At 38.0% G+C, this 144,179-nt stretch overlaps 2 protein-coding genes across 2 annotated transcripts; one reads left to right on the top strand and one right to left on the bottom strand.

The window, feature by feature from the left end:
- Positions 1-3,318: 3,318 nt before the first annotated feature.
- On the top strand, positions 3,319-109,261 carry ANKH (ANKH inorganic pyrophosphate transport regulator). Its single transcript, XM_034411896.3, has 12 exons — positions 3,319-4,340; positions 80,618-80,834; positions 83,209-83,327; positions 84,371-84,454; positions 87,245-87,415; positions 88,491-88,625; positions 91,938-92,030; positions 93,834-93,929; positions 102,227-102,356; positions 104,029-104,152; positions 106,261-106,360; positions 109,121-109,261. Exons 1-12 carry the CDS (start codon positions 4,245-4,247, stop codon positions 109,235-109,237), a joined length of 1,482 nt encoding a protein of 493 aa, XP_034267787.1. The 5' UTR covers positions 3,319-4,244; the 3' UTR covers positions 109,238-109,261.
- Positions 109,262-118,110: 8,849 nt separating this feature from the next.
- OTULIN (OTU deubiquitinase with linear linkage specificity) lies at positions 118,111-135,464 on the bottom strand. The gene is made up of 9 exons (XM_034411897.3): positions 135,305-135,464; positions 133,970-134,188; positions 132,116-132,424; positions 128,335-128,411; positions 127,353-127,456; positions 124,611-124,754; positions 124,255-124,380; positions 122,425-122,694; positions 118,111-118,359 (listed from the first exon to the last, which is right to left on the bottom strand). The coding sequence occupies exons 1-9, from the start codon at positions 135,415-135,417 to the stop codon at positions 118,165-118,167; spliced, it is 1,557 nt and encodes a 518-aa protein (XP_034267788.2). The 5' UTR covers positions 135,418-135,464; the 3' UTR covers positions 118,111-118,164.
- Positions 135,465-144,179: the final 8,715 nt, after the last annotated feature.

Below are 144,179 nucleotides of genomic sequence, written 5' to 3' on the forward strand. Positions count from 1 at the left end.
TCATGTTTGCTGAATTAGTAAGAATTTATATGTGAGCACTTACAGAGAACTGGCAGTCAAGTGTTATTCATAAACCAAGTTGTGCCCATTTTTTCTTACAAATGTTCCCATTCCAGTTAGACATTTGTGCTTACACATACTCACACTCCTACATACAGCTGGTCTTAATCCAATTTGAAAACATTCCCAGGGGAAGAAAAATAAATTGAAAAAAGCTGGGAGGAGGTCAAAGGGAAAACGAGGCAACTACCTTAGGTACCTTACTTTGGATAGTGCGAAAAGGCCCAAACTAATTGTAGTTGATTCATTATTATTATATTTCTACAGTCCAGAATAAGTCTCTGGGATTTTCAGTTTGAAGAGCCAAAATCATTTGACTGGAATATTCTAGATTTTGGTTGTATGGGCATATATAATAAACTATTATAGATTGCTCTGCCACTTTTGTAGCAAAGTTGCTTGGGATAGCCCAACCAAAGAAGTAGGGGCCCTATTTTCTTGCAGGTAAGGGTTTTCAAAAGAATCTTAGGCTTAGGGACAATACATTATTCTTGAAAAATTTTGCCTAAAAACTACAAAGAATGAATGTATTGATTATATTTTTGCAAACATGTTAGAAAGCCAAAATAGTTGGCTTGCTGCAGGTTTAGATCAGAGGTGGGTTTCAGCAGGTTTTGACCAAGTTCTGGAGAACCGGTAGTGGAAATTTTGAGTAGTTCGGAGAACCGGTAGTAAAAATTCTGACTGGCCCCGCCCCCATCTATTCTCTGCCTCCCAAGTCCCAGCTGATCGGGAGGAAATGGGGATTTTGCAGTAACTTTCCCCTGGATTGGGGAGGGAATGGAGATTTTACAGCATCCTTCCCCTGCCACGCCCACCAAGCTACACCCACAGAACCGATAGTAAAAATTTTTGAAACCCATTATTGGTTTAGATAGTGACAAACATCTGGATGTTCCTAACATGAGAACAAAGTTAATAAATAAATGTTTACAAATGTAATTCTAGCAATTCTGTACCACTTCTTTTATACTTATATAAATACTTATACTCTGTATTGGTCTCTAAGTACAGGAAACTACTGCCATGTTTCTTTGGCAATGATCCAGAAATGGTTGATCATTAGGGGTGTGCAATCCTTCGGAATAGGAGCATTGGGAAATATGAGACAACTTCAAATCCAGCACCTACCAACAACCCATTAAAGCAGCCATGTCTTTCCCCTGGATTACACATGTAGAAAGGCTGCTCTGTCTGTGGGTCTACAAAAACTTGCTGCAGCCAACTTCCCATGGGACAACTCACCATGGCTAACTCACCAAGGGACATGAGTTACACTAATATTGAACAAATAGTCAAATAGAATCATTAAAGGATACCAAAAGAGGGACAAAATAAAATGTGAATAACTAAAGTTAAAAATTTAAAATAATATTACATTATTTTTAAAAAATTAAATTGAATTGTTGAATTGTCCTGCAGCAAGTTGTTCTGTGGCAAGTTGGCCATGGTGTTGACTGTGGTTGAGTTGGCTGAGGCGAGTTGTCCCATTCCGTCTTTCTTTGTGTCCCATTCTAGCCTTCAGTTGTTGTATTTCCTGATATTCTCTCATATAAACCAAGTACTAATTTGGTATTTAAACTCCTGCATGAATTTGATTACACTGGGTACAAGTTTTTACACTCTGTCAACTGCTTGATTTATCAAATCAGCCTATACATTTACTCTTTATCCTGGAGCTTTCTTATTTGGTATGCTAAGTCCAAGTAAATTTCATTCTATTATCCTAGTATGTATGGGTCATATCCCTCAACTACAACCTGGTATACCCTTATTTGGGAAAAGATCCCATTGAATTCAATGCAACTTAGTTCTGAGCAGATATGTGCAGTATTGCACTGTTAACTGTGGTTACACAAGGTATGGGCATTGTAAACTACTATCTTCTAGATTTGGTTTAGATCTTCCTTACTATGTTCTTGCTTGGAATGATAGATTTTGCATCTATGTTCATATGTAGTCCTGCCACTTTCTCAAAAGTCTTATAATGAAATCCAGGTCGGGGAGAAAGATGTTGCAGGTAAAATGATACCAAACAAATGCTCTTTGTTTGCAATGTCTGGTTCATAGAAAAATGTTCACTTCATTGGGAGGGACTTTCTCATCTGCCCACGTCTTCCAGTATCTGGCAACATGAATCAGTTTACTGTAAAACTTTCATTCCCACTTCATATTGTTCTTCAAATTTGAAGAAAAAGCACCATAATTTGTCAATTGCAAAAGCATTTCAAATTCCCTGAAGTTGCACATTTTCTTACTGCAGAACTATTCCAATGCTTTTAGATTTTTTGGTTTTGTAACACAAAACATTTATAACATGTCTCTTAACGACATCATTTGAAGAACCTATTACACAGCAATCTTTCTGCTGTGAGATCTGGCAACAGTTTATACTGCTTTTCACTTTTTAAACCAGCTTTCCGCTCCCTCCCATCATTTCCCTGTGACTCCACTGGCTGGGGATAAGGGGTACAGCAATTTGACAAGCTGCCAAATTGGGAAAGGCACAGATATACAGTATTGGCTCTGAGGAAGGTAGACCTGCTCTAGGAAGAAAAATCAGATCCAATTCCAAGCCAGGAATAAATGGAGGCTGCTTAAGAAAGTAAATTTATTAATGAGCAGAACTAACAACAGCAGTTCTGGGACAGCTGACAAATTGGTTTGATGAGTACATGGATTTTTATAGGGTTCTGAGATGCTCCTAGGAGGTTGTGCACTGTTGGGAGCCTTGTCTCTTTTTCTATTCTGGTGGTGGTGGGTTAAATCCTATTATGTCCTAAAATTATGTCCTGTTCTTCTTAATCCCATCAGCTGGAGCTGAAGGTGTTTTGATTATGAATAGATTGGCCCAGACTTTCTTAATGGGCACAAAATATCCATCTCTAAATTAGACTTCGGGCTTCTGCTGGAGGCTATTAAGAAAGACGGGTTGCTTTCTGCCTTTAAGAACATTTTTTCTCTATTTCTCCGGGGGGGGGGTATTCTATCCTGCCTCTTTTAATATTAAGAATAAAGAATATTTTAATCTGGGGGGGGCTTTCTACACTGTTAAGGTCAGGTGGGGGTCCCCAAACCCAGAAAAGAATCGCCTTCTAGCTTCCCTCAAAGCGCGGCCTCCCGCAAACGCCGCGTGCTGGGCTGGATCCAGCGCAGCGCGTCCCTTTCACGCCCTTGAGTTTTCGGCCTAAGCACCTCGCTGCTGCTGCGGCGGCCAGCGGCCAGCCTACAACTCGACTGGTGCTGTGCCCAGGCCGCGGCGTTAGGAGGAGCAGCAGCAGCAGCAGCAGCGATAGAGCATTTCTCTTTCCCCTTCCACCGGCTCCTGCTTTCTCGGGCGAAGACGCGAAGGAAGGGAAGGGAGGGGGAAAAAAAAATAGCTCACAGAGACGAGCCTGGGCAAAACAGGCCACGTGCTTAACGCGCGAAGGGAAAGCGGCTGGCAAAGGAGGCGATTTTTTTTTTTTTTAAAGAAAGAAGAGCGAGGCGGCGCGGCCTTTTCCTAGCCGGCTTTCTCCCTCCGCTAGCGGCCAAGCCGGCCTCGCTCTCCCAACCTCTTTCTGCCCTCACAGCCCCGGAAAGAAGAGGCGGAGGAGGGAAGAGCAGCGTAGATCCTGTGTGATCTCCACGCCGGGGATGTGTGGTTGTTTCCCGCCGCTGCCACCCCCCTCCGGCTCCCATCATTTTCCGGCGGCCGGCTCGCCCACTTCGGGCTGAGGCGGGGCGCTCCGAGCTCGCTCAAGTGGGTGGGGTGGAGATGGTGTGTTTTTTTTCTTTCCCCTCCTTGGGGTTCTGATAATGGAAAAAACGCCCGGAGATATTTCTGGCGGTGGAGGTAATGGTGCCGCCGGCGTCCCTCCTCCTTTTTTTTCCACCAGCGGCAGATTATTGTGTGGGAGGAGGGCAGGAGCGGCGGTGGCGACAGGGATGGACTTGGTGTTTGGGATTTCTTGCTAAAGGGAGCAACGCAACCGCTCCGCGCACCAGACCAGAAAAGGAGGCGGACGCGAGTGGAGCCGCTGCTGATCTCTGATGCCTCGCCGCCTTGCTGGGGAAAGCCGGCAGCCTCGTTTTTAAAGAAGCATCCGCTTCTTCCTCCCTTCTTCGTCTCTCTCTCCTGCTTTCCCACCTGGTAGCTTCCCCGCTCCGGCAGATGTGTTTGGGGTCGCTGCGCAGCTGGGACTATGGTGAAATTTCCGGCGCTCACCAACTATTGGCCCCTCATTCGCTTCTTGGTCCCTTTGGGCATCACCAACATCGCCATCGACTTCGGGGAACAGGTAAAAAAAAAAAAAGCGGTGTTCAGTCCAGCAATTTCTCCTGCTTTTTGTTTTTGTTTTTTAAATTGGGGAACTTTATTGTATCTGCGATTAACATCTTTAGGAGGGGAAACTACCGCGAGTTGCAAGGTTGCCAATGAAGCGGTGCTTCGTGCCAGTCTATTTTTAGTGCTGCCTAACGCCGAGTGATGACAAAACGCAACAACCGAAGCTCCTTTTTTCCTGAAGAACCAGATTCGCGGCCGAGTGGCAAAAAAAAAAAAAAAACAAAAAAAAAAAAAAAACCGCCGGCTAGATAGTTTTGAGTGTCAGGAGGCCAAGCCGGTTTGCCCTTCCTAGGAGCGGAGGACGAGCCGGTGGGGTTGGAGGACCCCTAAAATTGATTATTGCAAAACGCCCCCCCCCACAAAAAAAAGAAACCTGCGGAAGAGAAAAAAAGAAGAAATAGCAGACCGCGCAGTGGGTGGTGGTTAGTGATGGAATTATCACGACTAGGTAAAACCCCGGTTGCATACAGTTCGTTATATTATCTTTAGGGGAGGCTCCCGGGGTTCAACTACTGTTGTGTATTTCGAAGCAATATTATGTAATGCCAGGCGAATCCGAAAAGCTGCTTGCAGCATGCAGGGAGATGAAGTTGCCTGCAGTTCGATTAAATGATTGCAGCTGTATTCATTTATTGGAACGCCTGAGCTTAATTGACCTCTCTGGCTGGGGTGGGGGGGCAGGGAATATTAGGCCCAACCCTTCATTAATTTATGGGAGTTGCTCAAGGTTTTGTTACCCCCCCCCCCAACAGTTCATCTTTTGTTTCCTTGGAAGTAAACCCTGCTGTAATAGTTGAAGACAGCTTACCCCTCCCCCCCAAAATAAATATAGAGAGATTCACAGCCTAGGTTATTGATTTCTTCGCACATACTCCTTCCTCAGTTCTTTGAGAGAATTAGTTATCATTAAAGATTCTGGAATTTCTTACATGTTCACCCATGGATCATATTTGTCTCCCCGCCACTCATAGAGTAGAAAGCTGAGTAGTGCTACAACCTTGCCATTGCTGATAACATGTGATAGGAAAGTAAACCGGCTCCAATTCCTGCTGCTTCAATTAATTTGTCCTTGAGTGACTGAAGATGCCATTAAATGGCATTTGGAAGGGATGTGTTTGGAGATGGAGATAAAAACTGTACAGAGATCTATCTTAGGAGCAAGGCCTGCCTTGCTAAGAGCTTGTGGGAAGTGTGCTGTTGCTTTAAGATTGGCCACACCTGTTAGTTTCTATTGGCAAACTAAGACTTAGTAGATTTAATCGATCAGCTTGTTTGAGGACTAGCATGTACTGGCATGCTGCAGTCAAGGTTTGTGACTCTGGACGTGCTTGCCTGCTTCTGAACTCCTGCATTGGGGGCCAACCTTTAACTATTGTCAGTGTAATAAAAGGAGGAGAGCAAATTCTTTCAGTATTTGCCTCCAACTAGGGCATCTCCTTTCAAAGATGAACTGTGCTTAACACATCTGTGATTTTAAATGTATATTTTACTACCTAGCCACTGATAAAATATAAATGTAACAAATGGATTCCACATTGTCAGTTCAATTAATCAGAATGTTGGATTACTTACAGCAAGGACAGAGAACCTGCATCTCAACAACAGGGCTTAGTGTTGCTCATCACTTGCTGTGCTGGTTGAAGTTCTCTTAGTAGTAGTTCAGCAATATTTAAAGAGCCAAATGTTCTCTGGTACAGTGCTGTTAGTTATACCCTGTAATTACCTGAGTTTACTTGCTGCTTCATTCATGAAACTGCTCTTATTTTTGTATATCGGTATATCTTGGTTTAAGATAAATGTCAAGTTCTTGATATTAAAAATATTTAAAGTTTGATAGTCTGCTGGATAATTACATTGTTTTTACTTATATGTATTGTAGCTAAATTGGAAAGGGAAACATAACTAAAGTATGCATTCTCTGGAGGCTTCAGGAAATTCTGAATATTTATTGGCAAACACTAAATGAGACCTGTTTTGGCAGCTCTTCTTATGTGTAGCTCCCAAATGGATCTTCTTGTACTAATTTGGAAGATGAATGGCTACTAATGCTTTCTGTTATGCTTTCCCCTATATCCTCTATCCCATACAGAATATAATACACTACAGTATACAGAAGAATATATCCTTAGTTAAATCTTTCAGAGTAGTAGCTACTCCACTTCTGTATTTGTTCATAGTGTAATTAATTCTATACATAGCTACTCAGAAATTTGCCTATTAGTTCACTGGTACTTGTGGATGGGAGTATGTTCAATTTGGATTAGAAACAGAAATTCACCGAGGAACTCTTGAGGAAGATCCATCCATTTGCTGGTCTAGTTCTGGTTATGCCATAGTTGTTTAAGAGTTCAATGTCTGATTTGTAATAATTGATAATAAATATCTTTGGAATTGTAAACTCTGTAACATCCAAAATAAAAAAATCTTAATTTTAAATTGAAATGGAAGGGGGTTGGAATGATCTCAATAAACATCTTTATATGTGGTTTCTTCTACTTTGGAGTTTCAATCACATACAAATAAGCAAACTTCTTTTTTAAAAAAATAACTTTCTTTTTTTCCTGGAACTTAATTATTAAAAATTACTTCCATTTGCCTGATTTTAATGTTTGGGAAGTATAGGATTCCCAAATCTATTTTGAAGTTCCCAGCTAATAAAATTTTAATGTAAATTTAAATTGTCAAGTGTTTTTCTGTCTAACCTGATTAAAAGTCTAGTTCTTCAAATGTCCATATGAAATCATGTGCTGGGAAGTATTTAAAAAAAGGGTAGTCCTTGATTAATAATGATTCATTTAGTGATATTTGAAGTTATGCTGTTGAACAAGGAGATTATGGCCGGTTCTTAAAGTTGCGGCCATTGCAGCATCCCCATGGTTATGTGATTGTGATTTGGACACTTGCCAATCAACTCATAATTATGACAATTGCAGTGTCCCATGGTCACGTGATCACCATTTGCAGCCAACTTTTGACAAGCAAAGTCAATATGGTGATAGTAATCTATTTTTTTTCCTGGTGGACCTCTTTTTCCTATGGGACCTGATAGAGAAGAATTTTGTGAGACAGTTCCTAAACTCAGGTCAACTCTTACATCAACACGTTTAAGTGCCTTCCAGGAACATGAAGAGAGATGCAAAATATCTGTTGACTTAGTCTTAGAAAGATGGGAAGAAGCGGCCTAAAACTGAAATCCTAGATTGTAGACCTAAATATAACTATGACTGCTGGCCACTGCAGTAGACATATTCTGTTGTACAGTATATAGCTTTTTTTCCCCAATACTGCAATAAAGTAACTATCCTTGCTGAGTCATGTTGTGAGTCTTCCACCAATAACAAAGTCCCAAGTAATAATTTCAGAGTCTGGAGCCCTTTAGATATAGCCAAGCTAGGTACAAAGCCTGCCAGATTCCTATTTAAGGATTTTTACAATAGGCTGCTCCCAAGCAATTGAACTCACTGACATGCTGTACTTTGTCCAAATGATGACTTCTTAACCTTCTTATCAAAGACTTCTGCCTGCTATCTAGGCTTTGGAGGAACAAAATAGAAAGCATTGCAATTTGGATTTTCCTGCCTAGGGTCTAGTATTATAGAAGTTAACAAAGTTTGTGCCCATCGTAAAGCTGTGCAACTATGCAGTATTTGATGTGGAGGAAGTTTTGACAAATTCCTTTATTTACAATAATAAAATCAAATATCTTAGATATAAAAATAATATCAAGTCAAATAGGAGAAGAACAGGGAAGGCAGAACTCAATTACAGATAAAAATACCTGAACTACCGTAGTTATTTATTACCTCTTGGAGCTTTGGGTTTGGGCTTTTGGGTTTATTGCAAGGTTTGTTGCAGAGACTATACTAGGAGAGAGACTAGACCAGTTTGTTGAAAAGCGGTCAAAACCAGAAGACATTTGGAAATGTCTATGACGTGGCCATTTGGAAATGGGAATCCAGAGGCATCCACACTAATTCGTCAAAACGATGAAATTTGGGTTGTATGTCACAATGTAAAGTCCAACCCTTTCATACTTGTGTACAGTATTGTGATGCAAGTAGGGCAGGGTTTGCATCAGAACACACATTTAATCACTTGCCTCTCCCCTGCCCCTGGACATCCATGTGGGAGCCACCATGAATAGGATGAGATATTCACAATAGACTCAATTAACTGCCAGAGCTTGCTAGATATAGCCATGCATAATATAATGCTGAGTATATTATACAAACATGTATATACAACTCCCAGAGGTTTTTACTTAGTGTATTGTTTAAACTCTGTCATTGTAGCTTGCAAACCATATATGTCACAGCATTTAAATAATTTGCAAAGTTAGAATAATTTTATGATATACTGTAGCAACATGTGAATCCATTTAATCAACAAACTATGGCCTTGTGAATTCATACAAGTGTGATGTATTCAGTAAGCCATGGCTTAGCTCACAGTGGGAAATCAGTCACTGACTAATAATGAATTAGCTGATGTCTTTTGTACTACAGATATTCCTCAAATTATGGCCACAATTGGGACTGGGGTTTCCATCACTAAGCAATGAGGTCATAAAATGTGACGTTATGTGACTCTGTTGCTTAGTGGGGGCAATCATGGCAGTCTCAGTTACCATTGTAACTCCAGATGTATGAGTCGTTAAGCGGAAAGCAGAGAGGATACCAGGTAAGGGACATGGGGGAGCCACAGGGAAGAGGCCTGGAATAGGCTGTGTGCAAGTTGGGGGAAGGTGTTATGCACAACAGCATGAGCTCAGGGAGGCCGAAGAAAAAAGGTGTAGAGTGTGTGTGTGTGTGTGTGTGTGTGTGTGTGTGTGCGTGCATGTGCTTGTGTGAGAGTTCAGGGAGGCTGAAGAAAGAGTACAATTTTATCTGTTGGTTGTACACTGCCCAACAATGGTGAGATGGGCTGCTATATTTTCAGGCAATTTTCACACATTTCAGACAAATGGCATAAGGTCTCCTGCCTGGGCAGGGAGTTGGACTGGAAGACCTCCAAAGTTCCTTCCAACTCTGATGTTCTGTGTTCTATAAATGTAATTAATAAATTTTAAAAAGCACTGCTACTCTGGGCTTTCTGGTGTATCATGGCTCTGGAGCAGGGGTGAAATCTAGCAGGTTCTGACACATTCTGGAGAACCAGTAGCAGAAATTTTGAGCAGTTCGGAGAACCGGCAAATACCACCGCTGGCTGCCCCAGAGTGGGGTGGGAATGGAGATTTTCCAATATCCTTCCCCCAGGAGTGGGGAGGAAATGGGGATTTTGTAGTATCCTTCCCTTGCCATGCCCACCAAGCCACACCCACCAAGCTACGCCCGTAGAATCGATAGTAAAAAAATTTGGATTTCATCACTGCTCTGGAGCTGCAAGAAGCCTGTGAGTTGCATCCCAGGATGAGGCTCATATCCAGCCTGGACCAGCAGCATGGCGCTAAGAGGCTTCTTGGTGCATTGTTGCAAGAAGCCCCTGAGCTGAAGTGCAAAGCCTAGCATGAATATGGTAATAAAATTGGTATATTCTCATTGCAGGAGTTTCAGGATTTTGTCTCCCCTAAAATAGAGGTATGAAACCTTTCTGTGTTAATGTGCAACTAGGTCGCTGGATTACATTTGATTTGCCATGCTTGAACTTGCTGAATAGTAATGATACATTTTATTATTGAGCCTTCTGATAGTAAAGGGGTGCAATTGAAACACATGGCATTAGGCCTTGGATAGAAAATAGATTGCTTTGTTACATTGATTGATCCAAACTACTGTGGACATTAGGAAATGAGTCATTTCTCTAGTTTGGCTACATTCATTCTTTTTTTTAGGAGAAATATTGCGGTCTCCTGGTAGACATTTTGTTCAATCATAAACCTTTAGTGTAGCCCTTTTTTTTTCTGTCAGTTTTGAAAGCTCTTTCTTCTAAGCCTGTCACAACTTCCTTTTGGATACCTGCTTCTTCTACCTAACCTGGGTCCATTTGTGACATAAGTAAATAAAAGCTTAATCTTAACTATGCAAGTGAATGCTGGAACATTGGGTGTTTATGTGCGTTATTGCAGACTGCTTTTGTACTTAAGGATTATACAAATTCTTTAAACCATCAAAGATAAATAAAACCACCATGCTTGTGACAGGTTTCTTCTAAATGCCATAGATTGGACAAATGCCAGAACAGAACTGTTGCTTTTTTCATATGTATTCCAGAACTACTTCAATGATATATCCTCTACCTGAATTAGCAGGAGTTTTTATATCTGGGCTTTTTGACATACAGGAAGCTCTATTATTATTAATTTATGTTAATATCAGTTGGCATTGGTATTTCTTTGGAAGTTTCAAGTTATTTGGTCTTGTGATAGATGGCCATTTACACCAATAGTAGTAGAAGTCTAAGAAGAGAGCATTGGATGCATAACTGATTTCTTTAGTAATGTAAACTATACTGTATGTCAAAGTCAAGGCCCATTTATATCAGGGTTTTTCAGGAAAGAACTGAAGATTAGGAGAACTCATTTTTAGCAAAATGTTTAACAGATGCAACGCTGAAAGTTTTAATTCCCTTTTGATTGTTAGTGTATCAATCTAATCCATTCAATTCAATTAGCATTTATGAAAATTTCCAGCATTCCAGAAATAATAATATCTAATGTTATTTTTTTCCATTCACAAAATTTGATCAAGTTAGAGACTTTTCTACTCATCTATTGACATTTGTTCTGGAGCTTGAGGAATTAGTTGGGGGCTGGAAGCAGAGGAAGAAACGGCTAAAACAATGAGAACAGCAGCAAGCGCCATTTACCTGAGACTTCCACAAATGGAAAGACTTTCCAATTATGTAAGAACACAGTCAGATAACACTGTGTTGCAGGTATACTGAAGAACTGAGATTACTTAAACTTTGGGTTACCCAACATTTTAATCCAACGCTGTGCTTGTTCAACACCATGGGAACAGAGAAGGGAAGAACTTGCAGGGGAAATTTAAGTAGTACCTGCACATTTTTTTGCAAATTTATATTCCTTTCAGTAGGGCCCACGTGTGATTTTGGAGCTTGGTTAAAGTTGAGAACAATTACAGTAAAAGATTTAGTGAGTTGTTAGCACATTTCCCCATTATTTCTTCTTGGAGTTGCCATAATCTCATCAGCATATTCATTTGGGATTTTTCTTTTTTTAAAAAATTCCGTTGTGCCTTTAAGATATCTACATGAGAAATGCTCTAAAGATACTATAAATAAAAGGCAGTGTTCTGGCAACAGTTGCTTATATGTTATCTTACTGTAGACACAAGAGAACGATGTTGATTTGGTTTATGAACAATGCTTTGCTGAATTATACTACTTAATGGTTTACTTTTTAATGAAATAATTAGATTTCTGCAAGAATATTTCAGCAGGATATTAACACCTTGATCTCTATATAGCCATGTGGGTTCACAGAGTAGCTTGCAAGACTAATAATTATTTTGCAGTTGAACTGCATCAGAAATTGTACTAGAATACTGATGATTTTTGCTGATATAGTCATACTCCAGGCAATTGCAAGGGAAAGGAGATGCCTTCTCAGAAGTCCCTTCTTCTCTAGTGAACATAGTCTATATTAAACTATTGTCACTTCTTTGGGCATATCACTGGTAGAGGTTTTTTTACCATGATAGGGTACAGTTGATAGGGACAAATTGACCTCTCCCCTGATGCCATTGCTGCTTTCTCTTTCTTCTCTTGCTACTGGAGAAAAGGAATTTATATTAAATGGGGGCTGCAGTTTGCAAAATGATAATGTGTCATGCCTGTGTATCTGGGAGCTGTTACTGCTGACTGGTGAACATCCACAAAGATTTCTTTGTCTCAACCATTTCTTCTCCTTACACAGCACATTTATCTCTTTGGAATCTGCAGCTTTTCTACCACAGCTAAAGACCCTCTCAATTTAAAACCATGGATGGCAAAAGGTGAAGTCCAGTATGGTGATCATTAACCCATTAATAAACCTCTTCTAAATCAATGCCTGAAGTCTCTCCTGAATATAATCTAAATGATGCGGCCATATATGTAGTTCATGGCAGAGAGTTGCATAAAATAACATGTTTTATAAATAATGATTTCTTTTGCCTTAGCCATATTTCATTTGTATTTTTGCTGTCTGATTTCCAAAAGGCTTGCATGTGTCACAGGTTAGAATATTTCTCTCTCATGGTTTTTACTTGTCAGCATTATTTCCAGAGGGGATTGCTACTTTAGTCTGTTGCAGTGAAAACTGCCAACAGTATAGCACTCTGCAAACAAACCTGTTGGCTCTGTTTTAGTTAAGATCATGGAGCATTTTAAAGATATTTTTTGTTTACATATTCCAAATGTTTGTAATACATCATTCCTTTTAAGCCACTGCCCTGGTCCTTCCTGTTACTGCTCTGAAAAGAAAGACTGTGGATTAGACAAGAGATGTGTTTAATGTTCATCCACCATCACTCTGATGCTGCTTTCCACAGCTCTTTTTCCACTAGTAGTAATTTGGGAGCCAGGGTCATTTTACCCATCATTTCTTCACAGCTGATCATTCTTTGTTAGTTTGCGGCTGAAGAGAGCAGACAAGACCAGCTGAAATATATCAAAAACATGTTGTTTCAGGCATGAGGGTCTAACATGACACAAAACCAAGCAGGTTGCCTTAGGCAGCAGATTCTAAGTAGCATGGAAAGACAACAAATCATTTGTTATTTAATTTGTTTGTATTGGATTTTTATTACTAGACCTGGGGAGAGGTTTTTTGAGATTGATGTCTTGGCTTTGGGGGCATTGTCTTCCTTGACTGGGAGAAGGTTGGCATTGCTGCTTTGCTTCCATCAGCACAAAATCTTGGTCAGTCTTAAAGAGCATACAGTACTGGTGTGCCTCTTTCTGATATCTAGGTTTCCTCCTTTGTCTCACATGATTGATTGCATTCTCCATAATTGTCAGTGGTGTATTGATTGGGAAAGGCACTGGACAGACTGCACAGCTTTTGCTTTTGTAGTTATGGCTGGCTGTACTCTTTCCCTGCATCTGAAGTTCTCCAAATGTGGAGCTTCCTATTAAGATGGCCTTTATTTTTCTTGTCATCTTTAACCTAAGCAGTTTTCTGCTACAGCTTTGGATCTGTTGCCCTTTGACTTTTTTTTTCAGTTACTGAACCAAGGGCCTAGAGGTCAACTCTATATGCTGCTTCAAACTCCCTGAAAGTATGTCAGCTGGAGCAAAGGTAAAAGTAGAATGTGAGCAAATGCTGGGTTATATTGAAGGATCAAACACTTCTAGTGGCTTAAATTAGGTAGAGAAATCTCACCTGAAAGGTAGGGCTGGTGCAGCTTTAATGATGAAAAAAAGACAAAATGTAGATACACCAGAATTGAATGGGGAAGATACATGGGAGTGGGAGAACAAGGAATATGTTAAATTTTAATATAACTTTGCCCCAAAGTTTATTATAACTTTGGGGCTTTGTAGAAATGGTGGTGGACTTTAGGAGAAACCCTCCCATACTACCACCACTTACAATACTAGACAACACAGTATCAACAGTAAAGACCTTCAAATTTCTAGGTTCTACCATATTTCACGATCTAAAATGGATACCCAACATCAAAAACGTCATCAAAAAAGCACAACAAAGAATGTTCTTTCTGCACCAACTCAGAAAGCTCAAACTGCCCAAAGAGCTGCTGATACAGTTCTACAGAGGAATTATTGAGTCTGTCATCTGCACCTCTATAACTGTCTGGTTTGGTTCTGCAATCCAACAAGACAGACCCAGACTTCAGAGGATAATTAGAACTGCAGAAAAAACAATTACTACCGACCTGCCTTCCATTGAGCACCTGTATGCTGCACGAGTTAAAAAAAGGGCTGTGAAAATATTTACAGACCCCTCGCATCCTGGACATAAATTGTTTCAACTCCTACCCTCAAAATGACATTATAAAGCACTGAACACCAGAACAACTAGACACGAGAACAGTTTTTCCCGAATGCCATCACTCTGCTAAACAAATAAGTCAAACTAGTTACTAAGTCTTCATTACTATTAATCTTCTCATCGTTCCTATCGCCCATCTCCTCCCACTTATGACTGTATGACTGTAACCTTGTTGCTGGTATCCTTAAGATTTATATTGACTGTTTCCCTATGATCATCATTAAGTGTTGTACCTTATGATTCTTGATGGATGTATCTTTTCTTTTATGTACTCCGAGAACATATGCACCAAGACAAATTCCTTGTGTATCCAATCACACTTGGCCAATAAAGAATTGAATTGAATGAATTGAATTGAATTGAATTGAATTGAATTGAATTCTATTCTATTCTATTCTATTCTATTCTATTCTATTCTATTCTATTCTATTCTATTCCTAATCATCACGCTGTCTGAACAACTACATTTATTATGTGTAATTCTCATGAATGACCTATTATATCAGTCCTGCACAGTTAGGGACTTAACCATCTTAAACACAGTCATTACATATACAGCAGAGACTAGATAAGCACTGTGGTTTTATTGCTTATAAGGATTTCCAGGAACAGAACGGTTGTCAGATATTTCACAAGTACAGAGTGGTGGATAGCATTTGAAGTTCAGAAGGTACAAGATGTACTGGCTTGCTTTTATTCTAAGGGAATTGTTAGGTGTAACGATTCTGGCTGTCTTCCTTCTCTATTTTACATAGCCTCCCAAGATTTGCCTTCCAGCATTAGAAACCGAAGTATACAACAATCAAATCCATTTTTAAACCCTACTAATTTTTACCTTTTGTAAATATTTTTAAAGCAGCTTTTTCCAACTTGGTACATTCCAAATATACTGGAATGCAATACTCAAATAATTCTCTTCCCAGGAAGTCCAAATCTAACAAATCTATAGAGTACCATGTTGATTAACTTTTTTCCATTCAGCTTTGTATTTATAATGATTAATTAACTAATGGGCTTCTTATTATTTGTGATATTTTGTAGATAATCACTTTAAATATATATAGAAGAAGATCTCTTTAGATCTTGCTAAACAACAGTCAGCCTTTAGATTTTCACTTTCTGGTTTGGGGGAAGGCTAGTACTCTTAAAATGTTTTCTAGAATATATTTTACATGGAATTCCATACAATAGAAGAGAATATTTGTAGTTTGGGATTGTACTGTGGAGTCCTTGGTATTCTCTGAGCTTGGTTGTTTTCTTCCAGCTGTTTCATTACCAAACTCAGTAACATTACCAAGCTAGCCTTTGGCAACAGTGGAGCTCATCTACCATCTGATCCAAATGTCTTGGGGGATCAGCAAGGTCTTTTAATGACTTGCAAAAGGTTAACAGGGTTGGTACCATTCAAGTCTCTCAGGAGATGCTGTTCCATAGGGTAGGCACTACCACTGAAGAAGGCATGACTCCAGGGTTTCTTGGCATGCTGCAGAACCCATCAATTAAAAAGTGTGAGCTGATAGAGACTAGAAAATGGCTCATTTCTGCAGTACCCATGCTCTGTGGAATATCCTCCCCTTAGAGCAGGCCTGTCAAATTGGTGCCCTGTGGGCTGGATACAAACCACACAGGCCACACCTACCCTGGCTCTGCAAAGGCAGAAAACATCACGATACGTCACACAATGTGAGCGGGTTTGACACCTCTGCTTTAGAGATTAGAATGGCCCCATCCCTGTTAGCCTTTGGTAAGGCTCTAAAAACTTGGCTATGATCCTGATTCTGGGACTCTGAATGTATTAAGGGTCCTGTTTCTTGGCTTTATTGTTATTGGCTAAATATCTCGACTGGCTATGTATATTTCTAAAATTTAAAATTTAAAAAATTATATTTATTTTGGATTTTTAAAGATTATTTTTTTTTCATTTTTTAAAAATGTTGCTTTAATTGTAGTACATATTATTTTTCATTGCATCGCAGAGAGATTGATTGAGATGGGTAGCTATAAAACATGAATGGATGGATGGATGGATGAATAAATAAACACAAACAAACAAATATACATACATACATACATACATACATACATACATACATACATACATACATACAAAAATGACATTGTTTACTAGAAGGACCCAGAGCATGCCCTCTCTATTAGGTCTGGTTGCACAAGTAGTTTGGCTCTATGCCATGAAGGCCTTTATAGGTGACGACCATACCTTGATTTGTACCCGGAAGCCAAACTGACAGTCAGTGCAGCTTGCGGAGCAGTGATGTTTTATGCATGTTATGAGGAATGCCAAATGTAAAATGACTCTCTACAGAGTCAAATATGTGTTGCATTTGTAAATACGTTATTTCATATATTATCTCAACTTTGAGGCAAGATTTATTATTTTCAGATAATCATATTCTTTTAAATATATAGCTATTGTAAGGAATTTGCACCTGGGCAAATAATTCTCTCTGTCCTACTTATAGCTAAAAGACTTATTCTTCCGTAATAGAAAAGTAATTATATGGCTCCAGTTTATAGAGTTGACATTATTACCACTTATGAACTTACATTCATAGATTCATTATAATGAAATATGACTACCATTCATTGAAATGCTCCTGTAGAACTTATATACTGTTTCTGTAAATATATGTCCTATATTTTAAGTGCGCTTTGATAATTTTGTGCATTGTTTATTTTTCTTTCTCTTTTTGGTGTTCAATGAAAGTAATTTAATAATGATGTTAATAATAATTTATTATGTTTTTAAATTATTCCAGAAGTGAAGGTTATTTTAATGGTTCTACATACTTACTATTACATGAATATAAAACAAAATAACAGTCATATATCACCTCCAAACATTTGCATGCCATTTGCTTTTTAGCTGCTTGAAATATGCAATCAATGGAAATTTTTCTTGCACAATACTCTATGTTGCTACGCATAAGGCCTCTTTACTCCAGTTCTGGTAAATGTGTCATTAAATGAGAAAATTATAACTACATTGATATTCTTTATAACCTTTACGTTTGAAAGCTTTCCTCATATTTTTGGCCTTTTCTTTCTGTCTACTAAAGCATAACGACTTTTCTACATCTGCTGTCCTGTTTTCTTTAAAGACTTTGAGAGATACTGTGAATGGTCCACTGGTTAGGCTCAATTCCAGCATTGTAACCTAGTCTTAAAAATGATAATCAAGGAAAGGTTGTACAGGCCGAAAAGATTATCATATTTTCCCCCAAATAGCAAAAAGGATCTAGTTTTGAAGATTTTTCTGAAATGAGATCACTACATGTCTCTTGCAAATTATATTGTATGTGTCAGGGTTCCAAAAAAACACCCCCATCGAAATAAAACTCCAAGGCAATAGATTCCTCAAAGTTCCACTTTATTAGAAATTTCATGTTGGCACATTTGGGAAAATCCGAATCTGAAAGCTTCCAGGTTTTCCCCACCCAGTTGAAAGTTCAGAACCCTGCTCCACACCCACAAGTTCATCACATGGTCCAATCCATCCTTCAGGCTCAATTGGAAACAATCCCCAGTCACTCCCATCCAGGTGCAGGCAAATGTCCTTGACTCCCCGAGCACACCGCTCCAACAAAACCCTCCTCCCAATTTCCTAGGCTAATATATATGGCAGTTAAGAAGCTAAAAGAAAAAAAAAATGGCTTCCAAAACCGACAGTATGTGTTGGGCAATTATAACTCATTGAAAGGGACCAGTATATATACAAGATTCCCAGAATGTAACTGCTATATTGCAGTGTGTTTTTTTCCTGTGCGCTGCTCCCACTATCCATGCATGGGTTAATCCTTCAGTATTTGGCAACAACTGAGTGAAAAACAAAAGGCTCTTCCCCTTTCCGGCCCCCAAGCCACGCCTCTGTTCCCATGATCCCCCAGTCTTCACTCAGTTGCTGGCAACTACTGAAGTGATTTTTGGAGCTCCACAGGTTTCCAGGTATTGTGCTTCTGTGGGGATCTGCTCCTTCCTTCTACCTAAAATTTCTTAGAGTCTAGGCTCTCCCCTTCTCTTAAGCGTCTAGGCGTTTGTTTGTTTTCATTTTGAATAGTTGTTTTTCGCGCCCCCTTTTTCCTTGTGCCTGGCGCTCCGGCGCGAGGCACTTTCTAACAGCTGGTGGGGGGGGGAGAGGAGCCTTGCAGCCCGAATCCACTCGGCAGGCTCCTTATCTGATCGGATCCCTCTCCCCACGTGCGGCGCGCCCGCTGCGATTCGCGCCTCTCCAGCTGGCCGGCGGCATCGGATTCCCTCGCCCCACGCTCTCGATCTAAGAAGGCAAGGGGGCTGAGCTCAGAACGCGAGGGAGAGGACTGCGGGCGGCGTTGCGCTCATCAGCTGGGCGGCGGGTTTGAAAACCCCGGCCGCCCACGCAGCGCCGATCGTGCCGCCGCCGATAACCACCCGCTGGCACTAGCGCGAGGCAGAGGAAAGCGCCAGACGCCTCAGCAGCCTTCCCCTGCACAGGGGAGTCGCACGGCAGCTGGTCGGACCTTCGGGCCGCCAGTGTAAGACCCTGCCAGAGTCGGGCACAGCGGAGCCACGTGCCAGCGCCATATTGGTGGACCTGCGGGCCGCCATTTTGGACAGACTCTTCAGCCGGCACCTTCAGAGACCAGCGGGCCGGCTGCAGACCCCCCCCCCCCACGCCTAACAAGGGGGCTGAGCATCTTCCTCCTCTACCACCTGAGGAGAAGATTTTGCACACGCTGGACTCCTTTGGAGAGACCTGCCCTCTGGTGGCGGAGTGCAGCATCAGGGGGTCTGCCCAGCGCTCTCAAGCCTCAACCATGCCACACTCCCCTCCTTCTTCGGATATGGAATTGGAGCTCAGCCCCCCTCACAAAAGCAGCAAAGGGGGCAAGAAGAAATCCAAAAAGAGGCACACGAGCGCCACCAGCAGAGCTGCTTCGGAGGGGGCCTTGCCCTTCCAGGACAGAGATGCGTTAAGGAGGCACAACGCTCTCGAGAGACAGTGGGAGAAGGCCCACAGGGCTGTGGCAGGAACACCATCCAGGGAGCCTGCGTCCTTGGACCCAGTGCGTGCTTCCCCTAGAGGCTTGGAGTTGGGGATATCATCTGTATCCGACATTGCAGTGACCCCAAGAACTCCAGATGTGCCCAGGTCTGGCCGCAGCACACCTCGCCCAGAGGCAGGCACAGGGCTTGCAGCGGAGGCCTCATCGCCCCTCCTTCCTGCACAACATCATCGGGCCAGGGAAGCAGCTAGTCCGTCGCCAAGCGCTGCCCCGCACCCCCAGGGGGGGCCCGGGACGGGTCCCCCAATGGACTTCCAGGCCATGTTTTCGGCCGCACTCTCCTCCTTCTTCAGCGCAACCCTGCAGCAGTCGTCTCAGGCTCCAGCCCAAGCCGCCCCGAGCCAGTCGCGGCGCCACCAACCCCAGCCCCAGCCTCTCCCTAGACGAGGTCAGGACTCCTCTTCGGAGGAGTCAGACCAAGCAGAGGAGGGGCCTGAGGAGATGGAGCTATCAGAGGATGAGGGCCTAGCGCCCGACACACCGGCATTTACAGGCCTCTTCCGTCCAGCCTTGTTTAAGTCCCTGCTCCACAAGGCCCGACTCACAACCAATCTCGGAGTGCCAGGGGATGTCACAACCGCCGCCCCACCAGCAGCGGGGCCGCACGACGCGCTTTTCAACTTATCAAAGCCGCAGAGGGATTTCATCCCGTGCCCTCAGCTGTTTGCGGAGGTCATCCAGAACCCCTGGGGTCAACCAGCTTCCATGGCCACACCCAGCAATCTGGACAAGAAGCTCTACTGCGCAGCCCCAGAGCTAGAGGACCTCCTAACACTCCCTACAGTTGACCAACCTGTGGCAGCATTGTCCTCCGGCTCCTTGATCTCCACGGACCCTCTTGACTCTCTCAAGGCAGAGGAGAAGAGGATGGAGGGGGCCTTCAGAAAGGCACATCAGGCGGCGGGCTGGGCAATCAGAGCCGCGACGGCAACGTCCTTCTTCAACCGCGCATCGCTTATTTGGCTCCGGCACCTGCAGGACAGACTACCCCCTGAAGACACCAGGCTCCAGCAGGATATAAACAAGATAATAGCCGCCACTGAATACTCTGCAGACAGTTCGTTGAATGCAGCCAAATTTGCCTCGAGGACTCTAGCCTCAACCCTCTCGGCTAGAAGACTCTTCTGGCTCCGGCCCTGGAAGGCCGATTTCAAAGCAAAATGGAAATTGGCGGCCGCACCTTACAAAGCCCCAGAGCTCTTTGGCGCCGCGCTGGAACCTTTGTTGGTGGAGGGGAAGGACAAGAGAAAGATCCTCCCATCGACTTACCGCCGCCAGGAGCGCCGGTACACTCCTTACCCGCTACAACAGCCCTTTCGTGCCAGCGCGGGACCCAGGGGGTCCTCCTCTCATCGTCCCCACTATCAGGGAGGAGATAGGTTCCAGGACCGGCAGCAGTTCCGAGACCGAGGGCGAAACCAGCAGCAGAGGCGCAACTTCCGTGGTGCCGGGTCGAAGCCAGCCAAACGAGGGAAATGACTCCAGGCGTGCAGGCCCCATAGGAGGAAGGCTCATTCACTTCCACCAGCAATGGGCCAAATCAACCTCGGACTCCTGGGTAAGGCGTACGACTGGTTCGGGACTTTCTATCGAATTCTCCAGTCAGCCGCCCCATCGGTTTGTCCGCTGTCCAATGCCCCGCTCCGCAGAACAGCGGAACTTAATGTCGCAGGAGATAGAACACCTCCTGGAAGTCAACGCCATCGAAGCAGTGCCACACGCCCAGAGGGGCTCCGGGTTCTATTCAACCCTCTTCCTAGTACCCAAGAACTCCGGGGGCTGGAGGGGCATACTAAACTTAAAGCGGCTAAACCTGTCGGTTCAATACCACAGGTTCAAAATGCACTCCCTCAAGTCCATCCTAGCGGGGGTGAGACAGGGCGACTGGCTCCAATCAGTCGACCTCAGGGAGGCCTATCTTCACGTGCCCATTCACCCGGAGCACAGGCAGTTCCTGAGATTCGAATTCGCGGGAACTCATTACCAGTACCGTGCGATGCCATTCGGACTGTCATCAGCCCCCCGCACCTTCACCAAACTGGTGGCGGTGGTAGCGGCCAGGCTTCGAACCATCCCGATCCGGTTGCTCTGCTACCTGGACGACATTCTGATCCTGTCCTCCACTCAAGATCAGGCCACCGAAGACATGAGGAGAGTCCTGCGGGTCTTCCAGGATCACGGCTTCACTATAAACTTCGAAAAGAGTCATCTGCAGCCCACCACCAGACTACTTCATCTGGGGGCACTGATAGACTCGGCCAGCGGCCAGGTTCACCTATCACCGGACAGAGTCCAGAGCATCCGCACTCTGATACAACAGATCCTGTCGAAAAGGAGAGTTGCCCTGATCCATCTTTCTTGCCTACTCGGGAAGATGGTATCCTGCTTCGGCATCGTTCCGTGGGCACGCAGACATTCGAGACCTCTGCAGTGGTTTTTGCTCCCGTTTCAGCGGGCAGGCAGGGCCAACTCCAAACAGGCAGTACTTCTCACTCTTCAGGTCCGCCAGTCCCTCAAGTGGTGGACATCGCCTTCACTTCTCAAGGGGTCCAGCTTCCTAGAGCCGGACCGACTGATCATCACCACCGACGCAAGCCTTCGAGGGTGGGGAGCCCACCTCCACAACCTGGTGGCACAGGGGCAGTGGTCCCGGCGGGAGAGTCGGTGCAGCATCAACCTTCTGGAGCTTCGGGCAATCAGACTGGCCCTTCGGGAGTTCCAATCGACGGTGCGAGGACATCACGTTCTGATCCTGACCGACAATATCTCGGCCAAAGCGCACGTCAACAGAGAGGGGGGCACAAGGTCCCGCACCCTGATGCGAGAGGCCGCCGATCTCTTCAGCTGGGCAGAGAGCCACCTCCTTTCGATCAGGGCGGATCACATCTCGGGGGCATCCAATGTCAGAGCAGACTGGCTCAGCAGAGAGACTATAGACCAAGCGGAATGGCAACTCCATCCACAACTGTTCAGGGAGCTCGCCTCACGCTTCGGAAGCCCGGTGGTGGATCTCTTTGCAACCCCGGCCAACGCTCAGCTTCCCCGCTTCGTGTCACGCTACCCGACACCTCTGGCGGAGGACCACGACGCGTTGCGCTGCAGGTGGCCCGAGGGTCTCCTGTACGCGTTTCCACCAGTACCTCTAATTCCCCGCCTCATCCGAAAACTGATATCAGAGAGGGCCGATTTGCTCCTGGTAGCCCCGAACTGGCCCCGGCGGCCGTGGTACGCCGACCTAGTGGCGCTCTCCGTGGACCAACCGTGGGTGATCCCACCACGGCGGCTCGTCCTTTGCCAGGGGGAGGTCACGCACCCAGAGCCCCAGTGGCTGCAATTAGCCGTCTGGCATTTGAACGTGTCATCCTGAAAAAAGACAGCCTACCAGATGAGGTCGTGGCCACCATCCAAGCGGCGAGACGTCCGTCTACCACCCGCATCTACGAGGCATCTTGGCAGGCGTTCTGTCGCTGGAGTACCCGACAACACACCGACCCTACATCAGCGGAGGTTCGTGACATCCTGCAATTTCTCCAAGCCGGCCTTGACAAAGGCCTGACCCCCGCAACCTTACGAAGACAGACAGCTGCGCTATCAACGGTCATCGCTTGCCCCCCGTACCAGTCGCTCGCGCACCACCCGCGCATTAAGGGGTTTCTACATGGGGCCACAAACCTGCGACCCCCCGCTGTGCATCGGTACCCATCATGGGACTTGACTCTAGTTCTGCGGGCACTGACCGGACCCCCCTTCGAACCCCTAGACTCAGCATCTCTCAAGTACCTCTCATTTAAGGTGACCTTCTTGCTGGCGATCACCTCGGCGAGAAGAGTCTCAGAGATAGCGGCGCTCTCAGTCCGCAAGGACTTATGCATATTTCGTGAATCCACGGTGACGCTACGCCTGGACCCGGCTTTCATCCCGAAGGTCAACTCGTGGTTTCATCGGGCCCAGGAACTCATCCTACCGGATTTCTGTCCTTCACCCCGAGATGCCAGGGAGGAGAGGTGGCACACGCTGGACGTCCGACGCGCTATCCGCATCTACATCCGTCGGACCAAGCCCTTCCGCCGTACCGAGGGCCTCCTGGTTTCCTTTAGTCCAAGGTCCATGGGTCAGAAGGTATCACCAGCCACAGTCAGCAGATGGATTAAGGCCTGCATCGCTATGGCCTACGATTCAAACTCCAGGCCGGCACCGGACAGAATCCTCCCCCACTCTACCCGCAGTGCGGCCACGTCGGCGGCCTGGGCTACTCAAGCCTCGGTAGTGGACATCTGCAGGGCAGCGACCTGGTCGTCCCTCACGCCGTTCATTCGCCACTACAAGATCGATGTGTTCAACTCCGCTGAGGCGTCATTTGGCCGCAGAGTACTTCAGAAAGTGGTGTCGGAGGACAACGGTGGAGACAGTCAGCCTCCCGCCCAGGGGATTTGAGCTTGGGTATATCCCATGCATGGATAGTGGGAGCAGCGCACAGGAAAATGGACGTTGTCTTACCTGAACGTCCTTTTTCTGGGCGCTGCGTACACTATCCATAACCCTCCCTCTTGGGCTGACTGCTCTCTCTGTGACTGTCTGGGCCTTTTTTTCCTTCGGCCCCTGTTTCAAGTTGATGTTAATAAAGTTGAGTTGATAAAGTTATTCTTGTGGACTCCTTGTTAGCTGCGCCTTTCGTTCAGACTGGGGGATCATGGGAACAGAGGCGTGGCTTGGGGGCCGGAAAGGGGAAGAGCCTTTTGTTTTTCACTCAGTTGTTGCCAAATACTGAAGGATTAACCCATGCATGGATAGTGTACGCAGCGCCCAGAAAAAGGACGTTCAGGTAAGACAACGTCCATTCTCTGGAGTTAAGGGTGGAAATTTAAAAAAGGGGGCAATAATCAAGAAAGGGGAAAAAAAGAATGATTGCACAGCCTCTCCCTTTTTTTCATTATTTTGTTGATTACTTTTTAAATTGCCCAAACCCAAATTTTCTGTGCCAATATACATACACATCTTTAAAAAGTAAAGTGCAAAATAACAATAATGATGCGATAAACTCACCAGTACAACATGTGATTAAATAAAAAGCCAAACTAATAGCACAGTTCAAAATTCTTTTAATAAACTAAATAGAAACCCAAAACAACTCCTAGGCTGCTCAGTAGATAAAAATACATTTCCACAGCTTCCATAGAGAAAGCAGGATAAAAGGTGCTCTTTCCCATATGGTTGGCCAGAGGCATCTGCAGAAAAACTCAAGTCATTCAGAACCATGACTTCTAGGAAGCTAAACATAAGGAGCACATGCTTTATCTGGTAACCTACTTCTAGAATTTAAGGGAAAATTTTGAATGTCATCAAGAATAGACAATGAGTGCAGTTACTAAGGTTTAGCATTATAGGATTGTACTTGGCCTAGCCCAGTTAACAGCCCAGCTGTCTTATTTTGGATTAATAATATTTTTGAATTGTTTTCAGAGACATTCTGTATAATACAGTGCTCTGAGCCAAATGAGAGTTTAGTAGAGTGTGAATGGCTGTCACAAGGCTATCTTTGTTCACATGAATTCACTGCTCATGTTCACTGTTCACTGCTATATCAATGCAAGTTGATAAAAGGGTTCTGAGCAACCAAAGCTACCTATAATCATGAATCTCAAAAAAGAGCCTTGAACTTAATGTTTCACAACTGCCTTACTTGTATTAGCTGAAAACAAAACATGAAATAGACACAGGCCTTGAAGAGGCCTCAGGCAAGATATTTTGAGATAACCCAATACCTTCTCTTTTCCTCTTTCTTGGTCTCAAGATAATTAAAAAATACAGTTGCTGAAATGCTTTAGTGAAGATCTTTGACAGCTCAAAGAGCCAAAACTAGTTTAAGTGTGGGCTTGCCTCGGAAGTTTATACTACAATTGGAGGAATAGTTGGAAACCCTGGTAAAGATTGAGAAATGAAGTGGGATAACCCATTGCCTTTAAATTAAAGCAGAGGCAGCTATTTTAATTTCCAGCCTTTTTTGTGCCGGGTAGTCTCAGCAAACACAGTAATAGTAGAAGTAATATACCCTATGTCCTCCTATAGCTTAATTTTGATAAGGCCAGCTAACCTAAATGGCTAGAACTTGAAGCAATTACCAATATAGCAATAGCCCTTATATACAGCTTCATAATGCTTTACAGCTCTCTCTAAGCAATTTACAGATTCAGCAGTTTATTTTTCCCAACAATCTGGGTCCTTATTTTACTGACCTTGGAAGGATGGAAGGTTGAGTCAACCTTGAATTGGTCAGAATTTAACTGCTGGCAGTGGCAGAGTCAGCCTGGAATACTGCACTGTGCCACATGGCTCTTATTTTTAATTTAAGGAAATGATGAGCACGGGTGAGTGGACCTAAAAAGCAGCAATGCCAATATATTTACCCACCAATGTTTTAAGACATAATGTAGATATGCATTATGTTTTGTATCGCAACCATGTTCTGCTATTAGAGAAAGTTGTTAAATGAGGTATGGGGGGGGGGAATCTGACTTTGGGAATTCTTTCCAATGTCTTACAAAGCAGATCCCCTCAGTCATAAAACTGTCTGAACTGGGTAGACTGGTTTTTGGATTATGGATTTGAGAAATCCTGGGGTAATCTTCTGTTATATTTCTATCTAGTAACATCTAAGATTGACCGGTGAAGTGCACAGTTACATGGGTTTGTTTGTAGAGATAGTTGAAAATCGATAGTTTGTGGTAAAAATTGTAGAATATAAACAGCAATTTTTTAAAGAAAATTTGTTTTTGTATTTGAAGGTCTGGCTATCAATGTTATTTCTCAGTGCTGACACTAACTTTCACTTTGTGCCAACATTTTTATTTTTCTGGGAAAAACATGTTTATTTTCATTCTTTTTACCATGCTTTTCAAAAAGTCTTATCATGCCTTCTCTTATAATATTTTTATCTATTGGAAATCTTTACAAAGGCCCACATAGTACGTTTTTAAAAATAACACATAAATGGCAGCATGAAAGAGATCCCTTACTGTTTTCTTGTGCAGTCCTATTGGAGAACATCAGATGCAGGAAGGCTGTTTTTGCTAGAAAGCTGTCCCCGCCCTGCCCTCTATGTGTTGTATTCTCATATTTGAGGCATATGGATCAAGCTGGCCAGCTCCACCAAGTTTCTTTTTTTTTTTTAAATGTAAATCCTAAAACATAGCATGATTGCCTAACATTAGTACTTCACAAAACCAACCACCTTCATTGTTAGCAGGAAATTGCTTCTGCCTCTCTTATTCACTTAGCTACATTTGTATAATGAATATCTTTCCAAAGGATCGGATTTTTCATTTCAATTTTCAATGAAAGACAGCAAGATAACAAACATTTGAAACAGCAGTAATAATTTTCTGGTTGCTTACATTAGCTGTTTCCCCATAAACATCATTTGAAGGGATGATCTCAGATAATGCAGTACATACCCATTGGAGCTAATTATCATGCCTTAAGTTATTGATATGATTCTACTCTGTTTAGAGAAGAATTAGCTTTATTTACAGCCTCTTTCACCTAAAGCTCTTATGCAGACATTAAATATTTCACAAGTTCCTATGTGATTTATACAAGTTTCTGCATTATGAACTGATGCTTTAAATAGAGGTTAATCAAATTAATGTAATTGCTTGTTAGCTTTGGTGAGGACACAGTACTTTTTTTAAAAAAAAAAGTTACTCGCAATATAATTACAATATATGTTGGCTCCAGTTTAAGAAGCCAAAGTAGAACTATGGTAAAAATTAATTTAGTCCAAGCTTCCCAAATGTAATTAGGACTTCCAGATCCTCACTAGTGGCTTGTTCACTGCAGATGCTGGTTTTTTATTTATAAATATAGATAAAAGACTCAGACCCAGATTTATGCTATCTTGCAGAGGTATGAAGGCCATAGCTAAGGAAAATGCAGGCTTACATATTTATCTAGGCCTTGGTGAATTGCTTTTTAATACCAAAAGCTGAAGCTTGTTTCATGTTAATTACAGAATCTTCAGTGGGCTGAAAATAAAGTTTTACTGTACTTTGCACTTTGCAGTTTAAAAAGGGAAAAAAATATAGCAAAGAAAAATGTATAAAGAAATTACTACCTCCTTTGTTAAAAGTGCAAATAATTTTAACAACTTGTCACTTTCTCTTAAAGTACAGTAAATGATCCTTTTGTCCCATATCTGTACATCTAATTAAGGTTTTTCCATATTGTTCATAGACTGTCATTTTTAAAACCACTTTAGATCTCTCTCATTCTTACCCAGTAAAATTTATTATTTTCTCTTGACATTTGAACACAGTCTATTTATAATAACAGAGACTTTTAACATTAAAAGATTTCTTCATTCTACTTAATAAATCAACTTTATGTCCTCTTCTTTAATTATAATCTCCCTTCTGGTTCCCTCTAGCGTCCAGTATTCAGATTCTCATTTTATAATGTTTTCTTTTAAGTATTCAAAACAACAGCATTTCCCCATGGGTAGGGATTTTTATAATTAATTTCAAAATCTTATTTCAAACATTATTAATTTAGAAAATCAATATTCTAACTTCCCATTTTCTGTATATTTATGAAAATAATTTTTATGTCTTAAATTTATCTTTAAAACTCCTTTCACTAAGAATTCAAGGAACCTCACTCGATGCATATTGTAAAACCTGTCAGTCCAAAGCAGTGGTGAAATCTAAAATTTGTTACTACCGGTTCTGTGCCCATGGCTTGGGGGGGGTAATGTGACTGGGTGGGCATTATTATTTTTAAAACCATTTTTTCTACAACCTCTTCGGTGAAGAAGTTGTAAAAAAAATGCTTTCAAAAGGCTCTGGCGATCCCAGCTGAGTTGCCTGATCGGCAGAGGCTTTTTTTCTTTTAAAAGCCTCTGCCGATCAGGCAACTCAGCTTGGATCGTCAGAGGCATTTAAAAGAAAAAAAGGGTTTTTTTTTCTTTTAAAAGCCTTTGACGATCCCAGCTGAGCCACGCAATCATCAGAGGCTTTTTTTTTTTTTACTTTTAAAAGCATTTTTTGGCTGAAGAGGTTGTAGAAAAAATGCTTTTAAAAGTAAAAAAAAAAAAAAGCTTCTGATGATTGTGCGGTTCAGCTGTGCATGGCGGTGGGGGGGGGGGGCAGGGATTTTTGCTACCGGTTCTCCGAACCACCTGCCTCCATTGCTACCAGATCGGGCAATCCAGTCCGAACCGGGAGCATTTCACCCCTGGTCCAAAGGTTCCTAATAGTTGATAACTTCTTAAAAAGCAGTTGCCAAAAGTGATTAAGAAATGAGACTCAGTAGGATTTTATGGCCATAAGGCTACATTGCAAGTGTGAGCTTAATGGAAATCCTTCAACTCTCAGCAGCTTAACCCACAAGCCAACTATAGAAATCTTAGCTTCTGTAATTTACTCCTGAGGAACAGCTGTCCAGGGAACAAATGGGCAATCGTATGATCTCTCCTTTTTCTGGAAAGACTTGGCCACCCAGAAACCACTGTCTGGAATCTCAACACAATGTCATATTTGCTCCTTAGGGGATGACTGACTTACCATGAATCCTCATCAGAAGTCCCAAAAGTGAGTGAAAATATTATGATGGATTTATTAGATTAACAGAGATTAGTGTGGCATTGACCAATATGTGTAATAGTTCATTGATTTTAAACTTTTCCATTCATTGCACCAAAAGTTGGTAGACCAACACTTTTTGAGAGTTATTCCAAGTGCATCTGATTCTACACAATGCCTAGAACATCTTTGTACTGCCCAGATATTTCCATTGAATTCTTTCTCTATACAGTTTTCATCATTCCATGTATTTAACAAGAGCAAGAACATAGTATCATATAAGGTAGTCCAATTACTTTTCCCAATAGCCTGCCTTTGCCTTGGGGAGATGAGAAGGAAAGCTAGTATGTCCATGGCTGAATGGAAAAATCTTTTTCCAAAACCACGGGGAAGGAAGGAAGGAGAAAAAAAAATACTGTCAGCTTGAAAGAATTCCTTAAATCAAGCAGCTCAAACACTGCTTAAAAAAAACAGTACCCTAGTCATCACATTTTCAGAACAAAAGCTTTCTTACATGGAATGCAGAATGCAGTGAAATTTCATAGGATATGCCTGATCATGCAGAACCACAAGAGGAACAGGAGCAGTTTTTTCTAGGTCAATCAGTTGACAGACAGACAGACAGACGTGACATAATGCTACTTTCAGACCTACAGCAGCTGCATGGATGAACATGTAATTAAATATTTTCTATATATGAGGAGCATTTGAGGCTTCATAATAAAAGGATAGTTAACACAAGAGCTCAAGTATTTAGGAGCCCTTGTGGTGATTTTGTGTAGACTGCTGGGTTGTCCTCTTGTGACAGGTTCTTTTCTTGTGTATTTAACTGTTAGCTGCCCAGCGTTCTGCTGTGTAAGAAATGCAAACACTTACCATATTTTTCGTAGTATAAGATGCACCTTAGTTTTTGGGGAGGAAAATAAGAAAAGAGCTGATTGGCAGGTGGATCGGCCTCCCAGAATACCCCCAACCAGCTGTTCCCAGAGGTGAATTTTAGCAACAGGTTCCTTGGTTGTGAGCTCTGTGCCTTGCCTTTTTTTTTTTTTTTGCTTTTTTTTCTTTCTCTGAAACTTCTGAAACACTATTTCAGAAAAAACTTTTTCCTGCCTCTGAAAGCCTCTGAAACAGAGCTTCAGAAAAAAAGCCTTTGAAGCTCTGTTTGGGGGCTTCTTTTCTCATGCTTTTTTCAACCTCTGAAACATCTGTTTGAGAAGCTGGGTGGGGCTACATTCGGAGTATAAGATGCACCCAGATTTTCACCCCCTTTATTTTTTTTTTTGGAAAAAGGTGCATTTTATACTCTGACAAATACGGTAAATCATTTACATAAATAAATTTGTATTAATGCCCATATTCAAATGAGTCAACAGAGATTTTATCTATTGGTTATTAATTTTGGCAGGTGGCAAGATTTACTGTATATACTCATGCATAAGCCAATCTGTAGATAAGCCCACCCTTGAAATTTAGCCAAAATACCATGAAATACTATCTACTGATAAGCCAATCCACATTTTTTCTTAGTATTTGGATTAAAAATCCAGGGGCAAATTTATCCATGGATAGGCTTCTATATAACTATATAAAGGAAATATGGATACTTTTAAAAAGTATGACCATATATACCTGTGGATAAACCCATCCACAGATAAGCTGAACCTGATTTTTTTTGGGTGCATTTTGCCACCTAAAATTCTCAGCTTCTTCATCATCCTCATCATTTTAGCCATGTCTATCCAATGCAGGATGAAAGCATCTTCTGCAAGTTTCCAACTAATATGGTCTTGAGCTTTCTTTTGCCAATTGGGCCTGCAATACATGCTGATGTCATCAATCCATCTTGTTTTAGGTCTCTTTGTGGATGCTTTTTATCAAGTGGAATCCATTCTCAGCTTATTCCCAACTATATATGATATCTAACCTTTTCTAGATCTGGAGGCTAAGCAAGCCTAGTTAGTACTTGTTGGGAGGCTAAATGAAAGTATCAGGACTTGTTGGGAGGCTAAATGAAAGTATCAGGACTGTAATCTAGGTTGGAAATCTTCGGTAATTTGGGAAAAGGCAATGATATGAAAACTGCCTAGCTATATCTGTGAATCTACAAGAATCAAGGTTGAGTTTGTTGCTTGCTATTTTGTCTATAAAACCCCAATCAACTAAATTCAGTTCAATGTAACTATAAACAAGTTACATGCTATTGATTCTAGTATGTTTAACCTCAGGTGGAGCATAATAAATTCCTTATTTTATTTTATTTATTTTTAAATTTGTATACCGCCCTTCTCCCTGAGGACTCAGGGCGGTGAACAGCCAAGTAAAAGCATAAACTACAAACATTAAAATACAATTAAAAAGATATATATAAATTTGGCCCCATGATTAAAAACAATAACAAACAATTAAAAACATTTTAAAAAGTGTTAGGCCAGCCCGACTGGAAAAAGAAGGTTTTAAGGGCACGGCGGAAGGCACCGAGGTCTTGGATTCTCCTTATCTCTGGGGGCAGCTGATTCCAGAGGGTAGGTGCCCCCATAGAAAAGGCCCTCCCCCTGGGGGTCACCAGCCTACATTGTTTGGCTGATGGCACCCTGAGGAGGCCCTCTCTGTGGGAGCGCACATGTCGATGGGAGGCCATTGGTAGCAGCAGGCGGTCTCGAAGATAATTAGGTCCTATGCCATGGAGCGCTTTAAAGGTGATAACCAACACCTTGAAGTGCACCCGGAAGACCACTGGGAGCCAGTGCAGCTCACGCAGGAGAGGTGTTGTATGGGAGCGCCATGCGGTTCCCGTGACTACCCGCGTGGCCGCATTCTGTTGGAGCCTCCGGATGCTCTTCAAGGGGAGCCCCATGTAGAGAGCGTTGCAGTAGTCCAGGTGAGAGGTGATGAGGGCATGAGTGACTGTGCACAGGAATCCCGATCAAGAAAGGGCCGCAACTGGTGGATCAGGCGAACCTGACCAAAAGTCCCCCTGGCAACAGCCGTCAGATGTTCCTCCAAGGACAGCTGCGTATCCAGGAGGACTCCCAGATTGCGAGCCCTCTCCGAGGGGGCCAAAGACTCGCCCCCAATAATCAGTGATGGAGTCAACTGACTATATCAGGATGCCAGGAACCACAGCCACTCAGTCTTGGAAGGGTTGAGCCTGAGCCTGTGTCTCCCCATCCAGATCCGCACAGCCTCCAGGCACCGGGACATCACTTCAAGGGCATCGTTGGGGTGGCCTGGGGTGGAGATGTACAGCTGGGTGTCATCAGCGTACTGATGGTACTTCACCCCAAAGCCACGGATGATCTCGCCCAGCGGCTTCACATAAACGTTGAACAGAAGGGGTGAGAGGACCGACCCTTGAAGCACTCCACATATAAGAGGCCTCGAGGTCGACCTCTGCCCCCCTGTCAACACAAACTGTGACTGGTCTGAGAGAAAGGAGGAGAACCACCGTAACACGGTGCCCCCCATCCCCAACTCTTCCAACCAGTGCAGCATGATACCATGGTCGATGGTATCAAAAGCCGCTGAGAGGTCTAACAGGGCCAGAACAGAGGAGCAACCCCTGTCCCAAGCCCTCCAGAGATCATCTACCAATGCGACCAATGCCATTTCCATGCTGTGCCTGGGCCTGAAACCCGACTGGAATGGATCTAGATAAGATATTTCCTCCAGGTACTGCGGAAACTGTCGTGCGACCACACTCTCGACAACCTTCGCCAGAAAGTGAAGGTTGGAGACAGGACAATAGTTGGCTAATACTGCCGGGTCCAGGGAAGGCTTCTTGAGGAGAGGCCTCACCACCACCTCTTTCAAGGCTGTGGGGAAGTAACCCTCACTCAACGAAGTGTTAATAATTCTCTGGAGCCAGCCTCGTGTAACCTCCCGGGAAGCCAGTACTAACCAGGAGGGACACGGATCCAATAAACATGTGACCATGCTAAGTCTCCCCAGAATCCTGTCCACGTCATCAGGAGTCACAGAGTCAAACTCTTCCCAGATAACGTTCTCAAGACTATTCCTCACCACCCTACCTGAATCTACCCAGTCAGAGTCCAAATCCCCCGGATCTGAGCGATTTTGTCATACAGATATTGTCCGAAATCCTTGGCCCTGCCTTCCAGGGGGTCCTCCCGGGTGGAGCAGGGAGCGGATCACCCTGCTTCTACTTCAAAAGTTTTCTGGCACAGGAAAGTTGAAATATTTTAAAAGGTGTGTCACACAGAACCATCTAAGAACAGTGCTTATTTTGTGACCATTAATGGGAGCCCACCAATAGTTTCTGAAAATCTCCAAAGAACTAGACAAGCCTCAATATGCAAAATATTTTCTGATCTGAAGACTATTTTTATACACGTGTTCTTATTCTATGACAACACTGGACAAATATAATTTGGGGCTTATTTTTGCTTTTTATGTGCCAGCCTTAGCAGATAAAAAAGATTATTAGTTTGCTTGCTTTATGTGGTCTTGGTTTTTGTATAAATAATCTGGGATGGCCAACAGCCAAAAACTAAAAGCAAAAATCTAGAAAAGAAAAAAAGTGCAAATAATTGGATCTAAGTCTCTACGAGCAAATTCTTCATGTAGAAAAAAAAAAGAGCCACATTAACCCAGTCTTTAACTATTGTTTATCTCTTCTTGAAAAAACAAAACAAAGACACACACCCAGAATCTCTCTGGGAATAGAGGAATACTTTTGCAAGCATGTAGTGCCCAATCAGCTTTATACCATCTGACAAATAGATGTTGGAATTCTTGTAAGGGTTCTTTTATATCTTTATAATTTTCTCAGCATTCAAGGTTAATGATTATCCAGGCCACTCCATTATCTGATTCTCTATATTAGCATAGAGAAATATACCAATAAATATATCACCAAGGTGATTCAACTCCAAAAACCAGATTTAATGTTTTAGTAAAAATATAAATGTTTAAAATAAGAAATTCTGTCCAGACCAAGAAGTCAGTATGACTAGCCCCTTATATAAGCAGTAAAAGAGGAAAAAAAAGAGGAAGTGGTACAGTGAAAAGAAAGTGAAAAGACCCACAGAAACTTGATTCGTTAATAACTTTTCAGTTGTCAATGGTTATCGTAGAACACTGATATTTATCAAAACCAGAAATGTAAAGCATTATTTATTTATTGCATTTATATCATACCTTTTCCCTTAGTGCTTAAAGCCACATAAACAGTCTTCCTTCAATCTATCCTTAGAAATAACAACCCTGTGAAGTAGATTGGCTGATATTTTAACCTGCATCTTCTTCATCTTTATTCATCATCTTAATAATATGATTACAGGATATTGTCTCAAGTTCTTCAGATGCAAAGGATCTGTAGAGTGCATATGTGGGTGCACATATTCATGGCATGTATCCGCAGCACCTTAGAGCAATATGTCTTTTTTTCCCGAAGGGCTCACACCAGAAGGTAGCTGTGTAATTCTGGGAAATAGGCAACTGCTTGAAGGAGTTGGAGACAGTGTCACTGCAGTGTTCCCATGCTTCAGAGCACACAGCACCTTTTGCCTTTGAATCTGAAGTGCTGAAAAGATCAAATGGCCTGTCTAACAATTTCAGTGTTGACTGAGCTGCTGTTCAAACTGGGCAAGCAAACCATCAAAAGTGGATGAGCAAATCTGATACTGATTGTATTACAGATAAAGTGAAATTGCTCATATAACCTTAGCAGCTTATTGTTCATTTTGGACTGTTAAATATGGAAGAACATGGGAAATATCCTAGAGGAAATGAAGGACTGACATAAAAGAAATTGCAAAAAAGACAGCTTGCTTTAATCACTCAAACAATGTCTCAATTTAAACTCAGAAATCTAGGGATCGGCTTTATTAATAAAAGATGATTAAGTAATTCTCCCTTTCCTATTTTCTGATGGAAATGCTACTAAGTTTCTGCTAAGGAGTTTCATCTGGTGGTTGGTTTCATTAGGAAGAGAGGCGTTTTTTTTTTTTTTGCCATGGCCTCCATCTCCAGAACATATTTACCCTGACCCTGAAAATATGACTTGCCATCAGACCTGAGGATTCCATGGAGATATGGATCCTGCAAGATAGCTGCATTGTTTATAAACTGCTGATTAGCACTCTTGCGTGTCATATGTTTTGTGTTGAATTCACTTCACTTGTTTTTTTAATGGTTTTATGTTATTGTTGTTTTTTGATATGTTGTGTTTTTTTGTTATTTTTAACTCTGTGTGCTGCCCAGAGTCACTCATATTATATCACAGCACACATGTTATCAGTTGAACAAATAAACTCATGAATACTAGTAATATAGGTCTAAAATAACCTTAGTGAACTACTAAAAAGAAGCCTTCCTCTAGAAACAATTAGAAATCTTTATTGTGCCAATGCCAACACCATAAGTCCACATACTATATATCCTCTTTATGCCCCAATGGCTCTTGCCTCTTCAAATTCACATTCCAAATCCTTGGTCACCAAATTATCCCTCCCTTGAAATAGTGCAGTGGCTGTCATTTTTAGTAATTATACAAAAGAGAGACATTAACTAGTGCTACTAGAAGAAGCTGGCAGTAATATTTCAACAGGATCTTCATTAGTGTATATTGAGAAGAGATTTGGAAGAAGAGTCACTGTAGCTACTGTATCAGCATATTCTTCTGAGGGATTCTTTGCGTATGGAGCCATAAGAGAAAATGAGTGAACTTAAGACAACTCTAGACAGACCTTGTTAGATGCACATACTTTCATTTCTGGAGCAGATTCAACGAGTTCAAAACTGTTTTCCAAAGTGATGAATCTTAACTAAGGTTTACTGAAGGAAGCTAGTTACTCCACATGGTTTAAATTAAATATAATTTAGCTGACACTAAAATGCAGTACATGTAAAATCAAAGAAGGGATGTCTGTTTTTCTGTTTATGGTTGTGCTAGAAGGAAGGGGAATAATGCCAGAGTTCAGGTTTCCTCAAACTCCACAGGATGCAATCATACAGGACAGGACAGGACAGGATTCTTTATTGGCCAAGTGTGATTGGACACACAAGGAATTTGTCTTGGTGCATATGCTGTCAGTATACATAAAAGAAAAGATACGTTCATCAAGATTCATAAAGTATAACACTTAATGATAGTCATAGGGCACCCAAATAGGAATCTACTGTATGATTCCTATTTGGGAAAACTTGGCATTTGTTCTAAGGAGATGCTAGTAAATCCTTTCAAACACTGTTACCGCTCATGGAGACCATCCATTGTATTTGTCTGGAGTTGATCCTCTTTATTCTTTAATGCTACAGTTTTGGTTTAGTCTAAAGCAAATATGTTGCACTACAGGTAAGCATAATAGCAGGAGACTCAGTATCGTAAAATGCTTGTGACAAGCTGTAGGAAGAAGAAATAAAAAGTTGATGAATGGGAGAAAGGTGCTAATGTCTATGGAGATAATATCTCTGAATTTCACTGATCTTTGTGCAAGGCACAGAAGATTGAAGTGATCACAGTGGTAATAGTTTTAATATAGAATTTATAAGGAGGATTTTTTTTCTACAGCATCTTGTACAAGGATTTCTGAACCACCAATAGGCATAAAAATTTAGGATTATTACAAGAAGATAAAATAAAAGGGAAACCTCACATTTGGATCTTACACAATATAGAACCCAATATATATTTTTTATCCACATGTTTTGTAATGTGATGCAAAACCAATACACAAGTCATATCTTGCTGGAATTAGACTGTCCTAGCCATATACTTTTGGCTATTTATATGGATGATAAATGCATCCATTATCTTCACGGGTATGGTTTAAGATTTTATCTGACTGCATTCATATTACATTTATTATTTTCAATATTATAGCCTAGGTAGGTGGTCCCTTCCAGTGCTATGTATATTCTTCTATGAAAATTAAATGAACAATGAATTAGGCAAATGTTCATCTTACATAACAATAAATGAGGCTGGAAGGAAGGGAGTTGAGTTCTATTAGCTTTTAGTGGTAGAGTTACCTTCAAATGCTCTTTTACGCAAAACCTGATTACCAGTTGCCCAGGTTTATTAAGGGCATTTTATGGGTGGGTCTGAAGGATGCCTTCCATTTGTAATTCTCCTATGTTCTTATGTAAGGTACATCCAAGCAAAAATAAATATACCCAGGTAATATATTTAAGCTAGTTTTGAGGGCCATGAACAAATATGTTGTGTAGGCTCTGGCACCACCACAGCCTCTTCCCCTCAAGAGCAACCTTGGTTGTTTTCATTATTAGAATGCTTCATGTTATAATGGTTTTCTCCTTTTATTTTCTAACCCCATCATTATTTTTCCCATTCCTTTCTGGATGTGAAGTGGGGGTTGGTAGTGTCAACATATTCTCCAAAGCACCTGAAGACAGGACAAGAAGCAATGGATGGAAACTAATCAAGGAGAGAAGCAACCTAGAACTAAGGAGACGTTTCCTGACAGAAAAAATAATCAGTGGAATGGCTTGCCATCAGAAGTTGTGGGTGCTCCATCACTGGAAGTTTTAAGAAGAGATTGGACAACCATTTGTCTGAAATGGTATAGAGTCTCCTGCTTCAGTAGCGGTTAGACTAGATAGAAGACCTCAAAGGTTCCTTCCAACTCTGTTATTCTGTTATATGCAGGTAGTCACTGCAGTAGCCATGATACCTTTGCTTCCATTCTTCCTTTCTACAGAATTCCAGTACTTTAAGAAATAAAAGATACAGATTTCATTGGGCTGGAAAAATCCAGATCAGCCCCATCTCCCATTGTTTAAGAGAATATATTATTATAACAAAGAATCAGAGTGTGAGAAAATATGTACCTGAAATACATGCAACGTTTAAAAATCCCCCTGTTGCTATCTGTTCAGAATCCTTTAGTAACATACTGTGTAAAATAAACTCTGCTCAGCTAACCGAATTGTACATGGCCAGTAAGAAAGGGCCATAATTGTTAAGTTTTGAATTATTAGTTCAATCAGGGAGTTACGGACAACCCCTTCTTCCAATTGGAACTGTATATTTGCTATGTCAGTTGATGAATTACATGTTGGAAGTTATATGGCACCAAGCCTAGAGGACATCTAGTTTTCCTATATTGTTTTGCTGCCATATAATATTTTTTTGCAGCCCAGAGCTGATAACTCTTAAATGGTGGGTTTGGTTGACCCCTCTATAGTCTTACTGCTTTTTTCATCTTGACATCAGGCCCTTTGCAATAAAATTAACCTGCCTCCTACAGCATGGAAAAAGCACTTCTGAAAACCATGGTATTTTCTCCCTCTTCTTTGTCAGATTCTTTGTAAAGAGGTTTAGTAGGAAAAAGCTCATATTGGTTTCTCTGTAATATTGATTGCCACAATTTTATTTTTATTTTTACAAAAGCCTGGTTTCTGTGGCTTAAAATGAGTTTATGAAATTGCCCACATAATTCATGCCCTTTGGGCATTCAGAATGCTTGCAATCCAGGTATGTCAGAAATGAAATCCTAGTAACATGACCCAAGAGATTACAGATCATTTTTTTAATTTTAGTGTTTTGGCACCGATACTAGAACATAGCCTATCATCATAGGCTGAAGAATTAAGCAGGATGATAATACAGGAATTCCTTTCAACTTCTTAAGTGTTGATTGTAGGGTTGTTTTGAATAGACCTCACAGTGTTGCCTCCCAAAATCCAACTACTAAATGTAACATTCTGTAAATGTAACATTCTACATATGAGTAGAAACAAAATTGGTTCAGTGATGGTTAGGCATGATTTCTACTACTGATTAATCAAAGGGGACATAATATCAGTGTAGCAGGAAAGTTTATTTGGGTTAAAACAGGATCTGAAAATAAGGTTGAGGCTGATTTTTGCATGAAATTCTGTGGTTCTCAGTTGCCCTGTAAATAAAACAGAGAAAATAACTGAATTGGACAGTTAGTATTTAGAATTTTTGCCTGCTCACTTTGTCTGAATATGCATATATAACAAAAATACACCTTCACCTCTTTAAGCCATAGATACACAATCTGAATTTCTCTCAAAGAAACTAACGCTAGGCAAATTAGCATTCTTGAGCCTTTGCACTGCTTAGAAGTGAAGGTATATGTATAATATTATAAAGAATACCTTAAAATATGCATATACTGAAAAAGTGCTAGATCTCTTTTAAATGTTTTTTGATCATCTTGCTTTATATGTACTATATAGTAGTGGCCAAAATTGTGGAAACCTTTTGGGAAAAGTGTATTTTTGAGGCTTGATGGCTAATAACACCACTTTTTTTTTTGAGTTCCAAGATAATCCTATTCCACTGCCGGAATGGCCCAGACCTTAATCTAATTGAGAATCTATGGAGCCGACTAAAGAAACTTGTTAGTCAGAAGTGACCCAGCAATAAAACCCAATTAATAGAAGAAATCATTCAATCTTGGTTTCACATTATAACAGCTGCAGAACTAAAAGACTTGGTTCACTCCATGGGAAGAAGTTGTAAGGCCATAATTCATGCTAAAGGTTACCCAACTAAGTATTAATTGACATGATAATTTTTGTATATCTCATTTTTTCTATGGTGATAATATTTGTATATCTCATTTTTCTTCCATGTTTCACTTTTCTTCTTTATACTGTAACTGCTATTCTAATAGCAAATCCTTCATAAAAGTTATTGCATTACATTCTTGATTAATTATCTTTCCATTGATATATAATTTTATGGTACTACTCCCCCCAAAAAAGTGGTGTTATTAGCTAGTTTTAGAAAATACACTTTTCCCAAAAGGTTTCCACAATTTTGGCCACTACTATATGTGGGCAATGCAACATAGGATAATGAAGACAGACATTAAGCAACCTCACTTTTTTACCATATGTGGATAGCAGCAGCTAATAAATATTGATCCAGAATTAAATCCAGACTACAGGTAGTCCTCATTTAGCAACTGTTTTATACAGCTACTGCTTGCGGTTGCAAGATGATGAAAAAAAAATCTTTGTGACCAATCCTCACATTTATTACCTTCACAGGTCTGTCAAACAAAGGAAAGCTGATGACCATTAGCACAGTTGCAATTTCACTTAGTGTCTGCTTTGTTTAATTACTGACTTGCTGATCCCAACTGTGGTCACTTAACAAGGACTATCTATATGCTGAGCTGACCCTATTGTTATTTTCTTCAATGTCTTCAGAATAATGAGACCAAAGAGTCATGGAGAGAAATCTACACTAGCATCCTAACAATACAGGAAGCACCAAGCTTGGAACCAGAGAGAGAGAGAGAGAAGTTGCCTCTTAACCTTTGCCATATATTAGAAAATCATAGAATAAAATTTAATTTTGCAATTGTGTTTAAAAAACTGTTCTGGAGATAGGTAAGGTTTTAATGCCAGAATGATGCAGTTTCTGCAATTGTCTTGTGCCACATGATATAATTAAATTGAGAGAGCCTTGGTGGTGCAGCAGATTAAAGTGCTGTTAAGTAGCACCAGCTGCCTGCAATTACTGCAAGTTCAAATCTCACCAGGCTCAAGGTTGACTCAGCCTTCCATCCTTTCGAGGTAGGTAAAATGAGGGCCCGGATTGTGGGGGCAATAAGCTGACTTTGTATAAAAAAGAACACCGCTTGGGGGGGGGGGGCGAAAGCCCTACTAAGCAGGTATATACAAAAGTATGAAGGCTGAGTCTCCGGAGAAGGGCGGCATATAAATCAAACCAATAAATAAATAAAAAATAAAAAAATAAATACACAGCATACAGAAGGCCTTGAACACAAAGCAATACTGTTCTTTATTTGGAATAAATAGCTGGAAGTTTAAATACACAGTACAGAATACTGTGTTGATCTTCTTAACTTTGGTCTTAAAATGAACTAATTAATTGTATATACCAGCTGGTATATATCTATACTTGGCATATATCTATACTAGCTTTGACAGTAAATTATTGCATGACTTCTTTTACTTATTGATGGATATGTATCACATAGACCAGAAAAACATGTCCACAATATATTTTCTTATTTAAATGCAGAATTGGAATTGTATCATGTTGAAATTCTATCTACTCTTTGAATAGAAGTATCATAGGTTTAGTTACGTACATATAATATTTCTGTCTCATTCGTTTTCAGTCAACAATGGATCAGTTCTAAGCCCATGTTTTCTAATTTGAATTAGTTTATCAGACCATGCTTTACTGCACACATTAGCATACATAAGGATTCTTGCCATTTACAAACCAGTTTTTTCTTTCCCTTGTTCCCCAAAACCTAGTGGATGGCACATGTAAGTCTCCTTTTTTCTGGTCACCATACAGAAAGGTTGTCTTAATAGCTACATCCTTTACATGCAAGTTTCTGAACACTCTTACATGTAATAGAATTCTGATGTTCATTTGTAAAAGTACAGGTGCAAAAGCTACGGAATTCTTGCCATATTTTTATGTGGGGCCCTTTGCTACTAAACAAGCTTTATGCATTGCACATTTCAATGAACACCACACTTTGTATTGAAAACTGCATTACAGCCTATGACTGATCCTTGGTAGTTCTGTTTGAATCTGTATTTTATCTTTTGTACAAAGATGCTACCCCCCCCCGCCCGCCCGCCCCCCCCCTATGCAGCTTCCTTCCACTTCTGTGCCTTAGCTGCTGGCAGTCATTGGACCTCTTTCCGTGAATTGGTATTAAACTTATCCTTTGTTCATCTTTTGCAGCTCATTCTCTCAGGAGGGACTCACTTATTAAATTTAGGAGATCTTAATTCTAATTCTGGATCTGATGGTGTTTGAGCACCTTCTGAATGCCATCCTATTTCAGATTCCTCAGACTCATTTTCAGTGATCACTTCTCACTGTGCATCATCATCCTCATCCTTTTGTATTCCTCCTAAATGGAAGTGGGTGCCAATAATAAAATATTATTTTCACCTTTTGCTGGTAAATGGTTTTGCAGACAACTAGTTAAACATTATTAAGTGCTTCTCCCTGGAAATAGTCAAGCAACCATGAACCATCCAGAATACACCTTATCATGTTCTTAGGTTTTGATTCTTGTTTTCTGCAATCCTATTTTGCCCAGGGCTATAACATTTTTTTCATGTTAGTATGTTTTTGTTGCTGAAATATTTTTCAGATGTCCAGTTCCAATATTCTCCCCTGTTATCAGACCTTAACTATCTATTTTACTCTTGAATTGTTTTCTGTATTAAAAAGTTTGTATTTCTCAGTTACTTCCTTCTCACTGTTTAAGAGAGAGGTGCAAATACAAGTAGTCCTTGTTTAGCAACTACCTCATTTAATTAATGTTAAAATGGTGATGAAAAGGTTACCAGTTACTTTTGTAAAGCAAAGGACTATTGATGTAAGAGTATAAGCATAGTTGTGGTTTTATTTAGTGACTGCTTCGCTTAATGATGTTGCCAATCCAAATTAGGGTCATTAAATAAGGACTATCTAGGCTTTGAATGACTGTAAACATTACAAAACATTCTTCCCTACTTCATTTCCTTGCAAAACCATTCTCTGATAATTTCAGATTTACAAGTTTTCTGAAACATTATTGCTCATTCCTGAAGGTGCATATATTTTCCTTAGCTTTTTTCTTTTTGGAACATGGTTTGGAACAAATTTTCAATTTGTTGAGTTCATCCTCAAACTCAATATTTTGTCCTTTTTCTTTCATGTTGATCTGACCTGTTTGGACATAGCGTTTCCAAAATTTGTGAGAGGTCCAGCTTTTCAAATAGTGCCTCCATCTTCATGCTTCAAATACTATTATTTTGTCCCCATTTTCAAGCAAGAGATTTTGGAACTCAGTGTAACTGTCAGTCTCAAAAATGTTATTCTAGCTTTGGAAGTATGAAAATATCCCAATTTATTTCCTGATGCTTGATCTAGCACTACAGCTGAACCAGCACTGTCAGCTGGTTACTGAATAGCCTGGCTACTTATTAGGACTTAAGACATCCTAATCAAAGAATACTTTTTTTTGTGATTGGAGTGCTTTGACCTACTGTGGGGGTTATGTATTTAATTCTGGCTCTGCTGAGTCCGTAACCCTTTTGCTGGAAAATATACTATGGGTAATTTCTAGTTTAGCTGGAACCTGGCTCTATCCCAGTCAGTCTCCATATTCAGATCAGACCAAACATCCATGACATTCAGTTTAGCTAGCAAAAAAGATAGCTTGTTTGTTTTGTTGTTGCCTTAAGCATTGCTTTAATGTTCAATAAATAATTAATTGGCAAAATGGATAAAAGCTAGGCAACAGCAACAAGGGAGAGAAGCAGACTTTGGAGTAGAGGTTAGCATGTCTCTACAAGTTTTTCTGTTTTTTTCGTTTTTCTCCCCTTCTGAATGGGTACAATTTATCTATTCATTTTATTATCTTGCATGTTTAAATATAGACTACCCAGAGTCATTTAGAGTTGAGTGATCTCTAATTCAGATAAATAAAATAAACGGGAGGCAATCATTTGTATTATCTATGTATCTAGCTATATTGATAAAAGGGACACAAAACTTTCCAGAACACTGGAAGCAATAGTGTGGATAACTAGCATGGATGGTCCCAAAGCTGTGCCCTTTGACTATTCCAGCTTTCATTTTTTTATTACATAATGGCTGCAGGAGAAACTTGGAAAATAGGATGTCTGATATTTCTTTTTATAAGGCTCAATTTCATATATATGCAGTGCCACCCCCACCTGTCCTGTAAAGTTGCTTAAATATCAACTTGAAGCTTTATGAATGGATGGTAACATAAATATTTGTTACTATCCTCTGAAGCCGTTGTCACAATGTCACATTCAATCTTTTTATATGTTTTAGTAGGTTTATGATCAATGATATAGGAGTTGACAGCCTCAGTATTTCATAATATCAGTAGGCTGTTATAATGTTTCCCTGAAAATAAGATTGGGTCTTATATTAATTTTTGCTCCAAAAGACGGATTAGGGCTTATTTTCGCCTGGCTCACGAACTTAACTGGGGCTTATTTTGGGGGTAGGGCTTATATTACAAGCATCTGGAAAAAATCATGCTAGGCTTATTTTCCAGTTAGGTCTTATTTTCGGGGAAATGTAGTTATGCTGTGTTGCATTATTAGTGAAATGTTCTAATTTTAATTTTCTACATACATGGTATTACTAAACATTTTCATAGCTTTCTGTAATTTGTCTTGTTGAAGTTCACTGTGCCTGATTGAAGATCCCTTCAGGCATAACCCTCTTAAAGGAGGAATCTATGAAAGGAAAGAGCTTTTAGTGCAGTGAATGTATGCAGGTTACCTTTTCAGGGCTTTGCTTGGCTGGTAATGGACTTTGCTATGTTCTTTTGCCTTCCAAAAGAATTCTAGGAATTCTGTCCATAATTGACTCACGTTTTGCACAAAATATCTATAAGATTACTAGTCTGTGTTCAGAGCAGCTCTGCAGGCTCAAAAGTTATGTGTTGGAATTCTACTTTCTTTTTGCATCTGTCTTTCTGCCAATAAAGTTGCTATTGTTGAGCAGTGGATTGTTGAGTTTATGCAGGAATAGGGACATGCTGAGCTTTGAACAAATTTCCTCCTTTGTAATTTATGATTGTAAATATAAAAAACCCTTAATTTCACATGAGTGCTCAAGAAATTAAAGAGCAATTAATAAGAGGATAGTATCCAATGAAATAAAACAGGGTAGCATTGTGTAAGGAACAGTCACCTGGAAATGAATGGAAACAAATTACAGAGTTACCACTTTAGGTTTCCATAGTCAAACCTTTCATACAGCTTACAAGTAGTCCTTGACTTAAAATTAGTTGCTTAGTAACCATTCAAAGTTGCAGTGGATCCCCAAAAGATACTTACGGCCCAGTTCTGAAATTCTGACAGCCAAGTGCCCCCCCCCATTATCACATGACCACATTTTCTCTGCAACTGGTCTGCATTTACTGGCATTTGCAGCATCACAGTGTTGCATGATTGAGATTTATGTGTGTGTCTCCCCAAACACCTTCCAGTTACTTCCAGTTTTACTTCCAGTTTTTGGGGAAAATACCTCATAATGAACAATGGCTTTACTTAATGACCACAGCATTTGCTGTACAACTGTGGCATTTCCTGAATGACTGCTGCATTCACTTAATGACCACCACAAATTTTCTTTGTAAAATAGGGTCGGCCAAGTGATTACCTGCTTTAAGACTGTTATGACATAAAACTGTAATTAGCGGACTCTATTAAAGTTGTAAGTCAAGGACCACATATGTAATCCATATGTTTCTTAAATCTAGAAACCCTAGCTATTGTGCCAGCTTCTGTCATTTTGATCCTTTTTATAGTGATCTAATACTGACTGATGTTTAGGAACAACATACTCCAGAAATTATGCAAAACTAAATGGGGAGCTTCAGCTGCCACCTTCAGATCATCAGTCCTAAGGCAGTCTATTCCACAGAATAAGCAGAATGCTGTGACCCTGTATGGCTTAACAACTGCCTTATTAGCAAGTTAGATGCCAGAGTCAAGAACACTCAGGATTATAAGCGGATGCATTAAAACCATTCTGACTTGCTGACTCCTGTTCTGAACCATATAGCACTGCCAGCTTTACAAAGGCAAAATGTGAGAGAATAGTAAAACTCAATAAAAATGTTGAAAAGATCTATGCTCAAATATGAATATCAAACATGATGTGATCTACAGTTTGATGTGAGACCCCGCAGTCACACTGAGGGGAGGATACTAAGCCCCATTTTACACAGTGTGCCCTCTCCGATGCTGCGTGAGGTGCAAATCCTATTCAGGATTGTCCATTGCTGACATGGTAGTTCAAAGCCTGGCACCTTTTTTGTGGGGTCATTTATATGTCTTCCTATGTCTGGGCATTCAGAGACCCATTTGGCTTTCCATTGGGAATCGATGTTAAAGTTGTTGGGCAGATGTTATGCAAGTGCCAGTGGGGGCTATCTGGATTTGAGTCTTCTGGCTGATAAATGAGGAAGTCCTACTCCACCAGTAGGAGTGATTTGTTCATAATTTTTCTGTAATCTAGGTGAAATCTTAATATATATTGCTAGTCTAGGTATGATATGCCATATGCTAAATAAACGAACCAATCAGCTGACAGTTTGATAGTCATTTTGTTCGTATTTCTGATAATATTTTATTTTAACTGTGAAAACTTTCTACTGTCTAACTCTCCCACTCCCATAGGATTCAGAGTTTTTATTTATATTAACCTTTGAGCTGATTTTTGAACTGCTCCTTACTTATGATAACTTGCATCTGCTTTATCTACACATGCAAACTAACTTCCTGTTTTTCCTGGCAATCATTTTGCTGTCTCTTAGAAGGATAGAATAAGATAACATACTGTAAAATACATAGTCCTATCTTTATTAATGGTTTAATTCTAAAGTTGACATTTATATTGACACTAAGTATATATCATGAAGTTTGCAGCATGAAGTCATGGGTGTACACTGATTTGTAGGTCTCAGATGTGTACTGAATATACATTCTCTCTCTCCTAAAATCAAGACAATAATCTGTAAGGATATGCCATGAGTGATCCCAAGTGTATTGTAATAATGTGCACATATGAATTTATTTATTTGCAGTTTTCCATAGAGGAAAACATTCAAATATCAAAGGTAGTAAAGTAAAGTAGTAAAGACTGAGAGGTGGAGGAAATCTCCTTTTTTACAGGACTCTGTAAAAATGCCTTAAACTTAGGACTCTGATGTCATCTGGATATTAATTTATATTAATTTAAACAAAACAAAAAAAAGTAATGGAAAGCAAGTTTGGTCTAGTGGTTAAGGCACCATACTAGAAAGCTGGAGACTTGTCAGTTCTAGTCCTGCCTTAGGCATGAAAGAGATGGGTGACTTTTCCTTACAGGGTTGTTGTTGAGGGGAAAATAGGAGGAGGAAGGAGTATTGGGTATGTTTGGTGTTGAGTCCTCGCACTTACGACAAAGTCCTCGCACTTACGACGCGCGGCCCTGATTGGCCAAGACGCATGGACTTGCCGGCGGGAGAATACTGTCTTCTCATTGGTTACTTAGTTTGACAGCTAAAGTATAAATAGCTGTTAAACGCCTAAGTTGCTGTTCTGTTTCTCACAAGCTTCTACAGCTGTTGTTAGCAATAAAGAGTTCCTGTTTGATCTTAACCTAGTCTCGCCTCAGTTAATGGACCCCGGGTTGCCCTACAGAGGATTTGGCATCTTGAGTTATTTATAAAAATAATAAAAGGTATTATATAAATGAATGAATAAATACATATAATAAAATTATCTCCACTGATGATGTCATTTAGTGATTCTCCTATATCTGATTACATTATACTTTTGATTAAGTTGCGATCTAGGCTGAACTTCTTTACATGCAGACGGAGTCTGCTTTTGTGAAAAGATTCATAAAATCTAACATGTTGAGGGAGAAAGCTAGACAAGATCTTTCAGTATATGTGGGTTTTACTGAGTAACCACAGGATTGCTTTTGGCTTCATTAACCGTGCAGGAATGAAGCTGTCTTCTAGGTCACTTCAAACATGAGTGGTTTAGTATATAGGAAACACAAGTAAACATATACAAGAGAATGTGTCTTTTATGAAAATCAGAACGAAGTCTCTGTCTTTATGCGTTTTCAGTCTATTGTGTGGGAGAAGTGATTATGATCAGTGATAGAGAAAGTTATTTTTGCCCTTGTGTAGGCTTAGCTCCACCTATTCTTCCTTTGTTTTAATTCTGCTCTGCTGCTTCATTATACTGCACAGTTCTTCTTTTCAGTGTACAGTATGGAGAGGCCCCTGGCTTATCTTTTATTTGGAGGAATATTGTAAAATTCATCCACTTCATGCTGTAATTATTAGTAGGTGAAATAAGATAAAATGTTACATCTCTTCCGACCATGCAATACTTTTCCCTTCTCATATTTTTGTTACTCAGAATCATTGTATGTGATACTCTGAACCAAAATATGTTCTTGGATTCTTTCCCTGGCCAGAGTCTTAGGTTCAAACAACCTGCTAAGCAGGGTAAGCAACCTTTTGATTCCTGGTTAATATATTTAATAAATTCTTACATGGGTGGAGCTAGATTTTTTTTCTCCTCATTGCAGTTCTGTTGAGGAAAGGTTAACCACCTTTCCTCAACATGTTAGAGCTACACTAAGACTTTCATCATTGTGTGACGTCCTCCTCAACCAAATCCTGAAACTTTCCAATACTGACATTTGTCCTAAACACATTGGAGACAGAACCTATGCTTCAATATGTTATCATGCTTCCAGAATAAGTTCTTGAGTGAGATAAGAGCACGCACACACTGTCACACTGCTAATTTATTATCAGCCACGTTTTGGCTAAATGTATTGTGCAAACCAAAGAAGGAGATAATTGTTTTGCACAAGCGTCAGTTTTCATATTCCTTACATAAAACAGCCTCAGCATGTCTATATGCAAATTTTGATAAATGATTTCATGGTTTGATTCCCCCCCCCCCGAAGTTTGGAAGTTTCAAATCTTGGAGATGTCAAAAGAAAGAGAGAAAAAGGAATTCTTTTTCTGTTTTTAGGGTTAAGAACCTTAAAGGAACTATCTTTAGGTTTAGGATTAATTGCTCCAGCTATCTTTGTAAATAGATTCTTGAATCTTCAAGATATCTTAATTACTTCTGAATGTTTCTTGTGTTCTTAACTCAGTTTTAAAGAAAAGATATCTGCAACATGCAATTCCATATAAAGCTTAGTGAAGTAGCTCAGGGCCATTTTCATCTGGAAAGATCATGCAAAACTCTCTCCTATTGTGCTTCCAAATAGAGAGTTGGGTTTGCTTACACTATTAATAAAAATGCCAGTTCACATTGTGCTTTAAGGTTAAGTGAAAATCTTTGATTAAAGTTGGAATGTACTGTATATAATTAAAGCCCGACTCTTCCATTTCTTCATTCACTTATTATCTTGCACACTGGAATTTTCCATGTCTTTCTTACACTGACTTATGAACCGTACATACTATAGAGAGGGGGAAGCTAACTCTTGTATGTATTAAAACAATCCTCAATTAGAAATATAGAAGTGGTTCTCTTGTACATTAATAATCCTCAAAATAGCTAGCGCTAAAGCTGATTTTATTAGTGAAAGAGAAAACGGTTTGAAGATCTAAACTCAGTATACTGAAAACTAACTAATGTAGAACACGCTTCTTATTGTAATATTTAATAATTTTTAGTCTATTCTCACTAAGAACATTTTTTTTAAATATTGAAAAATAACTTCTTCAAAAAAAAAAATCCCTCCCCCCAGGTTTTCCTGAATTTTTATCTTATCAGTGACTAACATTCTCTAGGGCTATGCAGTAATTCAGAAGGAGTACAATGATTTGGAGCACACAAATATCACATCTGTTGACACCTCTTAAATCATATGTCTTTGCCATGTGATCCCATGAAAAGACTTAGTACTTAAATAAATTGCTAACAAGTCTGACATAAATTGCCCCCCCACATATAAAACTTCCTTTCTGTCCTCAAATCCATATCACTGTACAGCCTTAATATATTCATCTCCTTCAGACTTCTTGTTGCTATAGTGATACTGAACAGGAAGAAGCAGCAGATGGCAAATTTACCCTGTCGTGTAATGCAACATTGCTATAGACTTGAAGCATAATGCAGATGTTACATACTAAAGGAATCATGCTAAGGGAAATACATATTTCCTAATCTGATAAGCCATTTAAAATAAATTAAAATGGCTTAAAATATTTCCAATTCATAGGCTCGCAATACAGCACGTAGAATTCTGTGGGTCATAAAATTTATTTAGTGTATCTTTTGTCCGAAGATTGATAGATGATTTTTTTTCTCTTTTTACATTTAAGAAAAACAGTGTTGCTAGAGAAGAGCAGGATAGATTATTGCAGAAATTTGTAAGTCAGAAAGTAAATATCAAAAGACTAGATCAAGGGAACTTTCCTAATAAATTTCTTATAGATACTGATGTATGCTAATTCCCATAATTGCAGTCACCAGTTCAGTGACTAATAATAATAATTTATTTTTTGTCTTCATTATTAGTTTCTATGTGATCATTAACATCTGTTTTTATACACATTTTAACTGTTGAAAACAAATATTTGATGAAGTAATGAAACTTAGTGAAATTCTAATTAGAGTGCTGTCAGCCTGATACCTAACGTAGAATTTGTTTCTATCACATTATCTAAGGTCTCATTTAATATACATATTACCTCCAGTAGTGTTCCCAAATTATTTGAAGAGCATTAAGGATAGCTTTTTCTCTTTTTCCTCTTAAATCTTAAAAATATATGGGCATCCCACACCTTTTATTTTCTTCTTTTTTCTTTATTTTTGTATGTATGTATGTATGTATGTATGTGTATCTTTTATTTTTTACAAATAACTCAAGATGGCAAACATATCCAACACACCTCCCTCCTTCTATTTTCCCCACAATAATCCTGTGAGGTTGGTTGGGCTGAAACCCCAACAGAACAATTGGCTCAAGGTCACCCAGTTGGCTTTCATAGCTAAGGCAGGATTAGAACTCAGGATCCCCTGTTTTCTAGCCTGGTGTCTCAGAGATTTCTAGTAGCTCAAGGAATAGTATTCTAGTTTTGGTCTGGATTCCCTTGCATGAATCTCCTCATCCTTTAAAGAAGATTGATTTATAATATTCTACTATTTGGGTGATAGCAAAGTTTGAAGCCAGGCCAGACAAGGATGGACTTAAAAGAAAACAATATTAAGCTTTATTAAGCATATTAAGAATATGTGATAAGCAGATCACACAAATATATATTTGCGGTCCCGTAAATATAATATGAAAAAGAATAGGGTAGACTCAGCTCAATTAACTACTTTTAAGGCATGTGCATGGATTGCATAATTCTGTTGTGTATACTGAGTGAAATGTGCTGCTAATATTCTCAAAATTATTGTTACATAATGCAAACCATCTGACCCAACTGGTGATCTATAGGAATGCAGTTGGAGATTATGAATCAGTCTGGCATGTGTGTGAATAAAATACGTTTGTGGAGGAGTTGGAAGAAACATCATCTGAGTTCAGAGGAAAGCCTGATCTTTGGTGGTTATTCAGATGCCATTTCTTGCCATCATATGTGAATCTCCTTCCAATTTTACTTTTTAGAAATATATACACTTTTAAACAACTTTAGAACTTGAGTAGAAACATTTATTTGCTTTCTCATTTAATAAAAAGATTTGGGTTATTTTGGAAGCAGGTTATTGTTTCTGTGTCTCCTACTCACAGCCTTCTTTTACTGATGTTTAGATCTGTGTTTAGAAATGATATGCCTGATTTAGGCTTTTTGATAAGTGATAACATTATTTTTAACAGGCAACTGTAGTGAATAATGTCTTTATAAGTATCTATAAAATATGTTAATGTTGTCTTATTCTGTGTTATTCTAATAATGTGTTATTCAAACCTTTCCTTGCTGGGTATAAAATGTTATATCTATCTATATGCTATTAAAACTCTTGTTGCCATTCCAATTTATTTAGCATATGGCATGTCATACATGGACTAGCAATAGATATTAACATTTCACCTAGATTAGTAAAACATAATAAAATATAAACATTAAAAAGATCTATTCAAATACCAGTGTCTAGGCCCGTGATGGCAAACCTATGGCACATGTGCCACAGGTGGCATGCGTAGCCATATCGGTGGGCTCAGCTGCTGATTTTCAGGCCTTCTGGGCCCACTGGAAGTAGGGAAACAGGCTGTTTCCTGCCTCCAGAGGGCCTCGGGGGTGGTGGTGATGGGGAAGGCCCATTTTTCTCTCTCCCCAGGCTCCAGAGCCTTTCTAGGAGCTTGGAGAGGGCGAAAACGGGCCTACCGGGCCCACTGTGCCATCACGTGCCAGGAGCAGGGGAGAGCAGGGATGAGGTGCATAGAATTATGGGTGTGGGCATGCGTGCACAGGACCCCCCCTCCCCCCGCTCATGGCACATGATGGCAAAAAGGTTAGCCATTACTGGTCTAGGTCATCTGACCATTAAAGGATAGCATTGTTTATATTTAAAAAATATAACTGGACTAGTATCAGTGGTGAAATCCAATTTTTTTTACTACTGGTTCTGTGGGCGTGGCTTGGTGGGCGTAGTTTGGTGGGCATGGTAGGGGAAGGATACTGCAAAATCCGCATTCCCTCCCCACTCCAGGGGAAGAATATTAGAAAATCTCCATTCCCACCCCACTCTGGGGCCAGTCAGAGGTGGTATTTGCCGGTTCTCCGAACTACTCAAAATTTCTGCTACTGGTTCTCCAGAACTTGTCAGAACCTGCTTGATTTCATCCCTAACTAGTATACAGTATGTCCTCAACTTACTGCCAGTCATGATGTGATCTACAGTTAGACGTGGGACCCTCTAGTTACACTGAGGGGAGGATAGTATGCCCCATTTATACAGAGAGTCCTGGCAGACTCCAGGTGAGGTGCGAATCCTATTCAGGATTGTTCTTTGCTGACATGGTAGCTCAAAGCCTGGAACCATTTTTGTGGGGTCTTCTATAGGTCTTCCTATCTCTGGATATTCAGTAACCCATTTGGCTTTCCACTGGGAATTGAGGTTAACGTTGTTTGGCATATGTTGTGTGAATGCCAGTGGGGGCATCCTGGATTTGAGTCTTCCAGCTAATAAATGAGGAAGGTCGGCATGCCAAGTAGGAGTGAGTTGTTCATAATTTTTCTGTATTCTCTCACTAGTACATTTTGCCTTTGTAAAACTGGCAATGCTTTACCATTAAGTCTTTACTATTAATTGGGCGAAACGTTGCATCATAAGCAGGGGTGGGTTCTAAAATTTTTTACTACCGGTTCTGAGGGCGTGGCTTATTTTGTGGGCATGGTTTGATGGTGATGTGACAAGTCTTTCGGATTTAGCAGAGGTACTGGTCTACCAGGCTTTTAACTGCTTGCAGAGTTGTACCGGTCTACCCATTTGTTCTTGGAGCATTCTGGTCTACTCATTTGTTTTTGGAGGCACTGGTCTACTCATTTGTTTTTGGAGGCACCGGTCTACTCATTTATTTTTGGAGGTACCGGTCTACCCATTTGTTTTTCGAGCGCACTGGTCTACCACCACACTACCTTTTAACACTGATCAGCTGTAGAAGCTCCACGGCAAGAGTTTAAACAGTTTTTTTCCTTCTAGCCGATCAGCTGGGACTTGGGAGGCAGCGAATAGATTGGGGACGGGGCCAAATAAAAGGTAAGAATAACGCAGGGGCGACAGGAGGGCCCAGCTCCTGAACAAAGAGAACCGTTTCGGTGATGTCCTATCGTCACCGCTACCTGCTCGGTCGAACCGGGCCGAACTGGGAGGAACCCACCACTGATCATAAGACAACAATTTTTGAACCCAGCCATCTCAAATGGGTTAAGCTACAAAATGTGTCCATAATCTGGGACCAATGACTCCCGGAAGAATGAAGTTTGGAAAAGTTGTGGCAGCTTCAAGCTGCTGCTGCTGTGATCAGGCTGCTGCTATGGTCACATAACAGTCACTTTGAACATTCTGTGATAGTTTTCCTGCCTTTGTTCCCTCCCCTACCTAACAGCAAGTGACTGACACATCATGTGGCTCTTAAAGAAGCAATAACTTTAAGATGCATGAAGAAAGGCCTGGATAGGTAAAAATTTTACCTGATATAAATATATTGTGTGGAAGTCCGGGGGGAGGGGAGGGTTAGGGAGGGTTAGGGAGGATGGGAAGTTCGGGGTGGGTAGAGGGGGGGGGAAAAGGGGTGAAAATGTAATTGTAAAACTTTTGCAATGAAAAAAAAAAAAAAGAAAGGCCTGGATATTTTTGTTGCTTTACATTCTCCTTCTCTGGCACACGAACATACACATGGATCCACATTCTCTTGAGAAACCAACCAATTTCTATTATATGACCAGAAAGATCAGGATAGATAAATTGCAACCTCTATCTAATGAACTCCTCAGGTTTTATAGTTCTATTGCAAAAACAGGTTTGGTGTCAAATAAGTCCTTCCAATGAGAAATGGTTTGAATCCTGCTATGTATTTAAGGACAAATCAATCATTACATCATACACTTAATGCTAGACCCCAACTAGCAAGTGCAATTTCTTCACTTTCACTTCATGGATCCTGAAGACAGCATAGAATTGAGAATAATATACTACACAATAATGAAATTCAATATTAGGTAATTGAAGGGAAGGAAGGAAGGAAGGAAGGAAGGAAGGAAGGAAGGAAGGAAGGAAGGCAGGCAGGCAGGCAGGCAGGCAGGAAGGAGACAGAGAAAATACAAAGCAATCACATATGGATTGTAAATTTCATAATTTCTTGCTTCCCCCCTCCCCCCAAAATGAAATATCTCCTCCATCTTTAGGGAGATATAAAGACTACCAGTCCAGGGTCCAGTGGTTTTGTGGTTCTTTTGAGTCTGGATCAATCTGATTGTGTATATAATTAAAAAAAGGAGCAATCAAACGAAAAAAAGAGAAACCTCCTACAACTGCAGCACTTTCACTAAAGTGGTAATGCCTCTGTCTGACACACACATCTGTACAAGAAGCGGAGCCAAAACTACTTTTACTTCATAATTTCATGCTAATTAAAGTCAGTTGAAGACTCTTACAAGGAGGCACTCTTTCCGTCTGGGTTAAGCTGGCATAAACAACAGAAAAATACAAGTGCCTGCCTGCATCTAGAGGAACTGAAGTGTTCTGCCCTGTAAAAAAATTTAAAATTAGAAAACACATTAATGGACCACAAAAGCCTCAGAACAAATTCTTAACTCCACCTTCATACTGGTGGCAAAACATCCTGGCCACACAAACCAAGAGAGTGTCCTTTGTGGAAAAGCTGCCTTCGGTGATGATTACTCACAAATCCAGACAAAATGATGGATCTTGTTTTTTTGGTTTGATGTTCCACTCCTTCAGTCTTTAAAAGAGTGGCTTATTTTACTGTGGCTTGTTAGAGTCAGGCAGCTCAACACAAGTATTGGAAAATGGAGGTTTTCTATACTGCTGGCCATAAACAAATTAGATTAATTTTTCTCATGTTTCTTCAAACATAATTTAAGAAGAAACATACATTCCCTTTCATTTTAGCAACAGGCATTTTAAAGATTACTGCCAAAGTACAACCATAGTTGCCATCTCCAAAATTATTTTGTAAACCTTCATATCATTCAAAGAAAGATGCCCTTTCTCATCTATTTGCATTCAAGAATATAAGATGCCAAAATTTATTAGAATCTCTGAAAATGTTTGTTTAGAATTCTATTTAAACAGATGTTCAAGCACCTCCCATAATAACGAAGGAAGAAAATACTGAGTTTTTAAAATTATTTTATTTCTGGGCCATTTATTTGTAAGTATTCATATTTTAGAGAAAAGTGTCTGTTGTAAGTTTTGTATTTGAACATTTACTCCAATTTAACTATGGAACTAATCAGATCTTGCAATAGCAACTAGAATTGTTTTTTTTCTTTTTCATAACTGACTTTTGAATTATGTGTTTTTTAGTTTAATAGAGACAACTTTGAATTTTTAGCAAAGTTTTATAATATTAACCTATATGCTATTTGTGTATTTTCCTAAACTATGTATTATCCAATATCCATTTCATTTCATGATGACTTAATTTCACAAGAACAGCTAAAAAAAATATAAAAACGCATGCACTAAAATTAAGGTAAATTAGGATAATATTCAGTACAGATTGTTTAATGTTTCAAAAACATGGGAGAAATTAGACAGGATCCTGTGAGAAGTTAATTCTACAGGTAAGGTATTATATTGGTTCCAATTGATTATTAATAGAATATCAAAAATAATATTACAGAATTATCCTGTCCTTATCTTGTCAACTACTTCAGCAGTGAGCTCGGGGCTCCAAGCCAAACTGGCAAAACCACATTTGAGAATACCAAAACAGTACGAGCAGTTCTCACCTCTGGTTGTAGAACGTTCCACAAGGCAGGGACCACACACACAAAAAGGCTCTTCTCCTTGACCCCACTTGCCAGAATTCTTTAGCCTACAGGGTTCAGAGTAGGCCTGTTTCCACTACCGGCAGGCTAATTCCATTGGAGTGAGTCAGCTCCGCAAGTACCGTGGGCCCATGCCATAAATGGATTTAAAGTTAATAATGAGCAGCTTGAATTGGAGTCGGAAGCAAACTGGTAACCATTGCTGCTTGCGCAACAGCAGTGTTATATATGTGCCCATCCTAAAGGCCTCTAGAATTGTTCATGCCACTGCATTCTGCACCAGTGGTAGATTCCGAGTACTCTTTAAGGATTGCCTCATGTAGAGCTCTTTGAATTAATCAACCAACATCAACTAACCAACCAATTGTAGTCTTCCATTAATACAGTGTTTTTAATCTGTGACAATGAAGCTTTTTAAATTAACCATACACACACACACACAAACACACAATAAAAAAGACAAAAGGAAAGAAATAATGTAATGATGCAATATCAGTAAGTGGGTAGAATTGGAAAGAGAATTTGCAAAAATTGTGCAATTGGTTCTCAGTATATTATTAACAAAGGATTAACCATAAAAAGTAGTTTATGCTGCATTATTTTTAACAATAACAAAAAAAAATGGATTTTGATGGTCTTTTTTACATTTCTGGATTGAATGCCAACAACATCCCTGTTTCATTGCTTATAACTAAAAGCGTTTTTTAGATTTGGGTATGAAAGTTTCCAAATCTGAATTTCTGAGCGTACATGTAAACACTTCCTATTGCAGACAGTCCTGCTTTACATAGGAATGGCTGAAGTCACAGGACAATTTTATTTGGAATGCAAGGTTTAGTTCTTTTCTGATTTCGGAGGATTTATGTATGGACACGTCAACTGAATAGGGCTCTAGCGAAATATGCAAGCTTGCTAGGCAACTATCTCTTGGCAATTCCTATAGTTTGAAAGAAGAAATAATAATTAAAAAGTATAATAGTGGGCAAGAAACTGTGGTCTATTCAGTTTAGCATCCATAGTTTAAGGTGAACTGACTTTGTCACAAGGAAAGAATCTAAAAAAGAGCTCATGGTCAAGAGATATGGTATTAATGAGATTGGTGTAATGGAATCCAAAACTAACAAAGGGCAGTTTCTGAACACCTGCTTTGAAACTACATTTAACAATAAACAGCAGGACATTTTCCTAGACCTGCTTTGTCTTGAGCCATCATTAAACAGCCTTAAGTAACATTTTAGTGTTTTTAGACCACCCAAGTTTAAATAAAGAGAAAAAGGAAGCAGTATATTTGCATATAGAGGGCATTGATGAAAAAATAAATTTCTATTGTAATATTTCAATAGTAGCACAGTCTATAATAATACTATATTAAACATGCACAAGCTATAATTTAGTGCATTTCAAAATGTTTTATACATATTCAACATGTGTCCACATGGCTATTTTTTACTGAGAATTGTTATATTTTTTAAAAGGTAATCTCACACATTCCCTTCCTTCTCAATGGTGGTCCTTGCCGCTCATTAAAATATTACAGTAGAATATGAGAGCAAGTATAATATAGTTTTGAGAAGAACTCAGGAAAACTCTGGATCAGATATTGCTATAAATATATGAAATGACTTTGTGAAAGCAATCATCTTCTTTCAGAACTTTGTCTGCCATGTTGGAATAGCCATGCTGGACCTGCCTTATAGGGTGATTTGAGAGATCTAGCAGTATGGAATTTCTAGATGGCACTTAGGAGTATAAGGAGTGCTGATAGATGTTATGTGTTCTTGTTCAGTAGCCATAAAAAGGATTTATTGAATATAGCTATTTAATTTTAGTTATTTGGCAGCTTCTGGAAATGTTTGTTCCTTGTAGAAGGTTGCATTTGCATAGTGAATTTCAGATAAGAAGAATGACTTGTGATGTAAGCTACTTTTCTGAAATTGCTTAGCAGTCAAGATTTAATTTCCTACATTTGAAGATACTCTCTAAAATCTCCTTAGAGAACCTTTGAGAGGCCTGAAGCTATTCTGTTAGGTATATCAAAGCACAGAACAACAAACTCATTCAGCCGGTCACATTGACAACTATTGTGCTAGCAATTGTTCCCTCCAAGTGGAGCTTCAATTATGCTTAATATGACTATAAATCATTTGTGAGCAGGAATAATACATGCTTATCAGTATATTATTTTTAGAAGCTTAGGGTATATATAGTCCTTCAGGCTCTAATCATTCCCCTTTGCTCTGATGATGCAATGATGTAAGAAGCATCCACTCAGTGACAGCACATTATGTGAAAGAGAGATTGTGCAGCTGGAAATATAATTGTTCCTCTTTCTGTACTCACCGTATCCCATTTTTATCTGATTTGGCCCATTTTATGTCCCTAGAGAGGAGAAAATTAAAACTGCATTGTTTTTATGTATGACTTATAACTTGGAATTCATTACCCATGTGTACATATTGCCCATAATAGTCTTGTTCAGCATTCAGAGCAGTGTCATTAGCATACTGAAGTTAAGAAGGCTGAGAACCAGTTATTAAATCACCTAAATGAGACCAGCAAAAACTAAGGGAAAAAAAAATCCTTAATTCCCATCTTATCTCTAAAAATTGAGGAAGCTAGAGAAGCTTCAGAAAATATATAGGTTTAGAAAATGGGAACAAGTAGATGTCTTATTTATGAGTGCTAGTTATTTGTTTGCAGATGAGATCCTAATCTTCCAGTAGTTTCATACAGATGCTGGGAAATGTGTCTCTGAGAGGCATCTCAAAACAGTATTTGTAGCATCAAACAAGAATCTTTTAGCATTACACAAAAGAGTTTGGGAGGAAGCATCTCAAGTCCAGGCAGTCTCCAAAACCAACATTGATTCGAAGCACACATACACACCTCCAAAAGAGATGGGAGAGAGAAGAGAGCCAGTTTGGTGTAGTGGTTAAGGTGCTGGCCTAGAAACTAAGATAGTATGAATTCTAGTCCCACTTAGACATGAAAGCCAACTGGGTGACTTTAGACCAGTCACATTCTCTCAGCCCAACCCACCTCACAGGATTGTTGTTGTAAGGAAAATAGGAGGAAGAAATATTATGTACATTTACTACCTTGATTTAGTTATAAAGTAATAGGATAATTTTTTAAAAAATAAATAAGTGCTGTGCCACTATGCTTTCCAAATGCTCTCTATCCAGATAATTTAGGATGATTTCATGGTAGATTCAATTAACGGGGACTTCCTTCCCCTGTCCACCAATCAAATGAATTCAGTCTGACTCTGAAACAACAGATTGATAATGAGCCACAATAGAAATTTGTCCAAATAGCCCGTTTCCTTCAGAAACGATGTACTGTCATCTTGCACACAAAAAGAAGATTAGAAGGAGATGTGGACCAACATCTTTCAGCAAAGGTGAATGGCTTCTTATTTTAGGCAGGGTGGAAATACCTTTTCTAATTCCTAATTAATTAGCTCAGATTAATGATAAAAAGTAGATTTTTCTCCAGACAAGTGGCTAGCAACAGACTGAGCATGTACTATATTGTATGTTTAGAATTATTAATTATTGAGATAGAAGCATCCTATCCTATAAGATGAAATCTATGTAAATCAGTTTTTTGCACAGAAGCTTCTAAAGCAATAAAGTAGGCATATTATGAAGCTTTGAAATAAAGTGAAGATTACATAGTACCTATCCATATGCATGCTTACTGCTAGTATCAGTAATATACTCCATGTCGAAATAGGAAATAAGGTTTATTTGTTTTTATTTAGAATATTAAGAGTTTCATTTATTATAAGATTGTTAGCTTAATCAGCATTCAAAAATTTAATTATATGACTGAAAGTTTCAACAGACAAGTAGTCATAACTTAACTTGAGAAGGGAGGGGAGGAGAGAAAATGAGAGGACTGTATAGTAGTAATTGGATAGTAAACATAATTTCTGCTATATTAAAGGGAACAGGAGGATGTATAATTAAATTTTTCCTTTTATAATGGGCTTCATCCAAAAAGCTACCACACTGCCAGCTGCTTGCTATGTAGGCGTTAAGAGCTCCCAAACCAAAAGAGAGAGGAGGAAGGCATAACCATATTGTGGGGAAAACTAGGCAGATAAACATCTATAAAAAGAAGACTCGGAAACGGTTGCTTTAACAAAAAGAATGATTAAACTCGGAAAGCTGCCACATACTATACTCCTTGCCCCTGCTATTTTATGGGAACAGTTAGTGGTGAAAAGAGGTAAACAGTAGGGTTTTTTTGGGGGGGGAGGGAGAGCAGTCAGTGTGGGCAGAGCGAAAACCAAACTGCTCCAGCAGCGATAAGTGACCTCTTGGAGCAGAAAGGCAAGTATCATAACAAACATCATTCTTTCTTCAAATTGCTGTGAAAGAAAGAGGGGAGAGAGTAGAAAGGAAGAAGGCTGCCTTTTTGTAGAATGTATTGGTGGTTTCTTGTTTTTCTAGAAACCTGAAATGTTAGTTTCCCAGCCCCAGAATCCTCTTTAATGGAGTGGATCTTTAATCCACTCTAATGTTCAGTTTTTAATTTTAATGGAAGTATTTATTGTTTTCATGCCTTGCAAAAATTGAAACAGGATCTATTTCCAACTGGAAACTATTCTTTATAAATAATTCCAAAGTCTTGATTCTCAAAATCTTCAGGTTCAATATTCTAAATTTATCTGGACCCTTACTCTGTAAATAACATTCTAGGGTGCAAATCTTACTTAGTTTTTTGCTATTTATTTCAGACACTTTAAATTCCTAAGATTATGATTTATTCATTTAGGTGCTTTCATACTTCTGTTCTGAAGGTCTCGTAAGAGCGTAGAAGTAGTTAAATAGCAATTTCCAAATGAGACCAGCAAGTGAGATGAGTGAACTTGGTATCCTTTAAAGGGTGCAGACCAGTGGTGGTATTCAACTGGTTCTATCCAGCTTGGGCGAACTGGTGGTGGCTGCGGCAGGCTCCTCCCACCCACCTGGATGTCATCACATCCCATTTCTGATGCTCTGCACATGCGTGGAAGGCTCTGCACATGCGCAGAGGTGGCACAATGGAGGTGGCGCATGCATGGAAGTGAGTGTGCACACTCACATTTGTGAACCTGTAGTGAAGGTAAGTGAATACCACCCCTGGCGCAGACTGCAGTTGTGAGCTAGGTGGCAATTCCTCTCACCTCCCAATGCTCAAACCTGCATTCTCCTTGCAAGGACCATCCATCTGGAACACATGTGGGTGATCTCCCATCCTCTCTTTGTCCAGAGATGTTCCAAAGAGGCTCTTTGTTCTTCACCACAGTAGTTGGCTCCACTTTTGTGGAGGCGTGTTCAGTTTGCCTTTCCTCACCTGGAAGTCTTCCAATACAATTCTCTATTGTATGCTATTTCAGTATGCTGTTTCTGTCTTTGTTCACTTGATCTTGCAATCAGTTAATATTTATATACAGCATCTTGGCTTTGGTTACCTTTTCTTCTTAGTAATTGCCATTGGTTTTTTTTTTCCCCCTGACATTCATTTTTTTTTTCTTCATCTTTGGCATTCTTTTTTCACAATCCTACTCAACATTTTCTTAAGTTCACATCAAAGTTCCTTTATTTCTGTATCAATGAGGTTAGCTTTTCAAAGCAATTCCTGGTGTTCTTCTTGAAAATAGTGATATGCTCAAGATCATATCATGGAAATTGGTTGATCTTCCTCCTAGGTTGAATTCTTTTCATGTTCTTCTATCACCTAGGAACTTGCATACCTTATATCCATCTGAATCTGCCTAAGTAAGTCATCTTTTCTCTCTTCTCTTCATCCAATCACACCACCTATCACGTTTGTAGTGGTGGCATTGTACATCCATTTATATGACTGATGTCCACCCACAGCACATTGTAACAAGTAGAAATGTGTTTTCCCAGAAACCACAACAAATAAAATACACTAAATATAAATCCCATGCCCACTTTAATCATTGTGGGAGATTTTTAAAGACAACCAGAAGAAATTTTTCAAACTTCTCGGAGGCAGGCAGCAGTACATCTAGTGAAACATCATCTCATATTCATTGTCTCACACAGCATTACCCGGAAGTCATTTCACTAATAAATGCCCAATTTGTTCCTATACACACTTAAATTGCACTGTTCTTCACATCAACTTTTTAATCCATGTGATTGCATGCTATGAGAGTAAAATATAGTCCTGGTTGATGGAACAGAAATAATATTAAGCAGTCACCAGGCATCAAAACTGACTTGAAGGCATTAGAAAAGCATGAATATGTTCATGCTATATTATACACAATTCCATTTTACGTAGGATTATATTTTACTTTACATTCTATTTATTATTCAGAATGTGTCTCCATTGAACAATGATATTTGTTACCCTACAGGTAAACTAAATTAAAATTTATTAATGTTTATATTTGTGCTTCTTCAAAAATGATTTGAAGAGAGAAAAGGAACTTATTGCAAAACATTCTTTTAAAATGCTGCTTTAACAACATGGTAATTAACAGGTGCCATCTGCCTTGCTTCCACAAGCCATTATTTTTTGATTTTTTACTTTGGTGCATCAGCTTCCTTCAGACAGACAATTAAGGAGGATTGAAATAGTGTTTGCTTGGTAGTGGTCTATAAACATATTGAATAGTCACTGTGAAGTCATTACTAATAGTATGCAGCCACTGGTAGGGCAAATTTTAACCAATAAAAAAGTGGCTTGCACATTGTGGTGTTTATAAAATGGCCACATATGAAATTAAAACAGTAAACCAGCTTATTTCACACTGTACGTTATTGACCTGCAGGAGCTGTTGAAGGCTTAGGTAGAGATCTCTTTTGTAACCCAGGTCCTCTTAACATAATTGCCATGGACTGAACTGACATTTTTTTTCTGGATATAAACCATATACTTTAGCATTGAACTGTGGACATTAGCTCTGTGTGTCAGAGTTGCACATAAGCAACATACCACATTTTAGGGCCTTGTCATACAAAAGCATTTCTACAAATCCTGAGCTGTATTCAGTGACTTTTAAAAATGAAGTCAGGCAGTTAAACTTGGTTGCTGTGCAGTGGTTTCGTAGTTATCATGTGGTGGGTTGGCTTATGGTGGAAGCAGATGGATCAGAGGACAGCAGATGGTAGTACTTTACATGGAGTGATTCTTTCATGGAGAAAAAAAAATGGGACTTGGCTATGTTGCATTTAAAAAGTGTTTAAGACTATGAATTCACTGGTCATTTCTATTGCAGGAAGGATATCCATCCCATATCTAAATCTATAGATAGATATTTATATCTTGCCTTTATTATTTTTTAATAAATAACTCAAAGCAGTAAACATGTCCAATGTTCCTTTCTCCTTCTAGTTTCCCCACAACAACCCTGTGATGTAAGTTGGTCTTAGAGAGAGTGGCTGGCAGAAGGTCAGCCAGCCGGATTTCATGCCTAAGGGACTAGAATTCATAGTCTCCTGGTTTCTAAGCCAGCATGTTAACCATTAGACCAAACTGTCACTATGTTGCTATGGTAAAATTAGACATTGCTACTCTTAAACTATAGTTGCAGTTGTTAGTTGAATAAAGCAAATTATGATCCATCCAACAGAGGCTTAATTCTCACAACAGAACATTGATCCAGAATGACCTGAATGACTTGCACAGCTGCCTAGTGGGGGACTTGAGTTCCAAGCATTCTGAACCCTATTCAGAATGGTCTGTGTTGGTTATTTTCTGTATCCATTTCCTCTTACTGTCCTCTGCCATATTTATCTTGTGAGAAAGTGCATAAAGAAAGAAAGGAATCTTGAACTAGTGTCTAATATGAAAGGAGATTGTAATGGCTAATTGGCAATTACCCGGTATATTCCACATAACTTCTCAATTTTAATTGTCACACAATTAAATATTGTGGGATTGTAAATATTCAAAACAACTACTCTCACATAAGTTTGTGATTGAATTAGAGGTAGCTGTGAGTCTAATGCCACTTCTCTCTTTCCCTATTTTTGTTTAATCAGTCTTCCTTTCATACCAATTAAAATTACTGGCATATCACAGAACAAAAGGCAGAAAAAACAGCCGACAGCCAATCTAAAAATAAAGGGGAGACCTCTAGGTTACAAGCAGGCAAGTTGAATATGTTTTCCCCCTTTATCCTCTATTCTCAACCATTAGAGATTCTTGGTCATAATAGGGATACCTGAATCACCTATGAAATAAATCCCACCACATCTTCTAGTAATAAATATCAAATGTGAAGGATTAGTTTTATGCCAGACTGGCATTTTTATAATGCATCAAGTTTCAACCAACCTTTGTGAGCCTTTTGAGAACAATATGCATTCAAAAAGAAAACTGCACTACCTAATTTGGGCAGCAGATGGGTTGAAGGAGGGATAGGAAAATTGTACGGGTAGTCCTCGACTTACAACAGCACAGAAAAAAGTGACTTATGAACGTTTTTCACACTTATGACCACTGCAGCATCTCCATGGTCATGTAATCAAAATTCAGATGCTTGGCAACTGATTCATATTTATGACGGTTGCAGAGTCCCAGGATTATGTGATCCCCTTTTGTGACCTTCTGACAAAGCAAAGTCAATGGGGAAGCCAGATTCACATAACAGCCATAATACTAACTTAACAACTGCAGTGATTCATTAACAAATGTGGCAAGAAAGGTCATAGAATGGAGCAAAATTCACTTAACAAATAAATGTCTCGCTTAGCAAGAGAAATGTTGGGCTCAATTCTGTTTGTAAATCGAGGGCTACCTGTATTACCCTTTCCAAGTAAAATGAAACCTTTTTACCATTCCAGATAAAATGAACGTACCTGCTTGTAATTTTGTTCTATTTTAAAAGAGCCTTGATAGATAATGTGTCATCAGATCACTATCAACTCTTAGCAACCATGTAGGACAGTCTCCTCCAATATGATTTGTCTACTCGGGCTGTTCAGCTCTTATTATTGGTTTAATTGAATCCATTCTCCTTGCTGGTCATGTTCTTTTCCTTTCAGCATAGACCAGGCTAGCAGGAGGATCAGAGGCTAAACGGCCTTCTTGTTTTTGCTGCCCTACACAAGGAGATAGATGGTTTATTGACTTTGCTACGCATGGCTGGGAGTCTGCCTGTCTTTTGGAGATTACAAGTGGGGCTAGTCTGAAGTAGACTCAGCTGCTACTCAATAACATGTCAGATGCTGTTTTCCTTTTGAAAGGCAACTATAGAAGATCCAAACCCACCAATTAGAGAGGAAGTCTAAAGCAATATCATTAAAAAAAATCCTACAAATTAAGCAGCATTGACTATAATAAATGTTTTGTAGAGTGAATTATAATGGTTAAAGTATATTAAAAGAAAGATTATATAAATACTTATGATCCATATTGCTATCTAGATGAAAACTTTGTGTCCACAATGTGAGGCTTAGCTTAAATCCCTTCAATTTCTAAAACATTCCATCCTGTTAGGAAGAGAGGGCATTTGAGGGTGGCATAGAAAAAGTATTCATATTCTTTATTACTGGAGTCAGAGTAAGAGGAGAAAATTGTACTGTGGCACTATTCTGAAGCATTACTCTGACAGAAAAACAGAATATCTGTTTATATCCGTTCAGACAAAAAAAAATCTTGATTACAAATGTTATAGGTGGCTAATTATGTAATGTTATATAAATACATTATTTTATACACAGCTGTACAAATTAACTGTATTTTCTTAATTTTTAAAAAGAGTAATATTTGAGTTACAATCCAAATTGTGTTATGAAAAATAAAAAATATCTGAAGTTACACATTATGTTGAATGGTTGCTTTTAAGTATAGTTTATTGAATAAACTATGATAGTTTCACATTACATGTAATCATAAATCATGTCTATATACAGCAGTAGCTGGGATCACACAACAAAATAAACCAAAAGCACACAAAAACCACATCATGAACCTAACGACAGACTTATGGGCCAAGGCCGCTATTGAACTTTTAAAGTCCCTATGTGGAGGAGCAGGAAAGAATATAGTTTCCATCTTAATTTTAATTATAAAATTCCTTTGTGCCATGTTTAAATGAGACTTCATCAATAATGCTGATGTACAGTTGTTGATTAATAGATTAACAGAGTTGGAAGGGACCTTGTAGGTCATCTTGTCCAACCCCGCCTCCCCAAGCAGAAGACCCTACACCATTTCTGAGAGATGGCAGTTCAGTCTCTTCTTGAAAGCTCCCACAACTTCTGAAGGCAACTTGTTCCATTGGTTGATTGTTCTTACTGTCAGAAAATTCCTCCTTATTTCTAGGTGGAATCTCTCCTTGATCAATTTCCATTCATTATTCCTTATCTGGCCTTCAGGTGCTTTGGAAAACAGGTTGACCCCTTCGTCTCTGTTACAGCCCCTCAAATATTGGAACACTGCTATCATGTCTCTCCTAGTCCTTTTCTTCACTAGACCAGCAATGCCAAGATTAAAAGGCTCTAGAAATAATATGCTATCCTTTTATTACACTGATTTTTTTTCTAGCAAGCAATGATTGGATTTTGCTTGTCTTGATGTATTCAACAGTGAGTAAAAAAGACACAAAAAATGAATCGGTGTTTGACATCAAAGACTGATGCACAGGTCACTCAAGGTGTTTAGGTTAAACTATAAAGGCTTCACATTGATGTAAAAGATACATTTATATTCTTTCCGTTGGCAAGCCACATTATTAAATTATGAAAGAGACTGTCAATTGCTTTTTGAAAACTACAAAGTTGATATTTGCTGCTTGCTATACTGATCTTAAAGCTATATTCTGCTTTCAGGATATCAGCCAATGAAGCTTGATGATGGTTGGTTAAGTTGAGAGAAGGAAGATAAACTTATGAAATGAATGATAATATACTTCAGCTCAAGCTCAACTCCTAGTAACTTTAATAAACAACAATATACTTTATTGGCAACAATATGGAAATAGTTTATTATTGCCTTCTTCCAGAACTTTTGTGGACATCTCAGTCTATTTGACAGACCTGTGATTTCTAAGAAGTCTTCTATCAAAGTAATAAATAGGACTGGTCTTGCCTAGCTTTCTTGAAATCAACCATGACCAGTTAGTTGACTTTTAACAGTGATAGATAGTTCATTGTGAAGAGATTTTAGTAGCTGCTTGAGATGAAAGCTTATTGCAACTGTCTTTAAAGAGATGAATATTCCTACAGTACCCTTTACTGTCTTTAGTGCAAACTGGCAAAAAGGTAGGCAGCCAAGTGGGCATAAAAGCCTACTATGTTTATAGTTGTTAAAATGACTTTGTGTTAAAACATGTGCTTTTCGATGGAGAAGTTAATGATGCTTATCAGATGGCAGATTAAAATAGAAATACTGTAATTAAGAAGAAAGATGGCCTTCTATTCATGTATTGCAGGAACAATTAAGTTCATCATAGAGCCCTTCCCAATACTAGGCCAATTTAAATAGGAAAGTATGAAGCTTAGATGAATGTTCAAATAGAGTATCCTCTTAAAAATCCCTTGGAGAACTATCCCTTCCTTTCTATAATCAGATTCACCATGTTGTTTTGTAATTCTTTGCTCACATTCTTTCTCCCTTCTACAAAGGTTAAAAAGACCCTTCCTCAGTGAGTGCTGTGGGGAAAGAGTAGTGTAGTCCTCACAAAGCCCACAGCTTGGACTACATGCAGGTCACAGTAGTACAAAACTGAATGGATTAATTTCCATTGCCGTCATGGTTATTAAATGCAAAGATGGTAATGGTGACAGTTGTCATTCCAGTCATGTTACATCCTTCAGCAATACAAAATATTTAAAGAGAGGTTTAATTTCCTGTTTGGTATATGGAATTAGATTGCTAGAAGAGATCAAACTGGTATGTTGCAAACATTAGTTTCCTCTTTCAAGATAACCAATACATCAGAATATGATGTCTGGAGGACCGTTCTGTTCTGTGTAGGATTTTGAAATGAGATTTGGCTGTTTTCTTAGCTACGGTGCAATAATTTCCCCACTGTGGATATATAGGACATAGAGAGAGAGAGAGCAGTTTTGTAGTTAAGGAATCAGGCTAAAACTATGAGTTCTAGTCCTGCCTTAGGCACAAAGCCAACTGGGTGATTTCATGCTAGTCACTTTTTCTCAGCCCTAGGAAATGGCAAATCACTTCTGAAAAACCTTGCCAAGAAAACTGCAGTGACTTGTCCAGGCAGTCCTTGAGAATCAGACACGATTGAGCAGGAGGAGTGGGATGGTGGGGAGGACATGAGACATACAGGCTGTTTCAAAAGCAGAAAACATCTGCCATTCATAAAATGGGGAACAAACTGTTGTTGATGTTTTGATCTGTTTCTTTTCCCTAGAGTTACTCTAGGCCAGTGGTTCTCAATCTTCCTAATGCCGCGACCCTTTAATACAGTTCCTCATGTTGTGGTGACCCCCAACCAGGGGTGGGTTCTAACATTTTTTACTACCGGTTCGGTGGGCATGGCTTATTTTGTGGGCGTGGCTTGGAGGTCATGTGACTGGGTGGGGGTGGCTAGCTGGTCGTGTGACCGGGTGGCCATGACTATGTGTATAGGGACTACTCAGAGGGCTGAAAAAAGTCATTTCTGACAGGTCCTCGCACTTTTGACTGGTCCTCACACTTATGACCATCCTCACATTTATGCCCGTGCAGCATTCTTAACAACCATTTCACTGATTTCACAACTGCTTCTCTTCACCATGGTGATAAGATAGGGCAAAAAACGTAAAATGTGAGGACAGTCGAAAATTCAAGGACTGGTCAAAAGTGCGAGGACCAGTCAAAAATAACTTTTTCACCCCTCTGAGTAGTCCATATGCATAAAAGGATACAACAATAGAGAGGGATGAAGGAAGGGAAGGGAAATTAGAGTAGGAGGGAGGGTAAGAGAGGGAGGAAGAGAGGAGGAGAAGGAGAAAGGAAGAGGAAGTAGGGAGGAGAAGAAGAGGGGGGAAGAGAAAGTAAGAAGGAAAGAAAAGAGAGAGGTGGTAGGTTTGAGGAGAAAGATTGCTGTACAATAAAAAAGATGAAAGGGAAGAAAACCAACCCCAAACAAATATAAAGATATTAAGATAAAGAATGAATTGTTAAACTTTAAAGAATAAAAGAGAACAAATATGAATAAATAGCAATAATTAGAAACACACATACAAACATACAATGTATTTTCTTTGAACAGAGTATTTGGCCGGTTCACAAATTTAAACAGTGTTTAGTCATTTCAATTAAATTTATAATTTCTATATTTCCTTTTTGCCATATTTATTCTTCATCTATTTTTTTAAAAAACCAATATTACCCTTCATCCTCATCTCTAATCTTAATCAAATTCAATTTTTCCCTTCTATTCTATATTATACCCCTTCGCATTGTCATCTATTTTTATATCCATCCTCACATTGGTTAATTATGTAATTATGTAATACAGTTGTTTAATACAAATTCAACATTTTAATATAAATCAATTAGTTATATAACTATTTCTTGTATATTAATCAATATGAACATGAATATTCCAATTATTTCCATGCAATTCCAATTTCTTACAAATCAATTAATTATATTTACCAATAATAATAAACCAAATAATTTCCCCCATATATTCCTCCAAACCACAATTTAACCATTACTGCTTTCAACACAATATACAATTAATAGTATCTCAATTATTACAATTCTCTAGTTAAATAGAGCTTTTTTTCTTTTGTGTTTTAAAATCTTGAATCTCCTCTTTTGCCCTAAATTTCCCATTATTTGCAGTTTTGCACCTACCTTTTTTGGTGAGGAAAAAGAAAAAGAAAAAGAAATCTCTCTCTGCCTCATTTTGTCATGTTGCAACAAAGACCCTGCTTTACTTTCAGTTTCGCCTTTTCAGCATAGCTAGGGGAAAAAAAATCTGCTCCAGCAATTTACCTCTTTGCAGCTAGCTAGCAACAAAGCCTTCCTCAAAACAGCTGAGAGCAAATCAGCTGAGAGTCGGGAGGCTGATCAAATCAATTTATGGTAATTAACCTATGCTGAAGCTGAAAGGGGCTGTTTTTTCTATTTTTGCAGGCATTGGTCTACTCATTTGTTTTCTTTTAACACTGATTTGTTTTCTTTTCTACTGTTTTCTACTCATTTGTTTTCTTTTAACACTGATCAGCTGTTGGGCGGCCCTTTGAAGCCCTGTGACAAGAATTTAAAGTTTTTTTCCCTCTAGCCATCAGCTGGGACTCAGGAGGCAGCAATAGATTGGGAGTGGGCAGGGTAAGCGAACGGCGAACAGCGATCGAACAGAGGCAGAGGGTGAGGGTGAGTGAAGGCGTGGGGGGGAGAGAGGGCTTTGGTGACCCTGTGAAATGGCCGTTCGACCCCCAAAGGTGTCGCGACCCCAAGGTTGAGAACCACTGCTCTAGGCTCAGGGATCTTTTAAGTTTGGAGGTCTGAGTTCTGCAAAATCTGATATCCTCCTTTGCCTAAATGGAGTTTTGCTGATAATACAAAGCCGCAATCAGAAATAATTTATTATTTGTACCAAAGAAAAGCAGGTTCTCCCTCTCCACTTTTTATTTTTTTCTTCTTTTTTCCTTACTGCATTTTTATTTTTTTCTCGACTTTTTGTCTTTTACTAATTTTCTATTTCTATTTACCTTTAATTTTGCATTTTTTACAAAAAGTGGTTTCGGAAAGAGGAAGATGGATTCCAGAAATTTCAGCATAAGTAGATTGTTCACATTACAGATTTTTTGTTTTTTAATATTGCGTTGACTGCAATGACCATTTGCATGAAGGAAATAACTACATTTTTGTGAACTAATCTTAGTGGGTTTTGAAAAAGCATCTTTGGAACATGGGCAGCCAAGAAATGTAATAAATAATAAAATAAAATGCCCATCATTCTAGCACATGCAATGTCCTTTTTAATTGTAAGGCCCAAGGCTCTTCCTGCCCCGTGTATTAGGGAAGATATCTTTTGATACACACACACACACACACACACACACACACACACACACACACACACACACACAGAGCAGGGTGATGTATGAAGCCAGATGTAGTCTGCTAGCCCGGGTTTATGAGCAGTTTTGGGTTTGTCCTGCTCTCCCCATTTTTTGCATAAGTGAGCTATTTTCAGCTTAGTAGAATATAGGTTCTGCAGGTCAAGAATAGTGGCCTTTTCAGTCAGTGTATAGTGTCTTTTACATGTAAGAGTGTGTGCATTTGTGCAGACACACATAGAAACATAAACACATGCCTACATAGATTTATACAGATTATTGGATGATGAATCATATTAATTCATCAGGTCTTCACAAATCATGTGTCATTTATTAACTTTCACTTAGCTCCTAGCTCCTTTTCTTTACCCATTCAAAACATTGGGTGAATCTGAAGCTTAGCTGTGAGTTACTGAATTCAGTTGTATTTGTACCAAGAAGCTTGAGTAGATTATGATGTTATTGGGGATGGAATGAAATTAATGCTTCATTTAAATACATAGAATAGAATAACAGAGTTGGAAGGGACCTTGGAGGTCTTCTAGTCCAACCCCCTACTTAGGCAGGAAACCCTACACCACTTCAGACAAACGGTTATCTAACATCTTCTTAAAAATTTCCAGTGTTGGGGCATTCACAACTTCTGCAGGCAAGTTGTTCCACTTATTAATTGTTCTGTCAGGAAATTTCTCCTTAGTTCTAACTTGCTTCTCTCCTTGATTAGTTTCCACCCATTGCTTCTTGTCCTACCCTCAGGTGCTTTGGAGAATAGCTTGACTCCCTCTTTTTTGTGGCAGCCCCTGAGATATTGGAACACTGCTATCATGTCTCCCCTAGTCCTTCTTTTCATTAAACTAGACATACACAGTTTCTGCAACCATTCTTCATATGTTTTAGCCTCCAGTCCCTTAATCATCTTTGTTGCTCTTCTCTGCACTCTTTCTAGAGTCTCCACATCTTTTTTACATCGTGGTGACCAAAACTGGATGCAGTATTCCAAGTGTGGCCTTACCAAGGCATTATAAAATGTATTAACACTTAACATGATCTTGATTCTATCCCTCTGTTTATGCAGCCTATAACTGTGTTGGTTTTTTTGGCAGCTGCTGCACATTGCTGGCTCATATTTAAATGGTTGTCCACTAGGACTCTCACAGTTACTACTATTGAGCAAGGTACCACATATACTGTACATGTTTGAATATGTCCTGTGATTAAATTTTAGAAGGAGATTATTACATGTATTAACAAGATAATCATATCTCTTTGAATTCTGTTCTTACTGCAAGGAAAGTGACTTCTCAACAAAGAAAGTGAATTCTATGTACTATATACTTATAGCCAAGACTTTTTTTCCCAGCATTGGAATGATAAACACACACACACACACACACACACACACACACACACACACACACCCCTACTCAGTGATCTGCAGAAGTGATGTTACCAACAATTGAATTACTTTATTGATGTAGATTAGAAATGGATGATTATAAAGAAATATGACCTCAGTCTTTAATTTGTTGTGTAGAATATGTATGTATGAATATACTGTTTTCATTTTTTCCTTTTTCTCTCTTACTTTCTTTTGATTTTCTGTAACCTTGTATATGTTTGTTCTCTTTATATTTTGTATTACATTAATAAATAATATAATAAATATTTAAATGAGAACTGGCAGATTCACCATTAAGGAAGGGGTATAGTATAATTTGGCATTCTCCTTTTTGGAATTCTGGTTGATAATCCTGATGACATGCATCAAGTAACAGAGTTGTAAGGTACATGTTGAATCTACTCGAGACTTTATTTAATATGTCGATCTTTCATAACAACCACAGCCTAGTCTGTGGGTGTAATGTCCTCAGTAGGAAACGTTCTTATGAGTTCAGTAATGGTCTGGAACTTTAATGACCTTGAGACATCTACTAGAAAAAATATACAGAAGAATGATCATGTCAGATAAAAATGGCTTTAGAAATACAGGATGTGATGTCATACTGGACTAGCAAAAGCTGCCAGAGTTTTCAAATATAGTCTAGGGTTGGTTTTTTTTTTTAAAAAAAACCAAAATAAAAGTTATGGTGGTGTACATTGTCATTTCATAAGAAAGGTCATTGTGTTATAATGGTTTTATTTTAACTGTGACATGGATGTTCATGATCCTGAAGCACAAGGACACTTAAAATAACCATAGTTCAAGCGAGAGTTTTCTCTACAGTTCCAAAGATAGCAATGACAGTGTGTGAGGTGGTAATATTCACCTTGTGAAATGAAACATTAGCTCCTTTTGAAATGAAACCATTACCTCTTGTTTCTTCATAATAGTGCAGACTTCACTAACTGATGCTCTCTGATTGTTGTTGCGACCACATCTTCCAGAATGCCTAGTCAATATGGCTAAAGATACCACACTTTGAAAGTGTGGAGCAAAGGACAACTTCGAAGTGGTTTGTGAATTAAACATTGTTCAGAGCTAAAATTGACTTCAGCTCTATATGGGTGCATATGATAGTTTTTCAGCTTGAAGACATCATCTGGACTTCTTCCTGAACATTACTGTTCCACCTACTTCTGAGAAACTCCTAAAGACAAAAGCTCTTGAGAGCAATTGTCTCTCTCTATATTGCTTCTAGCAACTAATTATTTATTTGCAGAATGTATAGTCACGAATTCTAAAAAGGCTTTACTCAACATAGTGTACAACAGCAATAGTATACAGAAGGTGAGCATTTTCCACAGTGGCCTCTGCTCTATGGAACCCTTTAGGGATCACAATGACCCCAACCCTGTTAGCCTTTTGCAAGGCCCTAAAAACCTGGCTATGTTCATGAGCATGGGAGGCTGAAGGTATCAAGGGCCTTGTTTCCTGGCTGTATTACTATCTGGCCAAGTGTCTTGTATATTTAATTTGGATGTTTTATAGAGTTCTTACTGGTTTTACTATTTTTACTGTTTTAAAATGTTTTTAATATTTTTAACTGTAACATGTTTTTTGAATTGTAAGTGCCTAGCGTCATTGGCTAACATAGACAGCCATGGAAATTAGATAAATAAATAAATAAATAAATAAATAAATAAATAAATAAATAAATAAATAAATAAATAAATAAATAACAGAAGTTGTTTTAAATATTGAGTTTCCTTTTAACCATGGTGAGTAACAGCTGGTGAAATCTTAGCTAAGGTATAGCAACCCTGAGTTTGCTGACTTACAGAATGTTGAATTATCTGGTGTGTATACTGGGATAACACCTTGAAGACAAAAATTCAGGAAGGCCCCTATCCTCTGAGATTCAGTATTCTTTTATACTTTTTATTTTGGTTTTAAACCAAACTAGTTCACTGATAACCATTCCATGTTCAGTGTGATGTGCTTTCTGGAATGTTCTTGAATGTCTTGGCTTTTCCAGGAAAAAGAAATGTCTTGTTTACATTCTGTCACGAATCAGAGAATACTACTGGGGACATCAAATACTACTGTAGCAAGTCTGTTTAGGGCAACACGAAACATAATCTTGAATTGTTTCACTTGGTTCAGTTCCTGCATCTGCAATTAAGTGTTAGGGTTGCATAGCAAAACTGTGGGAAGTAGCTTTTCCGGCAACCTGGGAAAGCCACAACTGACCAGGCTACACTGCTGCATAAATAGACCAATATTTTATACTATATTTATATAGGTTTGTACATGGTCCAAAGCAGGGGGTTTGGCACATTATAACTACAATGCACAGCAGTCGGAAAAAAGTTGTACTACAGTTCCTCAACCCCTAATGGACTTTTGACATTTTGTAAAGTTTTCCATCGTGAGGGATTAAGATTCTTCCATTTGAGATTTCTCAGCAGATACATAGGATATCTATCTCAGCAGCAGCCTTTCTCAAATAAACAGTTAGTTGTGCTTCTTCATTAAACTACTTGAGTTGAAAAGACTTACTCATTGCATTGGGATCATATGTTATTTTTGGCAATGAGGACAAAGATGTTTGCCACCTTGATTCTTCCTGGCAGCAAACTTTCCCTGACTGGCTGGTTGCCTGTCTGGTACACTTCCCAGACAACGACCTATGTCATCAAATGATTTTGCAATACCTAATCTGGGGTCCGCCATTTATGTTAAAATTATTTTTATTTTTAAAATAAATGTTTATATAATAAATGTATTCAATAAAATTTTTTGCATTTGATATAATTTATGCTAAATATAATTTGAAAAACCTATTATATAATGGTAATCCTTGATTTACAACAATTCATTTAGTGATAGTTCAAAGTTACAACGGCACTGAAAAAAGTAACTTTTGACCGTTTTTCACACTTACGACCATTGCAGCATCCCCATGGTTACATGATCAAAATTCAGACACTTGGCAACTGGCTCATATTTATGATGGTTGCCAGGTCACGGGGTCATGTGATCACATTTAGTGATTGAGTCAATGGGGAAGCCAGATCCACTTAACAACCGTGTTATTTAATAACTGCAGTGATTCACTTAACAACTGTGGCAAGAAAGGTCATAAAATGGGGCAAAATTAATTTAACAAATGTTTCACTTAGCAACCGAAACTTAGGGCTCAATTGGATTGTAAATTGAGGATTACCTTTAAAAGTTATGAAATATATTTTAAAAATGACTTTTTGTTAGAGAAGGAAAAAGAACTTTTGTGAAAAACTGGAAGCTCTCTCTATATTTTTTTTTCTTGCTGAAAAGAGATAAAAAATGTGATTTCTGGATTTAGCAATTAAAATGAGCTGTACCTGGGAAGAAGGGAACTATATAATGTGATTTTCAAGGCAAAAAACAATATCAAGTATGTTTACAAATTCTCTAAAAAGATGAGAAGATGCTTTTTAAGTTTTTTTCTTCCCACTCCATTATTTGAACACTTTTTCTTCATCTTTCTTCCTTTCTTAATTTTTTTCTACATTTATTTGCATTTATTTTTTAACTTTATAAAACAATTCACACTGAGACATATACAAATTATTTTTCTATGGGAAATGCCATCATTACCTGTATAATAATGCTTTTCTGTTATTTTGGCAGCAAATGTTCCATCTTTCTAGACCTCTGTTATAGTCTTTCCCAGGCCCACCTAGTATTCTTGGCTTCTTACCTTAATATTGACGTTATCAACAGATATGAACATTTCATATTGAGAGCTGCTCTTGGCTCAGCAAAATAAAGCATTGTGGCTTATGAGCAATTTTCCTGTCTCTCTGAGGTTGCACAAAATTAAGTTTTTTATTCCCATCAACTACCCATCTTTCCATCATGTCTGATTGGCAGTAGCAAACCAAGTATTGCCTTATGTACACTAACACTTATTAACTTCTGGGGTGGCTCTCCTTCGAGGGCCATTATTATTGATTTCCTGATCCTACATTGCTAAGGTGGATGCTTATTGCCTTGAGATACCATTTTTAAATTAAGATTCACTCCCACACATTAGGGAAGGATTACAGCAATCTACTTTGACTTTTTACAGATAGTGGTTAGATAATGATTTTATCTGATTGCTTTTAACAGCCAAGGAGCAAGATGAGATCCTATATTGCTGATGGGTATATATTATGTACTGGAAGTCATAAAATCTTATTGTAGATGCCAATCCATTACAATTTTAAATTGGTCTTAGGACTGATAAGGATGACAGCTATCTATCTAATTAGTTTGGAAGGAAATACAAAACAAAACATATTGATATCTTATTTTTCCCCAAAAGTACAATTGGTAGTAATTGTCAGGTTTCGATGTCATCTCAAATAAATTGCACTCCCAAACAATTAATCTTTGCTGAAAAATTCCATTCATTGAGTACGACAGATCTGGCCCCGACTTCGTCGTAGCTGATACTAACCCTCTGACCCCCAAACCCTTCCCTTTCCGTTCCCCAATTCTCATCTTCTCATTGGCCATCTTCCAAGTCAGTCTCCCCAGCTTCTGACCTCGCCCCACAGGAATGTTCCCCCCTCCCATCCCATCTCCTAATATTTTATAATATCCCCCTAAGGGATATTATCTACAGAGAAAATATGTAGGTAAAAAGTCAAGCCTCGTTTTTTTATGGCAGCATCAGAATGCTGACACTAATTATATTAAGCTACCGGTATATATATCACTGTAAATTAGTAAAAGTCAGTTTCCTCATTGCAAGAATACTTTATCCATTGTAGCAAAGAGTAAGAATTACTAAGATTTCCTCAGGTGTTGTTTTGATTTTCATAAATATTTGTTATTTTTGTTGTATACCCTGTGATTGAAGTAATACTATTGGGGTGATCTAAATTATCTTGCAATATCTTTATTTGAGAAAAATACCTATTAATCATAAGAATTATTTTCTTATTTTCATGACGTCTGTGTTCTTTGTAAGATTCCAAAATTTGTTCAAAGCAGAATAATCTTTTATGTATTGGGCACATAAATAAACTTTTAGACAAGGATCTGAACAGCTATATTATATGGAGTGACATGAATCGTCCAAGTTTAATCTGGATGAGGTCGAGGAACTAACCCAGCTTTCCAGTGTTTGGGGAAAAACTGATTTTCTAGCGACTGTACCAGTGAACATTTGACATTTTTTATTTATTAGCTCTTTCTCTTTGGCTTTAAAAAAGGAAATGCTGAACTGGTCAGTCAAAACATTTGGTTTGTCTGGAGGTAGTTAATTAAACTCAGCAACCAAGGTTTGGGTTAGATTTATTTTAGTAGCCACCCACTGGAAAACCAACTTTTGCATGGCATCATTACACTGTCAGACCTTCCATAATTTGTCCAGTGAACTATTCCTTCTGGAAAAACTGAGATGAGACATTATCTCATGATGAATGATTAGCAAAAACCTACAAGAAGTACACAGCCACACAAGGTCAGGGTGTCATATAGCTCTACAATGTGATTCCTGGCCAATCATTTTATAATTGTTATAAATCAAACACAAATATTTCTATTTTTTATTTATGCTTCATGAATCAGGTATTAAAAATATATCCTGCTCAGTTTCTGATGTTTATATGTATAAATGTCCTCTCTATTGACATGCTTTATATTCTAGTATTTAATAATTGCTCTCTGTGAACATAGAGGTTCCATTTAGCTGCTGTGGTTAATTTACCTTCTGAAACCTATAGTTGCCATGAATTTATATAGCTGTTTAAACTTACGACCAATTTTGTAGCAATGAGTTTTAGAAGTTTTAATTTTAAAAAAGAGCTTATTCTACATGACTCAAACCTTCTGAAGCAAATTGAATTATACAAATTTGTGTTGCTTAATGTACCTTAAGTTGGGGATGAGAGTTATATACCTTGTAATTTACTCCCACCTTCCCCCTTAAGCACTTTTCATCCCTAAATGCCCCAGAAAACCATCAAGTAATAATCTTCCCTTCACTTGGAATTACATTCTTGCTAAAGGTTTGCTCTTTCAAACTAATGTTTTGAAGCTCAGGGCAGCCAAAGGTGAAAGGAATACTTTCTACGCGAAGGCTTCTGCGGTCATTGTTGAGTCATAGCCAAATTAACACTTGTTATTTTCTTCCATTGCATCATGGGTTCCCCACCTTTCTACCATGCTACAGTATGACTCTTCTGCAGCTGTTGGCAAAATACTATGTGAAGAGTCAGTCATTTTCTCTGTATGCATTGATGCTCTAAATCCTGTTCTTAAATCATTCTTTTATCTGGGCAATCAGGAGAGCAAGAGTATTATGTCAGATGAATAGTGTCAGGCTGCCAGCTTGCTAGTAATAAATTCACTTTCGTTCTATGCACTTTGACACTGAATCATATTTATGGAAGGATGGAAAAGACTGTACTACTCAAATGTATGTACAGTATATATAGATGTACAAAGGAACATCAAGAGAATTTTAGAACATGGAACAGGGAAGTGGTCTTTAAATCTTTCTATCTTAAAAGTCAGACAACCAGAAATTCAGCACACAAATAGAAAACAGAAGGGAGATAAATGCTCCTCGGTGAACCCAGTGATTTTGTTTTAAAGCAACCAAGCCATGAAAAAAATGGCTATATGTGGGTGGAAACAAACAGTGCCCTTGTGAATAAAAGGATACTGAATGGTTTATATGTTGTTTATTAACATCATATAGTGCATGTAATGGAATAAAGCAATATTAATGTATTTTCACTGTTGAAACCCAGAACGGGCATGCAAAAGAAGTTTGCTTAACATATATGCTTAGTATATAAAGTTTAGTTGGTGTACATTCACTTTTTCATGAACATTTTAGAGTGGGAAAAATTTAACCTATTTCTATGAATAGGTTAGTTTTCCTCACTTTGTACGTTAAAATATATTTTCTTTTGGGGGGGAAGGGGAAATCAAATTAGCTGAACACTTTCTTGAGATAGGCTATATTAACATTTTCTGCAAGTCTGATTGTGCTGTATCTCCTCTCCTTATACCCCACTGGAGGTATTTAATTTACCTGAAGTGCGTTTCTAAATGTTACCTTGTTTTGCAAGGTTAAAGAAGGCATCAGCCGCCTTTGCTTATCTAAGTTTCTTGCATACAGGTAGTCCTCGACTTATGACCATAATTGAGCCCAAAATTTCTGTTGCTAAGTTGAGACATTTGTTAAGTGAGTTTTGCCCCATTTTACGACCTTTCTTGCTGCAGTTGTTAAGCGAATTATTGCACTTGTTAAATTAGTAACATGGTTGTCGAGTGAATCTGGATACCCCATTGACATTGCTTGTCCGAAGGTCGCAAAAGGTGATCACATGACCCCAGGACACTGCAATCGTCATAAATATGAACCAGTTCCGAACGTCCAAATTTTGATCATGTGACTAAGAGGATGCTGCAATAGTCATATAATATGAAAAATGATCATGTTGCTTTTTCAGTGTTGTTGTATCTTTGAACAGTAACTAAATGAACTGTTGTAAGTCGAGGACTATCTGTATTTGCATCAAGGCCATATCTCTCATTGTTTACATATATAATTTCAGAAATTAAAACAGTGCAAACCAAGCATAGCACCAGGTATAGGGTACAATATACAAGGATACTTCTAGGTTCCTAGTTCATAAAGCATATGTTCGGGAGTAGGGTGGTATATAAATCTAATCTAATCAAATCAAATCAAATCAAATCATATGTATCAATTATTGTGTTATTTCCTCTTTAATACATGGTTTATAATTTTAATTAACAGTTTTGTCAGGCCTTGGGTGCTATCATGTAATGTATCCGACCTACCTGCCAAAGTAAAGCTTCTAAGATCTCATGTGAGAACTGAAATTTCATGAGGTTCCATGTGCAATTTTGCCATATTCATGTGACTGAATTTTATGGTTATATTTTTTTGGAGCAACAGGTGCTATGCTACCTATGGACTCCATATTGCTGATTTCTGTGGTAAGAAAAAAAGGAGGGTTACAAATGGAAGATAGTGATATTTGGGCTCATTTTTAAAATTTATGAATAAAGAAATAGAAATGCACAAAAATATTATGTAGAAACAGTCCCTTTTCTGAGCTAAATAAAATAATGTATGTAAAAATGTATGGGTCTTTTTTACTTTCTTTGATTAAAAATAAGTAATCATGTTTAATAATATTTTGCATATGTTAATGTCTCTTCCTTTCTATTTTCTTGTGTCTGTTTAGGCCTTGAATAGAGGTATTGCAGCTGTTAAGGAAGATGCTGTGGAAATGCTGGCCAGCTATGGCTTGGCATACTCCCTCATGAAGTTTTTCACAGGACCAATGAGTGATTTCAAAAATGTGGGTCTGGTTTTTGTCAACAGTAAGAGAGACAGAACCAAAGCAGTTTTGTGTATGGTTGTAGCTGGTGCTATAGCTGCAGTGTTTCATACCTTGATAGGTAAGTTTGCTTCATAGTTTTTATTGAAATAGCCCATCTGCTCAAATGATTGGGTGACACATAACTTCTTTTTGTTCATCCAGTTTTCTTAGGCATTTGTCCGTTATAATTTTGCCAGAACTATAACTTCCCTCCCTTACTCTCCAAATTTTGATCAAAGGCAGGTCTCTTAGCAGAAGGTATCCTCAGGTTGTCACCAATAGCAAAATATATCTTATTTGGGTTCCAGGTTTATTCCTATCCCTTATTTCTAACCGGTTATTGAAACAAGATTGAAGTAGAAGTATTGAAAAACTTAGTGATATTTTGGCATAGAGTAAGCACTAACTAAAATTCTTGCAGCAATGGGTTTTTCTATCTCCACAGTCTATTGTAATCTTCATTTTGTAATAATAGTTTATGTATGGATAGAGGGAAGTCAGAAGAGATTCAGACGGAGTGCATAAAAACTGGCATTAAACAATTGAAATGAAGGGGCTCCAGTATCCAACATTGGATATGGCTAAGTGTCACAGGGGAAAGAATGAAGTGCTGTTCTCTCTTTTTTGCACACATTTTGCAATAGCATTTATTCATGTGAAACCATTTTAGACCCCCCTATTAAGGTAAGGCAAAACCTCAAGGTCACTTACAGGTTTAAGAAATTAAAAACAAAACTAATTAAAGCATCAACAATTAAACATAAAAGATAAAACCGAGCATCTATTCTATATGAGTGATAACATTTTTAACCATGTCATGTATTTCCTCAAAATATACTAGTGTGATAAGATTAACTGATGAAGCATTGAGGTGGTGTGCCACTTTTGATGTGTTAGCTTTCATCATGCTAGTATGAGATCATTGTTTTTCAAAACTGTAAATGCCAACAGTTGGTAAGAGAATGTAATCAGAATTATGTGGGGATTTTTGTCAGTAAAATATAAATCCAGTACTCAGTTCCTTGATAAGATCTTTGAAAGCAACTAATATTTTGAATATTGAAAATGAAGAAAATTGGTCCACTGGATTCAGCGTAATTTTCTGACTTAACCCTGAATCTCTTTTGGTTTCATAAGTATGTTTCTTAAAAGAATAACAAAATGCTTTTAAGAACAGTAATCGCTTAGAGCAGGAGTCCCCAACCCCCAGTACTGGTCTGTGGCATGTTAGGAACCGGACTGCATAGCTGGAGGTGAGTGGTGGGCAACTGAGCAAAATTGAAATCATCCCTCCCCCCCCCCCCCCGTTTGTGGAAAAATTATCTTCCACAAAACCAGTCTTTGATGCCAAAAAGTTTGGATACCACTGATTTAGAGGATAACAGCTTTTTGAAAAACTACAGTTATACAGCTTATCCTTATCAGCAGTCCCCAACCTTTCTGGCTCCATGGATCAGCAGTGGTGGCGGCGGGGGGGTGGGGTGGTGGTTCACATGTACAGTCTAGATCCCGAGCAGGTGCAAATGAAGCTTCACACACACACTCACCCCTTGTATGGCGCAGTTCCCAACAGGTCAAGACTGGAGACCTAAATCTTATGCATGTATTTCAATCCTGTTTTGATACCATAAAATATTTCCCCCAGCTCCCAAGAGAACAATTAGGGAGCTAAGATAGACAATGCCATCTTTCAGCAAGTGTGGCAGACAAGATGGATGAGAGGAGACAGGGAGAAGACTGAATGAGCTGAGTAAAAATGAGTGAAGAAGACACTCAGCTGACTAGCATCCTGAATTAGGAGTGAAGAATGAACAGTTATGGACAGTTACAATGGTGACTCATTCTGAGACAGAATTGATGACAAAACAAGACACAGGGGTGATACAAAAGAAGATTCTGAGCGATAAAAGTATCCAGTATCTTATGATAAGATATAAGTAAATAAAGATATGAGTAAATAAATCTTCTAGCAACCAAAATAGGTTTATTTTGATTTATCTGGTAACAGATAGTGTATTTTAAGGGAATTGGCTTAAATAAGGTGCTTATGTATCATTAGTACACTGTTTCTAAATAATTACCTATGATAATATTTTATTTGCTTTTAATCAAGAGCCTTATAGTATAATACACAATTGTACCAAAGAAAGGAGCATAAAACTACTTTGTTCAACAACTCTCATTTTCTTTCAATCATTTGCAATCCCTGGAAGAAAAACTGGTGCTCCCTTATTTTTATTTTTTTTTGGGGGGGGGGGGAGGTCTATTGTAATAGACTTCGGCAACCTACTAAGCAATGAGATTTTGTCCATAAAAACGGTCAGTATCTCCGGTGGAAAAGTATTCCTGTTTTTGTTTTTGTCTTTGTCTTTAAATACCGAACTGTTGAAAATCACTGCTATTGCTCCTTATTACTGTTACTCAGTACTGCTATTATTGTTATTATTCTGCAGCATACAGTGATCTGGGTTACTACATCATTAACAAGTTGCATCATGTTGACGATTCTGTGGGAAGTAAAACACGCAAGGCCTTCCTTTATCTTGCAGCTTTTCCTTTCATGGATGCCATGGTGAGTCTGCAAAAGAGATTGCTGTTCTTGTTCTTGGAGATCTTTTAAAATAGATAGTGGGTTGTTTTTTTTTTACAGCTTTGGTTTATTTAGCTTCTATAGTTTGTTCCATGAAATTAAATTTGTTCTATCTTCTTGCTTTTTTTAGTACAAGCTCAGCCTCTTCAAAGACTTCTATAAAGGCCTTTTTTTTTTTTTTAACAAAGATAGCTGCCTCACGATCTCTCATTTATTTCACAAGTAATTATTACATAAATCCTTGTTTTAATGGACCTTACTTGAGTGGGCTTCAGATACCATGGTCAAAATCTGTCTGTTCACTGTAGGTGTCTGCATATGTAAAATTCTGTTTGAATTTAATGGACATTTTGCTTTAACAGGCAGTGTTTACATTCACAGTCCAGTCAGTTGAGGGTTTATTGTAATTTTCAGAAGTTAACTCTCTCCAGTTACTCTGGTCACATTCCCTGACTGTAATTCAACAAATGTCCACTGTCCCAGTCAGTTTAAAGAGTTAGCTTATGTCCCAAACAATAATCAAATAATTATACATAACTTGTATATGTATACATTATACATAATGCTTAAAATTGCTTAACGCATTGTAAGCCGCCCTGAGTCTCTGGAGAAGGGTGGCATATAAATCAAATTTTAAAAAAAATATATGCCTGTATCCATAGTTCATTTTTAATTGACTTATTTGTATGCTTGTGGAAACTGTCATAATCTTTCCCAAATAATGATGGTGTGTAACCTTTGTAACTCCTGACTAGTGACCATGCTAGGGAGGATAGAAATTGTAATCAAACATCTGGAGTTCAAGGCTAAACAATGTTAACCTGCTAGAAAACATTTTCCCATCTTCATGCATAATAGAATGAGATTCATACCTTCATGAACAGAGAAAGAAATGATGGCTTTTCGTGTTTGTTCCAGAACCATTCAACCAAATGTTGTGGTTGTGCAATCTGTATTTATTTTACTGGTATTCCAGAACTAAAAGTCATCCCAATTGATGATCTATTTTTCTTCCTTTTTGTCAGGCTTGGACACATGCAGGCATTCTTCTGAAACACAAACACAGCTTTCTGGTTGGATGTGCCTCCATTTCAGATGTCATTGCTCAGGTAAGAATTTGTTCAATTTACAACTAGTTTTGCTTTGGGAAGTGTCCAGTTAAATGAATGCCATTTCCATGCTTGAAAAAATCTTTGTTAATTTATATTTTTGAACATGCATGAATTCACGCTGAAGATTCTGGGCTGCCAGTTCCTGGACATTGGCAATAAGAAGCTAATGTTGAAACAAAACCACTTCTCACCCTTAAGAGTGGTCTGTGTCTTCCTCAGTCTCAGATCCTCTACAGAGGCCTGAGGTTTGAGGGTTCTGCATAGGATCTTAGCTGTTCCTTGCACTGCACTCTTCTGAGCAGAGAGTTCAAATGTCTTCCTGAGATTTATTGGAGCCAGTCTCACAGTTTAGGAGTCATAGACCCGAGTGCTCCTATCATGAATGGGACCATTTTGGCCTTTACTTCCTCCTTCAGGACTTGTTACTTCTCCAGTTTCTCATAATCCTTCTTCCTGATGTTGCTGTCATTGACTAGATACACACACACATTCATATATACATGTACGCACAAATATACATAATGTTATTGATCTCTATGTTTATCATCAGCGTGTACTATTATACTATAATGTTATAATTACAGTGTTGTTGCTTAGCTCTTGTTTGTTTGTGTCATAATCGCTATTAATGACTCATCTAACTGTTAGATGGTGCTAAAATGAATGCCGTTAAATATACTTTTGACTGTATTTAAACTAATACTATAATTCAACCTTTATCTTTTCCCCCTACTATTCTCTCAGACTAATCACACAATAATTTTTGGATCAGAAAGGCAACCCAGAGAGATTTTCTCTGTTAGTTTTCAATCGCACCACAGTTTTGTGGCAAAAACCTACATGTTACCACATCCTGAATATAATTACCTCAAAATTTCTGTTTTAACAAATTGATCTTTAGCACACTTCATTTTTGTTTCTTTGCCCAACTCTCCAAATTAACATGTTTTCTTAACAGGTTAAGAAAGATTTTAACATGATCTTTCAGTTCAGTTAATGCTTTCAGTGCATACTAAACAATATATAAAACTAAGTGGATAGCAATGTAACAGAATGCAGTATATTTGCTTAAATATTCCATTAAATCGTAATCACTCTCATTAAAGACATTAATTCACTAATTTACTAATTAGCCCACATGGATGTTATTTTTCTTTCTTTCTTTGGAGATATGTGGAATGTATCAAGATTCAAATGCATTAGCTGTGAATTGTAAAGTTGTCTCAAGAGAATCATCCAAACTTACTTTATTGGTTATGTTTATTTGAAGAGTTGTTCTTTGCAATTAAAATAATTATACTAAATATAAAGAGTATGCCATCAGATAGAAAGGAAAGGGACATTGATTATTCTAGTTCCATTCTTTAGCTTTTAAACACAGTTGCTAACACTATTGGGGAAACAATTAACTCTAGTTTTCAACTGTTTTCAATTTTTACTTCCCTGAAAATCCTGTGAAATAGGGACAAACTAATCAGAATTATCTTGACTCACACAGAAAAGCAGACTACTACAAAATGAATCAAAAATTTGGGTTTAAATTTAAATTTTAAATTAAAAATATGTGCTCTGTTTCATAATGTATTGCTTGTATTCCAGTTTCTCTATGGATCATATAAAACCCAAAATGCCTTTTAAATATCAGTATATTGTAGTCTTAATAAAATCATTAATTCATTTAATTAAGCAGAACTCTCTCGGTTCAGCCATTCATCAGCAATATTGATATAACCTGTTTTGCAGAAATGTTGCAAAGATTGTTGAGCTAAACTTTGAATCAGATTACATTATTATTTAAAACTTTGCTGCCTCTTGCCATTTATCTCACATTATGTGATTTCAAGTATCCTTAATGAGTATAACATTATAAATTAATGCATGGAAGTAGATGAGATCTACATCAGTGCAACTGTTTCCTTGCTGACCCTCTTGCCCCATGTCCAATTATTGGTTGTTCCTATTTCACCAGCACCACCTTTTTTCCCACCATATATGGTCAGGATTTTTTTTAAAAAACCATCAATTATTTAAAATGTAGGTAATCCTCCACTTATGTCTACAGTTGGGGCCAGAATATTCTTTGCTAAGCAAAGCAGTTTTTAAGTTAGGTGCGTCCCCAATTTAACAATCTTTTTTTTTTGCCTTGGTTGTTAAACAAATCACTGCAGTTAAGTCACACAGTCATTAAGAGAACCCAGCTTCCCCCATTGACTTTGCTTGGCAGAAGCCATTGGAAGGTCACAAATGGCAATCACATAATCCCAGGACACTACAATTGTCGTAAATATATTCCGGTTGCCAAGCACTTGAATTTTGATAATACATAATTGTGGGGATGCTGCAACAGTTGTAAGCGCAAAGATCATTCTTTTTGCCATTTTTTTCAGTACCATTACCTGTAATTTCAAATTCATTTCTCCAAGTGTGTCTATACCTGCAGCTTCTTGATGAAAATGTTGGCCATATCTTCTTTAATTAAAACGTTGGTTCATTTGAATACAATTGAGAAGATGGGGACATTGATTTTCAAACACATCTATATAATAAAAAGGAGCAATTTCTCAATGCATGAAATAGAAATCAATCATTAAGAGTTGTTCTTTGTTATTTCTTGTAAAGGTGAAAAACAATATATACCATCTGCATTTAGCAATTTCGGAGGATATATTCCTGAACAATAATGAAGACATATCTCATGTTTGGAAAACGATGCCCCAAGTGACTTAGCCTTCTGACTGTCTTAGCTTGTCCTAACTAGTCTTCCTCCTCTTTTTTTTTTCTGGATAGGTGGTTTTTGTGGCTATTTTACTACACAGTCACTTGGAATGCCGAGAGCCGCTCCTCATCCCAATCCTGTCTTTGTACATGGGAGCACTCGTCCGATGTACCACGTTATGCCTGGGTTACTACAGAAACATTCATGATATTATTCCTGACCATAGCGGGCCAGAGATGGGAGTAAGTTTGGATACATTAATATGTTACCTGTATAATTGCATCCAATACATCCATTTGTATTATAGAGTTATAGTTCAAACTCTGGTAATGCTGCTTTAGATTTTTTTTTTAAAATTATATTACAGAGTTCGAGTTGTGTAATGTTGATTTTTTTTAAAAGAGAAAACTCTTTCTAGTATTTCCTGTTAGCTACTAAAGGATGCTTTTTAAAAGATGTTCCTTAAATTTAATTGGTATTTTGCTATTTGATAGGTTTGAAAAATGTAATGAGAAAAACAATGCAGTGTAAAAAATATATAGTAATAGTAAGAGATCAATGGTATTTTGGAAAGCTCCTATAAAGATGCCTGTGGTTTTTTGTTGAGTACAAAGTCTTGTACAAAGTTACATATTCATAGCTAAAATATAAATATTTTATATTTATAAAATATTTTATAAATATTATATATTTATAAAATATACTAGCTTCAGTGTAACTTATTCTTTTTTAGTTTCAGCAGCATATGTGAGGCTTAGTATATACAATGCCACGATAATTTTATATCACTGTTGCTTCTTATCCTAAATATCTCTAAAACCAAAGTATTTCTTGTAGTCCTGTTGCCGATAGTTCTTGTCTCATTCTTATTTGTGTTGACACTAAGAAGCAAATCAGCATCAAGCCAAGGAAATGAGCATAGAACTAAAAGAAATGCAGAACCAATAGAGAGGTGATGAAAGTCATTAATCTTCCAAGATGCTTCTTTGCAGAAAAATGTATGAGAAGAACTGTTTTTTAAAATATTACATTACAGAATTGTAGCTATACAATTGTAGCTAGTACAATAATTTTAGCAAATTCTTAAATATAGTTTGAACGCCCTAGTACAGTAATATTCCTGTATTTCCATAGGCAATATTTTTTAAGAATCTGTAGTTCCTTTTTTATTCATACGCTTAGGAGCTTTTTAATACTATTTCTCATCTCTTTCTTGAAACAGTCTGAGCATTTGTAACATAATTTCTTTAGCTCCTCTAATGGCTGTGCTCTGGCTTTGTGATTTAACAACACTGACTTTTCTCATTTTATCTGCAGGGAGATGCTACGATAAAAAAGATGCTAACTTTCTGGTGGCCTTTGGCATTAATTTTGGCCACTCAGAGAATCAGTAGACCCATTGTGAACCTCTTTGTATCCCGCGATCTTGGTGGCAGTTCGGCAGCCACAGAGGTATGAATCCAATTTGCTTTAATTTTCTATTTGTCCCTAATAGGAGATCTATATTTATGCAGAGAACTTAGATCTGTTCTTCACAAAAGAACTATGTTTCCTCCCAGTTCTTTAAAAACTCATCACGTCCAGCTGTTGAAGATATATTGACTTTCCATTGGTAGTTTATCCATGCTACTGGCTCTGAGCTGTATTGGATTTATTTCCTGCAGTTCCTAGCCACCATGACTTGACTTGCTTTTCTCGTTTTTGATATTGCTAGGATCCCTGAAAGACTTTCCAATCAAAATTGTCATCAAGTCTTCTTTTTTAATTTAAATAAGTTTTCTCTCTCTAGATTTTCTGGGTGATTTTGACTCAGGAAAAATTCAGTTGACTTCCTTTTCACTTAATGAAGAGGGCTGCACAGCATTTTTTTTTTTTCAAATTGAAGGTTACACTTGGTCTTTGCAGGTGGGCTATTTTCCCAAAAGTTTGTGACCAAAGAAATAGATGGAGATTTTAAAAAACAACATTGGATTTATTGTCTGTACCTGAAAGAAACTTTATGTATTTTTCCCAAATAATATCAGTACCTTGACTTGTGGCAGAAAAGCTGCACTTTTTCTGTCTATTGTTCCTTTTTCAGAAGAGATATTAAATTAAGAATCTTCTTCCTTAGAGGTGAATACAGTAATTTACATGTATTCAGTGTAAATTAAACAAATTTATATATAAATATATTGAAATGTAAAATAAAACTCATGGATGACTCATACCTGTCCCATCACAAGACCCTTACTTGACACACCCACACCTGATCCATCACAAGACCGTTCACTTGACACACCCATGCCTGAAGCCCTTATAAACAGAAGAACACTGACATCCCCTAAACTCCACTGAAGATGTTACCTAGTCTTCTAAAGAAACATTCTGAAACCAACCCACATGCTCGGAGAACAAATCTTCACTCTCATCCTACCACCCCGAGCTACAGATATTTGCAAATATGGGTACCTGATCAGATGCTTAGAATTCTGCCCCACTATGAAGTCACTCACATTTATAGGATAAGTATAAATATACAACCTTTATTCTAGCATGCTATTTAATATAATTCTGTTTCATGGAAATTAAGACCTTTGAGGTTTTATCTAATATAGTTGTATATCAAAGTAATGTAAAGAAGTGAAATATAGAATTGAGATATTTAACATGTACTTAATTGAACAATTAACTTTTACTGAGCACAAATTGTGTAATTAATATTTTAAACCACCCATTTGGAAATATTTTCCCTTGTGAAGGCAAAGAATGCCTTTCAACTTTCTCTTGTTGAAATGTGTCTCATCTTGTCAGCTGATAACTGACTTCATTGGTGTCTATTGTTCATGTGTTCTGTTGCTTTCTGTTTCTGAAAACATCATTGCTAAAAGAGAAAGCACTGGTAGCACTAACAGTTTGGAAAATCCTGGCACATAAGCAGAGTGTACTGCAAATTTCAGCTTATGAATGCTGCCAGATCTACTTGATGGGTGTTTTGGGCCCAATTCAGTTTTAATGCTTCTGAATTCCTAACCACAGTTAGACTATGAGACACATGTTGTTGGCTCAGATATTACTTCTTCTTTCTTGCATGCAAAACACTTTTCAAATATTTGAAAAAAATAAAATGATCTATTAATTCAGAATATATTTAGGTCCCACGAATTATGACTGAATATCAGAAAAAGCTCCCATTCATAATGGCAAAAAGTGAGTTGAGTGTGCACTTGTTTAGCCAGGGAGGCGATGGACTTCTCTTCACTGGCTGTATTCAAGCAGAGTTGACAGCTATCAGAGATTTTTTTAGTTTATATTCCTGTACTGAGCAGAGAGTTAAACTTGATGGCCTAAACCAGGGGTCTCCAACCTTGGCAATTTTAAGCCTGGCAGAATTCTGGGAGTTGAAGTCCGCCAGGTTTAAAGTTGTCAAGGTCGGATACCCCTGGCCTAAACTGTTCTTTGCAATTCTGTGAAATCCATTTCCCTTTTTCAAATGCAACTCTGTAATTTCTTAAATAACCATGCTGTGTATCACAATATTTATTTACACTCGTGAATGTGCTTCCTAGAGAAGTGTGCCACTTACTTTGCATAAAATAGTTTAATTGGCAACCCTGCCTTAGAATTTTTTTTCTAAACCATGAGATTATATTGTTATTGTTTTCTTAAGTGATTTCCCTTAGAACAAAACTGAAGAGATTAATAGACTTGAGATAAAATTTGCCCAGTGAATTTGAAATAGAAGAATAAGATTTTGAACTTCCACCCTGGAATGGACAATAGAGAATGTTTTTCAAAACAGTTTAAATGTGATTAAGAAAAACCTATTCTGATCACACAAGATATGGGTTATTGATACTTAAACTAAAAGGCCTGTCCACTTTCTTTAAAGAATCTTGAGATGATCCTAGTAATTGTGTGCATGCCCCTTTACTGCTAAAATTTCTAGATTGATGTAGTTTAGATATAATCTACAATGCAACCATATTTGCTTGTGTTTCTAGTCATGATTTCCAAAACGTAATTCTATAGACAGTCTCAAGTAGTTAGATAAGATATTGTCCAATCACTGAATATCTTTTCATTACTGAGTACAACATTCAACATTATTCAGTTCAGCTTCTGCTTTCCAGTCTCAGTTGGATCTTTCTTTGTACAGATGCAGATTAGCATGTTTTTGTGGTATATGTTTTGAGAAATTCCATGAAAAAAACTAAACTGTCGTAGAAACACAAAACACATAAATCATAGTTTGGTTTATTTTTACCACAATTCTGAACAGTAATTCTCTGTTAACAATTCTGCCACATTTCATTAGAGAATGGTCATCAAATCAAAATGGTCTACTGGATATGAGTATATATATTTTGGAGCAGTTGCAGTTGAGTTAGAATTGTTGCAACTTAGAATTTTTCTGCTGCTGCTGCAAATCATAAACTGAGTTCATACACTACACGGTGCTGTGGTCTGCTTTAACTGCTTTTTATTAAATAAGCCATAGTGTACTAAGCCATAAATCACAGTTTTACAAACCATAATTATGGGATTCAGACATATTAAGTCAACATTAAAGTAATATTATGACTTAATATAATACGTGAATCCAGGTATTCATTTGCTTAGTGCCAGTTGTTTGCATCTACTGTCGTCATGAAGCAGGTGCATGTTTGACAGTCTTAAAATACTGCTGATCTAACAGTGGTAGAAGTATTTGAATATTAGGTAAAAATCAAGCTGCCTCTGAAGATTTGATCTGTAATCTTTTGTCTTTCCTTCGCAATTTAGGCAGTTGCAATTTTGACAGCTACGTATCCAGTGGGACACATGCCATATGGCTGGTTGACAGAGATCCGAGCTGTTTACCCTGCTTTTGACAAGGTGAGCTTGTTTTCTGTGATGAGAGCAAATCCTTAGTTTTCCTTTCAAATGCAGTTTTGCCAAGAGTACTCTGTAAGAAATAGGCTTTGTGAGGAGTGAACAAACTAGTTTCTGTCAGTCTGATTGCTTTTCCTGATACTGTCATATATACATAGATTTTGCTCCATCCTGCTCAACAGCTCCACCTCTTTTATTCCTTATGAAGTGATTGGAACAATGACCTCCATGCCAAAAGGTTAATCCTTTGTTTGCTTAAGGAATTGTAAGGTAATTGTTTCTCTGTTGTGTCCCTATGTGTCAACAAAGGATGGAGCACAAAGATACAATGGAACATAAAAAGAGCCTCAGCAATCTGTGTTGGGCAGAAAACTTTCTCTTACACTGTACCCTGAAAAAAGCTATTGAGGGTTTTTCCCCTTGAGTCTCTGACTCACAACTAATAAACTAAGAAAATGATGCACAAAGATGGGTATACACATGCACACTAAAAGTATGTGTGTGTTCCTCGGCTTTCTTTTATCCATAGCTCCCTTTAAGAATGATATCACTGCTTCAGCTGTTCTAGGATGAACACTTTCTTCTGTTTCAGAAGCTCCATCTGTCTATCTAGATAGAGGGTGGGTTCAGGGACAGAGAGATAGGTTCTTTTTTTTTTTAATATTTGCATAGTGATATCTGGAATTTCTTTGTGCAGAACAGAACATCAAGTCACTTAGTATGTGTACAAATCATTAGAGTGAATAAAAACCAGATGTTCAGGTGTTCATTTTCTGTAGGATACTTTTATTGCTAATTAGACATAGGATAAATCAGAGTCCAGTAATTTAGATCATCGGGGAGAGATGAGAGGATATTTCTCTATGAAAACAATTGCTGTTATATGGATCAGATTGGACTTAATAGATTTCTAGGAACCTGGAAAATTTTGCCTGAAAATTCAGTAAGTACATTATAAGAAGGCAGACACCCCTACCATAATAAATAAATAAGAGCTTACTATATTGTGTATTCAGCATCTGCAATAGCATCTTGCTGCATCAAATTGCAGGGCTGGGTTTGGATAAATTCCCATTAAAGTGTAGGGAATTGGAGAGAAGATGGACAAACAGAGAAGGTTAATGATCCCTAACCAATTTATACAGTAGTGACTGGCATAGAAAAACAACCTCCCATTTCTTATATGTGTTCGATTTAGAAGTTGCACTCAGTGGCGATAACCAATCTATAGAGTAAGTCCCACTAAATCAGTGTTATCACTTATGCTGCAAGATGTTCAAAGCTACTGTTCTATGACTATGTGAAAAGCTTTAATTTATTGAATGGAAGAGATCCAGCTCAGATTCAAAGGCCTCTCTACATATAGGATCCTAATTATGAAATACTGCAAATGCAGTTCTGTAAGCCTGTGGGATGCGGTTCGTTTTGATTCTGATTAGAAAGAAATGATGTGGGTCTATAGAAAGCAGCTTCATGAGTTTGTGGCTGCAATCTGCAATAAGCAAAATTACAGCCAACTTTTTTTTTTGTTTCTTCATCATGCAAGAGCAGCAGTATGGGTAGTAAAACTATGACATTACTTCGAGAAGCAAAGCCTATTTTCTTGGACACTCTTTCATTGCATTCTTGCCAGTAAAGAATTTACTTTCTAAAGTTTCTCAGTTCAAATTTACTCAGCTTTAAATTCATCTAAAGGAATGCATAAGTAGAGATTAGGTTGACAAAATCTATTGATTTGCCCCTGAACGTAATATACATTTGCTCTATTAAAGCTAATGGCACTGGTTTTTCTCCCTTTCACCTTAGAACAATCCCAGCAATAAAATGGTGAATTCCAGCAGTACTGTCACAGGAACCCACATCAAAAAGTTTACTTTTGTCTGCATGGCCCTCTCTTTAACGGTAAGAAATCAACTGTCTTATTACTGCTTTTAAAATTAACCCTATTTTAACCACTCTCCTTCCACATTTTTCACCGGTATACATGGTTATCTACCCACTCCTCCACCTCTGTTAGCCATGCAATATTTTATCCTAATCTTCCAGAACTACTACTACCCTGTTTTCCCCAAAATAAGACATCCCCTAATAATAAACCCAATCGGGCTTTTGAGCGCCTGGCAATAAGGCCAAGCGCTTATTTCAGGGTTCAAAAAAATATAAGACAGGGTCTTATTTTTGGGGAAACACAGTAGAAGAATTGTCAGGAGACTGGCTGATAGCCTTCCTGATTGGAAATTCTATAACCATTTTTCTAGAACCATTGTCAGTGTCTCCATTGGCCATAAACACTACATTTTGGAGCATAAGTACCACATGTGATCTGTCCTCTTGCGGTTACTGAATAGGTCAGCAACAAATATTTGCTTGATTGCACTCCCTACATTTGGCCACTACTGTTGTGGTTCTTCATTTTAGACAGTCTGCAGAAAAGAATGTTGCCATGGAGATTATGAATTTGATCTGTTTAGTATATTTGACAAAGCAAAAAACAGTAAATATATACAAGATATAACAAAATTGTTGAAAATACTTTTTTTTAATCCAATTTAGATTTCAGATACAATTTTCTTTTTAAATAGATGAAGCCTCACATGTGAAGAATAAAAATCAGTTTCAGAATATTTGCCTTTCTCTATTATTTCTAGCAAACTCAATTATTGAATATGGTGAAAGTGATGTTCTGAAATATTGTTTGTGCTATTCCATGTTTTGCCACATTCAGTATTTGGTTGCCACATTCAGCATTCAGATTTCCAAGAACTAATTACAAAATGAATCATTAATCCTTTTCCATATTTTAGAAAGACCTATATAGCAAGAGGTTTATTCAAAGTCAAGCTATCTGAGTTTATTATTTTTCACCATAATACATTTTTATTAGGTTATAAAATAATATAAAATTCAAAATTCAAAAGTAAATAAAAGAGCAGTGATAGGGGAGTTTATTATTGTGTGTGTTGATTAGCAAAACATGAGAATTTTTTCCATCCTGACTTGGAGATGCTAGGAAATGTCCCTGTTTGCAAAGCAAGTGCTTTCTTAGAATGTTGTTCCTTGGAATAGTATTTTTAAATTATAGGTGTAGACATTTGGAATTTGGTGTTAAATTCCTTCTGAATTTCTATTTTCTCCTTCAAATCAGTCACAAGGCAATTTTACTGAGAAAAAAACCAAATAAATATCAAACAAAAGCAAACAGAATCTGAATAAAAGAGACCTGTAACCATCTTGGAATATAATTTGCACATTATTATGTCTCACTAATTTAACTTTAAAGAATTCAGATGGACTTAAATATTGGTCTCTGAAATCTTCCAAACAGGAATTGCAATGTAGCCCTCTTGAGTAAATAAAAAAGTGAAAAGGAACTTCATAGTTATGTGGTATTCCTGCTATTAAATACTTGCTTTTTAAGACTCGATCATTGTTATATTATAGCCCAAGAGGGCACAACAATAACACTCAAATCTTTTATGAAAAAGTTATCAGTTGAACTCCATCACTAATCTTCTCATTACTTCTCTTTCCTTTTCAGCAAGTGTGGTTGACTATATATTGGGCATTGGCTTCTAAAAATAGATGTTCATTGTGAGTTGGTGCTTATTCTTAATCAAAAATCTCATTAATCTTCTTAATTAGACAGGTCCTTCATTTATCCTTGAGTCTCCCAGCTGTTCATTATCTGCCTGAAGTCTTTTATGTTCATAAATTAAAATGCTTGTGTAAGAAAACCTTGAATAAGTCACATACAAATACTAAATATTATTACTGATTAATGCTTCCTGGTTTAATTTTTATTTAAGAGGGTTTTAATTGTTGGTTTTACTGCACACCGCCCAGAGTCACATTTATGAGATGGGTAGCTATATAAATTTGATAAATAAATCCTGAACAATATGTGAAATGGTAGGTCTTTGGTGCTTTCTGAGCTTTGTTGTTTTCTTGCAGAAGTTTCATTACCCAAACTAGGTAACTTCATCAGTGCTAGTAAGGGAATAAGATTTGCTCTCAATTTATATTCTAGTGAGCTGTTTATTATTAGCTTGTTTGGCAGTTCCTTGATTAATCTAAGCTCACCTAGGTGTTAATTGCTAATGGGGACGTGTTTTGGGGACTTGTTTTAGTCATTTTTTCCTCCTTTAGAGCATCAAGGACCCCACATTTCAACCCAGAGCTATAAATATTCTTCTTTATCAATATTTTATTTATTTATTTATTGGTTCGATTTATATGCCGCCCTTCTCCGGAGACTCAGGGCGGCTTACAATGCGTTAAGCAATAGCCTTCATACTTCTGTATATACCTGCTTAGTAGGGTTTTCGGGGGGGCCCTAAGCGGTGTTCTTTTTTATACAAAGTCAGCTTATTGCCCCCACAAACCGGGTGGAATCCTGAGCTATCTTGGGAAGTTTGGTGAACTAAATAAAATGCTACCTTCAATAGTTTAATAGCAAAGTACTTTATGTTATTTGACTAGGAGAGGTCTGTTTTTTACCCTTATAATAAACATACGGTGCCTACATTCTAGTCAAACAGGTTCTTAATCCATTCTTGGACTAGTAATCAAACAGCTTGGATAGTTCTCAGCATCTTTCAGGTGTACTTTTAAGAAAAAAAGAAGTTGTTTAGCACATTACTCTCTCATTATAATGGTATTTCTATTTATTTTTTTTTGACACATTCTTCTCTCTCTACAAGTAGTCCTCAACTTATGACTGGTCGCTTAGCAACCATTCAAAGTTACAACAGAGTCCCCTGCACAGAATGTGACCCTTCCCTCCCCCCTGCCCCAGAATTTCCAAGGTGTCCGCCTCTAGGATTTGCTGCTCGATCTAGGGTCTTGTATAGAGTCTCCTGCTTGAACAGGAGATGGTTGGACTAGAAGACCTCTAAGATCCCATCCAGCTTTGTTATTCTGTTAGATCAAACTGACTCTTCCAATAAAAATGTTCTATTCTGATCCCATACCTAATGTTGAGAAGAAAAGGAGGGAAAAAATTATTTTGATCATACTGTTTTCCTTCTTCTGGCTTGCTTCTTAATACTGCTTGCACAGAGCAATTGCCAAAAGCATTGCAGAAAAGAAGGAGAAAGGTAGACAGAGACTAACCCAAGAGTCTTGGTCTAGGACTAAGAGGACTCTACCTTTTCTTCCCCCCAGGACACATAATTTTGGAGGAAGGAGATCAGATTTTTCTCTGTTTTAAAAATGTAAATGACATTTGTAAGCCACTTTGGTAGCAGTTGCATCTTGAAAAATAAAATTTCTAAATACATTCTAAATGTATAGGTAGTCCTCGACTCACAACCACAATTGAGCCTAAAATTTCCTTTGTTAAGTGAGTTTTGCCGCATTCTACAACCTCCCTTGCCACAGTTGTTAAGTGAATCACTACAGTTGATAAGTTAGTAACCTGGTTGTTAAGTGAATTTCCTTGTTCTTGGTTGCTTGTCAAAAGGTTGCAAAAGATGATCACATGACCTTGGGAAACAGCAATGGCCATAGGTATGAACCAGTTGCCAAGCATCTGATTTTTGATCATATGATCATGGGAGGGGGGTGGGCTGAAAGGCCAGGATATCCAGTTTAAAGTCATGGGGAGTGATACAGTTTCACCAGTGAGCTTCTTTCCCTTCTTATTGGAATAAATATCAAATTTTCGTCTGGAAAGAAAACTGATTAGGCAGTGACATATGTCATGGAGGGCCCTAAGTAGCCAGGAGAGGAGGTGTCCTTAAGTCAACCTCATCAGCTTCAGAGAAGCATAAGCAAGATCCTTTTCTATTTTTTGAAGAGCTTTTCCTGTTAGCTGTGTAAGCTGCAGCAGTAGTCACTTCCCTTTTGAAACATACAATATTTTTTGAGGGGGGGGGGATATGTATGTTGAGATTAACTATCACCATAGTGCATATACTATGAGGTCCTAAGTGTTTGCAGATAGTGGGAAAAGTCTCCTATGTGCAGATAGTTGGAAAAGTCTGAAGCTTTAAAGAACTGTTGAACCGAAGCTACTGAGTTAGAGAGGAGAATAGGCTGATTTGATATGATCAGACAGAAGTCTCTGTTTTTTCTTCGTAAAGAGAAACAGATGGAAGAAACTGCATTAGGTAACGAGAGAGTATTTGTTGGACATTGGAATGATTTATGAGATGGATGTGTACAAGTTGACATTACAGACTTGTATGCTGAACAGTTTGCTCTGTGCTTACCCTCTCTCATCAAGTTGAAGCAGTCCTGGTAATATACATTGTGTTCTTTGTGCAAGATGAAGGTGCATTTTTTAAAAAAAAGTTATTTGTTCATTTCTTAGCACTTGTTTATCTTTTTATGCTGAAAGAATTAATACATGCCATATTGAAGTAGATGTGTGAACACTGCCACATACATTTCTTCACATGAGAAGAGCTGTAGCCTAATGAAATGAAATGATATATATATTCTATGTTAAAATATTTTCTGATTGGTTTGGAATAAAAGTCTCTCCAAATATTTTCTCAATACAGTGGCTCAGATCCAAAATTAGTCAGATCCTTAAAACAAATATCTGAATCTGTGATCTGCAATAAATCCTTAAAATCAAATAACTCAGGCTTCCAATTGATGTCATGGTGAGATTGGGCACGAGGAGCGGGTCTCTCCCGTGCTGAGTTCTCCCCATTGGTGGGCTCCGAAAGGAGCCAAAACCGCCCTGTAGAGGTGGTAAAGCAAAGAGGGGTTCCCTGTGAGGTCGCAGGGAGTCGCAACTCTCCTGTCTGACCTGGGGTTCTTTTTTCCTCTTGGCCATGGTGAGGAGAAGAAGCAGCCTAGAGATGGCTGCCATGAAGCAGGGACAACCGAGGAACAACTAAGACTGGTGCGGAAGTGAAGTAGGTGAACAGTGACTGGAACTGGGAGAGATGATTCCTTTTCACATAAAACCTAACCCCAAGGAATAATTTAGAACTACTTGTTCAAAATTATTTGTTCAAGCAGCAATTAAGCACTCAGAAAAAAATACCAGACCAAAAGGAAAGGATTTAAAGAGACAAAAACAATAAATCTCTAAAAATATAGAAAATTGAACTCTTAAACTGGGAAGATGTGGTAATGGGAAGACATTTTAAAACACTAGAATTATTTACTTAAAAAACTTACCCTGCTTCTATAATTGAATTATAATTAAAATGTTGATCAAAATAACTAAAATTAGACTGACTAGTGGTAACACTGAAATTTAAGTTGAGACCACCACTTGCTGACAAAAGAAAAATATACAAGTCTGGGAACACTTACATGAAGAATTGTGAAAATATTTACTGGGTTACTGTATATCTAACTATCCCATGACTACTGGAGACTCAAACATGAGAATAAGGAAGTTATTTAATTAAAGTGACCCTTGAATGTTATGCTAGAAGATTGAACCTATAAAGGGGATGTAAAGAGGCTTTTGATAACTTCTGGGACTATTTAAACAGAACTGATTGATTACCTATGGGATACAAAGAACTGTGATTAGTGTACTTCTTGAAGGGAAATTTTAGGTCTGAATAGATGGTTCTTGGACTACTGGACAAAAGTGGGATTTTTTAAAAAACAAAATAAGATGCTTCATAAGGAAGAAATGAGTGGAACTTTGAAGGAGATGGCATTGATTTTCCAAAGCACAAAGGAAAAAATGGAAAATACTATACAAGGGATGATAAAGATCTAGACACTCAGAAAAGGGAGGAACTAACAGAAGGAATGGAGGAAAAGGTAGAACCAAAGAACCAATGAACAAAAGAAGACAAGGAGGAGATAATAATAAAAAATAATAGTGATTGATGAATTAAATCAGGGGAAAAATATTTTAAGAGAGTTGAAAAGAGAATTGAAGATACAGAAAGATACTTTTGAACAGGAGATAGGGGTTCGGGCAGATATTTTGGAAGCTAGGAAGTGGAAGAAGGTAGAGATGGGAGAAATACTTAGATTGAATAGCCAAGAAGTAGATGTGGACAGAGAGAAAGATCCAAGAGAGGAAGATGGAAGGCAAGTCAAAAAAAGCATAGCAATTAAGTACTGAAGCGAGCGAGAGACAATGGATAGAAAGGAAAGGGTTCTTCTCCTCCTCCTCCTCCTCCTCCTCCTCCTCCTCCTCCTCCTCCTCCTCCTCCTCCTCCTCCTCCTCCTCCTCCTCTTCTTCTTCTTCTTCTTCTTCTTCTTCTTCTTCTTCTTCTTCTTCTTCTTCTTCTTCTTCTTCTTCTTCTTCTTCTTCTTCTTCTTCTTCTTCTTCTTCTTCTTCTTCTTCTGTGATGTTTTGATTTGCTTTTCTTTTTCTCTTTCTTTCCCTTCTTTTTTAGAATGGTGGCATGATTAGAAGTTAGATAGAAATAAGAGAAGAGGGAAACATTTGTATATACATACCTTTATATAATGGAATAAAAGTAACAATAAAATGGGAAAAGTAGAGATTGGGGTATTATTAAGTATGTTTTAATATACTGAAACATTGAGCAATTAAATAATGAAAGAACATACTTTAATATAAACATGTGTAACTATCAGAATTATATAGATTTGATGATTGTAAAGAATATGATTAGAATGATTAAAAGTTAGAATAGAGATAGAAATAAGAGAAAGAGGAATATTAGTGTATATATATTTTACATAATAAAAATAACAAGAGGGAAGCTTAGAAATTGAATGGCGGTATTTTTATGTATGATCAAATAATATGGTGAGTGGCATTAGAACAATATATTAAAACATGGAATAATTAAATAATGATAGACTACAATTTAATATAAATGTATATTATTATTAGAAATATATAAGTTGGTTGAACGTAATAACTATGATTATTTGTATTAGAATGTATGACACCCAGGTGCCACATGGTTCACGCATTGATATGTATATGTAAAATAAAATAAAAAACTTGAAACAAAGAAAAAATCAAAGAACTCTGTGGATTATGGCTAACTTCAGTCTAATTAATTTTAGTAATTTACCCTGAGTTCTTGATCCCCAAATATGAATAATTTTGTCTAAAGATTATTGCAATTTTCAATTTTTGTTATTTCTTAACAAAGAAGTAACCCTTTAACCCACAGCTTGCTATCTAAATTGAATTAGATGAACAACAGTTTCTTCATTTTCAGTCATTAGATCCATTCTCATGTTAAGTTAGAAAAGGAAATATACCTAACTTCCAAAACAGAAAGGCAATTTCTTAATCTTATTTTCATTCTTAATTCATAAAACTTTTTTAGTTTCCAAGTTACAGTTTTAAAGTTTTAAGTTAAGCTTAAAAAGTGAAGTAACATATGCCGAAAACATGAGGAAAATAGTCCTTTAAAAAAAAAAGTTAATTCTATTTTAGTATGAGAATTTATAATTTGATGTTTTTAATGTTTTAAATGGTTTTATTGGGATTTTAAATATATTGTGAGCCGCCCTGAGTCTTCAGAGAGGGGCGGCATATACATTGAATTAAACGGAAATTGAAATTGAATTATTAGATTCTGACATTTACAGATTTAGTTAGTGATGGGTAGCCTAAAAAATTAAAACCAATAAATAAATTGCTGCAAGAAATGTATAAAGTGTGCAATATTTTAGAAAGCTCATATATTATTATAAATGTATGTATGGTTGTACTTATGTAAGTTTAAAAACATATTTAGAAGAGTTGTGCAATGTGATATTCTTGGAAGACTTCATTTTAAAGACTAGAAGTGTTTTGTTTTTTTGATTAAAACTGCAAACCTCTCATTTGTGCTTGAAAATGAATGACTGAAGACATTAAAATAAAAGAACATTAGCAGCATATTGATTAAGTCAGAAATATAACAAGGAAATGTTAATCTGTCTTTAAAAGTATATTTTCACTACATTTTAACAGAAATGTAGGTCAAAACGGAGTTGCTTTGGGAATTTGGAAAGGGAAGTTAAACCTGGAATTTTTCATACAGGTAGAAATATTGGCAATATGGAGCAAGAATATTACTTTAAATAAAATATTAATTTTGTTTTAAATAAAACAATAGGCTTGTTGTTTTATTTAGGTCTAGTGACTGATAATCTCCAGTGATCCTAGCAGTCACTAAACATAGTGTAAATTGCAGGTGCTTTGAAGGCTGAAGTTCTATATTTTGAAAACCAATGGCACATTTAGCTAATTAAGAGACAATATCTAATCATGAACTATTATTTTCTGACTCTTCCAGCTCTGCTTTGTAATGTTTTGGACGCCTAATGTATCTGAGAAGATCTTGATTGACATCATTGGAGTTGATTTTGCTTTTGCAGAGCTCTGTGTCATTCCTCTTCGCATCTTCTCCTTCTTTCCTGTTCCAGGTATGTAGAAAACAAGAAATGAATGGTACAGAATGTTTACATTAACCCAAAGCTTTTTCTGCTTTGCATAACAATCCACCAAAAAGCATCACTTGTAGAAATAAAAGCTCCCAGTTGGAACAATCAACCTTTATGACTTGTTCAGAGCTTTTGAGAATGTGTCCCTCGATTCTGGGTAAAGAAAAGCTCGTCACACACACAAAAGCCACACATCTAAACAAGGCTCATCTATAACTCTTAAGACAATATTTAATTTGCTATGTGCAGGGATTTTAGATGAAGTTACTATTGTGAAAACACTACGGGCACAAATTCTTGCAGTTTTCTGGGCAACATTTGCAGAAGTGTCTTGTCAATATCATCTTCCTAGGCTTGAGACAGTGATTGACCGAGTCACCCAGATGGCTTCCATGCATAAAGCAAGACTAAAACTCATCTCCTGCCTTCTAGTCCAGGGCATTACTGATTTGACTATACCTAACATTAAAGGCAAATAATGATAAAATAAAAATATGTTTACTCAGAAGGGAACAAAAATAAAGCAAAAATAAGCATACTAAGATTTTCAAATATATTGAGAGCCCACATTTTAAAATCGCAGTTTAAACTAAAGTAAAGTGAAGAAAAGTCTTCACCTGGAATATAAAAAACACACCATAACAAGGCATATCTCTGAAGATAATGTTTCACAAGTAGCTCACTAAGAAAGTATTTTCCTTGTTTCCCAGCTGTTTGGTTGTACTTGGGTGGACACTTACAGTACAGAACCTCTGGAAGGATCTTCAGCTATTGACGACTAGTTAAGATTTTAAAGATTAAAACTAGCATTTTCTGGGTGTGAACACAGAATGGGAATCATGGCAGAATAAAACATTAGATAATGGAACTGCCCCAGCCCAATTATTGCTCTGGCATTCAGCCATGTATACCTTGTTCTGTATCCATGGTTGAATGCCATGTATACAGGATAATTCCAACTACTTTAAATTAAAATGTAAACTATGAGGCAATACAGATTAATACCAGATAAAATAAAGGTCCTCAGTCTGAGCAAGTCTGTATTCACGTCAGAAGCACCTGCAAAGCTAACCGAAGGGTGTGACTGGATTGAAAGAATTTGCCAGTGACAATTCCATTGCTCAAGGGACTGCCAAAAGTAATGCAATTTTCGGGCAGGCTCCTTTCATGTTCCCCAGTCTGAGCAGGACTAAGTCTGGAGTCAGTTGTGTTAATGCCTCATCTTTTAGGTTGAAGAAGGTGGATCAGACCTTTAGTAGAAATGTGCTATTTTGAGAGGGCAACAAACTATATCACAAGGATCTTAATTTACTAGTATATTAGCCAAAGGATTTCTTTTTCTTGGCAAATCCTATTTTTTAAGCAACAGGAGAAATCAGATTTTGCTACTGATAAGTGTATCGTAACTCCAGCTAGTTATTTATGTGTTTGCAGCTTCTTTATATGCTCATTTTCTTATGTAGTTCAGACCTTCATGGGATACCTGAGGAATAATGCTCATTTTCTTATGTAGTTCAGACCTTCATGTGATACCTGAGGGGAAAAAACAATCTTATTTTTTTCCTGGAGGGAACTAGAATTCTCTCCTAGAAGTTGAGCATGTATCCGAGGTTTTGCTACCAGTAATCATTCTTTCCGTGTTCTTCTTCTTTAGTCACAGTAAGAGCACATTTGACAGGATGGTTGATGACCTTGAAAAAGACTTTTGTCCTAGCTCCTAGCTCAGTACTGCGCATCATTGTTCTCATCACCAGTTTGATTGTGCTGCCTTATTTAGGGTAAGTTATACTCTGTTAGCCTTTTGTATTTTTGTCAATGATGCCATGACTTCTATAACAGAAAGTCATACTATCCATTGCATTAAATCACAATATTCTCCATCTGCATCCAATTGCTACTTTGCTGGGTCACAGTTCAACTGTGCATGGAATTGCTTATTGGTTAAAAGGAAGGACATAAAGATAGGGAAGAATGCTACCATCTCAGAAAAGATTTATTGGGAAACTCTGCCGAACAATTATACCCATAGTGATAGCTTTCCACATTAAATCCTTTGTGTATGTGGTGATAATTTAGATCAGGGTTTGCTTCAGCTGTTTACTGGAGCAGACAAACTTTTTGTGAACATGGGCCACCTTTCTGTTTTTCTTGATTTCTTTCTCTAATGGAAAGACTGCTCTGCATTTCTACTAGGACAGAGCCAATATTTTTAATGGGGGTGGAGCTTTGTAAAGCCGTAAAGAACATTCCAAAGAATTGCAAAGAATTGGAAGTAGTTCAGTCTAGATGCATGCCAAACAGACTTGGTTTGTATATAGGATTACTTGCTAGTGAGGTTTAGAGTTGATGAAGTGTTCCTAAAAGTTGATTGAAACTGTTATTTCCCCCATTAATTTTAGCTGATATATATTTATCTGCAAAAAGCTTTGATAAAGAAACTCATTTCTGTGCATTGTTTCTCGAATGTGTGACTTTGCTGCATTTTGACCACACTAAACTGACTGATTAGATGATGATGTTGGGACTCTGATTTTTAGAATATATATGTTCAGTTTCCAAATGGAAATCACAACCCAGATACAATAATGATATGATGGAAGTCAGTGGTGAAATCCAATTTTTTTTTACTACCGGTTCTGAGGGTGTGGCTTGGTGGGCGTGGCTTGGTGGGCATAGTGTGGCTTGGTGGGCGTGGCAGGGGAAGGATACTACAAAATCTCCATTCCCATCCCACTCCAGGAGAAGGATACTGCAAAATCCCCATTCCCTCCCCACTCCAGGGGAAGGATATTGCAAAATATCTGGGCCAGCCAGAGGTGGTATTTGCCAGTTCTCTGAACTACTCAAAATTTCCGCTACCAGTTCTCTGAACTGCTCAAAATTTCCACTACCGGTTCTCCAGAACCTGCTGGATTTCACCCCTGATGGAGGGGCAGGGATCTTGCTGCATGGAGGAGACTATATACACATTTCAGAATTGTAAGAGTGTGCATAGTTCTTTTTCTTTCTGTCAGGAAAACTATTATTGCAAGATGTTGGAAGATGACTCTAAAACCTAGATTTTGTGATTAGGTTGTGTGGCAGGCTAAGAATCAGGCATATATACAGGGTAGCACCCACTGCTTGTTTTCACTGCTCATCTACATGGCAGCTGAGAAGAATAAGTAATCAAACATTAGTCTATTTATGAATTTTTGAGTTACAAACTTTCACTGATATGAACAGATCTGTCTGCAACTTCAACCTAGGAGGTCCCAGATGTTGGAAGAATATTAGTTTACAGCACACCACATACAGTACATATACTTGTTTGGACTTGTGAACAAAATGGAATGTAACCTTTGTAGAGCACTTCTGTAATTCAATATTGTTGCTTCTGAGACTAGCACATGACCTTTTTTGGCTACCTAGTCCTGCATTGTATATACCCATTCTTTGGCCATACAATTTTTGTTTCAATATTTGAAGTTCTTGCTTTTTTTTCTAATAGCCTATTCTTTCCTATAACACCCCTAGTCCTTACATTATCTATATTACCAGTCATCAGTTTGGCCCCCTTCTCTTTAGGAGGTCCTTCCCACTTGGAGCCTCTCTTCCATCATGAAGATACGGTTTTCCCAGCCCTGCATTTTTTCCCCTCACAACCAGGATAATCTTTCTGCATGTTGTTGTGCTGGTAGTAATCAAACTTTAACATTACAGTCAATGACTGGACCAGGGAAAATTTTGGGGAGTGATATCAAGTTTTATTCTGTATCATTATACAGAAAGAACATTATTTAAAGTATTAATGTAACCAAACTTTCATCATTCTGGTAATCTTTATTGTTAAAATACAGTGATTAAATATGAGAGAATAGCATGTATTTCTTTCTGATATTCTTAGGGTCCATGGAGCTACTCTAGGTGTAGGATCACTTCTTGCTGGCTTTGTAGGAGAATCAACTATGGTTGCAATAGCAGCTTGTTATGTGTATCAAAAACAGGTAAGACATTCTCTCAAAAACAGATAAGACATTCTCTCAAGAAACAGACCTCTTGTTTATCTGCTTGTACCTTCAGCCTACAGTAATGCTGATGATTTCTGAAGACCAGAAATGGTCTTTTGAACTGAAGACTGTTTGTTATAAGCATGTTACTGAATTTATTGCTGTGTACGTAGAGCATAGCTTCTATTTTATTCTTTAACCGAGTCCTTGAGAAGTTTTGCTCATCTGATTCTAATAAAGAGATGAGGAACTTACAACCTTTCAGATACATCTTCATAGGGTAAAGCATCCCATAAATGAGTGCAGCAGTTGAAAACCTACCTACCTTAGAAGATGAGAAGATGAATTATAAATTCATTTTTTTATTTATTATTGTAGATTGGCAATGATTAATGGAATAGAAGGCTGTGGTCTATCAGATACTGAATCCAAATTTATCCATGGCTTTAAAAATAATTTGATGCTGCCCTTCAGATGAGTGGACTTCACCTCTGAGAATTCTCAGTAATGGCCATTCGGAAGGGAGCCCAGATTGTGGAAGGCTGGAATAATTTCAAAAGTTTTTTCTGTGCCAATTCTACAATAGAAAATCTGCTTTGGAGTTTTTTTTTCTTCAAAATCAAATTTCCTTACTTAACTTATTAAGTTTATATGTCCACTCATCTAACATAGTTACAAATGTCAAGAAAAACAACAAGAATGGCCATTCATTCATTCATTCATTCATTTATTCATTCATTCATTTTCTATAGCCAACCATCTCAGTCAATGACTCTGGGCAGATTACAATTCAAGGCAGACACACAGACAGAGAAAATGGCAACTGAGGATAAATGAAGCAGCAATAAATGAACCATCTTCAAAAACTCAATCCTGATCCCCATGCCAGGGAAAGCAGCCTAGCCTTAAAAGCTTTATGAAAGATCAGCAGGGTCAGGGCCATCTTAATCCTGGGTGGTGTGGTGTTCCAATGGGCAGGTGCTGTAACACTTGCAGAGTTCTGCTAGATGATATTCCTTAATAGGCAAAGACCCAGAACATGTTCCTCCTGCCAATCCTGATGACATAGGTAGTAGAAACGGTTGGAGGAAGGCAATTCCTCAAATTTCCTGACCGCATGAAGGGCATTAGATGTGACTAATCTTCACCTTGAATTATACCCAGAAGCATATTGGATGCCAGTGAAACTCACAATGTGAAAATATAATATGGGTGTTTTAAGATATACTCATTGTTACTCAAGCTGCCACATTCTGCCCTCACATCCTGGACATAAACTGTTTCAACTCCTTTCCTTATGCCATTACAATTGTTTTGTAGTGTACTATACTACAAAACAACTAGACACAGGGACAGTTTTTTCCCTCATGCCATCACTCTGCTAAACATCTAATTCCCATAATACTGTCTTATGTCTTAGTATATTTATCCATGTTGTATGAACTGTAGTAGTATTAGTATTCTTCTTATCTTCTCTACTAGCCCCTCTTATTGGTATAATCGTTATTATTATGGCAGCAGGGAGGATGGTTGCACGCACATAACTGTTCTGACCTAGGCTTCCTTAGAAATTAAAAGGCACAAACTTACTCCCGGCAAACCTCTTTAATTCATACGGCTGTGAATTATTGTCATTCCTAGTCCGACTGGCTTCTCAAACAGTTTTGCAGGGGAGTGTTTACAAACACTCACCTTATCTCCCTTGGAATGCTGCCAGAGAACTAATTGCCACATGCAGGGCAAGGCCAAACTTAGCACAGAGTCAAACAGAACTTTCCCAAAGCTTTTACCAACCACATGAACTAATTGCTTCCTGCAAAAGCTCACATCCCGTTCACTTCTCTTTTATGTCTTATGGGAGGGGCTAATCATCTCCAAGCCTTACTCCCAAGTCGACCCTGTTTCCTTAATTGTTCCTGTCTCCTGGCAGCTCTGTGCAGGCACACACTGGGAACAGGCTCATGCTGTTCTTCTGCCTCGCTGATGTCAGACTCCAGAGATAGCAAAGAACTACCAGATGGCCTTGGCCCCCTCTTTGCCTCCAACTCAGAGCCATGTCTGAACCTTTTCCCCAGACTCCAGGACTGGCCCACATTCCTCCCCAACCTCCTTACTGTCCGAATCTGCTGCCAGCTCTGCTGGCCACTGGTGGGCCACAACAATAACCTAGTTATCACGCATGCACAAATGAAGCTTCACATACTTGCCTGTTGCTTGTGCGCCCCAGTTCCCAACAGGCCACAAACTGGTAGCAGGTTGGGGATTGGGGACCTCTGTTCTAGGTGATACCATTTCACCCTGTGTTGGAAAATCTACACAGGTTGCCATTTGCTTTCCAAACCCAGTTGAGGTTGCTCACTTTAGTATAAAGATGTACGTGGCCAAGTTACCTGGAGGATACTCTGTAAAAACTGCGCTGCCCTCCTTAAGAGCATGCTTTGTGCCGAACTCACCACAAATATATCCAACTTTAGCAACTAATTCTGCTTCTTCTAAGGCAGGGCAATCATTGTGGAATAAATTGCCCTTGCAGATGAGGCTGACTTCCTCTTAAATAGGAAGGAGATTAAATCTCTTTAGAATTTAATGATTTGGCGTTTACTTTTAGCACTTTATAATTTTATGTGTTACATGTGTGTTTATCTAAGCCATCCAGAGATCTACGAATGGCTGGAACCCAGGCAGGCAGGCAGGAAGGCAAGCAAGCAACTTGCCTGCAGGTCATCTTCTACAAAACTGTTTTTTTTTCCCATCTAGAAAAAGAAGAGGAATGATAATGAGACTGCGACAGAAGGTGAAGACTCAGCAATGACTGACATGCCTCCAACAGAAGAAATGACGGACATCGTAGAAATGAGAGAAGATAATGAATAATAAATGAAAATTCTGCAGGGAAAACTGGAAGTTTACTTCTCTCACACTTTACTTTTAATAATGAGGCCTTGCTTCTGAAGGTTTCAGATAATGAATTCATAGCATACCAAGTATGCTGGCATGGATGAGGAACTTAAAGGAACAGTCTCTATTTTTCTTCTTCCCCTTCCACTGATTCTTTTTTCTCATTTCATGCAATAGCAAAAGACATGGCGGCTATTCAGTAGAGGAAACCTATGTTTTTGGGACCTTATCTTTCTTTGGTCAACCAAAGTCTCTCTGTTGATTCATGGATTGTGTTGCCGTCCTGCATCATCTTCTTATACCTGCCCCATTTCTTTTTATTATTGTTAATGAAATATAAAAATACAACGGGGGTTTGTGGGGAGGGGGATCATTAGCTTTATTTTGCTTGCTGAAACATGACCTTACTCCTTTGATCTGTATCATGGTGGAGCCCTGAGATTGGCTTTCTTATTATTCAGTGTAATATATTGTATACTGCTAAGACTACCAAACAAGATCCTTTAGTCAAAAAAGAGTGAGAGATGAAATATCTTAAAGAGACTTTGATAAATACAGAATAAAACTAAATACAGGGTAACACTTCTATTTAAGATTAATTGTTATCTATGATACAAAAGAGAGTTTTCCCTTTGGTAGTCAACTGTGAACCATCTGTATTACACTAACCTTGTAACTGTTTTCTAAAAACGATTGTGGACCTTTAAATCAGAAGCTTTATTACAATATTGGTGTCCTATCTAAAACTTTATATTTGATAGTGTTGTTCTCATATTTGATGCTATGCAGGATACTGTAGTTAAGATGAGGGACAAGCATTTGTTAATAGGGGTCTCTCTGAAAAGAAATGTGGCCAGACACACACCAATATTTAAACCAAAGTAGTAATCTCTTGTGGGGTGGGGGGAAAATAAGGCTATTTGTACAAACTGCTATATGTGCTAACTTGTACAACGAATATAATAATATATCTTTTTCCTTTAGAAAACTTTGGATAGGACTATATTACTTTAGGAGGAACTTGCCAAAATGGAATGGTGTTAAGTAAATCAAAGTCTACCTTGGGAAAGTGATCCAAACAGAAATCTTGCAGTGCTGTGGAAGAGGGTCTCTGTCAGTGGAATCAGTGTTTTCATTTGTCCCTCATTAACCTGATCGGACTACTTACTCTTTGGTGACTTGAATGCACTACAGAGCTTGCCTTTGGCCAGGCCATTGGCTTTCATGGATTGCCAGTTACATAGCTAACATGGGTTACTGCAGTCCAAGCACAGCTTTAACATGGGACAACACCAGCTTCCAGCTATTGATGTGGAAAGTGAAAGTGATACGCCCTATTTGCTCGGGAACTTCCTGTTCTTGTCGTGCAGCTGTGCACTATTAAGGGAGCTAAGAGGGACCCTCAGTGCGCATGATTAATTTGGTAACTTCACATGACATTCTTAACACAAGACAAAACATACTGAAACATTTCAAAGTTTCTTTGGACAAATTATATTTTTCTATAAGCTTTACAACAGTGAAATGATTTTATTTAATTTTGCACAAAGCTGTTTTCTAGATTTTGGAAGTGGATAGTTTTGATCAGAAGACATCTTTAAAGATAATATGTCAATCCTATATCAATATATGTGTGTATATACATACTGAATGTGTATAAATTATATATATATATATAATTTGTACATTATATGTAATTTATTTTAGGTTGCAATGTCTTTTTTTTCCAAAGCTCAGTAAAAAGAAAAAAAGATGCAAAACAGAGCTTGTTTGTGTGGTGAAATTTAACACTAAAGATATATATTATTTTTGGTAAATTGTCTAAATGTCAAGTGCAAGGAACCAAGAATGATGGGAGTTACTCCAGATCAGGGTTTTTTTAAGTATTGCATTTAATTATTTTATTTAATTCCTATAGACAGGAATTTGCTAGATTGAAGCAGCAATCTGCAAAACTGTTACTTGCTTCCTATAGATGAAAGATTCCACACTGAGCTGCCTCTGCTCTTTGGGAAAGACCCCCTCCCTCCCTGTAGTACAGGGATACAGTGATTGGGGACCCCTGTACTACAGGGATCCCCAACCCCTGGGCCACGTGAATGGTGGGCCATTGCGCACACATGCACAGTTTGACTTGCGCGAGCAGTGGCTGGCGCACACAGCTCAACATGTGCAAGCTTGGCCGGGGAAGAGAGGGGAACCAGGCCGTATGAGTAGCAAGCTGGTGCCACATATACACACACACACAGTTAGACTTCGATGAGTGGCAGGTTGGCGCGTGCACACACATGCACAGCTTTACTTGCATGAACAAGGGGCTGACGCATATGCACATGCAACTCAACTTGCACAACTTGTAGCAGCGGTGGGCTGTCTGTGCGCCAGCCCATCACTCGTACAAGACAAGCTGCGCTCATGCAGCTGGGTTGTTGCTTACGCGGCCCACTCTCCCCCCTGCCAGAACGCCAAGCCACAAACTATTGGGACCACTCCTGTACTGCTTTCCAACACTTATCTTTGCAAATCAACCCAGAGTTCTGTACACAGGGAAATGAGAATAAGACAAAGTGGTGAATAGATTCAGTTTAGGATCAGCTTCTGAAACTTCAGAGCTAAATCTGTCACACCCAAAAAATATTACCCAACCCACTATGCCAACTCAAAAGCAAGAAAAATATGTGGAGGAGACTATTTGTTATAATAGTGAATGCCAAAAATCCCAGAGGGTCCTGGGTGATAAACCAACCTCTATTGAAAGTGTGGTCAACTGAAATGGTTTGGTGATTAATAACAGATAATGCAAAACACCCCCAGCGAAATAAAAACTTTCAGATCTGTTCAACAATGATTCTTTGTTAAGAATTTATTTTGTTAATATAATTCATCTTACATAAATGATACTGTAGCTATACCACATGTGAATATATGCACGGTATTATTTTTATTTGTTTATGCACACCCAAAATGTTTATATTTTTCTGCATTATGACTAATGCATTTTGACTTAAATGAGGGAAACATTCATAAGAAGGATTCCCTGCAGAAATGATTTACTATTTAGCTAGATGTTTTATTTATTTAGTATATAAATTGTATCAGACCAAATCAACAGTGGTTTACAGTAATCTCCAAACTGCACTAATAAAAATAATATTTTTTTAGTAAAAATACAGACAGTTTTTGGCTTAAAACCACATTTGAGCCCAAAATTTCTGTTAAATAAGATATTTGTTAAATGGGTTTTGCCACAATTTACGACCTTTCTTGTCACAGTTGTTAAGTGAATCACTGCGGTTGATAAGTTAGTAACACAGTTGTTAAATGAATCTAGCTTCCCCATTGATTTTGCTTGTCAAAAGATTGCAAAAGGTGATCATATGACCTTCAAAAACAGTAATGGTCATAAGTATGAGCCAGATGCCAAGCTTCTGAATTTTAATCACATGAGCATGGGAATGCTACAAAAACTGTTAAGCGCGAAAAATTGTCATAAGTGACTTTTTTCGGTGTTGTTGTAACTTTGAACTATCAACAAATGAACTGTTGTAAATTGAGGACTACCTGTATTACATAGCTTAAAAAACACACAAAAAAATATTACCCCTCCATAACAGATCATAGAAAAGAAAGGGAAAAAAAGGATCTTCACTGCCTTCCTAAAGGGACCAAGGCTATCTCCATACACAGCACAGTGTAAATGATGCATGGAGCAGAGTAATCTTTAGAAAATGTGCCACTACTATACCAGAGCACAACATATTTGTTAGAAATTAGTCTTAAAGTATAGGTAGTTCTCAATTTACAACCACAATTGAGCCCAATATTTCTGTTGCTCAGTGAGTTTTGTCCCATTTTATGACCTTGTTAAGTGAATCACTGCAGTTGTTAAATTAGTAACACAGTTGTTAAGTGAATCAGGCTTCTCCATTGATTTTGCTTGTCAGAAGGTCGCAAAAGGTGGTCACATGACCCCAAGACAGTACAACAGTCATAAGTATGAGTCAGTTGCTAAGCTTTTGAATTTTGATCACTTTACCATGGGGATGCCGCAACGGTCGTAAGTGTGAAAAATGGCCATGAGTCACTTTTTTCAGTGCTGTTGTAACTTCGAATGGTCACTAAATGAACTGTTGTAAGTCGAGGACTATCTGTAGTTTGGAGCAGATGTTCAGGCGCGGGCCTAGAAACCAGGACATTGTGAGTTCTAGTCCTATTTTAGGCATAAAAGCCAGCTGGTGACCGTGGACCAATCATTTATCTCAGCCCAACTCATCTCACAGGGTTGTTCATGTGGGGAAATAGGGAGTATATAAGGTGTATTGGCCACTTTGAGTCACTTATAAAAATAAAGGCAGGATTAATAAATAAATGTGGAATGGCCATGACTGCACAATAGTCTGAGCCATGGTTATTTCATGGCTTATTGAATTATCCCAACTTCCTATGTGCTGTACACAAAATTATAAACTATCCATACTGGTTGAATGGTCTGAATTTGTACAAAGCCCTGATTCACCAGTTGACCAACTATAGTCCAGCCTACCAATCTGTACAATCTGAGAATCTGTAAGGAATTATTCGTGAAGTTAAGCAGAGACACACATTTGGCCACCATTTTTAATAGTATGACTTCTCCTTGGTCTGTCTGAAGAACATTATGGAGTTGTGGTGGTGCAGTGGTTAGAATGCAGTATTGTCAGGCTAATTCAGCTCACTGCTGGGATTCGATCCTCACCTGTTCAAGGTGGACTCAGCCTCCCATCCTTCCGAGTCAATAAAATGAGGATCCAGATTGTTGGGGGCAATATGCTGACTCTGTAAACCACTTAGAGTGTGCTGTAAAGCACTATGAAGAGGTATAGAAGTCTAAGTGCTATTGCTATGGACTATGTTAAAGCCATTTCTGAACATGGGCCTTAGTTTCTGCAAATGCTTCAAAAGCAGGCATTTAGTTTTAGTTGGTTGAGGTCGCCCTCAGTCTCATATCAGTTTCCCACCATGTTTCAGTGGCTAGAGAATGGAGATGCTGATATCCAGCACATCTCTTGGAGAAGCATTACAAAAAGAATATGAATTCTAAAGATCGCAATGCCTTTTGACAAAGACTCTTTGTAATAGTGGATGTGAAGCTGCTACAAAAAATTTTTTTTTGCCTCCAAGTAGAATAAATGTCTTCAAACTTCAGTTATTAAAGCTAGACATGTTGAAAAACTTCTAAATAATAAACCAGCCTCTACGTGTGGCAAATGTACCTCCAGGTGCTTGTCAACCTGACATTTTAGTTTATTGGTTGAATTGTTATAATAAATATTTTAAACACTGCACTAAAATTGGGGTTTGTGTGTGTTAAGCTTTCCTTCTTCACTTTCAAAATCTCTAGACAGAAGAGCTGTTTCACGATGGTTAATAAAACGGTGCTTATGCTTAGGCTAAACTACAAGTGTTTATTTTAATTTAATTTCTATTCTCCTGGGTTATATCTGCCAAATGTGATTCACATGCTCCCAACTCCGCTGCCATCAATCACTGCTATAACTGCAGTTTTGAGGTTTTGTGCATTATTTGAAGCCAACACAACCATTCTCTGGGGTTTGCACAAACCAGACTGTAGCAGGGGTGAAATGCTCCCGGTTCAGACCAGATCGCCCGATCCGGTAGCGATGGAGGCGGGTGGTTTGGAGAACTGGTAGCAAAAATCCCTGCCCCCCCCATTGCCCAGCTGAGCCGCGCAATCACCAGAGGCTTTTTTTTTTTAAAGCATTTTTTCTACAACCACTTTGGCCAAAAAAATGCTTTTAAAAGTAAAAAAAAAACCTCTGATGATCGTGCGGCTCAGCGGGGATCGTCAGAGGCTTTAAAAACATTTTTTTTACAACCTCTTCAGCCGAAGAGGTTGTAGAAAAAATGCTTTTAAAAGTAAAAAAAAGAAAAAAGTTGGGCACGCCCACTCAGTCATATTACCCCTACCACCAAGCCATACCCACAGAACTGGTAGTAACAAATTTTACATCTCACCATTGGACTGTAAGCTAAGACAAACCTTGGATGCAACATCCAGTTTGCCTTACTTGAAAAGCTTTTTATTTCAGGATCGTAAAGTGTCATTTTAAAAATGGTTAAAAGAAAATGGAGGAATCCGGAGACTTAGTATATGGGGCAAATATAGATTCAATGGAACAGTTCCTGAATTTTAAATGCTTATAATTTTTTAAAAATCTGGGGAAATGTCAGAGTAGGTACAGGGGTGAAATGCTACCCGTTCGGGCCAGTTCACCTGAAACGGTAGTAAAAAAATTTAAAAAATAGTTCCAAAGATCAGCTGAGCGACTGCTTAAAAATGCTTAAAAAGTAAAAAAAAAAAAAAAAGTTCCAATGATTGCGCATCACTCAGCTGATCTTTGGAACTTTTTTTTTTACTTTTTAAACATTTTTTAATACCGATTCTCCAGAACCAGTAGTTAAAAATGCTTTAAAAAAGTTTTTTAAAAAAGGTTCTGATGATCACGCGCCACAGGTGAGATCGTCAGAACCTTTTTTTTTTACCTTTTTAAAGCATTTTTTACTACCGGTTCCCGAGAACCTGTAGTAAAAAATGCTTTTAAAAAGTTTTTTAAAAGGTGCCCAAGCTCGTGCACCACAGCTGATTCCCCCCCCTCGCTGTCTACTTCCCTTCCCAAGCCTCCTTTTGGCGCGTACTGCACATGCACATGCATGTGCATAGCATGCGTCTGGTATGCACTGCGCATGCGCAGTGCACGCTTGTCACACAGCACACACATGCAGTCAGCAAATTGATGGCAAACCGGTTCAGATTTCACCACCGAGTAGGTGCCATGTAATCTGGAATCTAAATCTAAATTCAGAGATAAGACTGTAGTTTTTCAGAGGAACTATTCTGCTTGATTTCAAAGCTTTGCAACTGATCCATGCTTGAAGATCAACTAGCCATATGCATGAGGTGTGGTTCACAGGAAATAATAATGCTGCACTATTTTTTTCTCCATTCAAATTGCAGGATGCCATGAATTAATATGACCACCTGACCTTGTTCAAAAGAGCTCTTAAAACCTGGTTCTTTCCCAAGGACTTGGGCTAGGGTAGATACTAGGCCACTTGTATTTTATATGGCTCTTTTTAGAGTTTGATGATTGTATTTATTTATTTATTTAGAAATTTATTTGCTGCCCATCTCGTGTCCAACGACTCAGGGCAGCTTACAACATAAAAATTATGTAATGTGTAATGTATATGTAAATACGTATTATATGCCATCCAGAATAGCAATCAAGTTGGGTGACCTATTATAATATATATATATAGAGAGAGAGAAATTGAATGTATCCAGAAAAGGTAACCATTGTGGTGAGAGATAAAGCATGAACCTAGAAGAGCGGATTGAAAAAACTGGGATGTGAAGTGTGCAAAACAGAAAATTGTGTACTGTATCTGATAAAAGATGAGACAGATTTCTTTTGTAGGTCAGAGAGGCATGACTAGACCCATTTGGTGATAAGATTACAGGAAAATGTGTTTTAGCTAAAATCTAAGGGGAAAATTTAATGAGAAGTCTATAGTAACAAAGCAGGCTGCCTACCTCCTGACTAGGTGGCTCAGTGGCTAAGACACTGAGCTTGTCGATCAGAAAGGTCAGCAGTTCAGCAGTTCGAATCCCTAGTCCAGGTCTCCTGAGCAGGGGGTTGGACTAGATGACCTCCAAGGTCCCTTCCAACTCTGTTACTGTTACAGTCATGCTAGAGATCTACAAGCAGAGGCTGGAGGACTACCTGGCAAGAAAGCATGACCCTTATCCTTATATTGCAATCTGCAAAAAAGAGATGGCTTTCCAAGAACTCTTCCAATTCTGTGATCCTAAATTCTGAAATCACCTCATTCCCATTCCCTGTCAAAAAAATAACATGTAATTTATGGAAGCCAATGGTCGGTGACAAACCATTGCAAGAGTTGTTCAGGTGACTATATGAATATCCAGTGAAATCGGGGTGGGTGAGGACCCTGTATGGCTTGTAAAAAAAGCCAGAGTTTATTGTAAAGGAAACCAGCAAGATCATCTTAAATTATACAGAGAAAAAAAAATACAATGTAGGTCTTGATACATATTGAATTGTTTGAGTGCTTATAAAAATACTTCACTTATAGAAAAAAATCGTGTTCTGTCTAAATGAGAATTTGTAGAGTCAGTCTCTTGCACTCTGGATCCATCTCCTTGAAATAGTTAAAAATAATAGAGAACAGTTTCATCCTTCCAATGAACCAATTTTATTATTGCAAATTCTCCTCATCTGCTCGGGATTTACACAACGGATTTCAGTGCCAACGATTTCATCCTTAAAAAATAGGATTATGCACGTTTGGATGGGGCAGTTCAGCAAACACTTGAACAAGCAGCCATTGTTATGTTGATAATCCATTCTGTGTAATGGATTAGTCACCCTTTATAGATTGAAGTAGACGATCATAAAAGAAAACAAGCTTTATTTTAAACATGAGCTCTCCTATGGAAATTTTATAAAATTATCCTATGAAGGCAACATGAGGAACTTTTCATATAAGTCTCTCTTTCCTGTAGTGACACCTACTGGCAAGTCACCCAAATAACAATGTTCAGCTGTACTATATTAGAAGAGTGCACAACCCCCCCACCCTTTTGGTACAATTTCCCCAAGAAACGCCCTGTAAAAATTTACCTCAGATTGTACTATAATTGCAATGTGATGATCCCCTCTACCTATAAAACATTCACCAATCTGGAAGTAAATCCAACTGAATTCAGTGTTCCAAAGTGTTGTTAAATTAACTGTCGCAATCCAAATAATATTGCTAATTAAGAATTTTGCTTTTACATCATTTATTCAGTTTATATAACTGGAAGGGAATCATATTGCTTATAAACTGGTCTCTTCACACATTCGGGCAGGAATATTGTAATGTCGGTCATCTTCTGTTATAAGGGTTACCATGGGCCAGGTTTCTTCGGGATCGTTGGGATAAAGAGTGATGAATTCTTCTGTTTTGTACTTATACAATCGGTAAACCTGGATGGTGTGCTGCAAAGCATAGGCTAGGAGAAACATTTCAACCTAAGAGACGGGAGGGAGAACAAAATCTGATATTATAAAAAGACAAACATTGAGGCAGTTTTGATTTAATTGAATAAAGATAATGGGTTTCCTCCTCATGTTTTTTAGACTGCTGATCTACATAAGAAGCTATACACACAGTATCAAGCATGCAAAGCTCCACCTTGACCTACTATATGTGCATATAGTTAAGTTTCTGAATGGCCACAAGAAGAAACCATCTCCTGTATATATGTGCCTGAAGTTTCAGTTATTTCAAATTTAGGCGAAATAACACGGTGTCTTCTGCCTATTTTGACTTCAACTCCCATCAGTCTAAGCCAGTGATGGCAAACCTTTTAGACACCGAGTGCCCAAACCACGCGTGCATGCCCAAACTGAAAGGTGCGTGCACATATGCACTGACATGCATGCATGCATGGACATGTGTGCAGACATGCGCATGTACAACAGAGACCTAAAGACCAGCTGGCCGGCGGAAGGCGGGGCTTCCCAATACCAGCAGCGTGGCAAGAGGTAAGATCTTTTTCTTTCGTGAGCTTCTGGTTTCGTCGTTTGCAGGGAAACAGAAGCTCACGAGGCGCGCGTGCCAGCAGAGAGGGCTCTGTGTACCACCTCTGGCACAGGTGCCATAGGTTCACCATCACGGGTCTAAGCAGTACGCTAAAGGAGAAAAGACTGATAATTTTACCCTAACCCATCTGGTAGCTAACAAAGCTACCTACCTTAAATTCTATTAAGACTCTGAACTTCTGAAAGCCAACTCCCCTTTAGTTAACAATCTGACTGGAGACCTTCCCTACAGGGTCTTCTCACCCAGATCTTTGTCCTTCTATAGCTGCAGCTCTGCTTCTTCTTTATAGCTCCTTATGCTGCACTCCACTGCTGTTTTTTGTTAACCTCAAGCTTTTCTTTATCAGGCTTTCAATTCTGTGTGTTGTTTAACTTTTCGTCTTCTCTGGCCAAAGCCCTCAATCATTTTTTAACAAGTGGGAGGCTGCAAGCTCACTGGTCTATTTGTAACTGCCAAGGAATATAATTAGAACACTTTTTCATGGGCTGACCTTTACAATTCCACCTAGTTGTAAATTGTCTAGAATGCAACAATTTGGCTCCCATTCTCATCCACTGGCTCTCACACAATGCATCACTTAGAAGTAAATGCTGCAACGTTTTGTGATATGCAGAACTCAAATAATTTTATAATACATAAAACTATTGTTAGTAAACCATACAACATTTAAGACAACCAATTCCCACACTTAAAAAAAAAAAGAACTGCTCTGATATCTCTTATTCAAATAGGCATGAACACACCAGCTGCTGTTCAAACCCTGAATTATGGCTTTGAGTACTTTTATACAAAGTCAGGCAGATTGACTACACAGAGGGGAAAAAAAGTTAAATGTACTGAACATGCCTGCTCATTTTGTGTTTGTTTTTACTTCCAATCAATCATGCCAATCTATTGGCAAAACAAATTTCATACTCATATTCTGATCCTTTGCTTTCTTTAGAAAATTTACATTGACTTTTAATATAATAAACTAATACTCCTGAAGTAGAAACTTTGCTCCTGTATAAATCTTGACAGTTACAGCTCACACAACAACATGCAAAGTCTCCCCATTACAGGCAAGAGAGAGAGCTTCAGGGGTGTCGTCAGGATTACCACTCTTTAAATGTTTGATCCTTCCTAACATGAAGGAGCTATCCCTTCAACAAGGCTACAACTAAGATATTTCCCAGCTAATATACTGCATCCAGTACTGCATCCAGTTTTGGTCACCACGCTATAAAAAAGATGGTGAGCCTCTAGAAAGGGTGCAGAGAAGAGCAATAAAGATGATTAGGGGACTGGAGACTAAAACATATGAAGAATGGTTACAGGAACTGGGCATGGCTAGTGAAGAGAAGGATCAGGGGAGACATGATAGCAGTCTTCCAATATTTGAGGGGCTGCCACAGAGAGGAGGGAGGTCAAGCTATTTTCCAAAGCACCTGTAGGCCAGACAAGAAATAATGGATGGAAACTGAACAAGGAGAGATTTAACTTGGAAATAAGGAGAAATTTTCTGACAGTGAGAACAATCTACCAGTGGAACAGTTTGCCTTTGGAAGTTGTGGGAGCTTCATCACTTGAGACTTTCAAGAAGAGCTTGGACTACCATTTGTCAGAAATGGTGTAGGGTCTCCTACTTGGGTGGCAGGTTGGAATAGATGATAGATGAAGTAGGTCCCTTCCAACTCTCTTCTACAGTTTAATCTCTGTAAGGATTTGTGATGATTTGTATTATTGACTTGTAACCAGCATACCACCCATGTCAATGGGTTTGCAATATATGCAGAAAGATCTTTATTGGCCCATTTAAGTGCAGAAATCTGTGCCAGGCAGTTTTCTTTGTTCTGGTACTCAATGCTATAAGCCTTTGGATAATTTTTTTATCTCTAATCCCAAGAGGGATTTCAACAAGTTATCATCTTGTTACAAATACTGGTCTCTCCCGCCCCCCCCCCCCCATGAAGTCACCAAGAGATTTAGAGCAGCATTATCAGTATGCTGACTCTGTACCATGCAAATACCATATAAATTAGAACCACACTGTGCAGGTTCTAAAATGTCTGATACAATGGACTGCATGGGGACTAGAAACTGAGCCTACTGAAACAAAGACTCAGAGAATGTGCAATTCCTGAATCTTAACGTTGAATTTGTTCTGGAATAAAAGATATCTAATTTGCAGACTACTCCTAGAACACCTTGCTCCAAGGGATCCAAGTGGTTGTGATGATACTAACACCTTTTACAACACTAAACGTATATGCTACCTATTGTCATTCCCCCCAAAAAATCACTTAGTTGCTGCAATGACTCTTGACACCATAATGTCACATCTTGATTGCTATTTTGTGCTCTGTGAGGGGCTGCCTACATGTACGGTGTGAAAATAGGAACAAAAACTACATTCAACTTGAAGACTGCTGTTCTGTGCACATGGTCACCTTGAATACTGCAGTGGATAGAACTGCACTGCAGTCAATTTGCTACAACGTGTAAACTTTTGGTATGAAGTTACAAGGTCTTATCTTGGTATATGTTTCATACTTGGAAGCTATTCTGTGGTGCTTATTCTCTGGAACAGCATCCCAACAGAATTACACCATAAGCCAATCTTGTTCTAGCTCAGATGTATGCAGAAGACACTTCTATTCACTCAGCATTTGATTATATTACTCCTGGCCATTATCATATTCCTTCAGCTTAGATTAATGTTGTATTAATAGTGCTTTTAAACATTGATCCAGAAATCAGATCACAGGCTAATCCAATAGAGGTTCCAAATCCAGCTGGCTAAACTGCTAAGTTTGAACTGAATCATCAAATCAAATGTATATGAAATTATTCAGTGACCTGGACGCACTCTTAGACATATGCTTTTTCTGAACGGAATTGAACTAATTATTTGAATTTAATTAGAAGTGATCTCTCCTGAATACAGTCTAGAAATATTTTACAGATAGGTGGCATTATTTGGTATTTATATAACATTTTCCCCCTCTTATCGGACAGAATGGAGAAAAGGAAGATGTTTATAGCATAGTCAAGAGGTTATCACATGAACTAGGCCAATGGCTGTACCAATTTTTGGCAGCTCTTTAGTTTGGACTCTGGTGGTGATCAGGCCCCTCTTGGGTTCTGTTAAGTTATTGTCGGCCTCATTAGCTAAACCAGACAGGAATCGCCACCAGATGAGCTAATTCCGCTTTATCATAAAGCTACATTGACATAATCTGGTAAACCTGAAAGGACAATTCTCCTTTACAGCCTGAAAAATTGTGTGTGTGCGTGTGTGCGTGTGTATGCGTCTTCTGAGCTTTGCCCTACCCACTATCCATCTGCAGACTATGCTATCTTTTATCTGTCTGTTCCCTTGGGATGGCTTTTCATCCATTCTCCCAAGGTCTTTCCCAGATTCTGTTACAGCTATTGACTGTACTGGATTAATCTTTAACATTATAGTAGGTATTAAATATTCGATCCATAAATGCAAGAATTGTGCTTACCTGTTCAAGGCCTCCTGTGTGACCAAGTTGATTCAAGTGGTTTTCCATTAATTGGGAAGGATTGCTAGATGTGTCTCGAGCAAACAAAAGCCAAGAGAACACGGGGACCTCTTTGCCCTTCTCACTGTCTTCATACAATTGAATGGCAGTGCTCAGCATAAGAAACTTTACTGCTTCATAGAGCTTGTATTCTTCTTCTTCACTTCTGAAAAGCTCATCACAGGCTGCTTGCCTCTCTACAAAGGTCTTTATGTCACTCATATTTTTCCACTACAACAGGAAATGAACAGTGACTAAGATAACTAGGATGAAAAGATGCTCCTAGTAAAACTGAGGCCCTTCAGCACAACCTTGTTTTAAAGCCCATCAACTAATTAATCTTTCTTTAATCAATTGATACCCTTGAATATTCTCTGAATATGCGGCAGATGAATTCATTTCCGACCCATTAAGTAAGCTATTTAAAATGTCCAAACAGAGGAGAAAAGTGGGGGGGAGGGGGGAAACCCTTCTAATTGCAATTTATCCTTCTCCAATTACTGTGAATTGTTCATGATCAACTATAACTACTTTATGAAATATATCTCTTATTTAAAAAGGCAAGTACCTAATATATTGATAAGAAACTCCATATTGTTAATGGCAGCTTGACCTATCATGATGAAATGCAGAAATATGGGTTGCAAAAATTATTTAACATTTAAATTGTCTGTGCAACACATAATGAGATTGATTTCTAAGCAGTTTTTATGCAGATCTATTTTTATTTTTATACACTAACATTATTCACTTTTTTCAAAATGTTTTTCAAGATACTTTCAAAATAAAATTTCAATTGGATACGCATCAGTAAATGTGCAACAGAAAATCCAGTCTTGACATTATTTAATAGATTTATATCTCCACCTTTTCAAAGCGTACCTGTGCAACAGTGTTAAATTTAAAACAAGGGAATCTTATGCTAACAATGAAATACATGCAAGAAATGTTTGTCAAAGCTAAGATTCTCTTGTTTTAAATATCAAAACAAAGGAGTTTTAAATTAGCATTCTGAATTATATTTTACTTTGAAGGATGTTCTTCTCTTTCAATATATTCCATCATTTGTCAGCAATGCCCAACTACATTTAACCCAGGATAAAATTGTTAGGTTCTGTACAAAACAATATACGAATGTGGATTTGTAATCAAAAGGGTGATATTTAACGAATGGGAGATCGTTTCAACCTTTCATTACACTGTTAGTGACTTTTGGTGATCTTTCTTGAACACAAGGAATTTAAACTAGATTTCATTATAAAAAATCTGCCCTAGGATTCATCAATATGTCCAATCTGTGGCACAAGTTCAGGTATTTTTCAAGACACACCTATTTCTGCTCAGCAATACAAGAGTGGCTGTAGGATCTTCCAAAATTACTTGTACAATGACCATGATAAATAAGGAATAATCACCAGTACTTTCTGCATTTCATCTCTCTGACAATCCTGCCCTTAATAATGTACTTACTGTAGATTTATTAATCCAGAAAAAGACCAAGTTTACTAGGATGAAATGCAATAATAAACTTGTTTGTCTTTAAGGTGCTACAAAATTCTGATTTTATTGCTAACTAAATTCATATTTGGAAGAGGATCTAAACAACCATGTAACAAATAAAGGGCCGCCCAATTATGTTCAATACATAATATAATTAATTATAATCCACTTAATTAACTATGGAACTAGTTAATTCCCGCATGCTTTATTTTTTATATATTTTGAAATCAGGTTGTATAGACAAGACTGCTGACATGCAACTACTTTATTTTCATACATCATTTCTCATACCTTTCTTTTTAGTAACATCAAACAATCTTTAATTTCATCCATCAGGCTTTCCATTTTACTTGGCCATGTGTGCCTCAGTTGCCACTGAGTGATCCATTCATATCTGACCACCAGCTTCTCCGGTAACTAAAAGGTTCCGATATTAAATATTAACATGTGTTAGAAAGTTGAAAAAATGATTAAGTATCACATTTTTAATTAAGTTTCTTATTCCCAAAAGCCTAAAGCTATTTAATAAGCCATCTAAAGATTTTTTTAATGCATAAATATTCCAATAAACATCTATGGCTGATGAACAGAACTCCAAATGATATTAAGTCTGCCTATGAAATAAAGTGGTTGAATCTGAGGCCTACCGATATCAGGTCTTCTTTCTGTAGCCACTGAGGAAGGTGACAAGCTTGGCTGAGTGCTTGAAATAGTGTCGCCCGGAGAGCACAGTAATTATCTCCTCGCACTCTTCTTATTGAAATAAATTTATGTGAAACAGCTTCATAGCCCTGTATTAAAAATAAAAGTCATAATCGGATAGAGGGGATCCTAACTCAACACAATATTGGAGTTGTAGAGTTCTAAGCCAATCCTCAACATTTGCCAGAAGTTAATAATCACCCATTAGCCTACAACTGCTAACTTGTTGCTGAATACATGCACTATGACTATATCATCCATAGTAGTCCCAAATGTCAAGTTTGGACACCCGAAATAACATAAAATAAAATAAATATTTAGAACTTGGTTGAAATCTTGTGAGATTTGGCAATCTACAAAATCTGATTGAATTGTAGACATTTGCATCATTATCATCACACAAATTCAAATCCTGGCACATCCTGAAAAGACTATTATAACGATACAGCTTCATTTATGCAATCATAAACAATAATCTAATTCCCAGTTTAGACTACTGGAAATGAAGCCGGAGAGGCCTTAGAATCACATCTTCCCTTCCTACTTCAACTTTTCTTTTTGCATGTGAAGAGAAGATAATGACACGTTTTTTAACCACATGAATTTAAAGAACCTGAGCTTTGCTCTAAACTCCTTTAAACAAGCCAAGATAAAGCAGCAATTTGATATCAGTTCAAGTTGATAACAATTTAAACATCTTGGGGGAGAAATCTTGTTATGACAAAAACTTTGGGAAGCGATGGTGAGTGAGCTATGCTAAGGAAGAAGATGAGGCAGTAAATAAGCACTTCTGATCAGAGATGTTTGCCTGATGCAGCAAGACTCTTTTTCTATTCCTGTATCTTTTTTTTTAATCCCATCTTTATTATTTTTTATAAATAATTCAAGGCAGTGAACATACCCAATACTCTTCCCACCTCCTATTTTGCCTGCAACAACCCCTCTGAGGTGAGTTAGGCTAAGAGAGAGTGACTGGCTCAAAGTCACCCAGCCGGCTCTCATATCTAAATGAGATTAGAACTCACAATCTTCTGGTTTCTAGCCTGGTGCCTTCACCACTAGACCAAATTGGCTCTCATACTTATTTTATTTGAACAATTGCTCTATAGCTAACTTGCATAATTGGTCTACATCAGTGTTCTACTGAATTCTGGGAGCTGAAATTGGCATATCCTAATGTTGCCAAATTTGATAAACATTGCTCTATATTTTGCCTATCCACTTCAAGTAGAATTACAATTGCTAAAAAAAAAAAATCCCCACCCACTTCCAAAACTGGAAACCCCAGAGTTGTCTTTTTACATATTAAAAACAAGAATTGATCCTCAGCTATTATATGAATCAAAACTGGTACAATTCTTTATGATGCATTAGCCATTTCCTGTCTTTTTCAAATCTGCAAGATTGTTAAAACACCCAGGCCAAGATCATGCCTGGATTATTTGCAGGGCCACTTATCTGCAGTTGTATCTGCCTGTCCCACAAGATCTGGAAGAGTGGCTATGCTTCAAATTACCTCTTTAAAACCATGTCACCTGTGTCACTGCACCTGGAATAGCATCCCTGCCCTAAGATTTGGATGGACGTGTGCCGGTTGGCTTCTGCAAGGCTTTAAATCCCCCCCCCCCCCCAGCATTGGGACAGAATTTTGGATAAACCCGTCTGAAAAAATGCTTTTGTTTTTTGTAACTTTAAGTCAGTTTTTGACTCCTGGCAACTGCCTAGATAAGTCCCCGCAGCAGTGGTGGGTTTCTACCGGTTCTACCTGATTTGGGTGAATAGGTAGCGGTGGCGGGAGGCTCCGCCCACCTGCCAGACATCATCACGGATGCTCTGTGCAGACATGGCAAGCGCACTCACATTTGCGAACCGGTAGCAAAGGTAAGTGAATCCCACTACTGCCCTGCAGGGTTTTTTATTTTGGTAAGATTACACAAGTTGTTTACCATTGTCTGTTTCCTAGGGATAAGACAGAGTGATTGGCCCAAGATCACCCAGCTGGCTTTGTGCCTCAGGCAGTACTAGAACTCACAGACTTCTAATAGGTTTCTAGTCTGGTACCTTAACCGCTATATTAAATTCTCTCTCCTGAAAAATGCTTTGGCCTCAATTTACATCGTTTTATGTACTGCTTTCATGGTTTTTATGTTCATGCTCTATCTTTTTCTTTGTGAATCCCCCAGGTGGCCAGAGATGCAATTTTAAAATCGGGTGGCTACATAAAATAAATAATAAATGCCTTATAACTCATCTGATCAGTGAAATTTCTCCTTCAAGTCTGAACAAAAGGAATCCAATCACGACCGTATCTTTTGCAAACATAAGCCACACTAAAACTTCACAATGAGAAGAGCTGGGTGCACCTTGAACTATCTGCATGCAATAATTCCTACACCGCATCTTTGTACAAAATGACCATATAAATTAGATTAAATCTAAATTAAAGGCCGGATCTTTTACAACTTCCAAACATAAACTTTATTTTTCAATCTTGCAATTTACCCAAAATGCAAAGAGCAACTTACCCATGATAAACAATTTATATACTCTGTCTTTTTTGTAAATATTAATAATTGAGGTTTCATTAATATATGTCTATGTTTATTACTATGTTTTCAAGAAAAGAACAATCTGGATTTAGATCCTGAAAAGAGAAATTCCCTACACAGAGAAACAGGAGAACAGACCTTCCGAATACATTCAGCATGGGATGTGTTTCCCCGCCACTCTTCTTGGCAATAATCCATGATATCTACTTCAGGTTCAATACTTAGCTTATTTTCTAGAAAATCTGAATTTAATGAAGACAAGAAAATTACGTTTAAGTTAAACATCAGAAAACTCTACTCCACATTTCTTTCAAATGTAATTTCCACCTGCAGATGGAGATAGCCATCGGCTTTTCCATCGGTTGCAGATTCCCTGTACCTGGAATGTTTGAGCCTCCTTGGAATAAAATACATACACTTTTCATCTGTCAAATATAATGTCTTCTAAGTGTTCCCATTTATTTGCTAGTATAAGGGTGTTTCTTGCATACAGATGCAACAAATATAGAAAAAATATATATGATAGTGCATGCACCAAAAACGGTGTCATGATAATAATCCAGAGTCTGTTTTTAAAAATTTCAATTTCAATATTACTCACTTAAATATTGCAATGTTTTATGTACATGTAGGCATACATACTTTTGCAGCAAGAGTACTATTTGGAACTGGGTGCTATGAATGGCAGTTGTGCAGATCTTTGAAAAAGTGCTTTCTCGGTATTGAAGATTTGCATGAAATACCTCTTTGAAACAGCCTTGCAAAGTGGTCATTTTAAAACAGTATTAAATATATATGGTGTAGTAAAGTCATAGACAATATAAATTAAATAAAATGTTGGAATTGATTGTTTTCTTCTAAACATTTTTTTACGAGTTTGACACAACGAGTAATTATTATATTATTTATTCCATTGTGGAATTCAATTTGTTTGGCCTTTATTATGTAATTTTAGCCTTTATTCCAAATTTTTATTTTGTAAGATGCTCTGAGGAAAAACATTGATTTTTGAAGGGTAGCATAATCTACTAATTTTTTTTTTAAATCAACGTGCTAGGTGTTGATTTATGCATGAGCCAGCGTAGGCCTTACACCACAAAGAAATAGCTTTGAAATGTACCTGAAGCATCTGTCCCAATCTCAAGTAACACTTTCTCTCTCTCTATTTCATCCGCATCTCGGTACAGGTCCTCCTCACTGCAACAACATTGATATACACTTCACGTAACAGGAAAGACTGAATTCATAGAGATATCTTTCTCAGCAAGAGGAGCTAGGCAGCTTTTCCCAGGCAATAGTTGTCAATTAAGGTGGTCGGTGCTGCAAAACTGATTTGGAAGAAAGGCTTCAGAACTCATGCAGCACCCACTCTTCTGCCCATTAAAGCAACTGAATCATTTTTCAAGCTTCTGCCCAAACTTGGAAACAAAAAAGAGACGACTTGGGTGACAATTAAAAGAGACCTATCTTTTTTTTTCAGGCATATGTATAATTTGGAGTTCTTCTAGTATATTTAAGAATTTTTCCCCAATCCCATCATTTAAATCCACGTGTAACAAGTATTAGGATAATACATACTTTGAAATCTATTCAGAAATGCTTTGGAATGTGCATAAATGCAGCACCTCTCTTATCAATATGATATATGTATACATCCAAACTAGACTGTGTTGTTTTTCTGGGTCATACATGTGTGAGTTTGTGGGTATATGCATATTTTTTTTATCATGTTCATATAGTATATATTGGAGGTGGTTACCCTTTGAGAGCTGAATGCAATGAAATCTCATTTTAATGTATGCTGATTAGTGTACATTTAAAGTGACAATAAAGTTATTCTATTCTATTCTATTCTATTCTCAATTAAATTAGCAATCTCATTTTTAACTGCTTCTGAATTGTATGTATGTATGTATGTATGTATGTATGTATGTATGTATGTATGTATGTGCATGCATTGAAAAAGGGAGGGGGGAACTCCTTAAACACATTACAAGTACTCCAAATTATATATCCTCAAAAGGAAATAATTTGAAGACATACCTTTACTCCTTTGGACTATAAAATCTCTAACAGATTGTTGCCTCCCAGATTAGAATGCATTTTGCTGGTGATTGCAAAACCTTAAAGGGGAATTAAAATTAGATTTTATGAAGAAAGCAGCTAATATTCCACCAAATACATACATAAATATAATAATGTTGCCCTAGTAACCTTTTGGCACAATAAAATGCCTTCCATCTAAGGCATGGGGAGGAAAATCATTTCGCATTTAACTTTAATATAACCTCAAAATCAATACAATCAGAGCATTGGCACCTCTATAGTATATTTGGAAAAGCACAGAAAAAGCACCATCCTGGAAAGAAAAAGAAAAGGAAGCCCTAAAGTTCCACTTTTAGGGTATTTGATTGTGCCTTATATTGGATGTTCAGTTTCAGAACTGAACTTCAAACGAATCCTTTACTCCCAATCAATTAAGATAAGAATACATGATATTCTGAATGCAGAATCCAAAAAAACATATTTGTGCATCTGAAAAGTTGTAATGGAATATTGCATAATATATTTTCCAATTTTTACTTTTGGTGATAGTCCTTTTAAATATATCAGATGAAGAAAAAAAACATTTTTATTTAGTTCAAAGGAAGTTACAGGAAGATTAATTTTCCTACAAGTAGATTTATGGTATTTTGGATGTTACTCTTGCAATGTTGTGTCATTTTAAATCAGTAGTTCTTAAACTGTACCACCTTATTACTCCTTTTCCAAAATTATGTGATTAGCCCACAAGAAAAGAAAAGAAAAGACTGTGTTTTATACAAGCATCTTGGCAGTGTCAGTCCCAAACTGGATCCTTGACTCACAAACAATAACAAATTGCATCCTTAACCCCAGTTTAATAACCATTGTTTTAAATGAAACTTTCCCAGCCTGCCAGAAGATAGAATAACTCCAATAAATTTTAGTTAGCATATCAACTTGATATGAAGCTTAAAAATAACTTGGATCTAGGCAGGTAGGTTATAAATGAATACTGAGAGTAATAATTCGAATATTGTTGTAATGACCCACAACAGTGGAATGACATTGGTATTTTTCTAACCTTCCTCTAAGCTCTCTAACTCTTATGCAGGAAAACCAATTTTATTTTTGCTGCATCAAGCTGCTGCACAAACTCCTGCATAGCATCCCAAGTTATATGGAGGTCTAACATGCCTGTATCACAAAAAAAATAATAATAGTAATCTTCCATAGTTCTCAAATAATACTCTCTAAATTCTGAGAGATGTATCTCTGAATCCAATCCTGCTTCACTTCCTCCTCCACCTCAAAAAAGTTAATTTAGCTATTTTCAAAGGGAAAAAAACAGTAACAACAACCAACTTGGTGTCAAAATGTTACCATGTGCATCAGATAGTAAAATGAACATAGAATTACTTACAGGAGTCTAATGAGCAAACTGCAAGGATGCTCAAGGGTAGGCGCACCATCACCATCAAAATGCATGCTAAGTCATCCCACTGGGCAGGAGAAGACAGCAATCTGTGATTTTTAAAGACTTGAAAAACAAAAGTAGCTTTTAGGTTTCACAGGCTGATACTCCACTTCTTTGTCTAAAAGCCTAAACCCCTAAGATGCACCTGTGCTCCTTTTATCAGCTGTTGACTTCAGTGTTCACCAGTCTAGCATCCTCCCATCCACTTTGATCTTCACTGGAAATTTCAAAAGTTGCAGTCCAATGTATTCGGACTGTTTTTGACAATTTTGATTAGCCAGTTGTGAAGTACACCAATGGCAGGATGCTAGTTGCCAAATGCCTAAACAGCAAATACATGCCTGCAGGGACACTGTGCCAGGTCATATAAGCAAGGATTGATCATAAAATTACATTTTCAATGCAGCATAACCTCAAATGGTTGCTAAACGAGATGGCTGGTAATGTGTATTTAGAGATGTGTGTTTATATCTCTGAATACACATTGACAACCATCTCGTTTAGCAACCACTTGAAGTTATGATGCATTAAAAATGTAACTTTATGATCAATCCTTGCATACACACACACACATATGGCAGTTTGATGAAGGGAACTCTCAGATATAATGTTAGATCAACTGTAAGTATAAGAACAGTATAAAGAACAGCAAAATATAGTTTTCTTTTGGCAATAGTTAATTCTTGATGATCTTTAGTAAATTGAACATTAGAGAAAACAGACTATACAATAAGTTACACATATCACTATTGCAGAAATTTTGGCCACAACTGTTCATGGAGGCTTCACAATGTCTTACATTTCTTTATTTTTGTAGTAATGGCTTTGAGAACTTTTGTATTATGGCTCAACATTTTGGATTAAGACCAAAACAAAAAACAACCCACCAGGGTGTTATACCGCAAATCTTTACTATAAGGTGACTTCCTCATCCTATATAGCTTTACCAGTCATTAAAATACTAGTAATTACTGAAAGATCAAAAAGAATTAGAATGCCAAATAGGCAGATTTACTTAAAATGGGTTTTCCCCCTCAAATCTAATCCCAACATAGAGAAATTCAATGAAAGGAAACAAAATTAGACAAATCTAAATCAATTTTAGATTTAAAAACCAGGCTTCAAAGGAGTGAGGACTGCAAGTTAAGAAATAAATACACTTAATAATGGTCTTAAGTCTTAAATATAATGGGATGTAGAAAGAATTTATGCAAGAAAGTGGAGTCAGCAGCTCATGTTTCTTTTTTGTAAAACAGGCTGCAGGCAGCCAACTTTTTGATCTTACCATCATATAAACCACTACAATACTTCATGCATATATTAAGCACCTGGAAAACCTCCTTTAACTAAATCACAAACTTTGAAAAATACGTTCACAACAAAACTGATGGCAGGAACTCACAAGTCTACAGAGAACTCCATTGGGCAAGGGACGATTGATGCAGACAGTTCTTTCCTTTTGAGATAATTCTCTTGATGGACTACAGATGATTTCAAGACATCGGCTTGACCCCTCTGCAAGTGACATGCACTATCTTCATTGGCACTTAATTTGTGGCTGATGCTTGTGCTTGACATTTTATCACAAGGAGGGCCTTTTTCTTTTTTGCCTTTAGAAAACGATAGACTAAAAAACCCTTTTCTCCGTTTCTCTTCAGTGATAACTGGAGGCTCTGATGCCTTCCTTGCCTTTGGCTGTGTCATCCCAGGGCTATGAGAAAAATAGGCATATATGTATGTGCTGCATTACTTATACAATTAAATTTAAGGCAAATGTTAGGCCTCTGAGGAGAGGTGCTTGGCCAGACCTGACCAACCAAATCCCCCAGGTTAAAAATGTCCAGATACTTCTCAGTTTGTCACTCACTACCTTGTGGCTAATTCCATGCAGGCGGCTTAATGAACACCCATTGTATTGCCAGAAATGACTAAAGGTAGAGACAGAGATATGGCTAGAAAATATTCCATTACAGGAAAGTTTACCATTTTGAAGCTTATATGATGTTTACTTTTCACATGATTATTGTAAGAAAATGGGGAAACTAAAAGTTTATTGCAATTGAATATAATTTGATTGGCCTAGGAACAAGGAACAAACTAGGAACAAATTCAAAGTCTATTATCTAAGATGCCATTCAAGATTTGAAAAATTAATCTTGTTTTTTTGAGTTTTAACTTTAAAATCAGTGCATATTTTATCAGTCATTCATATTTCTTAATAAGCAAAGCAGCTTTCTCCAACTTATTGTCCTCAGGTGATATTAAACTACAACTCCCAAATGCTCAGCCGGTACAGTCAATGATATGTTGGTTAGAAATTCTGCAAACTGTAGTCTAATACATCTGGACAGGACTAGACTGAAGGAAGGCGGCTATAAAGCAGTAATAAGAATAAGGAACAAAACAATAACAATAAGCTAATCCCGTCATGAAAAAATATTACGAAAGTTTGTTTTCCACATATATTTCCTTCTTTCCTTTGGCTTTCACTTATCCAGAATAATAAAATAGATCCTTCCTGCTGTATTGGGTATCCTACAGCATTTTACTAATCCATGATGATTATGCCAAAAGAAATGCAAACGTGTTTATGGGAGAGCAATTACTGCACAATATTTAATATTGCTATTGAATTTTTATCCTGCCTATCTATCTAACATCAATTCAAGGTGGTTTGTTTTGTTTTAATTTGTTTTAATTTAATTTGTATACCACCCTTCTCCAGCAGGACTCAGGGCAGTGAACAGCCAGAATAAAACAGAACATACAAAATTTAAAAACAATTTAAAAATAATTAAATATTTTTGGCCGCAATTTAAAACAACCCAATTAAAATCAATTAAATTTAACCAAAACAGTGGGATCAAACCAGCCCGGTGAATGTATCTAATCCTTCAACCTCCTATTTTACCCATAACAACAACCCTGTAAGGCTGAATTGGGCTGAGGAAAAGTGACTGGTCCAAAGTCACCCAGCTGGATCAGCTGCCATTCTTTAAATAAGGGATCCAAAGAATTCAGCAGTTAAGTTTATTTAAACCATTCAGATCTGAGATGAGAAGAGAATCTGATAAAAGAAACAGCGAAAAGTATCCCTTCCCATAAACCTTGATTGTTGTTGTTGTTGTTTAAAAAAGTGGTCACTATCACAATGTACATTTCCTCCCAAACCAGAATATACTGGGGGTTTTTTAGCAATACAAGCAGAGCTTGTTCTTTAAAGGTACTACTTCATTTAGCTGATGATGAAGCTTACCTTTCTTGGATGGCTGGTACCTGGAGGCTACTTAATTTAAATCGCTTAGTATCATCTGTCACCATGGTACTGTGGGGACCAGCATAAACTCGACTCTCTGGATGAGATTTCTGCTTCGTTAGTTTATTCTCTTCTATCACAGCAGCTTTTCCATCATCAACTATCTTGCATAACAATTCATCTTTATCTGTGCTCATCTCTAGAGGGTTGGCCCAATGGCTAATAGGAGAAGATCGGCAAAAGAGAGGATTTTAAATAGCTTACAAGAAAGAAAGGGGGGAAAAAAACCAACCAATCATAGATATAGGCACAGTAATGAGTAGAAGGAGTTAACAGGGCTCCGTAAAATAACAACCCTGGAAGTCTTTGGGAAACGTAAGGGAGCCCCAACCAGAGCAAATAAAGCTACTCTAATGGGAAACTGTAAGTAAGCCCCAAGAGGACCAGGTAAAGGTACTCTAATGGGAAACTGTAAGTAAGCCCCAAGAAGACCAAGTAAAGCTACTCTAATGGGAAACTCTAAGTAAGCCCCAAGAAGACCAAGTAAAGCTACTCTAATGGGGAACTCTAAGTAAGCCCCAAGAAGACCAAGTAAAGTTACTCTAATGGGAGACTGTAAGTAAGCCCCAAGAGGACCAAGTAAAGCTACTCTAATGGGAAACTCTAAGTAAGCCCCAAGAAGACCAAGTAAAGCTACTCTAATGGGGAACTCTAAGTAAGCCCCAAGAAGACCAAGTAAAGTTACTCTAATGGGAGACTGTAAGTAAGCCCCAAGAGGACCAAGTAAAGTTACTCTAATGGGAAACTCTAAGTAAGCCCCAAGAAGACCAAGTAAAGCTACTCTAATGGGAAACTCTAAGTAAGCCCCAAGAAGACCAAGTAAAGCTACTCTAATGGGGAACTCTAAGTAAGCCCCAAGAAGACCAAGTAAAGTTACTCTAATGGGAGACTGTAAGTAAGCCCCAAGAGGACCAAGTAAAGCTACTCTAATGGGAAACTCTAAGTAAGCCCCAAGAAGACCAAGTAAAGCTACTCTAATGGGAAACTCTAAGTAAGCCCCAAGAGGACCAAGTAAAGTTACTAGTAAGTAAACTGCGTTTTATTGAAACCGAGGACCTCGTCGTAAGGACTACGCGAAGAAGGAACGAAAATGGGATTTCAAAAGTCAAGATCGGAATTGTTAGCTGTCGCTTGCAAACGTCCCATTAGACGCGACGGGCAGGAAACTTGCAAAAGATCGACGGAAGGGGCTCCGAGACCCCGGATTACTCACACGCCCTTAAAGCGCTACCCGAATGGAAAACCGCAGCTTAAGCGGAGCATCTGTAATATTACCTTTTATTGCAGTAAAGTCTCGTATTATCGAACGACACCAGAAAGGAACGCACGGGCGTTTTGCGGAATTGCTTTTGCTTCCGTATTCTCTGTAGACTGCCGAGGGTAGACATATACGTATCAGAGCTCACTTCCGAGTTCGCTTTGAGTCATCAAGAGAGAATTTACTATGTAGTTCAGAGGTCTTCAAACTTGGCAGCTTTAAGACTTGTGGACTTCAACTCCCAGAATTCTCCAGCCAGCATAGCATAGCATAGCTGGCTAGAGAATTCTGGGCGTTGAAGTCCACAAGGCTGCCAAGTTTGAAGACCCCTGACTTAGACTGATGGGAGTTGAAGTCAAAATAGCCAGAAGACGCCAAGTTATTTAGCCTCGCCTAAATTTGAAATAACTGAAACTTCAGGCACATATATACAGGAGATGGTTCCTTTTTGCCGTCATTCAGAAACTTAACTATATGCACATATAGTGGGATCAAGGTGGAGCCTTGCATGCTGGCTGGAGAATTCTGAGAGTTGAAGTCCACAAGTCTTAAAGCTGCCAAGTTTGAAGACCTCTGAAATTGTAGTTTAAAAAAAACAAAAACAAAAAAAAACAGCCACGAGCATAGCTAGAGTAGGAAGCAGAAAGCGTGTCTTGCAGTCTCCACCACGACGTTGCCAGATATAGACCAGACTGGAATCCTTGATCTTTGCAACGACGTTAAAAAAAAAAGAATAAAAACTTTCCTGCAAATTACAAGGGTCCAATGCACGAACCTCGTGTTTTCCTGGGACCGGAAGAGAATGGCATTGAAACCCACTATTAAACAGTAAATTAGAATTAGAATTAGAATTCTTTATGGGCCAAGTGTGATTGGACACACAAGAAATTTGTCTTTGGTGCATATGCTCTCAGTGTACATAAAAAGAAAAGATAAGTACATCAAGAATCATAAGGTACAACACTTAATGATAGTCATAGGGTACAAATAAGCAATCGAATCATACTAGGAAACATCAGTATAAATCGTAAGGATACAGCAACAGCGTTTTAAATACCGGATTTTAGGGTTTCCTTTTCATTGGCGCAACTCCTATTCCCCCCCCCAAAGAGAAATACAAGTCAGTTTTTATTTTTATTTTTTTATTTCATTCTACAGTACAGGATGAGGGTTCCTTCTAAAGCGACCCCTTTGCAACTTTCCTCTTTTCGTGGATCTCTATGATTTCCGCATTCACTGCTACCTCTTGCAACCCTCCTTCTCTGACGTTCTGAGTTGCAGCTGTGCCAGCTGTTCCTGAGCCCTGCTAGGGTCGGATTTTCCCCGATATGAAGGATTTTATTTTATTTTATTTGGATTTTAGGGGGCAGTTGGCACCCTCTCTTTAGCCTTGGATCGCAGGAGCTTTCTAGAGCAGGGCTCTCCAACCTTGGCAACTTTTAAGACTTGTGGACTTCAACTCCCAGAATTCCTCAGCCAGCTTTGCTGGCTGAGGAATTCTGGGAGTTGAAGTCCACAAGTCTTAAAAGTTTTTTTTTGTTCTTTTTTTACATGGGATTTTAAAAATATATTTATTTATTTATTTTATTTTGTTGAGTACATATTAGATAATATATATAAGTATAAGCATGAATTGAATACATAAAATGAATACAATTAAAGTTATTAATTAATTAATTAAATGAGCTAAAGGAATACAATTAAAGTTGCCAAGGTTGGAGAACCCTGTTCTAGAGACTGAGTCGGATAGGAACTTCATTTGGAAAGGCGGCTCCTAGCTGAGCGCTAGGAAGCCTTGCCCTTTTCCTGGCAAAACTCTACCTGCCTCCTGGAATCCATTGCTTGACCTCATGGGCAGAACCCACGCGAGGCTTAGGAAATATCAGTGTTCTCTCTAAGTGCAATTACCATGCCAGTATCACTACTGCAATAGATGAAAAGCTTCTTCTTCTTCTTTTTTAAGGAAAGCTAGGAAGAAGGTTCCCTTCCTATACTGTCTCATGGAGGATTAGAAAGGGACGGGCAAAGAAGGCCAGGAATGTAAACCAGGGGTGCTATTCAGCAGGTTCTGGACAACCTGTAGCGGAAATTTTGAGTAGTTCGGAGAACCGGCAAATACCACCTCTAGCTGGCCCCAGAGTGGGGTGAGAATGGAGATTTTGCAATATCCTAACCCCAGGAGTGGGGTGGGAATGGAGACTTTGCAGTATCCTTCCCCTGCCACACCCACCAAGCCACACCACACCCACCAAGCCATGCCCACAGAACCAGCAGTAAAAAAAATTGAATTCCACCACTGATATAAACCAAGAGTATAAAACTCCCAGCAAAGTCACCCAAGATGTCAAGGCCATCTTGCTTCGCTAAAGGGAGCTTAGTTACAGGGAGATGGCAATAGTGTTTTGGGGGGGGGAACTGTTGGAGGTGGAGAATCATTTAGCGAAAAGGCAAAGGCATCAATTCGTTCTGCATGGCAAGAAAGGATGCAAACCACTCTTGTATTTTACCAAGAAAACTACATGGGTAGAAAATATAAAATTTTCTCTTTGGATGGCACTCTTCCTGCTGCTGAACCCCCTCAGGTTGGATGATGCTCTGACTGCCACTGTGGAAGAGCTGAGGCTGATATGAGGATCATAATGTTATTTATGTCAAGGCTGGATTAAAGCAATCAAGATGTCTAGTTACTGATGATGTTCTGAAGAAAAAACAAAATTGCAAAGAAAACAACAGTGGGAACATAGAATGTAGGAAGCATGAACAAGGGGGAAACTCAACATAGTGAAATATATGAGTCAACTGCATATTGATGTTTTAGGGATCAGCAAGTTGGCTGAATACTTTCAGGCAAACAATGCACTGTTTACTATTCAGGTTATAAAAAACAAAGAACACCACTGATTTCATAATTAAGAATGGTATAGCAATAGCACTTAAACTTATATACCACTTCACAGTGCTTTTACAGCCCTCCCTAAACGGTTTACAGAGTCAGCATATTTTGCCCCAACAACCTGGGTCCTCATTTTACCCACCTCAGAAGGATGGAAGGCTGAGTCAACCTTGAGCCTGGTGAGATTCGATCTGCCAAATTGCAGTCAGCAGGCAGTCAGCAGAAGTAGCCTGCAGTACTGCATTCTAACCACTGCACCACCGCGTATAGCAAGAGTAATATTGGGCTACAATGCAATTTAATTCAAGGTTATGTTCATTGATGCAGAAAAAGAGGAGGGTGATGTGTTTTATGGTCAAGTTTAAGTAGAAATCGGCAGAACATTCCAGTAAGATATGATGGTGGTGGTTGGAGATTGGAATCCCAAAATTGGAAATAATAATGAGGAAAATTGTTGAGCTAACTGACCTAGGAAACTGAAGTGAAACAGGAGAACAATTTATTGATTTCTCTTATTCCAATGATTTCTTCACAACTAACACTGTCTTCAAACAATTAAAACAACACCTTGATACATGGACGTCATTAGATAGTGTACAAAGAAATCAGATTGATTATATTACTGCTAAAAGGAGGTGGGGGAGATAAGTTAAAGCATGTAAGATATGTACAGGTGTTGACTGTGGAATAGATCACAAATTGCTTATGTGCCAATTTAAGCTAAAGAAGAAGATTGCCAATCAGTTTCTACAATATCATCGTGAGCATGTACCATATTTTAAAGGCGAACACCAGAAATTGCATTGAAATCCTGAATGCAAAATCTATACATAGGCAGCCATAGTTTGGATAGAACACAGTGAAACAGGCTGGTTCCAGGTTTATAAAGGAATGATTGTATACTCCCCCTTATTTATTCACCCAATATGCTAAATATATGTATTTCAGGGAAAGCTGGATTGGAAGAAGATGAGCATGGTTTTAAAATTGGAGGAATAAACACCAATTATCTATATTATGTTGATGACACTTCTCTGAGAGCTAAAAAGGCATTTTCATTATCTAGTATAATAATACCAATGATATATCCATATTGACAAAAATCACAGTGATGCAGACAATGCTTTTTCCTATGGCAATCTACGGAAATGAAAATTTCACATTGAAAAAATAGATAGAAAGATTACTGGCACTTTTGGTCTTGGAGAAGAGTTCTGAGACTATGAAAGACAACTAAGAAATAAACAAATGGATAATTCAACAAATCAACCCTTACTCTTACTAAAGGCACTAATGACCAGCATCAATGATCATACCTTGGATATACAGTAGTAGCCAAAATTGTGGAAACTTTTTGGGAAAAGTGTATTTTTGAGGTTTGATGACTAATAACACCACTTTTTTTGTAGTAGTACCATAAAATTATATATCAATGGAAAGATAATTTAATCAAGAATGTAATGCAACAAAGTTTGTTCAATTATCTGTATTCTATGGAAAGTTATAGCCAAATAACCAGAAAAAGGAATCATAACGTGTTTAGGTCGATATCAGGTAGCTTTCCTTCATCTGACTGTAGCCAATGAGCATGAGTGTTTAGAGAGCCAATCTGGTGTCATCTTGTTTTGGCAATGAGCCAATCAGATCACAGTAGGATTCAGTTATTTATGTCATGTATTGAAGCTGAGAGGAGAACATTTGTCAGTGTGTTATGTGATTGCTATCAAGTTGGTTGGGGTTTTTTGTGTTCTTTCATTTAGTGAACTTGTAAAACATAATAAAATTAAAGTAATGGTGCAAAGAGTTGACTGGTCGCCCAAAAAGCGATGTAAAATAGTATTATTAAGTAAACAAGGCTACAAAGCCTTGTATAATGTCTCTGTAAAGAAATTAGAAGAAAAATTGGTGGAAACTTAACCAAAGGTGGCATTTCTAAGTTTTTGAATAGGTACAATGAGACTCAGTCACTACAAAACCACACTGGTAAAGGAAGGAAAAGGTGCACAACAGCAAGCGATGATAGAAGAATTAAGAGACTGTGCCTATGTGACAGAAGAAAATCATCTGGGGATTTACAATATGAAATGGCGCAATGCAATGTGAAGATGAGTGCAAGGACTGTTTGCCGCAGACTGCAGGAATTTGGCCTAAAATCTAGAATTCCACAAAAAAAGCCACTTTTATCTCTCAATCAAAGGTTGAAAAGACTAAACTGGGCTAAAACCCATGTTACCTGGACAGAGGATACATAATTTTATGGTACTACTCCAAAAAAAGTGGTGTTATTAGCCATCAAACCTCAAAAATACTGTACACTTTTTCCTGTACATATGTTAATGAGGGCCTTATATAAATCTAATGTTGCTTATATAGCTGGAAGCATAAAAATATATAGCCCACTAATTCAATTTCACCTCTTTCATATAGAAACAGTGGTTTCCCTCCAAAACTGCCAAGAGTAAGGCATTGAAATGAGCTCCAGTAAGGTTCTTCTGTTTAGTAATGCTAAACAAGAGGGAGTGGCCCTTCCCAGCATCCTTAGCACACAGATCTACAGCTATCAAACTTTTTGGAGCTCAATATTAGATCTCTGTTCCTCATTGGAGAATTTAATCCTGTTTATTCGCTAGGGATTTAGAAGTAAAGCTACAATCTGTACTTTATTTTCTATTGTAGAAAGCGTCAAAACTATGTCATTATGGTTAACAGTGTCAAGACCCAGAGGCTAACATTAAATTAATAATTAAATTACTAGGGTTATACTTAATTAAGACAACTTGCTTTCCAACCATAGAAAGACATTGGATATATAGCATGGAACTCTAATAATGTTCTAAATATTTTGAATTATTTATTTATTTGTTTGTTTGTTTGTTCGTCATATTTCTATGCCGCCTACTCTCTGAGGACTCTGACAATATACCAAAGACAATATACTAAATAGCATATTGCCCCCAACAATCTGGGTCCTCATTTTACCCACCTTAAATCATCTTCAGTTGTTCAAAGTCTTTGTATACAGCCCTGGGCCTCATACAATAATTGATTTATGAGCTTTACTTTAAAGGACTCGGAGAATCCAATTTCCAGTCTGGCAGAAAAGAAAGAAGAATAACCAATGCACTTTTTTGGGCACACTCTAAAATATACCTTTGTTGTACTTTTCTGGAAGCAGAGGAAAGATGTATTGAAAGAATGTGACTTATTTTATGATGTCTCCTTAATTTGGAATCTAAGCCTTTGTAAATTTATTTGTAAAGTCCATGGTCTTCCTGTATGCAGTGGAAGCAAAAGCACGAATAATTATTCAGGCCAACTGAGACTGTATATAGCTGCATTAAAGAGCATCGTTATGGCTCTAAGCGACAGCTTGGGAGAATGGTGCTCTTTTTTGTAACTGAATAGAATCAAACCATTAAATTGATATGGAAACCAGCGAAGAGTGAAGTTACAGCCTCACTTGACCTTTTTCTGAATAGGAATTCAAGCAGAAATGCTTCTTAGATTATTGTATTGAACTGCATGCTGGTTTTATTGTGAATGTTTTTATTAATCGCAGTAGTTCTCCTATTGATGAAAAATAGCTCTAGTTTCTATTACAACCTTTCTCCGGGGATAAGTCAAATCCTGAGTTAAGATTTATAAAGAATACATGTAATGCTTCTGGAGTAGGTAGAGGGTGCTGGACTGTTTTTCTGCCAGATATAAAATGTCAATCAATCTATTTTAAAGTCCCAAAAGCAAGTTACAAATTTGATCTAATCTTGCCATTAGATAAAACAGTCTAACAAATTAAATATTTAATAAATATTACATAATCCATTTAAAATATCAACCAATTGATTTTTTAAAAAAAACTAAATGTCTTTCTCTATAGTCATAGTTAAAATCAGGCTGTTGCCACCATAATATTAGATGTTTCATTTGTAAGTAACCTTTTTAATTAGTCTGATGGATCTCTTCCTGGTTTGGATTTTAAAATAGGACAGATAACTTCTTCCTGAAGATTCTTACAAAATTCGTAAATATGGTCCATTGTTTCAGAATCAATAACAGTACATGGAGAAAAGCTTAGAAAAATGGGGATTTTTTTAAAAAAAATCTACCATATAGCACATTTGATGACAACACATTTAATCTGGAAATTAAAGCAAGGGAAGAGAAATGTGATTTTAAATTTGCAGGATTGTGTTACTGTCATGGTATTGGTGTCTTGTCTTCACTACCTCAAAGGGCTGACACATCTTTCTAGTATCCATATTCTGAGCCACATCTTTCCATAGCAAAAGTATAACAGTTGTGTCAGCTCATTCTCCTTTTGCTTCTCACTGAACAACCGAGAGGGATGACAGGTGATATATGAATAGGAAGGACTCGGCCACAAGACAAGTAAAGATGAATGGAATACTAGAGGGGATACTTTGATGGAGTTGGTTATAACTGGTAGCTAAGGTTTGATTTGGATATTGGTTAAGAATGATTCTATAGAGTGGGAGCTTATTTCCATGCTTATCCTTAGAAAGATCAATGTTCAGAACAATAAGCAAACCTATCACTTTTTTGTAGTCTAGCTTGATTCTTTCAGTATGCAAAACTTTTATAAATGGCATTAGTGTGTGTGTAGGTTTATATGAATGACAATGTATTTCCTCAAGTTATTCTTTCTTAATATCCAAACAAAATAAATGAACCAGATAAAATTTCTAAAAGCCTACAATTCCAACTGAATCTGCTGTTTCCTAATCAAGCAGGAGCTATATCAGTCTCTGGGCATTTGACATTTAAAAAGTTGGGCTTTCAACAACAAAAACATCTTTTCTGCTTTCATCTTGAGCCTTTTCTGTTTTAGAAGGCAGAGACCTGACCCCCTCAAGTTGCTTAATTTCCATAATGTTTGGACCATGCCACCCTCATTTTTCATCTACATCAAAGCAGAGAATAGTATGATGGTTCTGAACATGCCAAAGCATCAGTTGATATACAGATGTCATTAAGTCTATATTGTTATATATTTTAAACTATGTGTACTAGAAGTGGTTGGCCATATCTGAGCTCTTCATAGAATTGGGTCCTTATGCTATTAACTGGAACTTAATGAGGTGGCATCTTGTCCTAGTAAGGTGTAGATGAAGTGTAAAAGAAGTGGCCCATATCTGCATTTCCCTTTACAAACTCTGTAAATTGATAAATACTGATTCTAGTGCTTGTTCAAGAAATTGTAACCAGTGGGACTCTTTTTTTTCTTTTCAAATATGTTTTCATTGTTTGGCAATAGCTACTTTTGCTGCTATAAGCCAAAGCTTAATGAGTTTTTTATTTAGCAATTTTATTTCTTATACTGACCATCAGATATGTGTAAAAAAACAAATGCAAATGACTAGATGACTGCAAGAATATAAATTCTTCCATTCCCCACCATCAGTTAGAATGAAAAAGCAATTAGATGAAAAGTGAAAGTTTTTAAACAAAAAACACCCAAGAAAGTCCAGTTGCAAAAGCACCTTTGGGTTCTCAGTAAAATTTGTTTCCTACAGTTAGAAAAATAATTGTTGGAAATATCTATCAGGAGAAGTTGAAAAAAATACATTAATTTTGGAACTGCTGTCACTTTTTCTGCTACCATACTATTTAAAATGCTTAGAAGAATTTTGTTCCATCTTTTCATACTTTTTTATCTTGTTTTTCCTCAAAGTAATTATTATTGACATGGAGGTGGTTATGAACATGTCATTGGCAAAAAAAAAAAAATAAATCAGTAAATAATTTTCACTATCTGTGTTTATTCCCTGCATTTGATCATTTGTATGAAGTACAATAGCCAACAATTTATTGATTAAAATAAACAGTAAAAGAAAAGGGACTTCCCTGTTGTAATGTTTTATCAGAAACTGTTCTTATCAAAATTGTTTTTGAAATTTATTTTAAAGAAGTGGTTTATATTTTATAACTTTCTGATAGGACTAGATATAATTCAGTTGAGAATAAAGCTAAATTGATCT

This window comes from Pantherophis guttatus, chromosome 3, assembly GCF_059756535.1.
Source record: "Pantherophis guttatus breed Tessera chromosome 3, ASM5975653v1, whole genome shotgun sequence".
Classification (NCBI taxonomy): Eukaryota; Metazoa; Chordata; class Lepidosauria; order Squamata; family Colubridae; genus Pantherophis; species Pantherophis guttatus.

What these genes read in the sequence shown, in the direction of transcription:
- ANKH (XM_034411896.3), top strand. Translation starts at nt 4,245, where the DNA reads ATGGTGAAATTTCCGGCGCTCACCAACTATTGGCCCCTCATTCGCTTC. An exon ending in TTCCTTTCATGGATGCCATG is followed by an intron (nt 83,328 to 84,370) that starts GTGAGTCTGCAA and finishes CCTTTTTGTCAG; the next exon opens with GCTTGGACACATGCAGGCAT. An exon ending in ATAGCGGGCCAGAGATGGGA is followed by an intron (nt 87,416 to 88,490) that starts GTAAGTTTGGAT and finishes TTTTATCTGCAG; the next exon opens with GGAGATGCTACGATAAAAAA.
- OTULIN (XM_034411897.3), bottom strand. Translation starts at nt 135,417, where the DNA reads ATGTCTACCCTCGGCAGTCTACAGAGAATACGGAAGCAAAAGCAATTC. An exon ending in ATGGAGTTCTCTGTAGACTT is followed by an intron (nt 128,412 to 132,115) that starts GTGAGTTCCTGC and finishes ATGTTGTTGCAG; the next exon opens with TGAGGAGGACCTGTACCGAG. An exon ending in AGAAAGAAGACCTGATATCG is followed by an intron (nt 124,381 to 124,610) that starts GTAGGCCTCAGA and finishes GGAACCTTTTAG; the next exon opens with TTACCGGAGAAGCTGGTGGT.